This window comes from Lactuca saligna, chromosome 8, assembly GCF_052625555.1.
Source record: "Lactuca saligna cultivar CGN05327 chromosome 8, ASM5262555v1, whole genome shotgun sequence".
NCBI classification, from domain to species: Eukaryota; Viridiplantae; Streptophyta; class Magnoliopsida; order Asterales; family Asteraceae; genus Lactuca; species Lactuca saligna.
This window is the reverse complement of record NC_136424.1, coordinates 26520335-26664513: the sequence shown is the minus strand read 5'-3', so window position 1 is coordinate 26664513 and position 144179 is coordinate 26520335. Positions and strand designations below refer to the sequence as shown.

The window sequence follows — 144179 nt, the reverse complement described above, 5'->3', positions numbered from 1 at the left end:
TACGGGGTATGAACTCACATGATGTGGGTGATTCAAACGGGTATGCGTGTAAGGATGAGAAGTTCCACGAATGAAGTCCCGAGACACAATAAGTCCTAAATGACATATAAGGACACATATTAACATGAATATAGTGTTTATAACAACTATATGAAAGGAAACACCTTCCGGGACTAGGAAACACCTTGACCAAGTGTTGGAATCACATGTGATTCAACAAGGAAGGTAGAATGGCACTCACATGAGTTTACTACCACGGGTTTATGGCCCAAGGGATTTTACGGCCGCAAACTCATGGTTACTCATGTATGAATGCAAGTTTGAAGGCTAGGGAATCATTTAGGGACCTTAGCTCTACTCTAGTATGAGGAAAACCACATTCTTTGGAGTTTTTGAGGTGTTTACGGCCCTAATGACTTTACAACCATAAGCTCATAGCCATTTATGTTTATGAGGGTTGTTTAGGGTCCTAAAGATCATAATGAAGCATCCTAAATTCAAGTCTAAGCCGTAGGAAGTGTTTGTGGCATCAAAACACCCCTAACTTGAGTTTTCGGCCCTTGGACCATTTTGGCTTGAGTTTGCGGCCGTAATCACCTATGGGTAATGCTATTTTGATTTTTTTGAGTCCTAAACACCTCAAGGTAAAGTGCTAGGCTAGTCTCTTGGCTTAAGGAAGGTATTTAGGGCATTTTGGCACCATAAAATGGAGTTCACAGCCCAAGACCATCCTTGGCCGTGAACTCACTTCTATCCCTTGTTTCTTAATGATTTTAAGGCCTAAACATGTCAAGGGTATCTCCATGTTCAGTTCTAAGGTCTATAGGGGCATAAGGCACACTTTTGGCCTCAAATTTAGTGTTCACGGTCCAAGAGGATCTTGGGCTGTGAACACCCTTTCCTTGGGTTTTATGGATGATTTCCATGTTATCTAGTCATGTAGTACCCTTTAATACAATCTAGTGTCGATGTACTTACAATTGGGGGTGAACGGATGAAGATCCTTGAGAGAGAAAACGACTTTTCTCTAGTTGAAAATGTAACAAATGAATAAATATGGCTAAGAACCATATATATATATATATATATATATATATATATATATATATATATATATATATATATATACACCCCTAGGGTTTTTTTGCAAAAAATATTTTATTTAGGCATTGAACTCTAATATCAATAAGTTTTGGAAAAACAGAGTTGCACAATACCCTAGTGCATCCTCTCTCCTGATATCTCTTTAAGTGTAAATCCTGAAATACTCAAATTTATCCCAAAAGTTTGAAAGTTAGCAGAATGGATTTGACTTCGATTGCTATGGATGGTTTTACAGAATGGAAATTTTTGTGTTGTCATATCATCCCCCTGTTAGAATGAATTTCGTCCCGAAATTATCTCTCTTAACATTACTACTGGGGTTGAGCTCTTCTGCTTTCTAGAATACTCACTTGTAGACCTGGCAACTTTTCCCTGGTGTTCTTGGTAGGATTCATACTTGGTCCATCTATCATTACCTTGTGTATACAAGCCATATATGATTAAGATTAGTTAAACTGTCGAATGTGCGACTCTGACCCAAGTCCACGACCCAATGGGGAACAGGAGATAGGGCGGAAACACACATACTAGATCTGCGTAATCATACTCATATACCACCCTTGCGTATACATTCAAAAATAATAGGCGGGTTTTATTCGTCCATAGCCTCTATGCTCGAACTTGGTCTGCTGGACGAGTGGTATTTCATGATGGTCTGCGGACGTCTGACGATAAGGCTTCGGAGGACAAAGTACTCTTCGCACGAGTACTTCGGGGGTTTAGAATGCGAAAGATAAAATTTCTTATTCAGGTCGGACTTTCGATACGAATGATGAAAGTTTAGAGAACTTGCTGATCGAGGCTATAGAAACATATGAACTCAGTATGGTGAGGACTACGCCAACTCATGACGAAAGAAAACAACGGACCCTATACCGAACAAAGTTTTGGTCAAATGAAAGAAACGTCTGATAAACGACGATGTATCCCTGGTATGCTTGGTACTGTACTCCTAGTATGTTCAACAATGTACTCCTTGTAATTGTTCTTGAGTTTCCTGTTTTCTATTTTGAAATTAACACTCCTATGTATCGTACCGCTATGTGCGCATACATACAAATAAAAGTGCTTTACTTACTGAAGGGATACTTTTATACCATGATCCCCCATGGTACCACTACCATCGCCCGTCATATACCAGTTGTGAATACTTAAGATGAGTTAGGCAGTCGACTGAGCATCTCTGCCTCAAATCCTCAACCAATTAAGGAAAGGGGACCTAAGCGGAGTCAATCACTCTAAGTTTGCAACATCTTAGTTGTGCACAACCTTGATGTATATGGTGAGTCATAATAGCTTCTCTAAGGGATCTTTTATTTCTCTTGAATATTACGACCTATTTCAACATGTGAGTTGTTATAGTTACTTTTAAGTGTCATCCCCAAATTTTAATCTTATATGAATATAAATTAATTTTAAATGTAATTACTATTTTGAAAACGTACCACTACTCGTCGACGACTCCGGGGTAGATTCTCCTGCGGTGATCATCAGAATGCGTCCATTCGCTCCTGAGTTCCTTATTATTGGGCAGTTCCTCTGACGGTGTCCAGTCTCACCACAACCATAGCAGGCTTGGTTTTCTTCAGCTCCGAGGACTTGAGAGATCAGTTGAGTCGGTGCCCTGCAGTAACGGATAGTGTTTCCTTTTTTGTGGCAGTTCAGACACTGCATTTCTCGGCATACTCCGGTGTGGTGGAAATTGCACTTTCCACATTTCGGGAGGTTTCCAGCATATCGACTGCCAGGTGCTGAAGCAGTAGGCGTTGTAGCAACATACATAGTACTTGCTGGTTGCTCTTGTGGGGTGTCTTGTGTTGTTCGCTTCTTCTTTATCTTGTTCTCCGACTCTTGATTATAGTCCTCTTCCTTTGATGACTCGGGAATAGGGACTTTTATGATGTGGCGGACTCCATGATCGATGAGTCCCTAAGCCAAGCGTTTAGCACTAGCGAACGTGGCTGGGTTAGAAGACAACACATTTCCTTGGGCCGGAGCAGTCAGACCCCAAATGTATCTTTCTATCTTCTTGCTCTCCGAGGTAATCATCTCGGGGAATAGAGATGCTAGTTCGCTGAACCGGTCGGTGTAGGTCACTATGTCTGAGCCGACCATAGTGAGATCCCACAATTCTTGTTCCAGTTTTTGAATCTCGCCTAACGGGAAATATTATTCCCACATTAACTCTTTTAGGTTTTCCCAACCTATTGAGTTTTCCGCTGATAGGGTCAGTGACTTAACATGGCTGTTCCACCATGTTAGGGCCTTGCCATCGAAGGTGCAGGCAACAAACTTCACCTTGCTTCCTTCTGGGCATAAACAGATTTTAAAAACCGACTCTGTTTTCTCGAACAATTGCATGAGTGTAATGACTCCTTCAGTCCCTTTAAAGGACAATGGTTGGCATCCGGTGAAGTCCTTGTAGGAGAACTCTCCCTGGCGTACACGAACCTCACCTTGAGTAGAATCGGTAGGCGTTTCACCTCCACCTGTACCGATGAGGTGATATTGTGCCATGGCTGTTGCCACAGCTGCGACCACTACAACGCTCAGAGTTGCTGCATCCATTTGTGGAGAAGGTATTGGAGTTATCGGAGTAGCGTGTCTGGGTGATCTGCGAGGAGGCAACTTTGCTAAAAGAAAACAAAGATGAGACGGAATAATTCTATAGCAACGGACACAAGCCGAAAGCTGAAAAGACAAGGTTATCCTAGTTCTAGATGTATCGGGTCCTGACTTCCACAGGGTTCTAGGAACAATTCATAAATGATTCTATACCAAATAAACTCTATGAATTTGAAATAACTATCCTCGAACGAATATCTGTTTCCTGAATAACTGTTACCAGCTGCATGTAAGAAAGTAATTCTAACACATGTAATATGAGAAGTGTTTCCACTCGCTCGAGAATAATGTGAGTAGTGTTTCCATTTACTATTGTTTCATTTTACATTTTTTGAATTCCAGAATAATTATGTTATGGTATATCATATTATTCAAAACTATCCACAGTCATTCATACTTTGGAAGTAGGTGTTGAAATAAGACTGTCATGAATTGGGTTTTTAGATTTTTCTGAATTGTATTAGACATAGAAATGGTTGTTGTAACACTCATGAGTGCTCATAAGGTCTGAGTATTGGATTCAACCCACGCTCACTTGTATCACTTCATGGAATTTATCTTGAGTGATCATGAGATGGTAATATCATATAAGTCTTCAAACCAAGAGATATGAGGTGTTGGCTATGAGTTGATTGAGCATTGATAGTGCAAAATCGCATCACTAACATGATGCTATAGAACGTGTTGTTGTGCTCAACCTGATGAATAGCTAGTACAAGCATATGAGTCGATGTTTATATCTTCCTTTTAGTCCTTGGAGGATTAAAAGAGATATCTTGGGCCCCTCGATGATTTTGTTTTGACTTATGTGACAGGCGCAGTCATAACTAAATTGATGTGTTCGATTAAGTTCTATGTCAAACAAATCGGAAATCGGAAAACAAACTGCTTGACAATAAGTACGATATTGTTCCATGTATTTTCCGGCTAATATCTTGAGAACAAAGGACTATATGATCACTTATCTTAAATGGCGTATTCTAGTTCCATGAGACTTTGAAGAGCTACGATTGTTGGTCGGATCCTGAAGTCATACTTGTAGCCATAGTTATTAGACTTATCCAAGTGGGAGACTGTTGGATAAGGTGTCTAAGTCCATAACTATATTTGGTATGTACTTGACCTGGCTTAGCATGGTCCATTTGGGTTGCATGGCATCAGAACAATTGGATAGAAAAAATGAGAAAATGATACTGGTGATTTGTTAATATATTATAAGTTCTAATATATTAATATGAAATCATATTATTTAATTAGTATTGATCAAGAATTAATTTGGAATTAATTTTGTGATCAAAAGAGACTAATTAATATATGGGGACTGATTATGTAAATCATTCATTCTTATATAGTGGGCTTATGATCCATGATTCATTAGATTGGGCTAAAACCCATAGGGTGATCCATGGATGCTCCATGGAGGTTAAAACTCATGGATCATGGAGGAAATGAAAAGGCATTCACATTGAGGTTTTCATGGTGTAACCTTACATGTGCCACACTATATGAAGAGCCCTATGGCAAGCAAAATCGGTACTAAGACATACAAGTGAGGGCTAGCCGAATTTTGTGCACAAGTGTTCTTCTCTCAAGTTATTCTAAGAGTTGTGGTGTTGTGTGAAGCATTTGAGGCATCACATTTGGGGTGATAGGCTCACATGATCATAAGGAATCCAAGCTACAAGAAAGGTATGTCATTCTACTAGTTTTGTAATACATATACCCCATAATATGCTAGTTAGGATAAAAGCCTTGGAAAATCAAATATTGCATGTATAATAGAGAAAACATAAATCTAAGGTTTCTAGGGTTGCATGTACACCATAGGAGTTAGAATGCTTGAAACCCATCAGATGCACCCTGAAGCTGGTCAAACAAATCATCTATCCTCAAGAGGGGATAACGGTTCTTCATAGCTACCTTATTCAACTCCCGGTAGTAAATACACATGTGATGTGACCCATCCTTCTTCTTCACAAACAGGATCGGGGCTCCCCATGGTGAACTGCTCAGCCTGATAAATCCCTTGTCTAGAAGCTCTTGCAACTGCGTAAACAACTCCTTCATCTCATGATGAGCCAACCGGTATGGTGCCTTGGCTATCGGAGCCGCACCAGGGACTAGGTCAATCCTAAACTCAACCTGTCTCTCCTTAGGTACCCTAGGTAAATTCTCCGGCAATATGTCCGGGTACTCTCACATTATAGGTACATCATCAACTGTCACCTTACCCTTATCCCGGGTATCCATGACATAGGTGGCGTAACCTGTGCAAACCTGCTGAAGATAGCGCCTCGCCCTCACTGCTGAACACAGGTTAGTCCACCCCATGACCTCTCGCCCTGAATGACTAACCCTCCCCCACCAGGAGTGCGAACCCTCATTAGTTACTACTCGTAGTCAATCACTGCCCCATTGGGGCTCAACCAATCCATACCCACGATGACCTTGTTCCCTCGCAGGGGAATAGGAACCAAATCTACTAAAAACTGCTTATCAAATAACTATAGAGTACATCCCCTATGAACCCTCACAACCCTAACGGTCCTGCCATCTACTATCTCTACATCAAGTTGGCAATCCAGCTCTCCCGGAGCTCCTATGAATCGCTTGCTGAGTGCGAGCGATACAAAAGATCGGGTAGCCCCCAAATCAAACAATATCAGGTCAGATATACCGTTCACTAACAACGATCCTAAAACAAAACACATAAACATAAGCAATAATCAATATTAATAAAGAGATAAAGGAAAGATACATACTCATCACCATGTCGGGAGCTGCTCGTGCCTCCTTAGCTGTCAACTGAAAGGCCCTGCTCTTTTCCACAGGCGCCTCACCCCGGCCCTGACGGTCGTATTTAATCCTTAATGTAGTAGGGGCGGGTGCTGCTACCTGCCCTGCTGCTGCTAAAATCGGGCACTGGGACCACTTATATCCCCTCTGATTGCACTGAAAGAAAATCAGGTCTGATTCTCTCTTAGTGGTGGTAGTAGCTGTGCAATCTCTGCTCATATGCCTAGTTCGGCCACACTTAAAGCAACCTGAACTCCCTGCCTTGCACTCCCCGTCGTGCATCCTGCCGCATTTGCCATAACGTCCGCGACCCTGCTGGCTCCTAGGTCTATGATCTAACACCTTGGGCTTCTTGCCCATACTTCCTGTCTGAACCCCCTCGAGTTTCCTCTACCTCTCCATCTTCAAATCCAACTCCCCTTCTCGAGCCCTAACAATCATATCCTCTAGTGTCTTGCAGCTGGAGCGGCTCACAAACTAGCAGATATCACTCCGCAACATCTTATGATATCAGGCCTTTTTCATCTCCTTGTACACTACGTACTACGGAACGAGAAGGGCTCTCTCCCTGAACATCATGGTGATCTCAGTCATCGTCTCAATCGTCCGCTGGAGATCCTAGAACTCCTTAGCAAGATGTTGCACCTCTATCACAGGTGCAAACTCGGCCTTGAACCTGGCCGTAAAGTCACTCCAAGTCATAGTATCAAGAGTTGCATCATCACCAATGGCATGTCCGACCTCCTCCCACCGGTCACGTGCCTTGTCATTCAGAAGACAGGATGCATGTCAAACCTTGTCCCCCTCGGGACATCTGCTAGTGCGGAATGCGTTAGCGACATCCGCCAACCATCACTACAAAGAAAATTACATTTAGTGGCACAGAAAAGTGTCACTAAAAGTCGAAAAAGTGCCACTAAAAGTACATTCAGCAATCAGTGGCACAAAAAAAGAATGCTACTAAAAACAATGTCATTAAAGGCCTTTAATGACACTTTTTGATTGTGTCACTACAACCTTAAGGGTTTTAGTGGCACATATTTTATGCCACTACATATTTTTTTTTTGTTTTTTAAAGCAAGTATATATATATATATATATATATATATATATATATATATATATATATATATATATATATATATATATATATACAAGTGCCATATGAACAATTCTTCATTCTGATTGGTCCAACTTTTTTTAAGTAATTGTCTTTTATTTTAATTTCCATTTAACTTTACTCGCCTCTTGGTTTTAGAGCGTTCTTGTACACGTGGTCGCCTCGGGAGGGGTATCCAGTAGCTACGTGTTTTACAGTTACCTAATCCACCCACTGACACCTCCTCAAAGCTGCCCCTCCACCGCCAATCTTCTACTGCCTCATCTCTCTATTCTTCTTTACCTTTACCTGCTTCCTTCACCGCCTTCATTTTGCTTCCCATTTCCGTCTTTAACACCAGTTGCAGAAGTCAACGTTCATCGCCAAGGCAACGGGTTCAGCCACCGCCACCATGTTGATGTTACTGGTGTAAATTGATGGTGCATGCTCCACTTCTTTCATATTTTCACCGGTTTATACATCACCCGCTTCCCCTGTTTTTCATCGTCCAGCAAGCTTTTCGTCCCAGGTTCCTATGATTCGGTCGAAGTTTACATGAAGAGTATAGATCTCAGATGCCGAAACAATCTTGAACAAAGTCGTAAAGCAACTGTAATTTCCACCCTTTCTCTATTATTTCTGTAATCCCCTGATTTGAATTTCGTTTTCTTTGATAATTTATGTGAAAAGCTATCTCCCTCCCGATTCTTATGATTTGCTTTTGATCAGCAATATTTTATTTAGGTTTATCCCTGTTGACACTGTCATTAAGGATGTGCGAATGGAAACAACGGAGTCAGAGATACCATTGCAGCAAAATATATCTTTTTCCACCGATTTGATGCAGGTCTCTTAGATTCCCTTCCTTCTTTTAGAACTTAATCATAAATTTAAGGTTTTGCTCAATTCTGGTTAAATGCAAGTCGTTTTGTATGTGTATAAGATGTTTATGTGCTCTGCATGTGACGTTTATGTGTTGTGTGTCTTATATCAGGTTATTCCCACTCGAGCTTCTGCCATCGATTGAAAATTCCTCAAAATTTTCTAAATAAACCCTAATTCTTCACCAAATTTATTAATGCATACAAAGTAAGTATGAGTAAGATCAGATAATGAGCTTTTGTATTTTAACTTTTATGCAAACTCTATAATATGAATGTCTTTCAGTGTATGTACAATGACACCATTTTTCTTGCTGGCTGATTTGGAAGAAGCCAAAAACTAATGCATACAAAAGTAAGTATGAGTAAGTTCATTTAAAAAAAATAAATCAAGAGTAGTTATTATTGTTCTTTTCTTAGATTATTTTAGGGAAAATGATTTAAAAACCCAACGAAGTTTCCAAACCGTTTAAAAAACCCCAATCATGTTTTGTCTGTTCAAAAAAACCCAACAAACTTAACATTTTATCTAAAAAGCCCAACTAAGTTACACTTTCTCGAAAGTCAAATAAGAGAAACAGATGACGTGGCTTATTACCGTATCGGAAAAATGACTTGTTAGACCAACGAAGTTTGCAAAACGTTTAAAAAACTCCAATCATGTTTTGACTGTTCAAAAAAACCCAACGAACTTAAAGAAAACAAAATTGAAATTTTCTGAACGGTTTGAAACTTTGTTGGACTTTTTAGACAAAATGTTAAGTTCGTTGGGTTTTTTTAAACAGACAAAACATGATTGGGGTTTTTTGAATGATTTGGAAACTTCGTTGGGCTTTTAAGTATCACTGTTAATGGCTGTAACAGACAATTTGTTTCATTTGATTAACCTCCTTGGCAACCCTGGAAATGATACTGGTATAGACAAGAAAGTAATAGCAGAGGTCTCTGGATTCAATCGTATTGATGTATAAATTATGGAAAACTTAGAATGAAATCATTTTCAACGATAGTAAGTTGTAATTACAGGTAAATGAATATATGTATGTTATTATTATTTTGGGAAAACTTAAAGTACAAACACAATGTTTATATTTTCGACCTTTAAAAAAAATCTTTATTGGCTTAACATTTTTACTCATTTACTGCAGGAACTGGAAAGAGAATTGATGTTTATAATGCTACAGTTGACATTTAGTTTCTTTTATTTGTTTATTGTAGCATTCAACTTTTGATTTCATATGGAATTTAATGATCAGAGAATGACATATTGTTTTTTGATTTTTTTCACCAGGACACAATGGAACATATGTAGTTCGAGTTCTGGTAATTTGTATCTTTACTGTATGTAAGCTATAATTTTTATGCCACTGCAACTTTTGTAGGAAACAACATAATAATAGTGATTTTACTGGAAAAGAACTAATGAACTTGGTCCATGTTTTGGAGATTTCCTAACGACTGTTTCAATTTACGTACAAATATGGTCGTTGTTTTGTAAGTTTATTAGTGTAGATCCATTGTTATTTTGTTGCAAAGATGGTTGTTGTTGGTATTATCATGATTTCTTGGTTAAAGGTTGATGTCGAGTTTGGTGACGCCACTAAAATTCATTGCTAATTTTGCATAGCCCTTAAAGATCATAGGTATTATATTATTGATTCAATTGGGAATTTGTTAGAGTTGTTGTCATTGTCCTTCCCTATTAGTGTAGTTTTTTATATATTTTCTTTTTTTTTGGTTTTGCTTGACATTTTGACATTTTGTATTGTTTTTTAAATCTTCCCCTTTCGTCTATTTTTTTGGCGCCCTACTTCGTTTGTTTCTTTGGCGTAGCCAACCCCGCAAACTTCCCTAGTTCATATTAATTTCTAAGTTGGTTTGTGGTAATTGGAACTAGTTTTACGTATCATGGTCTTAGATTATATAATAACATTGAAAATTGCCATTTAAAAGATAATTGTTGTTTGTTCGCTTATTAGATGCTTACAAATAACCATATTATTGTTGATTTTTTTCATTCGATCAACAAGCGAGGTGGAATTATTTGATCAACAAGCGTGGAATTATTTGCCCAATTTTGGATCTAGAAACGAGAAGAATGGATATTCATGTGGACAATCGGATATGCAGGTATGTCCATCTCTGTTTTTACTCATTTTAGTTTCATTGAGCATAAATTAAATAATTGTTTTTTACAATTTGAGCAATTTTTAAAAAAATTATATCAATACAAGTACATATCTCATCATAAAGTTGTTTCTCAATGATTTACATGGAATTGCTTATTGCGATTTCTATTTGTATCTTCTTTTTTAGTTTTTGAATATAATTAGAGCTCTTAGTATTGAAATGGTCGTGATGTACTGTCAAATAAATGAATTGGTATGATATTAAAAAAATTATCATATTCAAATATCCAAAATAAATGTCAAGTAGTGATTGTATTCCTTTTCTTTGGCACATATTCCATGTTTTATGAAATCGATATAAACTTTTTTTATTGGATGATTTACCACTTCTTTATTATGTATAATGGTTAACTTGAATTCTTTTTGTTCACAACATAACAACTTTTGAGCATTTGAATTCATGTGATTCAAATATAAATCACATATGAATTACATGCGATTCACATGTAAATCACAAGTGAATCACATATGAATTACGTGTGATTCACATGTAAATCACATATGAATTATATGTTTTATGATTGTATTCCTTTTTTCATGCATGTATTCCACGTTTTGAAATCGATATAAATTTTTTTATTGGTTGATGTACCACATCTTCATTATGTATAATGGTTAACTTGAATTCTTTTTGTTCACAATATAACAATTTTTGAGCATTTGAATTACATGTAATTCACATATTAATCACATGTGATTCACATGTGATTCACATGTAAATCACATATGAATCACATATAATTTATGCGTAAATCATAATTGAATCATATATGAATTACATATGATTCACATATAAATCACAAGTAAATCACATATATATGCACTTGTACATTTTGTGTGAGTGTTCTTCGTTAATCATTTTTAAAATTTTTCTTGTGACTTTTACATTTGAATCTTAAAAGATATAATCATATGTGAATATCACATATGATATTTACCCTTTCTGTAGAATAAATTTATTTTGCATGGAGGGTCCCTACTTACGTTGGGCGTACGTATGCGTACGCTTAACATACTAGGAAGGATTGGACGTGGGCATGCACCGCGTACGTGGGGTGTACCAAGCAGTATGTGGGGCATACGTAACTTAAGACCAAAACCCTAATTTCAAGGAAAGGACCTATTTTAAACACTCTTATGTTATTTGGATATTACCCTAAATAGCCTCCTTCGATGCTTCGCTCGTTTCTATGTACTCTAATTCGCACGTTGAATAGGCTACAGTCCCATGCTTGGAACTTTTCCAAGTCACTGCTCCTCCATTCAGGGTAAATACCCAGCCCCACTGAGAGTGGAAGTTTTTTCTTTCGGTCTGAAAACTAGCATCACTATACCCTGTCACTCTCAAGTTTTCACTTACACCAAGTACAAGGACCCAGTCCTTCATCCTTTGTAGATACTTAAGAATGTTCTTTAATGCTATCCAGTAAGCTCTACCAGGGTTCCTTTGATATCGGCTGACCATGCTCAAAGAAAAAGCCACATCAGGGCGAGTACATGTCATAGCTTACATGATCGAGCCAACGGCGGAAGCTTATGGTACTCGACTCATTTCCGCTATCTCAGTATCGGTAATCAGGCTTTGAGTCTTACTCAATTTCGTATTGCTTTGGATTGGTAACTCCCCTTTCTTGGAATTTTCCATGCTAAAACGTTTCAACACTTTATCCAAGTAAGTACTTTAACTAAGTAATATTAGTCTCTTAATGCTATTTCTCAATATCCTTATCCCTAGAATATAAGCAGCCTCTCTGAGGTCCTTCATAGCAAAACACTTCCCAAGCCAGGACTTAACTTCCTACAAGGTCGGGACGTTGTTTCCTATGAGTAGTATGTCATCAACATACAATACCAAGAAGCTAACTATACTCCCACTAGCTTTGACATATATGTAGGACTCATCCTCGCTTCTCAAAAGACTAAACTCTTTGAATTTCTCATCGAAACAAAGATTCTATATGTGAGATGCTTGTTTCAATGCATAAATGGATTTCTCAAGCTTGCACACTTTATTCGAGTACTTTGCACACTCTATTCAAGTACTTTGCGAAAATTCCATTAAGGAAAACGGTTTTGACGTCCATCTGCCATATTTCATAATCATGAAACGCAGCTATGGCTAGCATAACCCTTATAGACTTGATCTTGGCCACTGGTGAGAAGGTCTCGTCATATTCAACCCCATAGGCTTGAGTAAAGCCCTTCGCAACCAGATGTGCCTTGAACGTATGCACTTTCCCATCCATGTCAGTCTTCTTCTTGAAGATCCACTTGCACTTGACCGTCTTACTGTTGGATTAGTGTCTAAGTCCATAACTATTTTGGTATGTACTTGACCTGATGGTGCATGGTCCTTTTGGGTTGCCTTCACCAAAGCAACTTGATTGGAGAAATAAATAAAGAGAGAAAGGTTATTATGATTTATTAATATGTTATAAGAATAATATATTAAAGGAGAAATCATATTTGTTTAATTAATATTGTTCAATAATTAATTAGGAATTAATTTTGTGATCAAGTGTAATTAATTAAACTAGAGGGGCTGATTTGGAATTATGTGATAGTTACAAAATAAGGTAAGGATTATCTTAAATATAGGGTGAACGAATTTAAGGAGATAATGCCTTAGAATTCGACTAGGATAAGGGTTTCTAAGACTTATCTTATGGTTACTTGGTGGGCAAGCAACTAGATAAGGATAAGGACTAAACTCTAATCTTTACACCTATATAAACCCCCTAAGGCTCATGAATTCGTGTAATCCTTCCCAAGAGGTCCTAGAGACGAATTCTTATACCTCTCCTCTCTCTTTATACCTTCTCCATTTGCTCTTGGTGTTTGTAAGCCATTAGAGGAGTGACACTTGTGACTCTAAGCCTTCCAAAGTCAATTCAAGGAGGAATTAGGATTGTTATTGCTACATAACAATCAAGGTAATATCTTAAACCTAATTATATGTTAATATCGATTTCCATATGCTAGAATTAGGGTTTATAGTCTTGGATTCAAAGCATGTACAATAGAGAAACCTAGATCCAAGCATTAGGGTTTGTACATAGGATGTTTTATGACCAATACCCATCACTTACGACCTAGTACATTGTCAACCAAGTTCAAAACCTGATTTTCATACATGGACTGAATCTCGTTGTCCATCGCCTCTTTCCACTTTGCAGATTCTTGGCCTGTCATGGCTTCCTTGTAGTTGTTAGGTTCATCCATATTTATTAGTGTACTATTACTAATAAACGTATCACCCTCAGTAGTTATATGGAAGCCATATAACACATGTGGAACACTAACTCTACTGGAACATCTCAAAGGTGAGGACTCATCAATCGGTTCAACAGGAGTTTCTTCCTCGGGTTGAGCGCTAGTGTTTGAGGTTCCTTCATCGCTTGATTCTTGAAGCTCTTCAAGGTCAATTTTCCTCCCACTGTCCTCTTGGCATATGAGTTCTCTCTCTCTCTCGAAAAACCCCTCTCCTCGCAACAAAGACGACATTGTCACTCGGTCTGTAGAAAATATATCTAAAGGAATTCTGTGGATAGCCAATGAAAATACACTGCTCACTGCGAGGTTCAAGCTTGTCCTAAGTCTCTCGTTTTACGAAAGCCTCGCAACCCCAAACCTTGATATTTGCCAATGAGGAAACCTTCCCTGTCCACATTTTGTGAGGTGTTTTGGCAACCTTCTTATTTGGGACTAGATTAAGGATGTGGGCAGCAGTCTCTAAGGCATACCCCCAAAATGAGATAGGAAATGAAGCTCGACTCATCATGGAACAAACCATGTCCAACAAGGTTCGATTGCGCCTCTCAGCCACACCATTCAATTGCAATGTCCTAGATGGCATCAATTGTGAAACAAGTCCACATTCCTTAAGATAGTCGGGGAACTCGATACTAAGATACTCGCCACCTCGATCGGATCAGAGCATCTTTATCTTGCTGCCCAATTGATTCTCCACTTCTTGCTTAAACACTTTGAACTTTTCAAAGGTTTCTGACTTATGCTTGATTAATTAGATATATCCATATCTGCTATAATCATCGATAAAAGTCACGTAGAAGTGATTTGCATCCCTTATGGTGGATCTAAAGGGCCCACACACATTGGTATGTATGAGATCCAATAATCCCTCACCTTTTTCACAAGTACCACTAAAATGTGACTTAGTCATCTTTCCAAGAAGACAAGATTTGTACATGTCATCCGAATTTAGGTCAAATAACTCCAATACTCCATCCTTTTGGAGTTGGGCTATGCGCTTCTTGTTGACATGTCCAAGACGACAATGCCACAAGCATGCCTTGTCCAAACCATTGGACGAATCAATATGCAACACATTATTTCCTTAGTTTTCTACATCCATTACAATTTCATATATACCATTACAAGGCAATGCTTCAAAAAAGAAAGTACCATTATAGAAAGCATTAATAGAACCAATTTCATTATTAAACAAAAATCTAAAACCTTGTTTATACAAACCATGAAATGAAATAATATTCCTTGTCATCTCTGACGAGTAGCAACAATTATTCAACTCTAAACCTAACCCACTACTAAGCAATAAAGAATAAACTCCAATCTTGGTGACATGTGACGCTTTCTTATTCCCCATGATCAAGTTCATCTTCCCGTGTTCCACATCCCCACTTCTTCTTAGACCCTGCAAATCAGAACAAATGTGAAGGAGCAGCATAACCACATTTGGTCCCACTTGAAGAATAACCATCATGAGACTTTCCCTTGTGTCTCTTAGAAGGAACTTTCCTCTTCTTCCCCTTCCCTTGTCCAATTGCCAAGACAGGGGTAACATTAGTAGGAGTTGATGCAACAACTTTGCCTTTCAAGCCGGTTTCAGCAGTTCTTAACAACCCTTGAAGTTTGCTCAATGTCACCTCATCCTTGTTCATATGATAATTCATCTTGAATTGTTCATATCAAGGAGGTAAAAAGTGGAGGATAATATCAATGGTTAGCTCTTCATCGAAGTTGGCATTTAACTTGAGCAAACGATCGACATATATTTGCATTCTTTGTAAGTGCATCGTGATAGACTTCCCATCATTCATTTTGGTTGTTATCAACGAGGCAACTATCTCATACCTCTCTTGACATTCACTTTGATGGTACTTTTCCATCAAATTTTGGTGAACGTCATAAGGCCAGTAGTCCTCATAGAACTTTTGAAGCTCGAGAGTCGTAGTGGCTACCATGATGCACGACACCTTTATCGCCTCTTTGCATCGAGCCCTATACTCGGTGATTTCTTCGGTAGTAGAAGTAGATTCATTGATCTCGATGAGTTCTTTTTCGAGAACCTCTTCCTTGTCCTCGTACCTTAGGGCCATGCGAATGTTGTGAATCCATTCACTAAAGTTGGATCCATCAAATGTGACCCTCCCACAAATTCCCAAGAGAGAAAGTGGGTTCGAGGAGTTGGCCTTGGAGGAGTTTGAGCCTAACATCTGAAAAAGAAAAGAAACAAAGTTTAGATTAGATAAGAATCCTTAATATAACACCCAAATGAAACATTAAGGTTAGGACCCAACACAATATTCTACAATTTGAAGAGGGATGCCGTAATCCAATAGCAAAATATTTGAAGGTAGGTAAATGACGATTTACCAATTTCCACCATGAAAAACGAAAATAAACATTAGGTTTTAAATGAATTGAAATTCCTAGATTCTTTGAGATTCATTGAACTTTTCAAAGGCATGTTTTAATCTCGATCATGCCCTTCAATTTTGTGACTGGGATACCGAGGATCACAAACAAGGTATGAATAACCATGCAAATGTGTTTGCTACTCTCGATGTCATTTATCACCTAATCAATGTGCCGGTTAACCACACATGCTCCATTGATCTATGATAAATATCGAGCTACCCTTTGCCACTCTTGTTAGTCCAAGTTAGTGTACCGGTTAACCACACACGCTCCACTAATGACTTGGCAAGGTGCAAAGTGCAATTTTGTGGAATAACATCATTTTCACATTTTGCCTAAAGTAACTAAGATGTGGGAATTTATGAAAAACATTTAGTTACTTTATCATAATCATCATACTTATTAATGAGGAATTAGTTGTCATATCCTACTTGTTCGACTAACAATCATCCACCAATCAAGGAAACGGTGGGTGAGAGTGGACACCCATTTAACCGCCATTTTATAGGTAGTTTCCTTATCCCCCCTTAGAGGTTGGCTTCATGAATGAGGCCTACTAACGGTAAGACTGACTAATCTTATACATATATAAGTATTAAGCTTCTAATATTATAATAGTATAAGGCACTACAAGAAAAAAGGGTTTATGTGACTAAATTATCAGAGACTGATTAATCAGTCTTGGATACCATGTATCTGGGACTAATGAATTAGCCTCAGATACTTTCAAGGACTAATTTTAATGTGTAAAACATTAGATACTGATCAAACTTATCCGAAACTAAAATTTACTCCCTACCCAGTTTGCGCCAGTTTAGGTTTGGTAGGAAACAAAATAGGGACTATATTTTAGTCTTGAATAGTATAACATTAGTTGTTACTCTGGGGGGAAATTTATGAGGGACTAAATTTCATTCCTCGATAGACTTGTGCCAAATTTGATCGTGTAAGGTACTTATTATTGACTAAATTTTAGTCATTGATACAATTGCATCAATTTGTCCTACAAACGGGAAACTTTCTAAAGACTGAATTTTAGTCCCTAATAGAAATGTAATATTTGACATTCTAATGGACAATTATAATTAGTTGGATCTTAGTATACAAGACTAACTATCCAGTCATAGATACCATATATCAAAGACGGATGAATCAATCATAAATACTATTTTGAAGGAACATCATTAGGGATTAGATTTTAGTCTTTGATACAGGTTATTTAGTCATATATATATATATATATATATATATATATATATATATATATATATACACACAAACACACACACACACACATCATATATCGGATACCAATGAATTAGTCATGAATATTATTTTGACTAAAACATATTAGGGACTGAGTTTCAGTCTCAAATAGTCTAGCGTCAATTTTGACTTTAGAGGAAAAGTTATGTTGTACTGAATTTCAATCCCTGATATACTTATGCCAATTTTCATTGTGTAAGGAACGTTTTAGGTACATAATTCCACTAATTGATACAGTTGAAACAATTTTCCGTTTAGATAGGAAACTTTCTAATGACTAGATTTTAGTCGTTAATAGACATACACTAGTTGAAAGTAGAATGAACACATAGAACTAGCTCGATGTTAATATCTAAGGATAATTATTTAGTCATAGATACCAACATCATTCACAAATACTATCAAAATTTAGAACATTAAATCAAAGAACGTTGAAATCATTGTTTAAATAATAGTAGGGATGGTGTTAAGTGTGTGAGTGTAGGCGTAGTTGGACGTGAATAGGTAGCTATGGGTAGATGGTGTAGTGGTGGGTGTAAATATATGTAAGGATATGTATGGGAATGGGTGGATGATGCTATGGGTATAGGTGAAGGTATGGTGTGGTGGCGGTGGGTGCGTGTACACGGGTGGGTATGGGTTTGGGAGAATATACGATGTTATAAAACACATTTTCAATCTTGAAATAAAAAATATCGTTACCGAACATGCCATACTTCAACAACCTTTAAAAAGAACGCTATTGTAATCATATTTATTGTATTTTTTATTAAGTAATTTCACATATTTTCAAATGTGTCCAACTACGTTGGCCAAACAATTATATACAGTTAAAAATACAGCTTTCAACTACCGACTTCTAGCCACTGATTACTGGTTTCTAGCTAGTTTTGAAAAACTCGCCTAAATTTAAAAAAAAAAAAAAAAAATCTAAGTTTGAAATTAAAAACTACATGGGCTAAATATGTATTTATTGAAATAAAAAATATAAGAAAAACATGTAACTAAATCAAATTAAAAATTATATGGAAAAATCTATAATTATTTTAAATTAAAATCTATATAAACTAAATACATAATTATTCCATTTTGATATGTTCCAAAAAGGAACCATTATTTAAATAAAAATGGAATACATATAAATGAAGAAACTTTAGGGTTAAACATGTAACTTTTCAAAAAAATAAACAAATTAAAAATAAATGAAACGTTGATACTTTGTGGATAATAAATGATAATTAAGGGGTCATTTTTGTAAATTAAATTTATTTGATATAGGTTAGTAGAATGAGATAGTGTAGTCATTGCCAATTCGGCCGCAATAGTATGTATATACTATGAATTAATAAGCGAATCGATACTTTTTTTATTTTCCCTCTTAGTTTATTTCATTTCCCCATTACAAATTAAAAATATAGTTTTTCCCTCCTAGGTTTTTTTCATTTCCCCCTAAAATTCCACACGAAAGTTTAACTTAGCTTCTTCTTCACAAATTGAGACCCTTCTCCATACACTTTCAAAACCTAAATTTAATAGGTTGCCATCAACATTCAACATCGCCAATTTTCTCCATCCTTCCGAGTTAGATTCCAGCCGCCCCACCCCTAACATCGTCGATTACGCACACTACTACCCCCAACGTTGAGATACTAAAAGGGGGCACACTTCTGGTTTCTCTTTTCTTCCAGATTTGATTCACGTGTTCCATTTCTCTACTTAGCTTTATTTTTTCTTTGTTTAGGTTATGAACAAAGACCGAAGGAGATCTGTGTTCCAACATCACCGATTCCACCCATTAAGGTTCTTTATCAGATGCTCACACCCAAGTTCTCATTTTGAAAATTTTGATTTTTAATAAAGGCTTAAATTTATATATTGCAGCCATCGTTGAAACCCCTAGAAAAACTACAGGTAACGATGTCAGATTATGACTCTATGTTGATGTTACTGTCATTCTTGATTTTTAATAAAGGGTTGTATTTATTTATTTCTTGTTATGTGTATTACAACCATGGTTACAAAACCCTAGAAAAAATACAAATAAAGAGGTCGGATTACAATTCTATGTTGATGTTTTGTCATTCTTGACTCTCCTTATGCATCTACACAATTAAACCTTATGTTATCTAGACATAGTAACCAAGTTACATACTTCACATTCTTTTTCTTTCACATATGGTATGTAATATTAATCTTCAATACTTGATGTAATGCATACTCATTAACAGGTAGTTCATGGCTTCAAACATATGAAGGATTGCTTATATACACCCTACTTCCATACAGGAGTAGACAATTCATGTTGTTATAGTTGGAAAGGAGCATAAACAAGCAGTTACAAAACTGATGTTTTCACAATAACCATCACATCGGTACCAATTTGTGAAAAAAAAATATCAATTGTACTTGTATTTTAATAAGTTATCATTTATTTTTGAGCTACTACTTTTGTGGTTTTTTCATGTGTTTTGGTACTAATAATGCAAAAGATGGAAGAAAGAATATATGTAAAAAATAGGGTAGTGTATGTTTTTCATCGTTTTGGCAATTTCTTTTTCCATTCTATTTCGCGATTAGGATCATAAATTTTATGTAATTTCATCTTGTATGTGCTTTAATCTGATACAGATCAATAGGTAACATGTTCAAGAGACTCAGTTGCCAACACAGGTAGCAATTTGGTATTTCATTTTGGCATTTTAATATTTTGTGACATATAAACTTAACAAGTTCCATAAATTTTGTTCTCTAGATTTAGGTTCACCAAGTTCACCTTTTCTAATCAACATCACAAAAAAGTTCAGTTCAAGTTTCCTTTGATAATTTTATGTCGCAAATCTCATTCGTACATATGTCTCCAAGTTTTTTTTGGATCTTAGTTTAGTTTACACTTTAAACTATTTGGCAATTGCAATATGTGAATTCTAGAACACTCCTAGTTCACATATTAATTAAAAAAATCATGGTGGTTCTGATAACATAAATGACAGGAGAATTGGGAATATATTAAGAAGGAGAAACTAGTTCATTTTTCTTTTCCATGTATATACGATTCGCTAAGGTATTTCTTACAATTTTGCAATTTATATGTATAGTTTGGTTGATATTAAATATGGTAATTGTGAGATGCTAGTTTTATTAATGTGCAACATTGCTTATTGGTCTTAATTATGTACAATACAATGCTTAGTAAGAAGTATATTGAAAGTACAATGCTAGAATAGAAAGCCAAATGATATGTTAATTGTCACATATTATGTTTATTGTTTTGCAAGGATGCTTGATGTTTTCAATTGTTTATATCTTTTTTTTCAAGTTGAAAGTACGTTGCTATTAATTGTTTATAGTTTTTTATTCAAGTTGAAAGTATGTTTTCTATTATATCTTCATAGTTTATATTTAAGTTGAAAGTATGTTGATATTATTTGAATAATATTACTTGATGTTTAATTATTTGTAAACTCAATTATTGTTGCATTGTAGGGTATTGGTTATCAAATCAATGAGGAGATGAAAGAAGAGATTTGTGGGGAACATGAAGGAAGTGAGTCCAAAAAACAAGAAATCGTTAAGATGTATAACGAAATTATAAAGTTTTCCCAAGGAAATAACCCACCCAACAAGTTAGACTTTGATTTTTTTTTATTTTTTTGATTTAGTTTCAATACTTTGAAATCAAATATGATTCTTCATTTTGCTATTCGAATATTAATATTTATATTTGTAGTAGAATGTTTTAATGTTTTGATTTGGAGGTATAAAATTTGAAGTTCATTTTGCTAGTTGAATATTAGAGATTGAATTACATTGTATCCTAAACTGATATTTAGCAATTGAAAAATCATATTAGGGATTGGATGACATTGTATTTGAGACTGATATCCAGTTCTTTAAAAATTGTATCTGAGATTGATATTCAATCACTAAAAAATTAGGTTAGAGACTAAAGGAAAGATATTGGAGATTGTACATGATAATATCAAAGATTAATATTTAGTCCTTGAAATACATACGACATAAAATAGAGATTTCAATGAATCATATTAAAGACTCAATGTTATATTATAAGAGGCTGATATTCAGTCCCTAAAAGCTAGTATTAGGGACTGATGCGACATAAAATTGAGAATTTGAAAAAACTAAATTAGAGACCGAATAAGATATTACCAAAGACTGATTTTCAGTCTTTGATATTTTGATGTATTGAAGACTGATTTTTCAGTCCCAGATACATTAAAATTTGAATTTCTAAGACTAGGTCTCGAGGACTAGCTGGAGACTAGCTAAATCAGTCCATGGTTCTTATCAGACACTGATTATTGACCATTAGAGACTAATTATGTTAGTCTATGATACCCTTTTTTTCTTTTAGTGAGGGTTGTATTTTATGCTTTTAAAACACTAGGGTTTAGAATTTAATATTTAAAAATAAAAACTTTTTAATCAGATTTTAAATTCCCAAACTTGAGGGCAAGTTTTGAAACTTTTCAAAGTTTCTAGATCAAATTTAAAATAATCAAATAAATTTACAATTATCTAAATTTGACCTAATCCAATTTTATTTGGCAAGATAATTACAATTCAAAACTTACAAATAATTAGTTTATCATATAATCTAGTAATTATCTTAGATTTTGACAATTATCTTCCAATTAGATTGGGATATCCATTACCATAATAAAAAAAATCAGATTTTGAAAGTAAAAATAGTTTATGGTAATTATAAGAATCTAATTTAGGCTTAAATTTCGAAAATCCCGCAATAAGACGAGTCAACTCGTCGAGTCCCATTATGGACTCGTCGAGTTCATCTGTCAGATGCAGAAATCGATTTCATTCAGATTTGAACAATTAAACATGTCATCAAATACAACAGAAAAACAACCTAAGCTTTGATACCACTAATGGGTTTTGAGCACTACAACATTCCTATGGTGTACATGTAACCCAAATGTTTCGGATCTATGTTTTTCTTAAGTTATACATGCAAATCAAATGATCCAAAGCATGAACCCTAACTAGCATACAATTTTCGGAATATGTAACTTTATAAAAAGTTAGAAGAATACCTTTTACTTGTAGCCTGTAGATCTTGACCTTCAAGAGCTTAGTGCCTCAAATGTTGCATCGCAAATGGATCACAAACACCAAGTAGCAAGTTGGAAGAATATGAGATAGGTTTAGGAGGCTCAAAATCGGCTAGGGTATTCTCTTAGAAGCAAGTGACCAATTTTGGGAGTCTTAGGGGTCCCTTGTATAGCTGAGCAATTAGGTATTTGATTGAAACCCTAATTCTCTGCTTAATGCTTAAGCAATCCAATAGATCCTTCCAGAAGGCCTCTTATGGACGAAATCTATATGGGCTACACATAGGATTCATCCATCCCTTCTTAGGGATCCACAAGCCCAACTTTGCAACTATTAGATAATTGCAATACCAGTCCCCTTAATTTAATTAATCTCTTTTGATCACCAAATTAGTTATGAATTAATTCCTGATCAATTCTAATTAAATAATATAATTTCTCAATTAATATATTGTTCTTAGAATATATTAATAAATCACAGTTAACCTCTTTCTCCATTATTCATCCAGTCAAGTTGTTATGGTGAAGGCAACCCAAAAGGACCATGCTATTATCGGGTCAAATACATACCAATTATAGTAATGGGCTTAGACACCTAATCCAACAGTATGTTCCATCGTCAACATCGGTCTTGACTTTCATCCATGGCAGATCTTGAACAAAAAGTTTGTGTGTTCGATTTCCTTTTTAGATATGGGTTTGTGTGTGCACATTTAGTCCTTAATGTTAATTTTTTTTCAAAATAAGTGTTTGTTGTTTTTGTATACACTTAGTACTTATGATAATTTTCTTCAGGTTTTTCATATGGCATCCTATGTGGGATTATTATTAATAAGACGTCCTCATACACAACTCGTATGGGAAGTGGAATCATGTGTTTTCTTGTCTCTGTTTTGGTAATAGCATTGTACTTTTGATATTAATAAATATTATAGTACAATACCAACTATATTTAATGCCAATGCACACTTCATTCAATATCAATACCAACTACATAACATCAGGTGAAGAAAATACATTATCTATAATGATTTAAATTGTTGAAAATAATGTCCATGTTAATAACAATTGATAATATTACTATTAATATCATAGTCATTTTGGATTACATAACAATTTTAGTATTTTGCGATTCAAGGTGGTTGAGACACGAAACCTCATCTTTAACAGTTGCAAGCTCATCTTCAAAATTTGAGGTCAATTTGAAATAAACAAAAAAAACATATTTGCTGAAAAATGGTCAAAATCAACATACCAAAGAATTGGAGAAGACACTAAACATTTTTTCATGACTTTATTTGTCTTGAAAGTGCAAATTCGAGATGGAAAAAAGCAATCATAAAGAATCTCATTGTATGCTACAGAGATAGATTTAACTGAAGCCGAAGACATCATACATATCTTGGAGAAAACTAGGACACCAACACTATTTGACCGATATGTGAATTAGGTTACTGATATAAGTGAGGGACAAACCACGTATGATAACACCTTATTAATGATTGTCTCACGTAGGATGTCATATGAGCAAAACCTAAAGAAAACCGATCATAAATATTGAATGTGTATAAAAACAACAAGTACTTGTTTTGCAACAAAAAAAAACATTAATGACTAAATGTGTACAAACTGAGAACTTAACCTGGAGAACTCGGTTATAAGGAATGCATGTGTACAAAACAACAAGCTAATATATAATATTCTCTGCTTTATAATCTCATGTTCGACTTCCAAGTTTGTAAATATTATATTTTTTAATGTTCGGAGAAATTTCGTTTTTACTATAAATGTCTCTTCAGAACTCATACAATTAACCACTCATTGAACCACCCAAAATAACAACTATATATCTTTCCATCTATGCTACTTTTCCTTGTACATTATGCTTTCGGAGAAATTATTTTCATTCTAATTGTGTCTTTAGTAAAACCACTTATACTAAATTTTGCTGAAGACACAATCAGGATGAAAATTTTTGTTGAAGAATCTTGCTGAATTTAATGAAAATGATTAGTTATCAACTTTTAGGACATAACAGATTAGAGTAATGTGTGAGTAAAAATAAGGTGGTGTGTAGACCCAAACACTAATGATCATCTTAACCTTGATGAACTCATATCTATATTTCCAATGTAGATGCATTAATCATTGTAATCAAATATCTTTTTTTTTTAATAAAACTATCGGCTGCCTCTAAATGCCACGTATGGGCTCTATCTTTTTCGTAGGTATAAACTCCGAAGAATTGCAGGAATTGTTTGATAAGTATTGGTAGAGACATCACCAAAGCAAGATGTTATAAAAAGTAGTATTGCACTTTCCAAAACTATTTATTAAGGCAATATACATCCTTAAACAATGATTCAACGTACAATGTTGTACTAAGATGAAAAATGGTCTTTACTCAATGATAAGAAATCAAGCAAACATAGTTTTTACTTGATGAAAAAATGTATTTGGTTACAAAACACAAACCATGCTTTAATTCTTAAAAATCAAGTCAAGTCTACAAACTTCATGTGATACAATAAATATTCTTATATAAACTAACATAATTAAAACTACTCTTAAATAATATTGGCAACTACTTACTTTGATAAAAAAAATATATTACTTTCACATAGATAATTGTTAATATTGTCATATGATTATGATAAAGAGGGATTACAAGAGTCTCCAAAGAAAAGCATAAAGACTACAAAGAATAAAGCGGTTATAAATACTAGCTAGACAGAAACCCTAGTGGGCTAAAGACTAAAGGGCCCATAAACAAGCGGGCTAATAATATATAGACTAACATCCCCCTCAAACTCACAATGCCGCAGCAATTAGCATTGAGAGTTTTTCACATAAGAACCGAAATCGAGAAGTCGATAAAGCCTTCGTAAAAATATCCGCAAGTTGCAATGTTGATGAAACAAATGGAAGCGAAATGGTCCCGAGCTGCAGGTGATGACGGGTAAAGTGACAATCAATCTCAATGTGCTTTGTCCGCTCATGAAAAAACAGAATTCTTTGCTATTTGTATCGCACTTTTGTTATCACAATGCAAGGGAGTAGATGAGGAAATGTAAACTCCCATATCCGCAAGCAGCCACCGTAACCAGATAATCTCACATGTAGTTACAGCCATAGCACGATATTCAGCCTTTGTAGAAGATCTAGAGACAACATCTTGTTTCTTGCTCTTCCATGAAATGAGAGACTCTCCAAGAAATACACAAAATCCAGTGGTGGACTTACGATCATGACGATCACCATCCCAATCAGCATCACTATAGGCAAGTAACTCAAGAGAAGATGTCGAGGGAAACAAGAGAGTCTGAAACTGAGTGCCACGAAGATATCTCAGAATACGAAGAACAGCTCCCCAATGAACAGAGGTAGGAGCAGTAACAAACTGACTGACAACATGAACAACATGAGCAATATCTGGACGAGTAACTGTGAGATAAACCAAACTTCCCACAATAGTGCGATAAAGATTCGGATCGGACAAAAGAATACCATTAGTAGGAGAATATCGTGCATTGGTTTCAAGAGGAGTATCAACAGTCCGATTGTCAGAGAGGCCCGCCCATGTAAACAAGTCAGATATATATTTAGTCTGAGAAAGAAGGTACCCTTTCTTAAACTGAGTAACCTCAATACCCAATAAATAACGCAGCAAGCCCAAATCCTTCATAGCAAATCGATGAGCGAGATCATGTTTCAAAGACTCAATACCACCATGGTCATCACCTGTAATAATCATGTCATCCACATATAAGGACATAAGAATTCATCCCGCACTCGAGCATCTAACAAACAGAGCAGAATCATGATTACTTTGGACAAATCCAAGAGAGATAATCATAGTAGAGAATTTCTCAAACCAAGCACGAGGGGTTTGCTTGAGCCCATACAAAGCTTTGCGAAGCCGAAAAACTTCACCCGACCGTTGTTGAATACCAGGGGGAGGAGTCATATAAACCTCTTCATGGAGGTCACCATTCAAAAAGGCATTCTTGACATCCATTTGAAAGATCTTCCACTGTCGGACGGATGCAACTGCAATCATAGTACGAACTGTCGTCATCTTTGCAACAGGGGAAAATATCTCCTCGTAGTCAAAACCATACCGTTGGGAATACCCTTTTGCTACAAGTCTAGCCTTGTACCGTTCAACAGAACCATCAGCTTTAGTCTTTATCTTGTACACCCAACGACAACCTATCGTATGTTTCCCAGGAGGAAGAGAAACCAAATCCCATGTATGAGTCTGATGGAGAGAAGTGAGTTCTTTAGCCATAGCATTCTGCCAAAAAGGATCTAAAACAGCTTCTTTATATGATTCAGGTTCAGACAGATGATGAATGTTTGCTATAAATGAAGCAAACAGTCCTGAATATGTAGAGTAAGAAAAATCTGGTAGCTTGGTGGATTTGACAGGACGAGAAGATCTCCTGAGGGGTGGTGGTGGAGGTGGATCCTCGATTTCAATAATCGGAGGATCAGGCTCAGGAACAGGTGGAGACGAGGCACCCTCTGAAGAGGTGGGTGTGTCATGAGCTGAGGAATCATGTGATATAGATGAATCTCGAGCCTCTATATCTTCATCAAAAGGATCAATATGCAAAAGATCAGACTGTGTTACATTGTGGGCTGTAGCAGGGATTAAGTAGAAAGGAATATGTTCCAAAAAAGTAACATGCCGGGAAACATATAACTTCTGACTCACAGGATCATAGCAACGGTATCCCTTCTATCCAATACCATACCCCAAAAATACACAAATACCAGATTTCGGCCCCAACTTATTCCTTTCAACATGAGGACGAAGAACAAAACAAGTACATCCAAAAACTCGTAAGGAAGAGTAATATGGTAGATGACCATACAAATTCTCAAAAGGAGACATTCCTGAGTTCAATGAAGTAGGGATACGATTAATCACATACACAGCAGTTAGGATTGCTTCTCCCCAAAAGGCACTAAGGACCTGTGCAGATAGAAGCAATGAGCGGGTGGTCTCAACAATATGACGGTGTTTTCGTTCTGCAACACCATTTTGCTGAGGTGTGTCAATACACGAAGACTGGTGTAAGGTACCATTAGAAGCAAGTAGCTGAGTGAAATCATTAGAGGTGTATTCACCCCCTAAGTCACACCTGAAGCACTTAATCACAGCCGGATGTTGAGTTTTAACAAGAGCTTTAAACTTGTTGTAAATATCAAAGAAATTAGATTTGCGTTTCATAAGATAAACCCATGTATATCGAGTATAATCATCTATAAAAGATACATAATAAGTTGACCCACCCTTTGTGGATACTAGTGCAGAACCCCACACATCAGAATGAATAATGTCAAAAGGAGCAGTAGAATAAGACATACTTTTATTGAAGGGTAAAGCAGAGAATTTTGCCAGTTTACAGCCACTACAATCAGAAATATCACAACAGTTTAAATGACCCAAAACACCACTAGATGCTAAAAAATTCAAATGTGATACAGACACATGTCCCAAACGAGAATGTCAAAGATAAAACTCAGACGACAAAGGACTCAAACGAAAAGAAGATAAATCAATGCTGGAAGCAGCAACAACAGATACTTTGAGGACCTCCAAGACATATAGTTCTCCCACCATACGGCCGATCCCAATCACCTTCTGGGTGTGTTGATCCTGTATAACACAAACAGAATCAGAAAAGAACACCCAGTTACCAGACTTACATAACTGACTGACTGAGGCAAGATTCAAAGTAAGTTTAGGAATGTAATAAACATCAGGAAGAGTGATATGAGAAACAGAGACAGACCCAACACCCTCAACTAGCATAGATGTATCACTAGCTGACTTAACAGAAATAGATGACACTTGCGACAAAGAAGCAAATGATAACAAATGAGGAGTCATATGATGAGTTGCACCAGAATCTAAAATCCACAGAGATGAGGGAATACTTGATGTATCAGATGAAGAAGGCCCAGAAGAAGCCATAGATGCAGACATGGCAGTGGGATTAGAGGCCAAATATTGTCTGAAACTCTCAAACACTTTAGGATCCAATGCAGATGGTGGCATGTTTCCAACAGATTATGTGTCAACTGGTAGCACAGCAACAGCAGCAAACTGCGGAGGACGAGAGGTCCATGGAGGAGTACCAGAGGAACGTGGCTGAAACTTCTGTTGACCAGACCTATTTTGTTGCCCTGACTAAGGTTGACCAGATTTACCCTTGTTGACTAACAATGGACACTGAGCTTTCCAATGATTTTTCTGTTTGCAGAATGCACACTCATCATGAGCAACCCTTGAACTTTGTCGAGACTGGTTGGAGGAAACAGCAAGCACAGCAGGAGCGGGAGTAGGAATAGAGGTTGTTTTAAAACCTTTATCTGCATGAGACTTGATATGGGTCTCTTCTGCAATTAACTCATGGACAACAGAATCCACTGAGGGAAGAGGAGAGCGATGAAGAATGGTTCCACGTAGGCCTTCAAAATCAGAACGCAAGGCCATCAAGAACTGGACCAAGCGTTGTTCTTCCCTCCTAGCAATGTAAGGCTGGAAATCTTTTAACTCTTTAGATTCAGTAAGAGCCAATTAATCCCATGGATCAAATATAGCAGCATAGTAATCTTGAATACTCTGGTCATTCTATTGAAGGGCACGAATATCATGTTCCAACTGATATTGTTTAGCAAAGTTGGACCGAGTATACAGTCTCTCCAAGTGATTCCAAACTTCTTTTGATGTGTCTGATGGATTTTGAGCATTCTAACACTTCCTAGTGTACATGCAACCCTAATAACCTTGGATCTATGTTTGTCTAACTGTCATGCAAAGTTGATTTCCAAGGTTATATTCCTATCTAGCATACATGGGGAACAATTTTAACATAAAGTATAGATAGAATAACTTACCTTGTTGTTGTTTGTGTTCCTTGAAACCTTGTGAGCCTAGCACCCCAAATGTGATGCCTCAAATGCTTCACACAACACCAAATGCTCTTGGAAGAACTTATGAGAGTATACTCACTTCACAAAATCGGCCAAGCCCTCTATTTTCTTAGTGTCACCGATTTGGGAGGAGATCATGTTACTTATAGAGTGTTGACACATCTAGGGTTAAACCCTAATGTGTCATGACTCTTCATTTCCATGACCCATGGGTTTGTAACTCCCATGGAGCATCCATGGAGCATCCTATGGGTGGAACCCAACTTGATGATCCATGGAGCCTTTTAGCCCACTATACAAGATATGGATGATTTACTTAATCAACCCATATATTTAATTAGTTATCTTTTGATCACTTAATTAATTCTAAATTAATTCTTGATCAAACTAATCAAATAATATTATTAATATATTAGAACTTATAATATATTAATAATCTCCAAGCGTTATTTCTCTCATTTAGTCTATCCAATTGCATGGTGCCATGCAACCCAAATGGACCATGCCGGGTCGGGTCAAGTACATACCAGAAATAGTTATGGACTTAGACACCTTATCCAACAGTCTCCCACTTGGATAAGTCTAGTAACTATTACTGCAAGTATGACTTCAGGAACCGATCGGCAATCGTAGCTCTTTACAAGGTTTCTCGAAACTTGAGAAGATGATGGTACGCCATTTAAGATAAGTGATCATATAATCCTCCGTTCTGGATATCAGTCGGACAAATACATGGAACAATGTCTTACTTATTGTCCAACATTTGTTTCCCGATTTCCGATTTGTTTGACAAAGAACTTCATTGAACACATCAATTTAGTTCTGACCGGGCCCGGTGCATAGGTCAAAACAAAATCATCGAGGGGCCCAAATATCAGCTTCTAATCCAAGAAGGAACAGATAAACTTCGACTCATATGTTTGTTCTACTACTCATTGAATTACACACAAGAGCACGATTTTATAACATCGAGTTACCAATGCGTTTTTCGTACAATCAATGCATAACCAACTCGTAAGTAACAAATCATATCTCTAGGTTTAAAGACGTATATGATATTACCGTCTCACGATCACTCGAGATAGAATTCCATGAAGTGATTCCAGTGAGCGTGGGTTGAGTCCAATGCTCAGAACTTATGAGCACTCATGATTGTTGTAGCCTTGTCCCAGACCTCTACAACCAACCATGATAGTCTTGATTCATACCTACTTCCGACATATGACCGACTGTGGAGGTTTGAATAATATGTTATACCAAACAAAATTATTCTGGAAGTCAAAACATGCAAAAGAAATATAGTAAACGATCGACAAGAGATAGCAACACTTTACTCATAAATAAAACACTTTTATTCATCATCAAATGTCAATTACACTTTACAAATTTCAAGATTATCTAACTACTAAATCTAATATCATCCTTCAGCCCTATGCTCCGAGCATGCTGGAGATGCTTAACCCGAGTCAGTCCCTTCGTGAGGGGATCTGCCGGATTCTCATCTGATGATACCCTCTTTGCCACGAGGATTCCTTCTTCGATCCGATGTCTGATGAAATGGTATTTTCTGTCGATGTGTCTGGATCTCCCGTGATCCCTTGGTTCCTTGGCTAAGGCAACAGCACTTTCACTATCACAGAAAATTTCCATCGGCTCTTTAATAGCTGGTACAACTCCAAGGTCTCCAATGAAGTTCCTCAGCCATAACGCCTCCTTTGCCGCTTCGCTAGCTGCAATATACTCTGATTCACAAGTAGAATCTGCCACTGTCTCTTGCTTGGAACTCTTCCAAGAAATTGCTCCTCCATTCAGGGTAAAGACCCAGCCCGACTGAGAGCGGAAGTTATCCTTATCAGTCTGGAAGCTAGCATCACTATACCCTACAACTCTCAAGTCATCACTCCCACCGAGCGTAAGGACCCAGTCCTTAGTCCTTCGTAGGTACTTGAGAATAGTCTTTACTGCAGTCCAGTGTGCCTTGCCAGGGTTCCCCTGAAACCTGCTAACCATGCTCAAGGCAAAGGCTATATCAGGTCGAGTACACGTCATAGCGTACATGATCGAACCTACAGCCGAAGCATAAGGTATTCGACTCATTTCTACTATCTCAGCCTCAGTGCTAGGGCTTTGTGTCTTACTCAACTTGGCGCTACTCTGGATGGGCAACTCTCCTTTCTTGGAGTCTTGCATTCTGAATCTCTTCAGAATCTTCTCCAAGTAGGTACTTTGACTAAGTCCAATTAGTCTTTTACTCCGATCTCTCAAGATTCTTATCCCCAAAATATAGGCAGCTTCACCAAGGTCCTTCATAGCGAAACACTTTCCAAGCCAGGACTTTACTTCCTGCAGGGTTGGAATCTCGTTTCCTATGAGTAGTATGTCATCCACATACAATACCAAAAAGCTAACTATACTCCCACTAGCCTTGACATATACACAAGATTCATCTTCACTCCTAGAAAAGCCAAATTCCTTGACCTTTTCATCAAAGCAAAGATTCCATCTGCGAGGTGCTTGCTTTAATCCATAAATGGATTTCTCAAGCTTACACACTCTATTAGGGTACTCGTTACTGACAAAACCCTCTGGCTGACTCATGTAAACATCTTCAGCCAACTTCCCATTAAGGAAAGCGGTTTTGACATCTATTTGCCAAATTTCATAGTCATGAAATGCGGCTATGGCTAACAGAACCCGAATAGACTTAATCTTGGCTACCGGAGAAAAGGTCTCATCATAATCCACTCCAGGAATTTGAGAGAAGCCCTTTGCAACCAGTCTAGCCTTATAAGTGTGTACTTTACCATCCATGTCGGTCTTCTTCTTGAAGACCCATTTGCACCCTACAGTCTTTCGACCTGGTACATTCTCAACCAAGTTCCAACCTTGATTGTCATACATGGATTGTATCTCGCTATCCATAGCCTCTTTCCATTTGGCAGACTCGGGGCCCGCCATGGCTTCCTCGTAGCTGTTAGGGTCATCTTGACTTACTAGTGTCTCACCTTCTGCAGTAATATGGAATCCATAGTAATGCTCAGGTGCACTCCTAACTCTCGTGGAACGCCTCAGAGGTACAGATTCGTCAATTGGCTCAACAGGAGTTTCCTCCTCAAGTTGAGGGCTAGAGTTTGAAGTTCCTTCACCACTTGACTCTTGAATTTCTTCAAGATCAACTTGCCTCCCACTGTCTCCTTGGCTTATAAACTCTCTTTCTCGAAAGACTCCTCTTCTTGCTACAAAGACCACATTGTCACTAGGTCTGTAGAAGAGGTAACCAAAGGATTGCTGTGGGTAGCCGATGAAAATACACCTCTCGCTTCGGGGTTCGAGCTTATCATGAGTCTCGCGTCTCACGAAAGCCTCGCATCCCCAAATCTTGATGTGGTCTAGTTTAGGTACTTTACCAGTCCACATCTCGTGAGGAGTTTTGGCAACTTTCTTTGTAGGGACTAGATTAAGGATATGGGCGGCAGTCTCTAAGGCATACCCCCAGAATGAGATTGGTAGCGAAGCTCGACTCATCATGGAACGAACCATGTCCAACAAGGTTCGATTACGCCTCTCAGCCACACCATTCAACTGCGGTGTCCTGGGAGGTGTCAATTGTGAGACAATCCCACATTCCTTTAGATAGTCGAGGAACTCTGAACTAAGATACTCACCACCTCGATCGGATCGAAGCATCTTAATGTTCCTGCCCAATTGATTCTCGACTTCCTGTTTAAATTCCTTAAACTTCTCGAAAGTCTCTGACTTATGCTTGATTAAGTAGACATATCCATATCTACTGTAATCATCGGTAAAAGTCAAATAATAACGATTAGCATCCCTTGTGGCATGTTTGAATGGTCCACACACATCCGTGTGTATAAGGTCCAACAAACCTTCACCCCTTTCACACGAGCCTGTGAAGGGTGACTTTGTCATTTTTCCAAGTAAGCATGATTCGCAACTATCATTTGACTTTAGGTCAAACGACTCCAAGACTCCATCCTTTTGGAGTTGGCCTATGCGTTTCTTGCTTATATGTCCAAGATGACAATGCCATAATGATGCTTTATCCAAGTTATTATTAGTAGTAGAATCAATACACAAAACATTATTTCCTAAGTTATCTACAATAGATACAGCTTCATACACACCATCACAAGGTAATGCTTTAAAATAAAGAACATTATTAAAGAAAGCATTAATCGAACCAACTTCATTATCAAACGAAAAGGTGAAACCTTGTTTGTACAATGCATGAAAGGAAATAATATTTCTTGCCATTTCTGGCGAATAACAACATTTATTCAAATCTAAATTTAACCCACTACTTAGCGATAAAGTATAAACTCCAATCTTGGTGACAGGTGTAACTTTCCTATTCCCCATGATTAAGTTTATTCTTCCTTGCTCCACATTCTCACTTCTTCCTAGTCCCTGCAAGTCACAACAAATATGAATACCGCAACCTGTATCAAGGACCCAAGATTTCAAATGGGGTGAGTTATTAGAAATGATAGTGTAAATACCTGCATGGTTGGGTTTGACTTTCCCATCCTTCACATCTTGCTGGTACTTTGGGCAGTTCCGCTTCCAATGAGCTTTTTCATGGCAATAGAAGCATTCAGCTTCTTTTGGGTCAGAAGAAGGAGTAATGAAACCTTTCTTGGTTCCACTTGAAGAAGAGCCATCAAGGGTCCGAGCCTTGGTACCCTTTGAAGATCTCTTTCTCTTCCTCCCTCGACTTTGCCCGATTGCCAAGACCGGAGTTGAGTCTGGAGTAGGAGTGATAGCAACCGACTTCCCCTTAAGACCTGTTTCTGCGGTCTTGAGAAGTCCCTGAAGTTTGCTGAGGGTGACCTCTTCCTTGTTCATGTGATATGTCATGCGGAATTGATCATAGCACGATGGTAAGGAGTGCAAAATGATATCTATTGCAAGCTCCTCAGGGAAGTTCACATTGAGCTTCAGCAAACGATCCACATACCTTTGCATTTTCTGCATGTGGCTCGTGACGGACTCTCCGTCCTTCATCATGGTTGTTATCATGGAGCAGATGACTTCGTACCTCTCTTGTCGTGCACTTTGATGGTATCTTTCCATCAAATCTTGATGCATTTCATAAGGGTAGAAGTCTTCATAAGACTTTTGGAGTTCAGCTGTCAGGGTGGCTAACATGATGCAAGCCACCTTGGTTGCATCTCTTTCATGAGTATGAAAGTCAGCGATCTCCTGGGGAGTTGCAGTGGACTCGTCAATTTCCTTAAGCTCCTTGTCAAGGACATATTCTTTGTCCTCGTAGCGGGTAATCATCCTGATGTTTCTGATCCATTTGTTGAAGTTGGATCCATCAAAGGTGACTTTCCCACATAGACTCATAAGAGTAAAGGAGCCATTAGGATTCGAGCCAGAAGCATTAGTTGAAGACATCTGAAAAAGAAGAACAAGTTTAGTTTAGATTTAAGAGAGTCCTTAATAAAACACCCAAATGTAATATTAAGGCTAGGATCCAATCACAATATAATATAACTTAGAAGAGGTATGTCGTAATCTAAGTTATACCATATTTGAAAGGTAGGTGAATGACGATTCACCAATTTCCACCATGAAAACCGAAATATTAAATATTTAGTTTTTATTGGTTTTAGAAATTCCTAGATTCTTTGAGATCCAATGAACTTTTCAAAGGCATGTTTCAATCTCGGGAGTGCCCTCCAGGTTTTGTGACTGGGATGCCGAGGATCACAAAACGAGGTGTGAAGTAACCATGCAAATCGCTTGGTACCCTTAAAGTTTATCACTCAATCGATGTGCCGGTAAACCACACACGCTCCACCGATACTATAATAAACCTTAAGTCACCCTTTACCTACCTTGTTAAGTCCAAGTTAGTGTGCCGGTTAACCACACACGCTCCACCAACGACTCAGACAAAGTGTAAAGTGTAATTTCATGGATTAGCACCTTATTCACATTTTTCCTAAAGTAACTAAGATTGGGAATTTAATAAAACGTTTGGTTACTTTATTATATTCATCATACTTTGATTGAGAATTTATAAGTCCTTGTCTTACCCGTTCGGCTAACGACCCTCCACCAGTCAAGCAAGCGGTGGGTGAGAATATTCACCCATTAAGTCACCATTTTATAGGCAACAACCTTATACCCACCTTATAGACCGGCTTTGTGAATGAGGCGTACTAGCGGTAAGACGACTTTATTCTTATACATATATATATAATTATTAAATTATCATAATATAAGTATAAGGGTTGAATTTTAACTTTTAAAATTCTAGGGGTTGGAACTAAAGTTTTAACTTAACTTTACTTGTTCCAAAACTTGAGGGCAAGTTTTGTAACTTTCAAAACTTTTCATTTCTTGTAACTTATGAGTTTAATAGAGTCATAAAATGAAGACTCTTCATTTTTTTATAACTCTTGTGTTTTCTTAATGGTTTTAACTCAAGTGTGACTCTTGGTTTTCCATAACTTAAGGATAAGTTATGGACTCCATTAAAACACATTATGATCAAGAATTAAACTACCAAATAGGTTACAAATAATTCCTATGATCATCTAAAACATCATAAGAACAAGAACATGAATATGAACACAATCAAAAATTACATAAAACTTTGTAATTTTGATAACTAGTTGTTGTAAATGAATTAGCAAGACATTACACCACCAAAAACAAGTTTACATTTACTAAAACAGTTTAGGGTAATGTTTCTAATTCATTTTCCAGCAACTGAATCGAAATTCTGCACTCATTCGACCCTACTCGCCGAGTGCATGAACATGACTCGCCGAGTTGGTTGAAGATACACATGGACTCGACGAGTCCATTCGCAGACAGCAAATTTCCGATTCTGTTTTCAACTTTTAAGCACAAATAAGAACAAACAAGCCTAGTCTCTGATACCACTGATGGATTTTGAGCATTCTAACACTTCCTAGTGTACATGCAACCCTAATAACCTTGGATCTATGTTTGTCTAATTGTCATGCAAAGTTGATTTCCAAGGTTATATTCCTATTTAGCATACATGGGGAACAATTTTAACATAAAGTATAGATAGAATAACTTACCTTGTTGTTGTTTGTGTTCCTTGAAACCTTGTGAGCCTAGCACCCCAAATGTGATGCCTCAAATGCTTCACACAACACCAAATGCTCTTGGAAGAACTTATGAGAGTATACTCACTTCACAAAATCGGCCAAGCCCTCTATTTTCTTAGTGTCACCGATTTGGGAGGAGATCATGTTACTTATATAGTGTTGACACATCTAGGGTTAAACCCTAATGTGTCATGACTCTTCATTTCCATGACCCATGGGTTTGTAACTCCCATGGAGCATCCATGGAGCATCCTATGGGTGGAACCCAACTTGATGATCCATGGAGCCTTTTAGCCCACTATACAAGATATGGATGATTTACTTAATCAACCCATATATTTAATTAGTTATCTTTTGATCACTTAATTAATTCTAAATTAATTCTTGATCAAACTAATCAAATAATATTATTAATATATTAGAACTTATAATATATGAATAATCTCCAAGCGTTATTTCTCTCATTTAGTCTATCCAATTGCATGGTGCCATGCAACCCAAATGGACCATGCCGGGTCGGGTCAAGTACATACCAGAAATAGTTATGGACTTAGACACCTTATCCAACAGTGTCATACTTAGCCAACTGCATACCAATAGACTGAGTAACAGAGTTATTGATCCAAGTAATGACCTTGGAGTTATCAGTCTCCCATGCATCAAGCAACAAATCATAATTCTCAGTTTGAGGCACTGAGGGTTTTGCTTTTTTTCCAGTGACATAGCCCCACATATTCTTCCCACGAAGGAAGTTCTTCATAACGTAACTCTAATACGTATAATTCTTTCCATCCAAACAAGTACTGATTGACTGAAGGGAATCATCCTTTCCGGCCATGTTGGCAATGAATAAATAACCACAATGACAGTATACAAATCTGAGAATAAGGAGTAACAAACCAGTGGAAGTAATCAATCGGATAACGAATGAACAGCAATGACGAATCAACAGCACCAACGAATCAACAGTAGCAACAAATCAAAAGCAACAACGAATACCAGTGGCAGAAAACGAGGACAACATGCTACAGTAACCCTAGAAAAGTTCGATTCGCGCCACTGATGACTGCTACAAAGACTTCTAACAACGTATCGAACCTCCGCTCTGATACCATGTTAATATTGTCATATGATTATGATAAAGAGGGATTACACGAGTCTCCAAAGAAAAGCATAAAGACTACAACGAATAAAACGGATATAAATACTAGCTAGACAGAAACCCTAATGGACTAAAGACTAAAGGGCACATAAACAAGTGGGCTAATAATATATACACTAACAATAATATTGGCAACCTATATACTGTAAACTATTCTTAGATAATATTGGCAACCTACATACATTGCAAACAATTTGAACCATTGTCAAGTTATTAATAATTGATTTACATTTTTCTATGTGTGCCAAATCTTTTATAGTTATTTTGACCTGCAATAGACATCAAAACATTTGAGACTACATGAATACAGCAACAAAGGCACAAACCATCATATGCATATAACAAAGCATCAAATGTATAAATAGATATAATAATACAACTAAACCCAACCAGATAACTTTAAAACTTTCAGCTGTTTCATCTTTATAACTTATACAAGAAAGTGGCAGATCTTTTCTACTCCCTTCTCAAAAATTCTCTTTATAGAAACACATGGCAAATCTTCGACCCTATCATTGAATAAAAAAATTATAGGATTTTTGAAACAGAGTATACCAATACTTTCTCTAGAAAAAAAAATTAGATATAAGTATCTTGCAAAGAAACATTGATAATCCAATCAATGTAACGAAAATTTAACCTTACACAAGTACATTCAAACCGTTTTATGTCCCAAACATCCTAGAAAACGTATTGTCAAACAAATACAACAAGTTAATGAAATAAATAAATACAAACACACACAAACCTTGTGAGTTATTTGATGAAAAGAAACTTATAACCATATGTAATTTTCCATAATTCCATAGCTGCACCTTCCTTTTCCTTTCTCATTTCTTATGAAAATGGATCCTCAAGTTACAATTTACACAGATTTAAAGATCCGAATCAGAGTAATTTAAACTCTTTTAGTTTTTATGTTAAATCCGATGTAGCAATGAATTCTCATTGTGGTGATTTATCTGTCCAACCTTTTGATTTGGTATTAAGACACACAAGATGACATTAAAATTAATCAAAAGAAGTCTAAAAGGTTACCACCGCTTATGACAAAGAAGGCAGCTTTCTTTCAATATTTTCGGAAGAATAAAATGATATTCCTACTTCCGACCTCTCTGTTGAGTTCAACTCAAAAATATATAAAAATTTAAATAATTCCGGTTATAATTAGCTTTTGGCTAAATCATAAATGAAAGATTATACGAATGTGAACAGGGTTCAAAGAAATCACTAATAAACTAATACAATCAACATGTTAAGCACCACCTTTTGTTAATAAAACTAAACTTTGCTTACATCAAGTCGCAAATTCACCAACTCACATCTTTGTTTCATTCGTGCCATTTGGGATTTATCTTTCTGATCTTTCTTTCCTGAATACCAACTTTTTGTTGATAGGTCACTCTTACCACGATCATCTTTAATATTATTTATATATGGTGTACTCTGTCAATGGGGTAAATTAAACAACCAATATGGTTAAGAAAATATTAAAATTTTTGATTATTTTGAGAATCATTTACCTGAATACCCTATTGAGTGTGTTTGTAAAACGTCTTAAGATAATGAGAGTTTACCCATTCAATTGATAACTAATCCACACCCTCTGCGTTGTAGCGGATGACTCTTTTGTGAAGTGGATCATAAAAATATAAAAAACTAAAAAAAATGCTCAAAATAATTATGTATGGAGAAAGTGGAACAAACTAAAATTTGAAAGTTTATATTGTTTGCTACAGTATCACAAATGACAATTAATTAAGAAATTATAATAATAAAAATTAATATTAATGCGTATATATATATATATATATATATATATATATATATATATATATATATATATATATATATATATATATATATATATATATATATATATATATATATATATTAAACTTGAAAGTACAATCTTTTGTTGAAATCAACCAAAAATCCAACCAAATGGTCCATCTTCCAATCCATAATCCTCCATGAAAATTCAAAACAAAACATGTAAAAAGTTAGAGTCATCTAAAATTGTAAAAAATAAATAAATAAGTAAATAAAAATAAAATAAAAAATGTTAATTAAACTCTTCAAGCCTTATGGGGCATTTTGTATTCCAGATTTCAAATACTCGGTAAAAAAAAGTCAAACTTTGGTTAATCCACCCCCTCTCTTGGGTGCCTAGTGCACACTATAAGACAAAATTGTCGGGACATGGCATAAAAAAGTCGTGTCTTAGAAAACCCAAAAAGTGCCCCGACCTTGATGCCTTTAGGAGGCGCCCCATGTCTTCCTGATCCAATATTTATTTTTCGACTTAATCTCAAGTCCAAATTTCTAACTCTCAAATTTGGACCTAAATGATGTCTTAATGGATAAAGTTTCCAACTTTATCCACTAAAACACCATAAACCAGCTAGGACTAAAACCCTAGTTTCCAAAAAGTCCATGAACCCATTTTCTTCATGTGTGGAGTAAAGAGAGATCTTGCATGCGCTCTCAACACCACTTAAACATCACATGTGAAGTAGGACATAACTCAAAGATCAAGGAGTTGTCCAAACTCTATAGATCAAGCCATAAAGGGACCAAATCTTCATAACTAATGACCAAAACACCAAATACTCTTAGATCTAAAAAGGAAACTCAATAAAGCATGGATCTTTGTGACTTACAAATGTCCAGAAGTATGGAGAATGCAAAGATCTTCAAGTTTCAAGCTCCTAAACACCACCTTTTTTTATTCCTTCACTAAAACACACAAAATAAGCACTAAATGAGGTTCAAGTAGAGAGAGGATAAGCCCACAACACTCAAAGAAGGTTAGGGTTTCTCTAAAGTGAGTTTCTAGGACTAAGACAGATCGAGATTGGATAAACCCTAGGAGTTAAGGTGCAATAAATAGTCTCAAAAACCCTAAAGGTCGTTCAGCCTTTGGTCTTGGGCTCCCCGACGCACCTAGATAAAAATCCTAAATTTTTCAGTGTTTCAGATTTCAACGAATTAAGTAAATTAAAGCCAGAAATGATACATACCGAAAACTGAATGTTACAATATATATATATATATATATATATATATATATATATATATATATATATATATAAAGTTGTTAATACATAGATACCCATGAAAATTTATAAAGAACTATTAAATTTATAAATGAAATAAAACATATATTGTAATTTCACAGTAAATCTTCAATTTTTTATATAACGTTTGGCACATCTTAACTTCACTTATTTGGTTAACCTTAGATTCAACACATGCTAGTAAGTTATGATTAAATTAGTTGTAAATGTTAGGATGCATGGTATGTAATGAGTGTAACTAAATGAATTTTGGCATGTTAGGCATGTTAGGCATTGCATGATATTTACCATCAATCCATATAACTAATTATATAACTAAGTGAATAACTGTGTTACATATAATATAATAATATAGTTGAAATATTTATAAATATATGTGTTTAAATATAACAATGGTATTGTTGTTAATTTTTATATAATAATTCTTATATTAAGTTGACGTAAAATATTTGTTATTTTGAATGATAAGGTAGACATCTATTAAACTATTTATTATTTTGAATGATAAGGTAGACATTTGTTAAAACAATTTAATCTTAATTGTATCAACGATTTCTATCTGCAGGTTATTCATAAATAAAATTAAATATAATATATAGTTTAATGTTATTTATAGTTGTTATTAAGATTAATTAATTTTTAAAAAATTTATTTTCTTACCAAATTAATTTGTATCATTATAATTATTTAAAACATCAATCATTATTTTGTTTTTAAATGTAACAATATAACTTTTTAATATAATATTATTTTTAACTATTGTTGTTGTAAGAGTTTTTATAAGCTACTTATTTGGAGACTCTCGATGATTATAGAAAAAATTAGGAAACTTTTCAGTTAGTATAGGATTACAATTTAGGTTTTGTATTTAACATTACAATTTATAACTTGTAACTATTTACAAAAAAAAGTCTTTGGATTTTCTTTTAAAGTTTAATTAAAATTTTGATTTATGTTAACCCTTTAACATTATATTTTATTAACAATTTAAGTATTTTATAAAAATTATTCAAAAGTTATGACTTTAAATGACAACAGTTTACATACAAAATATCCAAAACTAATAAGTTTAATATAATATGTTAAAAGTCAAAGACATAATTTCTATAAGTAAAAGCAAGAGATGTTATTTTAATATTAAAGTTTAGTTAATTTAGGTTTTTCACTTATTTAACATTAATTAACCAACTTATAATCATTATCGCAAAGAAATTGAAATGTAATGAATCCACGTTGTGAAATAACAAATGTCTGTTATATATATATATATATATATATATATATATATATATATATATATATATATATATATATATATAATGTACCACTTAAGTTCATATGTATATCTTTACATTTCTTTCATATGGCTTTCCTTGAATCTTTGGCAATCCTCATTTTTCTTTCTTTATTAATAGTTCATTACAAACCTCAATACTTAAAAGCTCTTATCGATAGATATTGGCCGCATCTTGGTGTGTTTCAAGCCCTTACAAACTTGAACCAGATCCATGATTTCTTGGCCATATATATTAATCGTAGTGGCGGTAGTTTCATGTTGAGAGGACCTTGGTTTACCAACATGGACATGCTTTTTACCACAGACCCATTAGACATCCAACATGTTTTGAGCAAGAACTTTACTAATTATCCAAAAGGCCCAAAATTCCGTGAAATATTTGATTTCTTTGGAGATGGCATCTTTAATGTCGATGGACATTTATGGGAGATCCAACGCAAAACCACCATGTCCCTTTTCAGGCAACCCAACTTTCAAAGTGTCTTCGAAGGGATTGTCTGGAATAAGATGGAAAGAGGTCTTTTACCAATATTGGAATCTATTTCCAAACCAGGCAATGAGATGGATTTGCAGGACATATTCCAAAGGTTCACTTTTGATACTATATGCACGTTGCTCTTAGACTTTGACCCAAAAAGCTTGTCTCTTGATTTTCCTTTCCTTCCTTGTGAGAAGTCCTTAACAGATATTGGAGAAAGTATGTTGTGCAGGCTATTTTCACCTCCAATCTTTTGGAAATTTCAACAACTATTTAGAATGGGGAATGAAAAGAAGTTAAGTGAAGCAAACAATACTTTTGATCAATTCCTGTGTAAGTGCTTAGCTAGAATACAACATGTATCCAATACTAACATAGAAAGTGAACATTTTGGATTGGCATCCTTGGTTAGAGAGTTTAAAGACCAAAGCAGTAGTTTTGAAGATCCTAGCAAGTTTTTAAAAGATGTCATAAAGAACCTAATTGGTGCTGGGAGAGACACAACTAGCACGGCTCTCTCATGGTTTTTCTATCTCATTGCAAAAAATCCAATCGTAGAGGGCAAGATCCGAGAGGAGATTCACTCATTATTACAAGAGAAAGTAGATGATCAAAAGAACTGGAATTCCAAAGAGTTAGGCAAATTGGTTTATCTTCATGGGGCACTATGTGAAGCCTTGAGGCTTTACCCTCCTGTTCCTTTTAACCACAAAACTCCATTACAGCCAGATATACTTCCAAGTGGCCACCAAGTTAATCAAAACACTAAGATTTTGCTATATTTTTATGGCATGGGAAGGATGGAAAAGATATGGGGTGAGGATTGCATGGAGTTTAAGCCTGAAAGATGGATTTCAAAGGAAGGAGGGATCAAACATGAATCATCTTACAAGTTCCCGACTTTCAATGGTGGACCAAGGATTTGTATAGGTAAGGACATGAGTTTCACTCAGCTAAAGATAGTGGCTTCTATGATCATTTATCATTATCACATTGAGCTGGTGGAAGGTCATATGGTGTATCCAATTGCTTCAATAACACTTCAAATGAAGCATGGGTTGAAGGTGAGGTTAACCAAACTAAGTTAGGTGAATATGTGAGCCAAATATTATGGAAAAAGGTGATATATCTTGTGTGAGACTACAATATGTGTTTTGTTTTGTTTATGAATTTTTAATAGTTATTAATAAATCCTCACGGATATGTGTCTGCTAAGAACATATATTCATTACCACATCAACTATTGACATGTCACCCGTGTTTCTAAGTATCTATATTACATAGAAGATGGTAAGTACGTAAGATGCGTATCAGATTTCAGTTTGTGGGATAATAATCTTAAACATTACCGTTATTTTTTCGGTTTGGATTTTTGGCAATATAAAAAAACAAATGGTTGTACATATTCATGAAAAGTTACAAATGATTAGGTTATATTTATGTATGCACTATAAAAGAGTTGTTTAACTTTGGGTGAAGTTTGGTTACTTTTCTTATATTTGATCGTTCCTTTTCCTAATCTTTTTAAGAGAAACTCTTTACTACCACCTGCATTGATGCTAAATGCGTGTGAAAAAATAAATCTAACACATGGCCTCAACTATATTCACATGTGCCTAACATATTGTCTTTGAAAAAGATGAAACTACATATATATAATACATATTTTTTGATTTCCTTATTCATTTATAATAAGACCATGTGTTATTTTACACATAATATGGTTTCAAGTTTCAACATATCAGCCGTACTAGATTAGAGGACTATTTGGGTAAGGAAATAGAGTACCAAAGAAAAAAAACATACACTCTATTTGGTGTATTCTACTTGAATGTGATGGTAGAGCTTCATATCTAATCTGATTAATTAATATACTATCAGGATGGAAGGTTAAAAAGAAATTGATTATGGCAAGTGGCCTAGTAAAAACTATGGTATTCTACTTGGTGTAATGTATGACGGTGGAGCACAATATTTATAGCATCTTGTGTATCATTTTATTATTTAGAAAAAAATGTAAAATAAAGAATATGAACAATTATATAATAATTAAAGCTAAACTTTTAAAATTAGATAAATGAATTAAATAAATGAAATACATTAAGTAAATTTAAAATAAGTAATTACTAATTAATAATATCTTAGGAAATAAGAAATAAATAAATAAATAAATATCAACTAATTAAAATAATTAGAAATAATTATGTAGCATAATTATAGTTCAAATATAGTGAGAGACTAAAGGGTATAATAAGAAACTTAATTTGTTAAGATATTTGACTTTAGGGGTTGTTTTGTCAAAATGTAAAAGTAGAGGGGCTAAATTAATGAAAATTTCAAAGGGTAAAGCACATGGATTAATTGGTAACTAGATGGAATTAGATGCGCCTTTTACATTGCGTACATTTTTTTTCCGTTATATGAAAACGGTAGCTGATAAGTAACCATATTATAATTTTTAACATTGTCTTGGTTTCCTAGCCTGATCCTTCTAAAGACTGCCATTTCTCAGTACGTTGGTCCAACCTACTACCTACTATGAGGGATGTTCATATCCGTTACATAGCAACAACTAAATAAAAATTGTTTCTTTGCATACTCTTTCAAAAGTAAAGTAAAGCAAAACACCACCAAAAAAATTACATAGTCAATAAAATATTTATTTAAAAAAGACTTCAGTACTGCCATACTCCCCTTGAATCCAATTACCAGAAGGTTACTTTAATTTAGTATTGTAAAATTCAAGAAAAATAATAAAATATTGAAATGATAGAATACCCTTACTTGCCACTAACTCATCCTTTCACTTCAACAAAATAAAACATATCATCATGGTCATATAGCTGCATGAAAGTAAAAAAATAAAAAATAAATAAGTTTCATTAAATGCAACTCTAAAAATAATTAAAAACTAGAAAAGTGTCCCCCGCTTTGCGGGGGTCGGAAGCCTTCAATGTCGTTTTTTCCCGAAGCTTTAAATGTTGTTTTTATATAGTTGAATGGTATTGTGTTTAATATTCATTAGTTTGATTACCACGTTTCTGTCAACCACACAAAGTAATATCTCAATTTCTTTTCAAAAGAAAGTGGAAACCAAAGTTGTAATCACCATTCCATTAAAATTTCAAATTCTCAAAATGATAAACAGAAATAGGGCATAGGCATAATACTTTATCTGTTTATGAATCACATGTAATGAATCCATTAACAACAGATAAATGAGAAAATCAGAAGAATATTATCATCAAGAGAATATAGTAAATGTAATAAAATGGCTTCTCATTAGTATGACCTTTAAGGGTTAACATGCAACCGTTGGCTGTGGTTGATGAACAACCAAATTTGGCTGGTTTACTCAGGTCCCAAACCTTTAATGTGTTGTCCGTTGATGCACAAATTAGGGCTCCATGTAGAGTGAAGAGCCTATCCTAAAATTCCACTTCTTTTGTCAAGAAATCGATTCCTACTGTTGCCATATATTGATTGCTAAACTTCTCATTCGCATATCTAAACTTGAACATTAAGGCCAAACAATAATAATCATCCTCAACATTAGATTCCGTGATCTTCAATGTTCATATAGATCTATATAAACGTAAAATTACCCAACTATCCCTATTAAAAAAAAAAAAAAAAAAAACTGCTTATATGATTCCCAAATTCCAATATCTGAAGTTGCAATAATCAAATTTAAAACACCTTCTTCAGTTTTTGTAAATATTAAAATAAAATGTAACTGACCTAAATAGAGAAACCTGAGGAAGGCTTTTTCTCCACTCGATCAACCAAAATACCTTCTCAACATTCCAGCCTATCCATACCCTAATATCTAACAATAAAATTTCAAATAATAATAATATCATTAATTTCAAATAAAAGTATTTTTTTTATTATTATAATCTATAAAGACATAATTTCAATTCAAACCTCATAAATTACCTGCGTAGTCAAAACGATAATCAAACGACATCAATTCATCACCCCCAACCCTAACCACCTAATCGGAACAAAGTTAGTATAGTGATTCTTGAAGTATACATACCACTATCTGAAAGAACAAAGATTAGAAGCTTTGATTGAGTTGAAATGTTATTTAAAGATTTAGACTTTGAATTGAGAAAGATACCTAGACCAGGGTGGATGCGATCAATATCAATATTGTCATTCTTAATGCAACAAGTACCTAATTTAATAATCTTAAATACATTCTAAAAAAGGTACATTCTAAAAACAACATTTGACAACGAAAACTCGAAATTACTATCAGTAATTTTAGCTATCAACACTACAATTATAACTTGGGGTTTTACGATTACTGTGGATAAAGAACATAAATGTGATTTTGGAGTCGACTTTGCTTAAGAGTACCTTCCGACACTTCAAGGTTTTTGGTTTTTTAATTCCTGCTTCTGCATAAACATCCAAAATTAATAAAAGCAAATATTAAAAGAACGGTGTGAAGGGAGTGATGAACAACCAAGATTCAGGAAATCAACAAAAAAACATGCAAAAATTAAAGAGTTGTATAAGCCGATATTAGATAAGGTTAAGATGGAAATACAAATCAACCCTCGATGGAAACCAAACCGTATGAAACACCCTACATCGATGGTAGAAGTACATAATGTTATCAGATCAACATGACGATAGCATTGGATGTGGAAGCTGATGGTGGACATCGAAGCAATCGTCTCGAAGCCCTAAACCCAGTTGAAACGCGCTGCAAGACTGTTATGAACAGGTTTGTAATCACAGATTCAATAACAGATAAACAAGCAAATGATTCTAATATTGATTGAAAACACTCAATAATACCAAATGTTTACAAGAATAAAGAAGAATGAAGATAGTTTGGCTGATTCGAGATAGCCAATCTCCCAGAGGAATTAATTCCAAATTTCACACAAAAGATCGATGCCTCACTCCCTGCCCACTACCCTTTACTTATACTATCTAACATAACAAACTAATAATATAAAAAAACCTAACTGCCCCTACTGTCATTTTATTTGTTGAATTTCCCATATTGCCCTTATCTATCATAAAAAGACCTGTCGCTTCAGTGGCGGAGGAAGACGACCAGCAGCTGCAGTCGATCCCGCGACTGATAAAAACACAGATAGAAAAATGAGGCCGGTTAGGAAAAGGTGGAGAAGAAGTACAGAAATCAGAATCCGATTGGATGAGAAAACGGTGAAGAAATACAGAACAACACGTAGCCACTAACCATTTACAAAATGACAAATTATGACCCCCTAAAAACCACCTACAATTGCAGCCACACACATAAATAAAGGACCAAAACTGCAAAAAAGTTAGGAACAGAGAAATGATAACGAATGCAAGTAATGAATCAAAAAGCAAAGTGGCAAATAAATGAAAATATAGGGACCTGGAATGTAACTACAGGGACCAAAATAGAGAAACACGTTCGATGTTTACTGTTGAAATTTTTCAGTCTTAATACATATATATATATATATATATATATATATATATATATATATATAATAAGGATAAATAACATTGCATGTGTAATCAGAAAAATATATTATTGCAATTGTCCATAAAAAGCTAAGTAAATGTAAAATTCTAAAAAATAAATAACATAAGTCACATTATATGACCTTTTCAGTGTCGGATGACATTGTTAGTTTCAACTAATAACTCCACCCCATAAAAAAAAGAAAAAACAAAACCTAATTTATGGTTTGTTGTATAAAATTACTTTTAATGACAAAGTTGGAAACGGCTATGCAGTGAGTTCCTAAAGTATATTGCTGTAAACGAACAAACAGAAGTAGGATGCTATAATAAACAAATCAACAAATCAACAAAGGTATGTTGCTATTTATTGCATTAATCCAAATAAGATAAAAAATAAGTTTGCAGACTTGTGGATATTGCTGGTATAAGTTCTTTTAATTGTCATATAGATCAACCTAAAAATTGAAATAAGTAGCATTTCCTTGCATGACTAACCTTTGTGTATATATAGTTAATCTTCTACTAAGCAGATGAAAATTATTGGTTGGAAACAGTAACTAAAACAAATTATTCAGTTCATGTATGATATGTAAAAACAATAGAAAAAAGGCATACAACAAATGGACTTTATTGCAATAAAATGTGAACCTAAATCAAATAATAGAACTGGAAGCTTATCTTGACCTTGATATTTAGATCCCTCTTTTATTATTGGAAGAAGGCCTCCTTGAGAATTTTCATCCATGGGAACTGAGACGCGTTTACGGAAGCAAATGCTCGACCAAAATACGACTCTTTAACAGTACAAATATATATACAAAGATACATGACGATAAAAAAAACACATGGTCATAAAATATGACGCTGAGATGCAAACGATAAAACTAATTCATACCTCGTCTGCTCTTTAGTTGTTTCAATTTACTCAGATGAAACCCTAAAAAGGCTAATCAATGGAATAAATTTAGAGAAAAACAAACTTGATCGAAAAAGGAAGTGAGCTTGATCGATTACAATCGCCGATATCGTCATAAGAAGGCAAAAGTAAACGATCGCTAGCAAGAGAAGAAAATAATCCTTTTCCAGAAGACAAAATTGTGCAGCTAAATGGGGAAAGAAACAACATTTAGAAGTAGAAATCGAAGACATGAGATTGTAGAAGAATTACAGAACATACCTGAAGAACGAATCGTGTAAGCTAAAATAGCAACACAGCAAGTGAAGAGGAAGGAGGAGCTCCATTCTCAGCTCATGTAAATGGGAAGTAAGTGATTAATGTGTTTGGAATGAAGACCAAACACATTTTTCCTTCTAATATTCATTAAGTAGAGAAGTGAGGTTTATATGTTGATTTTTAGACAAGATCTTAATCCATTAAGAAGTTGTTATTAAACCTCTCAGTATGGATACTTAGAACTTATATCTTATTCGAATTGATGGTTATGATCTAAATAGTTAAGTGCTTAATAAGTGGGACAAAAAGGGGACTTAAACATGGTGGTATTGTTATTTCATGAATCTATCACATATCTTTCAAAAATCATATAAAATCAAGAAGATATCCGAGTTGTATGAAACTGTGTCCCTCAAAAGTTATAGATTTTTGTTTCATTCAAGAAAAGGGTTGACCTGGTTTCAACCAAATATGTGGTTGATGTGTATTTTACTACCACTAGTTTTAAACTAGCAATTTAACAAATTTAATAACCTGATCATATTAACGTGTGAGTCTTGAAGTTCCTCATGTCACACCATTATTATTTTTGTAAAGTAGATATATATTTACCAGGGATAAAGTCAGCTTTTCAACTCTATTATCACTACTGACTCCCTTTTTTCGCGTACAAGATAACTTACACACATTCAGTAAATTGGGATGAACAAAAATCCAAAAAATGAACACTAAGAACTAATAGATGGAAACCATTAAAAAAAGTTTCAATTACCTTTCATCAATTAAAAACATCTCAACTGATCATTACAAAACCGGAAGATTAAAGAGAACATCAAACCAAAAGAGTCTTTAGGGTTCTGAACTAAGGTCGTATAGAACGATTCCATAAAAGTGTCGACAATCCTGCACCTGTAGGTATTTTCTTTCACATATTACATCTTGATAACATAAAAACAAGTTCAAAATTCAATTGTTATTATATAAAACATAAACGTTCAAAAATCAATAAAAATAGCAAATCGTTTTACCTGTTTCTACAAGCTCGAACATTTGAAGGATTTTGAGACACTTCTAATGCATAAAATTGCAAAAAAGACTTTACTTTCGGTACTAAAAACTGAAAATATAAGAAGGCATCACTAAATAAGTATTAAACAACACAAGTTAATAGAACTTCAACCAAACTGATCGTTATTTTAAGTCAATTTTATTACAGTAAAGGAGAAGTCTTATGTTATTTTCAATAAAACTGATTGTTATACGAATAGTAAACGAGACCTATTATGTCATTTTCAATAATTTTTATGAGTCGGTGAATACTTCGTATCATGTTATTGTAGAAAAATAAAATTAGTATGATTTACAAGAAAAAATAAAAAAACAGAGAAGAGATCCTTACAAGGAGTCTAAATGGTGAAAGATGCACCAAGTCTGCTGAAGTGTCCAAGTTTGAAGTCTTCAACTCCTGACTTCAATTTTCCGAATTAGTTATACAGAAATTGGGTATACACATAAGAAATCGGGAAAGAGGGTGGGAGGATGTTCAGAAATCGATTGAAAGAGCAACGATGGTATATAGAAACAGGGCATCCTGTATCCAGAATTCAGAAATCGAGAGTGAGAGATGATGAATCCAAATCGTCGTATGTTGGCCTATGGGAGGGTATACAGAGATCTTGTGTTTTAAGAAAGAAATCCGCAGGAGGAGAGAGTCGACTCCTCGTCTTCTACATATTGATTCTCAGAGTCGTGACGCTTCGTAATTCTAAGCGAGTAGGCGCCGATTAGATCCAAGCATTTCAATTCTCGCGCCTCTGCGGCCTTCGTCGTCGAGAACCAAAAATCAAACAAACTTATTGGGCTGGGCTAAATAATACTATACTCTATAATTTGCTGGGCTGCAGTGATGCCCCTCATTTTCTTTCATCCCTGGGCTGGACCTATGCCGAATTCATCCATGTATTGGGCCGGCGATGATCTATATGATAAGATCACTTCACAAATATAAGAAGACAATAGGAGATTGAGAGATGGTATCATAGCAATTTATTGCACTTTATAGAGGGTTAATACAGTAAAACACATGTTCTTGCTGATTTCGCCCAAAATTGCATTTTGGGTCTGTTTTTACAGTCGTATTTTTCAAAAAAATATTTTGTTTTATTTTTTTACCGTTTTACAGATTATCATTATATTTTCAGGTTTTTACCATCATACTTTTCAGTTTTTCCATTATATTAACTTTGCAAAAAAAAACTCTAAAGTTTATAGTTTTTTACATTTTTACCTTTAAGTTTATAAATTTTTTTTACAATTTTACTCTATTTATTTGTTTTTCATATTATACGACAAAAAAATCTTATTTATATTAAAAAAAATATTTAATTAAATATTGTATTTACGTTCTTTTTAAAATGTTTTATATATATATATATATATATATATATATATATATATATATATATATATATATATATATATATATATATAATCTATAAAAAAGAAAATTTGAATAACTAAGGTGTCAAGTTAGGAATGTCTTTTCTTTAATCATACGTACTATTTTAAAAGTAATTTTAAAAAAAACATCTTTATAATTTTATTAAGTATATACAATAAAGTCTCAATATTTTCATCGATTTGATAAAAAAATCATAAACTTTATATTTTTTACAATAAAGTTCAAATTACCGGCAGTTTTTGACATATTTACCTTTTTTTTCTCAGTTAGCCGGTAATTCGGACTTTTTTGTCAACAAAATAAAATTTAGGATTTTCTTGTCAAATCGTCGATTAGAATTTCACTGTCAAAAAAATAAAGTTTATGACTTTTTTTGTCAAATCGTTGAAAGTATTGGGACTTTAGTGTATATATAATTTTTTTGGTTAGAAATTTAATGGTATGATACTCTTTAAGCATAAGAGTTATTGAAATATTCTCTAATCAGCTAGATCCTATTGAAATCCTTTACGTTTGCTTCTTGTTAAATCGTTTTTTAAATCTCAACAAACCGACATTGAAAAAAAAATGAGATAATCAAGAAAGAAAAAACAAGGGTTGTGTTGGCTTTTTTCAATCTCAAAAATATTGAAATTATAAACCTAAAAAAATGAAATTGCCCTGGCTTTATACAAACACAAACAACACATGCCTAGTCAAAAGTGAGTGAATGTGGAGAAGGGAAAGAAGGGCAATTTATTTTTTTCGGTTTCTTATTTCTCCATCTTTGGGGTTCCAAAAAGCCAACACAACTCTGGTTATTTCTTTCTTTCGTTCTTGATTATCTCAATTTTTTTTCAATATCGGTTTGTTAGAGATTAAAAAAACGATTTAACAAAAAGCAAACGTTAAGGATTTCAATACGATCTAGCAGATTAGTGAAGTTTTCAGTAACTCTTGTGCTTAAAGAGTATCATACCATTAAATGTCTAACCAAACAAAATTATATATACACTAAAGTCCCAATATTTTCAACGATTTGACAAAAAAAGTCTTAAACTTTATTTTTGACAGTAAAGTCTTAATTGACGATTTGACATTAAAGTCCTAAACTTTATTTTTTTGACAAAAAAGTCCTAATTACCGGCTAACTGGGAAAAAATGGTAAAAGTGCCAAAAACTGCCGGTAATTTGGACTTTACTGTCAAAAAAATAAAGTTTAGGATTTTCTTGTCAAATCGATGAAAATATTAGGACTTTACTGTATATATCCCATTTTATTAAGTTGATATGTTTATCCCTTAATATCAATCATTAAATAGACTAAGCCATATCTCAAACCCTAACCGGTCTTTACCCTTCTCCCTCATCTCCCCTCCCATTTCATTTTCCCTCTGCATTGTATCTTCCCTTTGCGACATATGGGTATGATTCTTCAAGAAATTGGTTCAAATCCTCCGACCCCAACTATCATCGATCTATATCAGGAGTTAGGGTTGACAAGGAAAGAGGCTAAATGGAGATAGGGAGCATTGAAGATCGGAGTAACGGCAGTGATGATTTTGTTTCCGATAAACCGAGCATCTAGGGTTTGAAGGCGACAACAACAAGATGAAGATCCGGCGATGGTCGGTGCAACAAAACCCAGAAGTTTTAATCTGGGAATTGAGCCCCCACAAATTTGCAAATGTCGATGTTAAGGCACAACCACTATTTCTTCTTTCTTCTATCAATTGTTGTTGATGCTTCAAACAATGAAACTTTTGTTTTGCTTTCATGACTTCACTCGTCCTCATCCACTTCACTACACACTTTATTTTCAAATTGGAACCCATCCGATCAAAACACTTGCAACACCTGTTCTCCACAAAAATATGTTACCCAGATCGATATCGCTTAAACCTCTCATCGCTTAAATCTCTCTACACTCTCATTATTTCCGATGCCGTTCCAGATGGTCGTGGTTGGAAATTAGGGGTCGACGGTAGCGGGTAGAGGAAAGAGGTGATTTTAGGGTCTGATCTCCGATTGTCGGCGGTCTACGTCAGGCTCTAGCACTCTTGAGATTTCTGAAAATTTCTTGGATTTGTAGAGGATTTGATGAATATATCAATTTCTGGTGTTGATTCATTTGTTTTATTAATCGATTTGCATCACATGTGTCTATATCTTCAACTTTTTACATTTGTTGGTGTATCTTCGATTTTTGCATCATGAATTTTTGGTTTTGATATAAGTTTGATTATAGATGTTTTTCAAATTTACTATTGAAATGTTAGGTGGTTTTGTTTTTCATTTTGGGTGATTTTTGTGGTCATGGATCTGTAGTCGAAGATGGGGACCAGAGGTGGTGCCAGGAACTTGATCTATGACCGGAAATGGTATAGGCTCTAGAAGAAGATTAAGATGGGGTAACTCTTCAAATTAAATAAAAAGTTAATACTAAACATGTAATTTTAAGAAAATCATAGGGACCATCAGTGTGTGTGTATATATATATATATATATATATATATATATATATATATATATATATATATATATCATACGTCATACGTACTTATAAAGCTAACATTTTTTCTTGAATCTCATGCATTTGAAACCCCCATTTTTTTCCTTCCACCACATTCATTTGAAACTCCCATGACTTTTTAATTTTTTTATAATAATAATTACAATTTGGTAATTATGTTAAATAAATATAAAATCTAAAGTGTAATCATATATAAACTAAATTTCAATATTAAAATAATATCTTTACTTCTACTTATAAAATTATGTTTTTTAACTTTTAACATATTATACTTAATTTATTAGTTATGATATAATGTTGGATGTAAACCATTATCATTTTAAAGGTATAATTTTTGAACAATTTGTATAAAATACTTAAATTATTAATTAAAATATAACATTATAGGATCAACTTAAATATAAATTTTATTTAACTTAAACAACCCAAAGATTATTTTATAAATAGTTAAAAGTGATAAATTCTAGTGTCTTTCTAATAATGATTGTAAGTTGATTAATAAGGTTAAATAAATATCAAACCTAAAGTATACTCATAAATAGACTAAATTTCAATTTTAAAATAATATCTTTACTTCTATTTATAAAGTTATGTCTTTAACTTTTAACATATTATACTTAATTTATTAGATTTAAAATGTTGTTGCATTTAAACCATTATCAGTTTAAAGTTACAACTTTTGAACAGTTTGGACAAAATACTTAAATTGTTATTATAAATATAACATTACAATGTTAATGTGACATCCTCAAAATCTCGGCCAGAAAAAACCGATTTTCATTTATGCTTTTTTAAAATAATTTCAGAGTAAATCCTTTTGATTTGAAAGAGTTGCGGAATTTGTTCCTAAAAATAAAACATGATAAAACAATGTTTACCAAAACATTTCATAAAAGAAATGTATTTTCATTATATAATCAAAACTCGGGGTGTCATGTTCCGATACAGACCAATAAGCATAAACGATAACATTACAAGTCATTCAACAAATATATACATATACAGACTTGTAAACAAAACAACTTGATGGTTCATCCATCTTACGCCGTTGCGCCACTTCCTATAATTCAAATAAAACTGAGTGGGTCAGGCTTGGGAGCCTGGTGAGTATATAGGGTTTTCAACCAACAATAAATAATCATATTTAATTTTCACCAACCAAAAATAACCCAATTATCCATTCCCGTTTTTCTCACTTTATGTCCCTAAGACAACTAACATAAAGGACCTAGTCTAAGAATATTTCATCGGGGCGACAACACATGCTTCGGGGGTACCTCAGCAATATAAGTCAAATAAGGCAACCATGAGGGGGATGGAATACACCGAATGAACACCCAAGTTCATTAACACCTACGGGTTATGAGCCTGCTAGCGTTCCACTGGACAGTCTAGAAAAGTCCGTGGTCGTCATCTAAATTCCGCTAGATGACTGGATCCAAAACAACATAGAGGCCTCTCATCTGTTTATTACACACCAGCTATCTACCCATGTTCTACCAAACATATTAGTAGATAAAATATATATTTTTATACATAGTTTCAAAACCTGTATAGCATGCTCAATCAATACATTTTTCACATAACAAATGAGGCACACACACATAACACGTATTTCATGGAGAAATAATCAGATCTGTAAGATAGAAGAAAGTGAATATACATTCACACACATAACAACAAAATATACACATAACACGTATTTCGTATAAAATACTTCATAATTATGTGTTAGAAGAAAGTAACTACACACTCACACATATAAACAACAATATACTTAATACACTCAAAGCATACTTGTATTATTATCGTGTTTATGAAAGGTAGTATACACTCACTTGATCAGAGAGATGATCGAACATCACTACAACTTGCAAAAGTAGTAATCCTCAGCAGAACTGGAAGATCTCTACAAAAAATCGAACTTCTCGCGGGCAGAGCTTCGGCTCGGAAACCGCACTTCTTGGGATCTTCGGGATCTCGGAACTTGCTCCGGGACTCGGGAATATTACCGGGGCTTCGGGGTACTTCTGACACGCAAATCGATGCAAAATGGGAGAGAGATGAGAGAAAAATAGCAAAAGAGTCGGCTGCCCTCGCATCCTATTTATAGGAGGCTGAGGCCTCAGAGTACGCGGGGCGTAATGCAGTACGCGAGGCGTACTGCCTCCAAAACGTCACTGCATGCGTCATCCGAAGTCCTCGAGTGCGAGTGTCGACATACCTTGGGTACGCGGGGCGTACTTCGCATGAGTCCGGTGACTCGTCCTCGGATAATACCGAAATTAATAATTAAATTTAATTATTAATTATTTAATAAACTTCGAAAATTCATATATTCTTCATACGAACTCCATTTTCGACGTTCTTTATATCCACGCGAAGGTGAGACTACACTCTACAACTTTCGTTTAGACTCCGTTGGATAATTTTGACTTTATTTTTATTATTTATTTTTAATAGGCCGGGACAGAAAATTTCGTTATAAATTCATAACTTCTTCGTTTGACGTCCATTATCGCCTAACTTTTTATCGCTTCAATACTAACAACGAGATCTTCGATTCTCGTTTAGATCACTAAAGCTAAATATCGCTCTAAAGTAAATTTCACTTTTTACGTCATTCAGCGTTGCCGGTTCTGTCGTGAAACTTCGACAGGTCATAACTTCTTCGTTATAACTCGGATTTCGGCATTCTTTATATCTTCGGAAACCTTGTTTCAACTACTACAACATTATCTAAATATATCAAGTTTATTTTACACTTAAATTTTGACGCTTATTTTTATTCTTAATTAATCAAACCACTTAATTAAGCAATTAAGCACAAAACACATAATACTCAAATAATACACTCTTATTATTTCAAAACGGGTTACAAAGGTTAACCTAGACTATTTCATTGCAAAAAATGGCAAGCCCGGAAACACAGGCGTTACAATTCTCTCCACCTTAGAATGATTCCGTCCCCGGAATCACACATCAACAAACAAATGCGGATAGCGACCCATCATGTCACTTTTCGTCTCCCAGGTGAGATTCGGCCCATTCGTGTGTTTCCATCGGACAAGCACTAACTCGACCATCTTGCATCGCAACTTCTTAGTTTTTCGGTCAACAATTGTCTCTGGTTCTTCAATCAACCTTTTGTTCTCATCGATTCTCAACTCCGAAAGTGGAATCATGTCGGGAACTTCCCCCGTGAACTTCCTCAAATAACACACATGAAAATTGTTATGAATTTCATTCAGTTCTTCTTTTAGTTCGAGCTTGTAAGCTTGGTTCCCAATCCTTTGAAGAACTTTAAACGGTCCAATAAACCTTGGACTTAATTTTCCCCTTTTCCAAATCTTATAAGTCCCTTCCACGGCGAGACTTTAAGCAAAACCGAATCCCCAACTTCAAAATTCATCGGTCTTCGCTTTTTGTCAGCATAGATCTTTTGACGATCCTGAGCCGCTAACATTCTTTCCCTAATTATTTTCAACTTTTCAGCAGTTTGATGAACCAACTCCGGTCCCATAAACTGCTTTTCCCCAGCCTCAAGCCAACAAGACGGCGTACGACACTTTTATCCATACAAAGTTTGCTAAGGTGCCATCTTAATGCTCGAGTGAAAACTATTATTATAGGAAAATTCTACCAATGGTAAATGTTCATCCCAATTACCTAGGAATTCCAAGGTACATGCTCTCAACATATCTTCAAGTGTTTGTATCGTTCTTTCACTCTGACCATCAGTCTGCAGATGGTAAGATGTACTTAAACATAACTTGCTACCCATTTCCTCTTGTAGACTTTTCCAAAACCTTGAGGTGAAACGGCTATCACGATCCGATACAATCATTAATGGAACACCGTGAAGCCTCACAATTTCTTTCACGTAAGAATTTTCAAGCTTTTCCATAGACCATTTCTCCTTGGCTGCTATGAAATGTGCACTCGTAGTGAATCGATCAACAACCACCCAAATCATGTCATGACCATTCTTTGTTCTGGGCAGTTTAGTGACAAAATCCATAGCAATGTCTTCCCACTTACCCATAGGCACAGACAATGGTTCTAAACTCCCGTACGGTTTCTGATGTTGTGTCTTGACTCTTGCACAAGTCACACACTCAGCCACATATTTTGCAATGTCGAGCTTCATCGTCGGCCACCAGTAGTAGGGTTTCAGGTCGCTATACATTTTAGTGTTACCGGGATGAATCGAGTACATGGTTTTGTGAGCTTCTTCCATCAGAAGATCTTTGATTCCTCCTGTCTTGTGTATCCAAATCCGATCTTGGAACACTTTCAGTCCATGACTGTTTACACCGAACACCAACGTTTTGCCCAAACGTTCCTCCTTTCGGTCATTCTTTTCAGAAGCTTCCTCTTGAGCTTTCTTTATACTTTCCACAATGGTCGAGACAAATTCAATTCTTAACGCTCTTGGCCTTTTTCTCTCAACATTGACTTTCCGACTTAGAGCATCAGCAACAACATTAGCTTTACCGGGATGGTAAAGTATCTCACAGTCGTAATGCTTGAGTAACTCTAGCCAGCGTTGTTGCCTCATATTTAACTCTTTCTTATTGAAGAGATATTGGAGACTCTTATGATCAGTGAAAAGTTTACACTTCGTGCCATAGAGGTAATGCCTCCATATCTTCAGAGCGAAAACTACCGCTGCCAACTCCAAATCATGAGTCGGGTAATTCTTTTCATTCTCCTTCAACTGTCGAGACACATATGCTATCACCTTTTCTCTTTGGGTTAAAACACAACCCAATCCAACACCAGACGCATCACTATAAATGACGAAGTCTTCAACTCCATCGGGTAGAGAAAGTATCGATGCCTCGCATAGCTTCTTCTTTAGCTTTTCGAATGCTTCTTTATGCTTCTCACTCCAAGCATAAGTAGCTCCTTTGTGGGTCAAAGCTGTCAACAGAGTAGCAATCGAAGAAAAACCTTGGATAAACCTTCGGTAATATCCGACTAATCCTAAAAAGCTTCAGATCTCTGTGGGACTTTTCGGTTGTTCCCACTTCGTTACAGCTTCAATCTTTGTTGGATCAACCATTATCCCTTCTTGGTTGACCACGTGACCCAATAATTGGATTTCACGAATCCAAAAATCACATTTGGAGAACTTAGCATACAACTTCTCCTTCTTCAAGACTTCTAACACTTCTCGCAAGTGACTGCCGTGCTCCTCCTGGATTTTCGAGTAAATCAGAATGTCATCTATGAACACTATCACAAATTTATCAAGGAACAGATTACAAACTCTGTTCATTAAATCCGTGAATGCTGTCGGAGCATTGGTTAGTCCAAATGACATAACCAAGAACTCGTAGTGTCCATATCTAGTTCTGAATGCAGTCTTCTCGATATCTTGCTCTCTTACTTTTAGCTGATGATATCCTGACCTTAGATCGATCTTCGAGAAATAGATCGAACCTTGCAATTGATCAAACATGTCATCAATCCTTGGCAACGGATATCTATTCTTTATTGTTGCCTTGTTCAGCTCTCTGTAATCAATGCACATTCTCATACTCCCATCTTTCTTCTTCACGAATAGCACCGGAGCTCCCCAGGGTGATGAACTAGGTCTAATGAAACATTTTTCCAATAACTCCTGAAGTTGCATCATCAACTCCTTCATCTCCGTTGGTGCTAATCGATAAGGTGCTTTTGCAATTGGCGTTGTTCCTGGTAACAAGTCAATACGGAATTCCACTTGTCGATCAGGCGGTAATCCAGGAAGATCTTCGGGAAATACTTTCGGATAATCACACACCACTGGAATACTCTGCATCACCTTCTTTTCCTTCTTAGCATCAATCACGAATGCTAAATATGATGTACATCCCTTGGTCAAACACTTTCTGGCTTTCATTAGGGAAATGATTCCTAAATTCACTCGACATTTGTCCCCATACAACATAAACGAATCTTTCCCAGGTGGGTTCACTTTCACTATCTTATTCTTGCACAATATCTCGGCATCATTGGCACTAAGTCAATCCATTCCCAACACAATGTCGAAACCATTAAGTTCGATAGGTAATAATTCTTCGTGAAACTTGTTCCCATTAAGGTCGATTAAGATGTTTTTCATACGATGGATAACATGTACAAACTTGCCACTAGCAACTTCGAATAATAAAGCATTATCTAGTCTATCAACAGGTAAAGCTAGTTTTCTACCAAATTCATGCGATATAAAGGAGTAGTTGGCTCCAGAATCAAATAAAATTTGGGCAGGCAATGTGTTTACGAGAAGGTACCTGAAGCGACATTAGCTTCATCTTTAGCAGCTTCCAGTGTCATCTGGAATGCTCTCGCCTTCGGCTTTGGTGGAATGTTGGGCTTAGCTACCTCCTTCTTCTCCGGATAGTCTTTCAAAATATGTCCCTCTTCATTACAACCAAAACACATCCTTTTGTTGTTCGGATACTCATTGGCAAAATGCCCAACCTTTCCACACTTGTAGCAGGTTACATCCTCGCTACATTTCCCAAAGTGCTTTTTCTTACACTTATCACACCACTTCGCTTCGACTCCTTTTCCTCCACCAAACTTTTTCGAATCAGATTTCGAAAATTTTCTTTTCTTACCGGAACCAGATGTGTTGGATTAGTGTCTAAGTCCATAACTGTTTTGGTATGTACTTGACCCGATTATGAGCATGGTCCTTTTGGGTTGCCTTCACCATAGCAATATGTAGGATGATTTAAGAAGAGAAAGGTTTAAATATGATTTATTAATATATTATGAGAATAATATATTAAAGGAGAAATCATATTGTTTAATTAATATTGGTCAAGAATTAATTAAGAATTAATTCTGTGGCTAAAAGAGATTAATTAAACTTAGGGGACTGAAGTTGTAATTATAAGATAATTATAATTGGGCTATGGATCACCTAATAATATATAGGTTGAACGAATTCTATGGGAAGCCCATTAGAAATCGTCCAAGGGGTATGTTTAAGGAGTCCATGGGCTGCTTAGGGCCTAAGCAGTCAGATTAGGGTTTCCCAGTTGTAAACCCTAATAGCCTACATGTATAAAAGGGACCCTTAAGCCCCAAAAACGTGGACAACACTTCCATTAGGGTTTCAGCCGTTTTTGGTGTCTCTTTTTCTTCTACTCTTCATCCAAGTTGCATATGGTGTTTGTGACTCCATTAGAGGTACTACATTTGTGGTGCTTGCTTTCAAGAGCTAAGTAAATTCAAGGAACTAGTTGTTATTGCTATATAACAACAAAAGGTATGTATTCTAGCTTTATATATGAATTTTGAAAATTATAGTAGCATGCCAGGTTTCTTTTGGTGTTCATAAAGCTGTATAACTAATAGTGAAAACATAGATCCAATACTAGGGTTGCATGCACACATAGGATTGTTTGTATAAATCCCATCAGTGGTATCAGATCCATTGGTTTTTGTTTTCAATTAGCTTTTATTCAAATTTGTGAACTTGACATATTAGGGTTTATGGCTAATAAACCCTAAAGGCTAGGTAATTTTCGCAATTAGGGTTGCAAAACCCTAGATGGCGATTTTTGCTAGGGTTTCCCAAATCCTTTACTTAGCCTCCAAGATTTTGAAATCTAGGGTTATCCAACCCTTGGATTTCGAAATTACCTCCTTCCCCAAGGTTAGATCCTAAATTTTAGGGATTTGGATAATCCCATATCTTGTAATTATCTTTTAATTGTTAAATATGGTAATTAAAGATCTTGAATTATCCCATCCCTTATTTTCGAGATTTAGAGAGGGATTCAAGGGATTAGGATATCTTAGATGTATAATTGGTAATTATCCTCATGATCTAGATAATCCCTTGTGATTTAATAATTTAAATTAATTGTTTAATTTATGGTAATTATTAAATCAAGAGTTTTAATATTTAAAATTTTAATTTGAATGTCTTAAATTCGAAAATTTTAAGTGAGATTAAAATCTAATTATTTTGAAGAGTTTCAAAACTTGCCCTCAAGTTTTGGAATTTAAATTGTTGATTAAAAGTTAATTTTGAAAGTCTAAATTCCAAAACCCTGATTTTGAAAAGTTCAAATTAAACTCTTATGGTTTTATTAAATTAATTAAGTGTATAATTAAAAGAGATTTAATAAATCCATAATGATTTTGGTTAATTAAAAGTATAATTAAACCACCTAGTATTTTAAAAGTGTAAAATACACCCTTATACTATATATAACATTAAATGTTTAATATTATATATGTATAACTAAAAAAAATTCAGTCTTACCGTTAGTAGGCCTCATTCACGAAGCTAGTCTATAAGGGTGTTTAAGGAAATTGCCTATAAAATGGCGATTTAATGGGTATCCACTCTTACCCACCGCACTCTTGACTAGTGGAGGGTCGTTAGCCGAACGGGTAAGATAGGACAGAAACCTTCCATTATAAGTATAATGAAGTACAAAGTAACTAAATGCTTTTTCAAATTCCCAAATCATAGTTACTTTAGGCAAAATGTGAAATTGTATGCTAACCCATGGAATTACACTTCGTACCATTGTCAAACGTTAGTGGAGCGTGTGTGGTTAACCGGCACACTAATTTGGGGATGACATTGGTGGTGAAGGGTGGTTCGACGCTTATCATAGATCAATGGAGCGTGTGTGGCTAACCGGCACATTGATTAGGTGATAGTAGCATTGGGCGCACCACGTGATTCGTATGGTTATTCACACCTTGTTTGTGATCCTCGGCATCCCAGTCACAAATAGTAGGGCATAATCGAGATTAAACATGCCATTGAAAAGTTCAATGAATCTCAAAAGATCTAGGAGTTTCAATTCATTTAAAACTTAAACTTCCTTTTCGTTTTTCATGGTGGAAATTGGTAAATCGTCATTTACCTACCTTCAGATATTCTGCAACTAGATTACAGCATCCCTCTTCTAGGTTGTAGAGTATTGTGTTGGATCCTAGCTTGATGTTTCATTTGGGTGTTACATCAAGAATTCTAATCAACATAACTTGAATTTTCTCCCGTTTTGTAGATGTCTGAATCTTACAATGGTCTTCCCAAATCCTTTGGAACAAGCTTTCCAAATGAAGATGACATTCCGAGATACGATCAAGGAAATGAGAGTCACACTTCACTTCCTCCACCTCCTCCAATTATTCTCCCTGACCCACAAGTTCAAAGGCTTGAAAAGTTCAAGCTCACTCAATCCCTTTTGGCGAGTAAACACGAAGATGGGAAACCTGTGTGTGCACACGTCTTAGAGATGAAGTCACACATTGATAGGTTAAGCATGTTGGGTGTCGAGATTTCAAGCGAGTTGGCTGTTGACTGGGTTCTTCAGTCACTTCCTGAATCATATAGTGAGTTCGTTAGAGAGTACTATATGATGGATCACGACGTGACCCTAATTGATCTCACCTATTTGCTTACAGCTGCTGAATCAGCAATGATTTGGCGTGCTGGTCAAGCAAATTTGTCTAGTGAATCAAACTCCCAAACTTCAATGGATACTGGCAACATTGGAAGTCCAGAAAGAACTAAGTCTGTGATTGTCCGATGTGGTGTGCCAAAGGAGTCTATTTGCTTTTATTTCCAAGAGAAGGGGCATTGGAGACGAAGCTGCCCTAATTACCTGAGAGATCTAAGAGATGGGAGAGTCAAGACGTATGGCTCTGCTTCAGGTAAAATCCATTAACTAACTCTTTTAAGTTCCTATTCTAGATTCTTAATACATGATGTGATAAGATTACATTTTGATGTTTTGTAGGATCGAGGAAAAGAGAGGAAGCTTGAGAAAAGAAGTGAGCTGAATCTAATCATGAAGAAATGGATTTCGATCGCATTACTTGAAGAATGGATTCTTGAGCTACTACTTGGAGTTAGAATAGATTGTTAAGAAATATGTAATAACATAGTTTTCAATTGAATTACATTGTAAGGACAAATTTTTCCGCAATAAAATAAATTTTGATTTTATCTTATTTATTTATCCTTGCGATGGCATGTATGAAAAATTAATGTTTGAATGTTTCTATTATTAGAAATAATGGATTTGATTCTTAATTGTATTATTTGTGGAAGTGTCAAGAGTTTACCAAGTAAGGAGAGTTTCTCATCGCCCAAGTTTCAATTGGACAGAAACTAGGAATCATGCAATGTGTATTGTATGATGAATGAAAAACCTTCACATTTGGGAAACTTAGACTAATTTTTTGGCACAATGTCAATTGAAGGACAAGGAGATCAAGTACACAAGGTTGTGTGTTGATCAAGTCCACCACAAGAGTAACAAAGATATTCGTCATGATTTACTAAAGCTTAGTAAATATGATTACACTTATAAGATTAAGTATAATTCTGAGTTGATTGAAAAAGTTTCAATGAATAATAGAACGAATAAAGAAGAATCAAGTAGGCAGAAAGATAAAAGTTTCTCTATTCTAAGAAGAAGGGAGAGTACCTTTTATTGTGTTTTATGATAAGTCTTAAAGATTAAGAACCATGCCTCAATAGATCCTCTAAGTGAGTCTTAGTGCAATTGCATGTCTAAGAAGAGGTATCAAGTATTGTAGAAATGGTTAAGTCAATAAGTCAATCATACTTCATTCCAATATCAAGTCTTAGAGTCAAGATTGCGACATTGAGTGAAAAGTCTTAAGTAGGTTTATAACACTCATCAAATGTGGAATTTGGAAAAGTTTTCTTATTCTTGCACATTTGAAATTGGTAAGTTGTGTTGTCTTGGATAAGACAAAGACCAACTAGGACCAATTATGTGAAGTGTTTTGTCTTGATAAGAACTACACTAACTCTTGAATATTTGGTTTGTCAAGAAATGTTTCTTGATAAGAGAATCTTATATGTCAAAGAGTCAGTGGGAGTCTTAATGGTCTTGAAAGGTTTCAAGAACAAATCAAGAATAAACCCTATCATCACTAGCACACGACTTGAGGTTTACAACCTATCGTGTTGACATTATTTTGTTTTCTGTGCCATTACAATTGAATTAATTGTGTATGTGAGTTCTATGAGTTCTCATTTTGCATACTAGAACCTTAGTCGATGAAAAGTACATTGATATGTAAGGACATGTTACTAATCTACTTGGAAGACATGGTGGGCACTCGTGTTGCCATAGGGCAAGAAATCAAGATTAAGAAAGTTCAGTCCATATGAGTTTGGATTTGTCGCAAACCTTGGTTTTGGCAAATTCACATGGATAGGAACTCATACACCATAAAATCTAAGTGTCATAAGATTCCCTCCTTCATGAAAAATGACTGTGAGGAAATGCTTTCACTAAGAGAGATTTTAAGAAGATAGCAATTGTGAAAATTGTATTCTCAAATTCGATTATGGTTACGGCATCCCTTTCCATAGTTCGAATTGTGAGATTTGGCAATTAGTTTCAACATTTGGAACTTAGTAACATAAGTTATGAATTGTTTAAACACACATATGAGCTATCTAAGGCAAAGGTGTATAAGGTTAAGAAGCTTAGATAAAGGCTTATCGAAGCATCTGGTATTAGAAATATGAATTTCAGAAATTCAATAGGCATTGTTTTCTGGAAGTTCATTTGTTTTCTGAATACATGTCAAAGCTAGTGGGAGCATAAATGTTATGCTTATATGATAATCATCATGATAGTGGGAGCATAAGTGTTATGCTTGTATGATTGTTATGGCGAATATTGCAAGTTAGCAATATTAATTATAGAAAAACAAAGATTCCATTTGCAAAGTTGCACGGGTTGAAAAGTTGTTTTGCTATAATTAAGGGAGAGAATATTATACTCCGTTTCAATATCTAAAGCTTAGATTAAGAAATTTTAATATTTTCAGTCAAAGGATACATTGTGTGTTCTTAAAATTCGATTATGATTACGGCATCCCTCTTCATAGTTCGAATTGTGAGAACATGACACATAAAATATTATGGCAAAAGATTGGTAAAGTATCATATCTTTATGTAAGACATTATGCATCGTGTCCCATACGCTTCGGGTATAGGATTGATTGTAAATGCTATAGTATTTTACCATTCTAAAATTTTCCAAATGTCTAGTGCATTAAGAGGGAAAAAGGAATAGAATTGGTTTTGACTGAAAGAATTTAACAACTATCAAAGGACGATCCAAAGTTCGCTGAGGATTGATCGCTTGTAAGTAGTTGGAAGTATGGTATTGGATGGACCATATCGACATTATTATGAATAGATAAGATTCTATTAAGAATGAGTTGTCATATGGCAAATGTGGAAATGTTTCCATATTGGGAGTTGGATATTGAGAGTCTATGCCTAGATTAGAAACTTTTATGCAAGAAGGATGTTCAAAGGAATGTACTTTGAATGTGAGACTTCACATCTATGGAATTGCCTTGTAACAATTTCTAAGAAAGTACTTTGTAATTTCATTAGCTACGTCTTGGTGACTTTTGTGCTATGATTTTGCAAAGGGATCGTTGCATAAAATGTTAGAATCTAGCATATTCTAGTAGTGGCAAGAACCTTGTGTTCTTACACTAATAATTAGGATTAAGGAATTGTGAAATGAGCATCATTGGAAAAGTTTTCAGGTGATCTATTTCACAAAGCATGGACCATAGGAAACAAAATGTGCATGTTTAGAGCATGGGACAATTGTTGGTATAATTCAAGTAATGAGTTGATTATCCGAAACATTAAATGATAAATAATGAGTAATCAATATGGTGGATAAATAGAAGGGTTTTATTTACTCTCACAAGTTTGGGGCCATATAGGATTAAGTATTGTTGTTATGTTTCACTTTGCATGTTTTGACTTCCAGAATAACTAGGTTATTCAAACATCCACAATCGTTTATACGTTGGGAGTAGGTATGAAGAAAGACTGTCATGAATGTGTCTGTAGATTGTCTGAAGTGTTTAGACATGGCACAAGTTTGCTGCAGAGTTCATGAGTGCTTTGATAAGATTAGAGTATTGGATTAAACCCACGCTCACTTGGATCACTTCATGGTTTTATCACGAGTGATTAGTGAGACGATAATATTGTATATTCTTGAAACCGAGACATGTGAGTTGTTATTTGTTGGTCGGTTGCACATTGATAATAAGTAAACGCACCAGTAACTTGGTGTTATAAAACTTATTATTGTGTGTGATTCGATCAGTAAATGCAAGCGAACATTTGAGTCAAAGTTTATCCATTCCTTTTACCCAAAGTGGGATAAAAGCGATATATGTGGGCCTCTCGATGATTTAGTGATGACACCTAAGCGCTTGGCCAAGCCGGGACTAAGTTGATGTGTTCAATTGTAGTCTGTTATCATTCGTCATTAATCGGAAGTCGGGAAATAGTATAGAAAGAATGATTGAAATTCATGTCTTTTGTCTATACGATATCTTGAGAATGGAGGAATATATAATCCCTTATCTAGAGGACACACTATCTAATAAGATCAGAGTTGACAGCGGCTTTTGAAAGCTACGATTGCTGATCAGGTTCTGAAGTCATACGGAAAATAGTTATTAGACTTATCCAAGTGGGAGACTGTTGGATTAGTGTCTAAGTCCATAACTGTTTTGGTATGTACTTGACCCGATTATGAGCATGGTCCTTTTGGGTTGCCTTCACCATAGCAATATGTAGGATGATTTAAGAAGAGAAAGGTTTAAATATGATTTATTAATATATTATGAGAATAATATATTAAAGGAGAAATCATATTGTTTAATTAATATTGGTCAAGAATTAATTTTGTGGCTAAAAGAGATTAATTAAACTTAGGGGACTGAAGTTGTAATTATAAGATAATTATAATTGGGCTATGGATCACCTAATAATATATAGGTTGAACGAATTCTATGGGAAGCCCATTAGAAATCGTCCAAGGGGTATGTTTAAGGAGTCCATGGGCTGCTTAGGGCCTAAGCAGTCAGATTAGGGTTTCCCAGTTGTAAACCCTAATAGCCTACATGTATAAAAGGGACCCTTAAGCCCCAAAAACGTGGACAACACTTCCATTAGGGTTTCCAGCCGTTTTTGGTGTCTCTTTTTCTTCTACTCTTCATCCAAGTTGCATATGGTGTTTGTGACTCCATTAGAGGTACTACATTTGTGGTGCTTGCTTTCAAGAGCTAAGGAAATTCAAGGAACTAGTTGTTATTGCTATATAACAACAAAAGGTATGTATTCTAGCTTTATATATGAATTTTGAAAATTATAGTAGCATGCCAGGTTTCTTTTGGTGTTCATAAAGTTGTATAACTAATAGTGAAAACATAGATCCAATACTAGGGTTGCATGCACACATAGGATTGTTTGTATAAATCCCATCAAGATGTTCCCTCAAACTTTATCTTCTCACCAACTTCAACCTTGTCGGTGGTTCTCCCCTTAATCATGTTCTCAACAGACTTGGCAGCCTAGATAGTTGCCTCTAGAGTATGTGCCTGACGTACTGGCACCTCGTACTCCCATGGGAGTCCCTTCGCATACCGGTCCACATTTGTCAGCTCGTCTGGAACGATACACAAGGCAAACTCCATCTTATCGGTGAAGTTATTGGTGTATTCATCAACTGACATGCTGCTTTTCGTCAATCTCAGAAACTTGTTCTCTAGTTCCAATAGATTTTGAGCCGAGCAGAACTTGCGCTTGAACTGCACCAAGAACTCTGCCCATGCCAATTGCAGTGGCTCATTTGGGCTTAAAGTCTTCCCTAGAGTGTTCCACCAACGAACGGCTCCACCTCAAAACTGACGTATTGCGAACGTGGTCTGCAACTTGCCTCTGCAGCCACAAGTCATAAAGGCTAACTCCATTTCGGAGATCGAATCCATTACTCCGACCGGGTCCTCCTTTCCATTGAAGGTCGATGGTTTGCAAGTTAGAAGTTCTTGTACTTGCATCCCATTCCATCATTCCTTCCATCATGGTTGTTTTTCCTAACTATCGGTGGGTTGGCTTGACCAACAGACCCACTGAAGTTTCCACCTTCCGAGTGCCCTTCATTTAATTCGGGCTCTTCCACACGAATTGACAGTTCTTCACGATTCTGTTGAAGCAACTGTCTAGTTTCATCCATCTGACGATCCAACATTATTTGAATCATCATTTGCACACCAGCCATGGTTATTGGCTCAGGTGCTGCTGCTACGACAGGTCTTTGTTCAATCACTGGTGGTTGATTCATGTTTTCATCATCATTTCCAACTCCACTTCTTGTTCTCACCATTTTTGATCTACACACCGAATAAGGTGAAATTAGATCCTCATTCACGATAGATATTCAAATCATCCTTATCACTACGAAACATTTACATGCTAGTTCTAATATCGTAGACGTACGCTTAGAATACTACACACATCAAGTTTCTAGATCCGGTCGGCAACAGACCATAGATCCGAACAAATAATATCATATATGGCAACATATAACATTTAGCACATAAAACATTTTAGGCAACTTTCCTAAAATAAACTAGTGCTCGTGTCTAAAATATAACAGACACACATCTCAAAATTCCACTTAGCATTCTAAGTTTAAGTCTAGAAATCCTACAAATTCCTAGTTCGCTTAAACTAATGCTCTGATACCAACTGTGACATCCCCAAAATCTCGGCCAGAAAATACCAATTTTCATTTATGCTTTTAAAATAATTTCAGAGTAAATCCTTTTGATTTGAAAGAGTTGCGGAATTTGTTCCCAAAAATAAAACATGAAAAAACAATGTTTACCAAAACATTTCATAAAAGAAATGTATTTTCATTATATAATCAAAACTCGGGGTGTCATGTTCTGATACAGACCAATAAGCATAAACGATAACATTACAAGTCATTCAACAAATATATACATATACATACTTGTAAACAAAACAACTTGATGGTTCATCCATCTTACGCCGTTGCGCCACTTCCTGTAATTCAAATAAAACTGAGTGGGTCAGGCTTGGGAGCCTGGTGAGCATATAGGGTTTTCAACCCACAATAAATAATCATATTTAATTTTCACCAACCAAAAATAACCCAATTACCCATTCCCGTTATTCTCACTTTATGTCCCTAAGACAAGTAACATAAGGGACCTAGTCTAAGAATATTTCATCGGGGCGACAACACATGCTTCGGGGGTACCTCAGCAATATAAGTCAAATAAGGCAACCATGAGGGGGATGGAATACAACGAATGAACACCCAAGTTCATTAACACCTACAGGTTATGAGCCTGCTAACGTTCCACTGGACTGTCTAGAAAAGTCCGTGGTCGTCATCTAAATTCCGCTAGATGACTGGATCCAAAACAACATAGAGGCCTCTCATCTGTTTATTACACACCAGCTATCTACCCATGTTCTACCAAACATATTAGTAGATAAAATATATATTTTTATACATAGTTTCAAAACCTGTATAGCATGCTCAATCAATACATTTTTCACATAACAAATGAGGCACACACACATAACACGTATTTCATGGAGAAATAATCAAATCTGTAAGATAGAAGAAAGTGAATATACATTCACACACATAACAACAAAATATACACATAACACGTATTTCGTATAAAATACTTCATAATTATGTGTTAGAAGAAAGTAACTACACACTCACACATATAAACAACAATATACTTAATACACTCAAAGCATACTTGTATTATTATCGTGTTTATGAAAGGTAGTATACACTCACTTGATCAGAGAGATGATCGGACATCACTACGGCTTGCAAAAGTAGTAATCCTCAGCAGAACTGGAAGATCTCTACAAAAAATCGAACTTCTCGCGGGCAGAGCTTCGGCTCGGAAACCGCACTTCTCGGGATCTTCGGGATCTCGGAACTTGCTTCGGGCTCGGGAATATTACCGGGGCTTCGGGGTACTTCTGACAGGCAAATCGATGCAAAACGGGAGAGAGATGAGAGAAAAATAGCAAAAGAGTCGGCTGCCCTCGCATCCTATTTATAGGAGGCTGAGGCCTCGGAGTACGCAGGGAGTACTGCCTCCGAAACGTCACTGCATGCGTCATCCGAAGTCCTCAAGTGCGAGTGTCAACATACATTGGGTACGCGGGGCGTACTTCGGATGAGTCCGGTGACTCGTCCTCGGATAATACCAGAATTTATAATTAAATTTAATTATTAATTATTTAATAAACTTCAAAAATTCATATCTTCTTCATACGAACTCCGTTTTCGACGTTCTTTATATCCACGCGAAGGTGAGACTATGCTCTACAACTTTCGTTTAGACTCCGTCGGCTAATTTTGAAAGTATTTTTATTATTTATTTTTAATAGGTCGGGACAAAAAATTTCATTATAAATTCATAACTTCTTCGTTTGACGTCCGTTATCGCCTAACTTTTTATCGCTTCAATACTAACAACGAGATCTTCGATTCTCGTTTAGATCACTAAGGCTAAATATCACTCTAACGTAAATTTCACTTTTTACGTCATTCAGCGTTGCCGGTTCTGTCGCGAAACTTCGACATGTCATAACTTCTTCGTTATAACTCGGATTTCAGCATTCTTTATATGTTTAGAAACCTTGTTATAACTACTAAAACATTATCTAAATATATCAAGTTTATTTTACACTTAAATTTTGACACTTATTTTATTTTTAATTAATCAAACCACATAATTAAGCAATTAAGCACAAAACACATAATACTCAAATAATACACTCTTATTATTTCAAAACGGATTACAAATGTTAGCGTAGACTATTTCATTGCTAAAAATGGCAAGCCCGGAAACACAGGCGTTACAATTAACTTAAATATAAATTTCAGCTCTACTAAAAAAACCATATAATATTTTGTAAATAGTGAAAAATGATAAATGCAAAAACTAAATTGTAATATCAGTTTAACTAAAATATTTCCTAAGTATATTTTTATAATCATTAAAAAATTTCAAATAAGCAGCTTAAAATACATTATAATAACAATAGTTAAAAATAACTTTATATAAATGATTATATTGTTACCTTTAAAATTCAAAAAATAATGTTTGATGTTTTAAATAATTATAATGATAGAAATTAAAACATTAAGCAAATAAATTTTAAAAAATTAGTTAACAATAACAACAACTATAAATAATATTAAACCATATATAATATTTAATTTTATTGATGTGTAACTCGCGAGTAGAAGTCATTCAAATGATTGAGATTATGATGTTATAATAGATGTATATATTATCATATAATTCAAAATAATCAATATATTATATCAAATTAATATACAAATTATTATATCAAATTTAACAACAATGTTAGTGTTATATTTAAAAAATATATATATTTGTAAAGACTTCAACTATATAGGTGTTACCAAAGGGGCAATGGCCTAGCGGTAAGGAGTGATCCTCTCATAGGAGAGATAATGGGTTCAAGTCTCGATGGAGTCAAATGTGGTTATTAGGAGTAGGTTAGTTAGTTTGTCGTTTCAAAATATATATATATATATATATATATATATATATATATATATATATATATATATATATATATATATATATATAGGTGTTTTTGCGCATTACAATGTCAACTCAAATATAAATTTCAGTTCCATTTAAAAAACTAAAGAATATTTTGTAAATAGTTAAAAGTGATAAATTGTAGTGATAAAAGCAAAAACTAAATTGTAATATCAATTTAACTAAAACATTTCTTAAATATATTTTTATAATCGTTAAAAGTTTCCAAATAAGTAACTTAAAATAATTCAAAATAACAATAGTTAAAAACAACTCTATATAAATGATTATATTGTTAGCTTAAAAAAAACAATGTTTGATGTTTTAAATAATTATAATGATAGAAATTAAAAAATTAAGCAAATAAATAAAAAAAATAATTAACAATAAAAACAACTATAAATAACATCAAATCATATATTATATTTAATTTTATTCATGTGTAACTCGCGGGTAGAAGTCATTCAAACGATTGAAATTATGAAGTTATAATAAATGTATATATATTATCATATAATTCAAAATAATCAATATATTATATCAATTTAGTATATATAGATTATTATATCAAATTTAACAACATCGTTATTGTTATATTAAAAAAAAACATAAATTTGTAAATACTTCAACTATATAGATGTTTTTGCGCAACGCGCGGGTATTCGCCTACTATATATATATATATATATATATATATATATATATATATATATATATATATATATATATATATATATATATGGAAACAAACACACGAAAGGCAGTGTACCTATCGATTAGCAGCTTAGTTCAGGTAAGTAGGGTATCGAACGCAGGGAACGGTAAACAATTAGAATAAATGTTAATATTATCTAAATAAAACTGTTGGGTCAAAAATATGGTTTATACTTTGCTTTTTTAAGCATTTATTGTTTTAATTGTTTGGGCCGAAAATTGTATTGGATTAATTGTAGCTTGGACCGAAAACCGATGTGTTTTCGGTCTAGCATTGGGTTGTTTAGGCATTGAGTTTGTGGTATATATATATATATATATATATATATATATATATATATATATATATATATATATATATATATATAGTGAGGAGTGCATGTATGGCATATAGCCAATGAGCTTAAGTGTGTATTATAACGTATGAGAGAAACAAGAGAGAAGAGTGTGCGTGAACTATGTGTATGGAACATCAATCATTTCATTAATACATCATAGATTCATCTTCTTATTCCTCTCCTTCTCTTTTATTTTAATCTGACATCATCTAATTGATTGGGATTCCGCACAATCAATTGGATCTGATTGATACACAAGCAGATTTGCGGACTTACAAGTGGTATTAGAGCTTGGATTGTATCAATCAATTTTTTTCAGATCTGGAGCTTATTTGATATTATTTTGAAGGGATTTTTGCGTTTTTGGATGGATCTTGGCAAAATAAGAGGGGTTTGTTCTTCGTGTTTTTCATAAAAACGAGTTATTGATCGAATTTTGGAGCAAAAAGAGGTGAAAACGCTATTTTTCACGTAATATGCGAGGAGTTTTCGGTCTTTGAAGGGCTTTCGGTCGGATTTTCGGTCCGTGGTGTGCGGCCAACGAGTCTTTGCATTGCAGCTTCGGTCTCGATCGCAAGCAACTCCCGTCCTCGCAACAACCCTCACATAAAAAAAAAATTAGAAATCGAAATTGGGGGTGCCGGGGATTGAACCTGGGTCCCTTGGTTCTTCACCAAGCGCCTTACCAGTTGAGCTAGGAACGAGGATGTTTATCATTGTTCATTTTTTAGTCATATACTCTTCTTAGCAGCAGTGTTCACTTTAAAAGAAATATATATAAAGGTGGAAATTGGTAGGGGTGAGCAAAAACCGAACCGATTAAAGAAAAGCCGACAAAACCGAAATAAACCGCAACCGAAAAACCGAAACCGATGAAAAACCAATGGTGCGGATTTAATTTTTGCAAAAACCGAAGGTCAATGGTGCGGTGCAGTTTCTATCCTAAAAACCGGTCCATCAAAACCGAACCGCACCGCAAGCGTGTATATTAATAAATCAATCAATGTATATTATATACATTATATTTAAAATAGTTATAAACGATAATGTATTTATTATATGTTTATTTTGTGTTTGTATAAAACTATATGGGATGCAAAAGAAATGTTCAATTGTTAGCTAAACGTACTAATCGATTACATGTAATAAGCTTGTAACAAATTAAGTCAAAATCAATCAACCTTTAATCATTAATTAGTTTGTGAGAGTGGTCACAAGTTGTATTTTAAGCGGCTTACTATTTTTGATTATGTAATTTTGTTTTGAGCTGAAAATGAATGTATTAAAAAAAACAGCACAATACAAGCTTATATGCACATGGTTTTCAGTTTCTTACAGTTTTAAAAAACCGCACAAAAAAACATTAAAAAAAAACTGCACCAAATTCTTAACACGGTTTAAAAACCGAAACCGCACCGATACAAACCAAAACCGCATTTAAAAACCGAAAAACCGAACCATTGCAAAACCGCACCTAACGGTTTTAAGAATGCAAAAACCGCACCATACGGTTTGCGGTTCGGTTTGGTCTGAAAACCGCACCAAACCGCACCATGCTCACCCCTATAAATTGGGGTTGTCGGGGATCGAAATCGAGTTCCTCGCTTACGCATCAACACGTCTTTCCAACTCAGCTAGGCTGCCTGTTGGTTCAAACCCTTCGATTTTAATTGAAAATCACTCCCACTTAACCTGATTCCAAAACAATCCTGGAGTTATACTCCAATATCGTAACTTGAGTGACATAGTCTTTAGAAAGTTTTTAACACTTGTGAAATGTAGAATAAAATGTTTCCTATTCTTGTACATTTGAGAGTGGTAAGTTGTGATGTGTTGGATAAGACAAAGACCAACTAAGACCAATTGTGAGAAGTGTTTAACTTGATAGAATCTGTACTAACTCTTGAATATTTGTTTTATCAAGGAATGGTTCTTGACAGTAAAATATTATATGCCAAGAGGTCAGTAGGAGTCTTAAAGATCTTAAGATAGTTTCAAGAACTAATTAAGAGGATTGTTAATCACTAGCCCACGATAAGGTTTGTAACCTATCGTGTTGATATATTCTTATTTCTGTGTCTATTCTAGTTAAAAGTTGAATATGCTTACGAGTTCCATGAGTTCTCAATTGTTTGCATAACAACCTGGAAGCAATGGTAGACCCTTGTGCTGCTGGGTGACAAAAAATTAAGATTGAACAAGTTCAATCCATATGTGTTTGGATTTGCCACTAACCTTGTCTTGTGATCATTGACAAATTCACATGGATAGGAACACTTACACCATAAAATCTAAGTGTCATAAGGTTTCTCATCGATTCATGAAAATGATGGTGAGGAAACTCTTTCACTAAGTAGATTTTAAGTAGATAACAATTGTGAGAATGACAAAAGGTCTAAACATTATGATTACGACATCCCTCTTCGTAATTGTTTAGACACACAAGTGAGCTATCCAAGGAAAGGTGTATGATTTTGATAAAGTCTTATCAAAGCAATTGCGTATCATAAATTTGAACTTTGGTAAGAAAGTCAATAAAGTATTGATTTCTAAAAGTCCAGCTGATCTCTGGATACATATCAAAGCTAGTGGGAGCAAAAGTGTTATGCTAGTAACATAATAATCATTATGCTAGTGGAAGCATGATTATTATGTTAAGTGTTGCAAGTTAGCAATATTAATCATAGAAAACAAAGTTTCAATTCGCATTGAAAAAGTTGTTTTGCTATAATTAAGGGAGATGATTTTATACTTCATTCCAATTCTACAATCTTAGATTGAGATTTTAATCAACTTTAGTCAAGAATATATTTGAATGTTATGTTGGAATGGTTCAACATAAGGAAATTCTATATATGTTGCGTTCTCAAAATTTGATTATGATTACGGCATCCCTCTTCATAGTTCGAATTATGAGAACATGGCAAACAAAAAAGTTTGTAGCATGAATCGTGTCTCATATGCTTTGGGTATAGGTTCGATTACATGTGCTATAATCCGTTCTAAATTTTCCAAATGTCTAGGGCATTAAGATGGAAAAAGGAATAGAACTGGAAATGACTAAAATGATTAAGCAAATTGTCGAGGACAATCTGAGGTTTACCAAAGATTGGTTTCTCATAGATAATTAGAAGTATAGAGTAAGGATCATATTGACATATTTTGAAAAGAGGCAACTCTTGTTCAGAAGTGATGGTCAAAATGGTAATATGGAATCGTTTCTATAGGTGGAAGTTATTATTTGAATCTGTGTAAGATTAGAAAACTTAATGCAAGAAGGGCGTTCAAAGGAGTGTACTTTGAAATTAAGACTTCGTTTCCATGGAATTGATCTCTATTTGAATACTTTGTAATGTCTGTTGCCAAGTCTTTGTGACTTTTGGGCATAGTCATTACAAGAGGATCATTGCATATAAGTTTAGAATCTAACAAGATTATAGGATTGAGATTGTGAAATGAGCATCATTGAAATATTGTCAATCGATATGTTTCACAAGGAGAGGAGCATATGTAAACATAGTGTGCGTACTTGGAGTATGACATAACTGTTGTTTGGACAAACATGGTGTGCATGCTTAGAGCATGGCATGACTATTGTTTTAATTCAAGTATTAAGTTGATATATCGAAACATTGGATAACGAGTAATCAATATGGTGTTCATATAAAAGGTGTTTTTTATTTACAATCAAAGTGTTAGGGCCATATAGGATTAGTATTATTCTTGTGTTTCACTTTGCATGTTTTGACTTCCAAAATAAGTAGGTCATTCTTCCTGAATGACTAAGTTATTCAAACCGTCCACGGTCGGTCATATGATGGAAGTAGATATGAATCAAGACTCTCATGAATTTGGCTTGTATGATTTGTCTAATGTGCATTAGACATAGCAATGGTTGTTGCAACATTCATGAGTACTCATAAGGCTTGAGTATTGGATTCAACCCACGTTCATTTGGATTCACTTCATGGATTTTATCACGAGTGAATCATGAGACGATAATATCTTATATTCTTCAAACCTAGAGATATGATTTGTTAACAATGAGTTGGTTATACATTGATTGCACGAAAACGCATTGGTAACTGTGACATCCCCAAAATCACGGCCAGAAAAGACCGATTTTGTTTATGCTTTATAAAAATCAGAGTACTTCATTTTATAAAAAGGTTGCAGAATTTGTTCCCAGAAAAACATGGTAAATACGTTATTAAAACATTTTCGAAGAAACGTATTTATTTCATTTTAAAATGTTTGGGACGTCATCGTTAATACAGGAACATAAGCATAAACAGAACTTACAATTATTCACACTAGTGGTCTACATCTCTTTAAATCTCTCAGTGTAATGTCACTTCATATCAACACCTGTGATATAAATAAACTGAGTGGGTCAGGTTGGGAAACCTGGTGAGCACATAAGGATTTCAATCCCACAATGTTATACCATATATATAGTTTAAAATTCACAAAATATACAATTTCACCATACATATATATAAACAACTCTTATCCCACCCCGTCGATCCTCGCAACGAGGCTATCCATACTCTCGGACCTAAGATTAGTCGTTTTACCTACTCCATACTCTCGGATCAGAAATGAACGAATTTACCAAATCCATACTCTCGGACTAGGGACGAATGACTAATCCATACTCTCGGATTAAAGATGAATGATTATGCCTAATCCATACTCTCGGACTAGGGACAATAGCTAATCCATACTCTCGGATTAACGACGAATGATTATGCCTAATCCATATTCTCGGACTAGGGACAATGACTATGTCTAATCCATACTCCCGGATAAGTGATATATACTAACTTCTATTCTCTGAGTTTTACTCACTTGTACTCGTAAGAATATACTACCCAATATTCCTCATTTTTAATTTAGGTCTACTCTTTATCCTAAATTATCAAATATAATCAGGTATGTTCTTTAACACGAATTTCAAGTAACATCAATTAACTCGCACATAAACATATAATTAATACTTCAATCAATACTTGTATTAAAATCATGTTCATGAAAGGGACTATGCACTCACCTGAGAAGGTGGTGACTCGGTACTCGGACAGCGCTTCGTTACTTTAAAATAATTTCCTTCGACGAAACCTAGTATTATCACCAATAGATTTTAGTCTATTATTCACCGAGACTAATTAATAGTTTAGCTATTATTACTATTATATAAGCGTTAAAAAAAATACTTATATAACCCATAATAATAGCCCAAGTATTTATTATATGTCCTTAATAACGTTAATATAATTAAATAAAAACTATATTAAAAATAGTGTAGGCGTAGCTCACTTACAGCGGGTTTTATAGAAAACCAGGCTTTGCTTGGAGCAGCGTTTCCGAGCCGAAAAGCTCTTCTTATCGGAGCCTTCGAGCACTCCGGGGCTTCCGCCTCGTGCTAGGGAGGTTCCCTAGGCTTTTCGGGGGATTTCGGGGCTAGAGAGAGGTTCTAGAGAGAGAGTAAAGAGAAGAAAGAATGGGAAAGGTGTGAAGAAAATGAGGGTGGGAGAGGTGGTATTTATAGGGTGAAAATGGCTGAACTTGGTGCCACATGTCACCATCTAGTGGCAAGACTTGGGGAGAAAGCAATGGCCAAGATTGTGCCACATCACCCATTTTCGCACAACATACTTCCGACTTCTAAAATCCGTAACTTTCACATACGACCTCCATTTTTGACGTTCTTTATATCCACGCGTAGGTAAAAATAATATCTACAACTTTCATTTTGACTCCGTCGGCTAATTCTCGACCGATCTTAAATTTAACAGTACGAGGCGTTTAGACTGTTAAATGACCGTGAAGAATTCGTAACTCCTTCATACGGACTCCGTTTTCGTCTGTCTTTTTACCGTTGAGTTCCTATTAATGAGATATTCAACTCTCATTTATTTCAAGTAAGCCAAAAACCGATCGAACTAAAATTCGAGTTTCGGGCTGTACACTGCTAAGCCGAATCTTAGAAAAATAATAACTTCCTCATACGAAGTCAGATTTGGGCGTTCTTTTTATCGATGCTCTTAGTTTAACATATTCTACGACTTTTGTTTAGATTGCTAAGGCTAAAAAGTCTTCTATCGTAAATTCACTATTTACGTCTTCCAGTGCCGTGCCGGTTTTGCCGTAAAACTTCGGCGGGCCATAACTTCTTCGTTATAACTCGGATTTCGGCGTTATTTATATGTACGGAAACCTTGTGACATATTCTAAAACTTGGTTAAGACTATTCATTCTAAATAATCTTTTGTCGAAAAGTCATTTTTGACCCCTATTGCCTCTAAATTGACTAGTCCGGATCTGCGGGCGTTACAATTATCTCCCCCTTAGGATGATTACGTCCCGGAATCATCAACGAAAAAAGGATCGTATAATGACTCCATACATCATCTCTTCATCCTAGGTAATAATTATAACTTCTTTATTCCTTCAAGTCTATCTCTTAGACTTATTGACTGTAAGCAGTACTTGATCGTGCACCTGCTCTCTACCTCATATTAGACTCCAAATTATGACCTATCATCATGTGATGTACGTTTAGAATCAGGTCTCTTAAATTCTAAAACAGACTAAGCCTTCCTTCATGTTCTAATGTGATATAATCATACTTTAACATGTAGCATTTCTAGCTACCAACGAGCGCGATACTTCTATTTATCGCTTTGATTTTTTTAATCGTTTGGTTTAAGTCGGACGCTATATCAAACTTGGTTCTCTGAACCACGTAACCTACTCATCGTAGTCAGACTCAAGGTGATATGACCACTAGGGTCGGGATAACAACAATCTTCTTAGTCATTACCGAAACAATGGTAACGGCATACTTGAATAAAACGAAATCAATTACTGGCTTCTTGGTAACCTTGTGACTTTCCCTGATCCAAGTGTGAGTCCTGTGCTTCCGGTAGTATAGGCCTCTACTACCATTCACACCTACTCATACTCGTCCCAAGTATTGTCCCGCAATTTTTCCAAGTCACCATACAAGAAAACCATACAACAACTTAACACATCAGATAACAAAACAAAGGTTTTATATTATTTCTCGAAACTATTACATAGGTGTTCAAGTTCACCCTAGACTATGCCTCTAACGGGCTACATCGTGAGGTACTATCTACACGATTACTCCATAACTCGATCCTCGGATGTCAAGCCTTCACTCTTGAATCCTTGCATTGTCATCTGCTTCGTCAAGGATCATTTGAAATGCTCTCGCCTTTGGCTTTGGTGGCACATTTGGCTTTGTAGCCCCTTCTCTCTTTGGGAAGTCTTGTTTGAAGTGTCCTTCTTCTCCACACTTAAAGCAGACTTCTCTCTTGGTTGTGCATTCGCTGGCGTAATGACTAGTCTTCCCGCATTTAAAGCATGTCGTATATTTAGAGCATTTCCCGATGTGCTTCTTTCTACACTTGTCACACCATTGCGTTCCTTCTTCAAACTTCGAGAATTTTCTCTTCTCGCTGGACCTTGAAGATCCTTCAAACTTTCTCTTCTCGACAACCTCCATCTTGCTGGAGGCTCTTCCCTTGATCATATCTTCGACAGACTTGGCAGCCCAGATAGCTGCCTCTAGAGTAGGTGCTTGACGCACTGGCACCGCGTACTCCCATGGAAGTCCCTTTGCGTACTTGTCGATTTTCGTCAGCTCATCCGGAACAAGACGCAAGGCGAACTCCATCTTCTCTGTGAAGTTGTTGGTGTATTAATCGATTGACATGCTTCCCTTCTTCAGGGTTAGAAACTGGTTCTCTAGCTCAAGCAGGTTTTGAGCTGAGCAGTACTTTCGTTTGAATTGCACCAGAAATTCTGCCCATGTCAGTTGCAGAGGCTCATTAGGGCTCAGAGTCTTCCCCAAGGTATTCCACCAACGTACAGCGCCTCCTCGAAACTGACGCACTGCAAATGTGGTCTGTAGCTTCCCTCTACAACCACATGTCATGAAGGCTAACTCCATCTCCGAGATCCAATCCATGACCCCGATCGGATCCTCCTTTCCAGTGAAAGTCGATGGCTTGCAAGTCAGAAAATCCTTGTACTTGCATCCATTCCTCTCGACCTCGTCATCTTGGTTGTTTTGTCGAACTATTGGTGGGTTGACTTGACCAACAGTCCCACTGTAGTTTCCTTCCTCAGTCTGCCCTTCGTTCAACTCGGGCTGTTTGATCTGAATAGTGGCTTCCTCACGATTTTGTTGGAGCAAACGTCTAGTTTCCTCCATTTGACGATCCAACATCGCTTGGATCATCGCTTGCACTCCGGCCATTGTGACTGGCTCAGCGGCAGCTTCCATCACCGGTATTTGCTCAATCACTGGGGGTTGGTTTCTGTTCCCATTTGCATTCACGTTTCCGCTACGGGTTCTTGCCATCTTGATCTATACACCGAATAAGGTGAATCTAGATCTTTACTTAGGATTGACGGTTAAATCATCCTTATCACTCCGAAACGTTTATATGCTAGTTCTAATATCGTAGTCGTACGTTTAGAATCCTAAACACATAAGGTTTCCAGATCCGGTCGGCAACAGACCATAGATCCGAACAACTAACAGCATATCAGGCACAAGTATTTAGCACATAAAAACATTTTAGGCACAATTCCTAAAATAATCTAGTGCTCACACCTCACAATCATCGCTTAACATTCTAAGTTTAAGTCTAGAAATAAATCCATATTCCTAGTTCGCTTAAACTAATGCTCTGATACCAACTGTGACATCCCCAAAATCACGGCCAGAAAAGACCGATTTTGTTTATGCTTTATAAAAATCAGAGTACTTCATTTTATAAAAAGGTTGCAGAATTTGTTCCCAGAAAAACATGGTAAATACGTTATTAAAACATTTTCGAAGAAATGTATTTATTTCATTTTAAAACGTTTGGGACGTCATCGTTAATACAGGAACATAAGCATAAACAGAACTTACAATTATTCACACTAGTGGTCTACATCTCTTTAAACCTCTCAGTGTAATGTCACTTCATATCAACACCTGTGATATAAATAAACTGAGTGAGTTAGGTTGGGAAACCTGGTGAGCACATAGGGATTTCAATCCCACAATGTTATACCATATATATAGTTTAAAATTCACAAAATATACAATTTCACCATACATATATATAAACAACTCTTATCCCACCCCGTCGATCCTCGCAACGAGGCTATCCATACTCTCGGACCTAAGATTAGTCGTTTTACCTACTCCATACTCTCGGATCAGAAATGAACGAATTTACCAAATCCATACTCTCGGACTAGGGACGAATGACTAATCCATACTCTCGGATTAAAGATGAATGATTATGCCTAATCCATACTCTCGGACTAGGGACAATAGCTAATCCATACTCTCGGATTAACGACGAATGATTATGCCTAATCCATATTCTCGGACTAGGGACAATGACTATGTCTAATCCATACTCCCGGATAAGTGATATATACTAACTTCTATTCTCTGAGTTTTACTCACTTGTACTCGTAAGAATATACTACCCAATATTCCTCATTTTTAATTTAGGTCTACTCTTTATCCTAAATTATCAAATATAATCAGGTATGTTCTTTAACACGAATTTCAAGTAACATCAATTAACTCGCACATAAACATATAATTAATACTTCAATCAATACTTGTATTAAAATCATGTTCATGAAAGGGACTATGCACTCACCTGAGAAGGTGGTGACTCGGTACTCGGACAGCGCTTCGTTACTTTAAAATAATTTCCTTCGACGAAACCTAGTATTATCACCAATAGATTTTAGTCTATTATTCACCGAGACTAATTAATAGTTTAGCTATTATTACTATTATATAAGCGTTAAAAAAAATACTTATATAACCCATAATAATAGCCCAAGTATTTATTATATGTCCTTAATAACGTTAATATAATTAAATAAAAACTATATTAAAAATAGTGTAGGCGTAGCTCACTTACAGCGGGTTTTATAGAAAACCAGGCTTTGCTTGGAGCAGCGTTTCCGAGCCGAAAAGCTCTTCTTATCGGAGCCGTCGAGCACTCCGGGGCTTCCGCCTCGTGCTAGGGAGGTTCCCTAGGCTTTTCGGGGGATTTCGGGGCTAGAGAGAGGTTCTAGAGAGAGAGTAAAGAGAAGAAAGAATGGGAAAGGTGTGAAGAAAATGAGGGTGGGAGAGGTGGTATTTATAGAGTGAAAATGGCTGAACTTGGTGCCACATGTCACCATCTAGTGGCAAGACTTGGGGAGAAAGCAATGGCCAAGATTGTGCCACATCACCCATTTTCGCACAACATACTTCCGACTTCTAAAATCCGTAACTTTCACATACGACCTCCATTTTTGACGTTCTTTATATCCACGCGTAGGTAAAAATAATATCTACAACTTTCATTTTGACTCCGTCGGCTAATTCTCGACCGATCTTAAATTTAATAGTACGAGGCGTTTAGATTGTTAAATGACCGTGAAGAATTCGTAACTCCTTCATACGGACTCCGTTTTCGTCTGTCTTTTTACCGTTGAGTTCCTATTAATGAGATCTTCAACTCTCATTTATTTCACGTAAGCCAAAAACCGCTCGAACTAAAATTCGAGTTTCGGGCTGTACACTGCTAAGCCGAATCTTAGAAAAATCATAACTTCCTCATACGAAGTCAGATTTGGGCGTTATTTTTATCGACGCTCTTAGTTTAACATATTCTACGACTTTTGTTTAGATTGCTAAGGCTAAAAAGTCTTCTATCGTAAATTCACTATTTACGTCTTCCGGTGCCGTGCCGGTTTTGCCGTAAAACTTCGGCGGGCCATAACTTCTTCGTTATAACTCGGATTTCGGCGTTCTTTATATGTACGGAAACCTTGTGACATATTCTAAAACTTGGTTAAGACTATTCATTCTAAATAATCTTTTGTCGAAAAGTCATTTTTGACCCCTATTGCCTCTAAATTGACTAGCCCGGATCTGCGGACGTTACAGTAACTCGGTGTTATAAAACGTGCCTTTGTGTATAATTCAACAAGTAGTTAGTACAAGCATATGCGTCGAAGTTTATCCATTCCTTTTACCCTCAAAGGGATAAAAGCGATATTTGTAGGCCCCTCGATGATTTAGTGATGACAAAATGTAAGTGCTCGGTCGGGCCTGGACTGATTTGATTTGTTCAATTAGCCAATCGTCATAAATCAGAAACCGGGAAACAACAAATGGACATAGAGAATGATTATAATCCATGTCTCAGTCCATATGATATCTCGAATGGAGTAATATATGATCACTTATCTAATGGACGCGTCATTTATTTATTCAAAGTTCGGCATCATCTTTTAAGAGCTATGATTGCTGGTCAGGTTGTGAAGGTGTACTTGCAATAATAGTTATTAGACTTATCCAAGTGGGAGACTGTTGGATTAGTGTTTAAGTCCATAACTATAATTGATATATACTTGACCCGACCCGACATGGTCCATTTGGGTTGCATGGCATCATGCATTTGGATAGACTAAAATGAGAGAACTAACACTTAAGGTTTATTAATATATTATAAGTTCTAATATATTAATAAGATTATTTAATTATTATTGATCAAGAATTAATCTAAAATTAATTAAGTGATCAAAAGAAGACTAATTAAATATATAGGTTGATTGTGTAAATCATCCATACTTATATAGTGGGCTAATGTTCCATGGATTATAAAGTTAGGCTAAAACCCATAGGATGCTCCATGGTGTATTTGAACCCATGGATCAAAGGAAATGGAAATCCATGACAATTAGGGTTTACCCTAATTGTGACTAACTATATAATGATCTTATTATTGAAGAAATCGGCCACTAGTGAAACAAGTGAGGGCAAACCGATTTTAGAAGTGTTCTACTTTCTCTCAAGTTATTCCAAGTGTTCATGATGTTGTGTGAACCATTTAAGGTGTCACACTTGGGGCACTAGGCTCTCAAGCTACATGGAATCAAGCACCAACAAAGAGGTACTCCATTCTACTAGATTTTATAAATACCTTGAAAATTGATATTTGCATGTATAATAAAGAAAACATAGATCCAATGTATATAGGGTTGCATGTACACTTAGGAGTATTAGAATGCTCAAAACCCAACAGTCAATTGCTATGATGAAATGCAACGACTCAGATTATGTCTTCAAGTTTTCTTCCATGACACGGCCAATCCATCTTCTCTTCATGCTCCAATGCTCCAAGCTCTGTGCTCCATAATGTCTACAAAATAAATAAAAAATAGTGAAGTACCAAATTAATGTTTGCCTATAATAGCTTTGATTATGTTTTTGTAAATGTAAAGTAGTTAGACATACATGATTAACCTTTGTTCTATTCTATTTAAAAATCTTTGGTGTCTAATTTGATATTACGAGCTATAAAAGTGTTTGAGTATAAATATTAAGCTCGACTACTGTAATCATATTCTTTTTAATTTGAGGTTCTTTTTGAAACAACAAACTAATAAATAATATACTTCTAATACCATTTTTGTTTATAATGAGACTTGAATTTATCAATTCTCCACTAAAAGGTTGCTACTTACTGTTGGGCCTAAGGGACTTTAGTTTTAGAAATTTCCTAAATATATTTTTCGGAAGAGAAATTAAATATCCTTTTATATTTTCTTCTGACTCCTACTTTTATTAATGTTAAATGCTAACACGTGTCATATTTAATGAAATTAATAATATTTTAATTCATTTGTTCAGTAGAAAAAAAATAAAGAATATTTTTTTTTTTTTCAAATAGTTTCATGGTTTAGGGCGTGTTTTGCAAAGATAATTTGATAATTTTTAGTTTTTAGTTTTTGATAAAACATTAGATTTAAACAAAAATGTTTTGTTTAGGTAGTACGAGTTTTTAGCTTGTAGTTTAAATAAAATATCAAATATAAAGTTATTTGATGTAGTGTTTTAAAAAAAACTATTAAACTTGTAGAATCAATTTTCATAATTGCTTATATATTTATCTTTTTTATACGATTGGCGGCTGTAATTTTTATATATTTCAAAAACTTCTAAGTAGATTTATCCAACATTTATATAATAAATAACAATTATAATTTTGGAACTATTAGTTACCCCTACCAATTTCCAATTTTCCGTTGCCAAGTATCAATGTGTTTACATGCTTCCACCTTTCATCAACCGTTACCAACTACTGCATATCAACCATCGACTGCTGAAAAAACACGTCCTTCATATTTTTGTCTTAAGCAAGAAGGAAAAAACAAGATCAATGGATGCATGCCACGTGTAGTACAAAAGCAAGTGAAAGCGACAGCTGCATCCAATGTCAAATATCATTCGCTTTACAACCCCACGTCACCGCATCCAATTCACATGTATAAATTCCCCCTCGAAACCACCGATCATACGCCGCCTTCTCCCAACCGCCACCACTACCATTACCATTTCCATGGATCTCCGCCGTGGACTTCCTCCAAAACCTCCCTCCACCACTCCCATAATCCGCCACCGGAAGACTACTTCTAACAATAAGAATAATAACAACCGATCACCTTCCTCCACCGGCACCGTCATCGATCATCGCTCACCTTCTCCTATCCCGAAAGCATCCGATGCATTGCCCCTTCCTCTATACCTAACAAACGGTATTTTCTTCACTCTCTTCTTCTGCGTCGCCTACTTCCTCCTCCACCGTTGGCGGGAAAAAATCCGGTCCTCTACCCCTCTTCACGTCGTTACCCTCTCCGAACTCGCCGCTATCGTCTCCCTCATTGCCTCCTTCATCTACCTTCTAGGGTTCTTTGGCATCGATTTCGTCCAATCCTTCATCGGCACCTCACGTGTGGACGAGGACAACTTCACTCTCGAAGACGACGTCGAACATCATTCTAAACCTAAACCTAGAATTATGGATCCTTTACCGACGGCTGCTACTCTCACGTCTAAAAAGGACGAAGATATTGTGAAATCTGTGGTTTCTGGATCTATTCCGTCGTATTCTCTCGAATCAAAGCTTGGGGACTGCCGGAAAGCGGCTTCGATTCGACGGGAGGCGTTAGAGAGAAAAACGGGGAGGCCGTTATTAGGGTTACCGCTTGAAGGATTCGATTACAATTCGATATTGGGGCAGTGCTGTGAGATGCCTATTGGTTATGTTCAGGTACCTGTCGGAATCGCAGGACCTTTGTTGTTGAATGGTGGCGAGTACATGGTGCCCATGGCTACGACGGAGGGATGTTTGGTTGCGAGCACAAATAGAGGCTGTAAAGCCATATTTGCATCAGGCGGAGCCACGGCGATTCTGTTAAAGGACGGGATGACAAGGGCGCCTGTTGTTAGGTTTGGATCGGCGGCAAGGGCTTCTCACCTTAAGTTCTTCTTGGAAGACACCCTCAATTTTGATGCATTAAGCATCGTTTTTAACAAGTAAGATCCTGTTTCCACCTTCAATTCTTCATCCTTGATAACCTTCCTTTTTTTCAAAATAGAAAACTACTTTTTCAATCACCATCAACAAGAACTGTTTTAGAAGTTTCTATCTTCAAATTGAACCACATCAAAAACAAATCACCATCATATCCAGCAAAATTTGAAAAAACCCTTCAATCACATCAGGTTTAGGTTGGAAAAAAGGTTACATTTCACTTGTTACCATACCATATATGTCTCCTAGTTTTGAGAATCTTGATTAATTTCTACATTCAATTACATCAGATCAAGCAGATTTGCTCGGCTTCAAAGCATTAAATGCTCAATCGCCGGAAAAAATCTCTACATCAGATTCACATGCAGCACAGGTGATGCAATGGGGATGAACATGGTGTCAAAAGGCGTCCAAAACGTTCTAGATTTTCTCCAAATCGATTTCCCAGACATGGAAGTAATTGGTATATCTGGTAAGCCCTTCAATTCCTAAACTTGCAGCATCAACACCATATCTTTCATTAATATTCTTGGTTTTTTTACAGGAAACTTTTGCTCAGATAAAAAACCATCCGCTGTAAATTGGATCGAAGGGAGAGGAAAATCTGTAGTTTGTGAATCAGTCATCACTGCAGATGTGGTGAAGAAGGTGCTGAAAACCACAGTGCCTGCTCTTGTAGAGCTTAACATGCTCAAGAACCTTACTGGTTCAGCCATTGCAGGCTCTCTTGGTGGCTTCAATGCTCATGCAGCCAATATTGTTTCAGCTGTCTTTATAGCCACAGGTCAAGACCCTGCTCAAAACATCGAAAGCTCTCACTGCATTACAATGATGGAGCCTGTAAATTCCGGAAAAGACCTCCACATTTCTGTCACCATGCCCTCTATCGAGGTATTTCTTTTCACTTTTCACCCTTCTACACTATCTTTTAAAAGCTACTCTTTTTTTTTTTTTTTTTTTATACTGAGGGGTATTTTGGGAATTTGGTATAGGTTGGGACAGTGGGAGGTGGGACCCAATTGGCATCCCAATCAGCTTGTTTGAATTTACTTGGAGTGAAGGGTGCAAGCAAAGAGTCACCAGGGGCAAATGCGAGACTTTTGGCAACAATTGTAGCGGGGTCGGTGTTGGCTGGGGAGTTGTCTTTGATGTCAGCTATTTCATCGGGGCAGCTTGTGAAGAGTCATATGAAGTATAACAGATCCAACAGGGATATGACAGTAATTTCGTCTTAGTTTAGTAAATAAAAGAGAAAGAAATATAGGTCTAAATTAAAGAAAAAGGATTGGAGAGTTAAAAAGAGTTGAAAGTATCTGTAAAGACCAGAATGTGAGGTGTTACTGACCATTTTCCCCCCGAAGAAAGAGTTGTATTTGTTGGAGTTTTACTTTGTGTTAGATTGTTGTGTTTGCTTTGGGGGGTGTAATTTCAGGTAGAATAATGAGGGTGTAATTCTTGCTCCTCTTTTGTTAATTTGTGTAGCAGTAGCACGACATGGGGCAAGTTTGGATTATGAGTTATCTTTGAGACCATTTGCAGACGAATTTTATATGACAATCAATGGTGTTTATGTTATATCTTATGTTTTAACTTAAATTGTTTGATAAAGAAAGGAAGTTGTTGGTAAACATTTGTTTTTATTTTACTATCATATCTAGGATTGAATATCTAGATTGTTTGATATGTTAAAAGGTTTATATTTGGCCCTCTTTGTTTGTGCTATTTGTCAACAATGTTGCACTTGGGATGTTAGGTCTTTGCGGTATATAATCTAACAAGAAAAATCAGTAAAACACGTTCGTTTGAGAAGATACACAACCATAATAGTCTTAAATGCTAATAGTCAAAATATAACTTTGGAAACCATGAAAAAACATATCTCGAAATAGTTTATTATTTAGAGTATACTAGATTTTAAAGATACATTATCCGACTAAAAAAAATTATGAAACATAATTTAGTTTTATTATTTAGAATATACTAGATTTTCAAGATACATAATCCGACTAAAAAAAATTATGAAACATAGTTTAGTTTACGAAAAAATAAGACAACACTGATCGAAAACATTTTCGGAACTAAAGTATAACTTAAAAATAAGTTAAATAACCACATATCATAAACAGTCGGTAACTTTAATAGGTATGTTAGGGTTTTCAAAATATGTAATACGGCTAAAAGAAGCAACATGTCACAATGTTGATTGAGACGGTATAGAACATCATTGACCTAACATGTTATACAATCAAAGAAAAAAATTAATTAAAAAATAAGTAGGAATAAAATATAAAAAAAATACAAAAACATTGAAAATACAAATCACGAATCATAAACTGAAAATCATGGCTACCCTTAGAAACAAAGAAATAAAGGAGATGATGTACACCAGTTACTTGATATGATGCAATATAGTTTATACCATTTGCCATAAAAGTTATATTCAAATGTGTCATCGTGGAATAATGATCGATTTTATTAGCGATAGACAATTAAAATAATAATAAAACATATATTCTTTTAGTATTTTTGACATCGTGGACTAAGGACCATTCCACAATATCGATAGATGCGATCGTATAAGTACTAAAAATATATTTGTTGCTTGTATAAAAGGATATTTTACATTTTTATAATAATTTAAATTTGTGATACCTCGTAATATCGCGAGACATTAGAAAAAACACGCACGCGAAATTCCTGCACGGAAACGATTGGTTTATCACCCGACGGAACCCTAATTTACATCTGAAATCCCTTATCGATGGCTACCGGATTGAAGAAACATTTAGGCAATGTCAGATCGGTCGTCGGAAACGCAATGGGTGGTCTCCGTGGAGGAAGCAACCTAGCATCTTGGGTGGTGGCCGGAACCTTAGCGTACTTTCTGTGGGTCAAGCCTTCACAAGAGCTCAAGAGAGAACAACAAGTACTGCTCTTCTTAGCTATGTCTGAATGATATCAAAATTGAATAATGATTGAATGACTGGTGATCAAATTGTTTGTTTCATTCTTTGTTAGGAGCGAGCTGCGCTTGCGGCAGCGTCGGATCGTTATCGATATGTCGAGAAAGTAAAACCGATTCCAGATCTTCAGGTTCGATTATGTTCTTACATCAATCTCATGACTTTTTTACCTAAGAACCCTCACAATTAACTTCATTTACCACCAGTTTGATCTAGAATTGAGAGTTTGAAATGATTTTTATCCAATTCTTCCATTCCTGAACTTTTTTATAATTTGTAGGAAACTGGGCTCATTTATGGGAACAAAAGTAGAAGTAATACTCCAGAAAACTGATGAGATGATTCTGGGAGAGAGGTAAAGGTAATTTTGTTACTTCACAGTTGAAGGGTTTGATGTAGTATACAGTGATTGTGAAACTTTTGGTGTTATGTTAAGAAATATATGAGAGAGAGTTATAGTTATTTTATATTTCTGCGTTGTAATAATGTCTCTATGTAAACTCTTACGGGGAGGGACACAAATGACAAATTATACATCTCAATTCTCAAATGATCTTTGTTCAGTTTACTTTCCTACACGCCTATCACTTTATCTACACTTCATAAGGTAGCTTGATTGAGAAACAGTTGCACGACGTGTAAGAAAATAATGTGATATGGGGAAATGATACCTACAATAATTTGCTTTTGTGGGACATGGAAAGAGAATGAATTCACAAACACTATGATAAGTTTCAAGATCTTGTATATTACAAATTCAAGTACGTTACAATATACATAATACATACACCCATACATGTGTATGTACATATATTCAAGTACGCTACAGGATTTGTTTCTGATCATATATGTTGAATTTTATTTAACTTAGATGTTTTATATTAATAGTGTCATCTTCACAAACTAAATAATGATTTCTAGCAAGATACAAGAGATTTTGTTTGGTTATTTAAAGAATACAGACGCTTGAAGATTGCTTAAGTGCAACTAAGTATATGTGAAAAATCGTTGCTTTTGTTTTAGGCCAAGGAAGTGGTGTAACAGATGGATTTTAAGATTATTAGACTTTCAACGTTTATGTAACATTTTGACTTCTACTAACAAAGTGCAGTTGAAAATTCTTTAAGAAAACCAAGCAAGATTTTAAAGAAAATTAAGCAGAAAAAGCTAAACTTGTTGGCTCAAATCATTTTTACCACCAATCATATCATATATAATTAACACTAAATATTTGCCTCCTACTACTTAAATTCAGTGTCCCCTAGGCTAAAACTTGTTTTTCAGTTTAAAACATGAGATCAGATGTTTGACTGCTCAAAAGGCACACGAACCAACAGGCGTCCATGTAAGCTCACAATCGCTGATGTACGAAGCGGATCAATTCTTGATGGTAGGCTAATCACCTGTTTATTATCATTACAAATCAAAAAGTCAAAAAGTCAAACACAATAAACTTTCACAGAGAGTCATTTATACCTCTTAATCAAATCAACATACCTTTTTGAAAGCAGCAATCCCCCACGGGTTGTCAAGTTGCTCGGGTTGACCCGTGATGACTAGACGTCCAGCTGGATCAGATTGGACACGTACCTAAAATTCAACAAGGGCAAATCAGTCATTTTAGCTGAAAATAAAGCTAGAGCATTTATAATCAACATATATATATATATATATATATATATATATATATATATTTACACACCTCTTCCCGTAGAAGCCCTGGAACTAGGGCATACACTTCAAAGCAATCTTTCTGTACATTACACATAAAGTAAACTACATAAGTCAAACGTGTGTTAATAATAATTGTTATAAATGTCAAATGGTGTGATGTGACAATACACTTACGGTTTCTCGCACATTTATTTTCACCCAATTAGCAGGGGGTCCCACATCGGCAACCGTGGTGACAACTCTATCACATTTCAAAACAAGCAGATGTATTTATAAACAATTAAATATTAAAAGAAAGTAACAAACAAATATTAGCAATTAAAAACTAGATTCTTAACTGCCTAGATGTTTCGGTTCGAACAGCTTTCACTGGATGCTGCACTTCACTTGGTCTTTTATGTTTAAGTGACCCTATAAAGTCAAACATCATGCAATTAATATTAACAAACACATTTTGGTATGTTTTTAATGTGAAAACTAAAACATTCATTAAAATTCTCACCAATGCTTTTCAGACTTTTTTCGCGCTTCTGTGAATTGTTTGAATTCTTTTCCTAATAAAAACAAAGCCGATATAAATGGTAAAAAAATAAAATAAAATAATATAATGTTGACTTTTTCATTGACCAAGTAAGTAACTAACCTCACCAAAACCTAGGAGACGTTGGGCATGCCAACCCTGCATGGCTCGGGCTGCAGCATCTCTACGGGCCCTACCTGACCCTGGTGTCTGATGACCAACTGTCTGAAAAAGCCATTTAAAAATCAAATTATGAAGTGGAATAAAAATTAAAAGTATTTGAAAATTAAGATTTAAGTTTGACCTCAATTTCAACAATAGGAGCCTCTGGGTATACGGTTGCTAGAGGGAGTTCAACCTCACCAGTTTGGATCTTATGCTTTTCATATTCAAGAAGCGCCTACAAATAATAACTTTCAATAGTTGATTATTGCAAAAAAATTAAAAAGAGAAAAAAAAAAATAAAATAATTACCTTTTCATAGAACTGGCGGAATGTCCACGACACGGTTGTGCATGTCCTTCATGATACATAATGTTAATAGAATGGTAATTATATAAAAATATTAAATATCAATGTTTATAAGTGAAATAAAAAACTGTAGATGTTATTATGTTCTTACTTGGGTGGACGAAAAGATTCTCCTACTTGTCGCCACCATTTGGATGCAGTTACCTAAAGAAAATCGCCATAAAAGGTAATAATAGGAGACAATAATAATAATTATTATTATTATTAAATCTTGCGTAAATAGACCTAAAAATAAAGAGTGTATACCCGTTCATATCCACCCAATTTGATAACAGCCCTCCATAACCTATCAGAAAATCACAACATTACAACTAAGGCTTCACTCAAAGATCATGAAATGAAATTTTGGAAAAAGAGAAAAGAAAACTTACTTTAAACAATTCAACGGTTGTCCATAAAACTTAGGAGGCTTAAATTCCAAGTTTTTCTCCTTATAAATGGCTTCCACCTCTTTCATGAATGTTTCTTGATCCTCTGGAGTTCCGGATTCATAGCCCTCATCCATCTAATAGTTTAATACAAAAGGGAAGCTTAAATAAAGGTATCAATTGAACTTCTTAATTTCAATGTGGAATTACCTTTGTGTCCTCTAGCTCATTCTTTAGTGTCACTACACTGTGATCCTCAGCTTTGCTAGGTGATTGTATCACAATGGTGGTTGGAGTCACAAGCTTTTGATGTTTTTCATCTCCTTCATTGTTATTCGTTAAACCATCATGGTCATGGTCAGCTTCATCTAGTACACCATTGTTATCATCTTTGTTACCATCATGAACTTTATCATCATCCATTGTTGTAGCATCTTTGTTACCTTCATGAACCTTATCATCATCATCCATGGATATAGTATCTTTCTCTTTCACCTGAGTCTCATCCACAGGTGATTCCTCCTCACTTTTGTCTTCCTTACTTGGTTTTTCTTGCTCTGTCCTAATTTCATTTGGGCTTTGAACATCAAAAGACTCTTGTTGTTTGTCTCCTGCTTCCTTTTCATCGAGCTGGTTTTTTTCAACATATTCTTCACCACCCACCACTTCATTTTCTAGAAGCTTTCCAGCGTCCTCCATCTCCACATCTCTCTCATCCATTTAAATTCTACAAAAAAAAAAAACAAAAAGAGTAGAAGTGTAACTTCATATATAGATTACATATTTCTAAGCATAAGGCGGAAATAGTTATGAAGTTTGTACTTATTTGGGACTGAAGGTGCCTATATTCAACCTAAATAACACAGGATTCATGGCACTAGTAATAACCTCTCTAAAATCCTCACGAAAGCAGTGATAAAAAACTAGTCCCACACAAACCCTAGCTTTTTACCATCAAGAAGGTACCAATAAACACAAAATCAGCATTGCAGATTGAGCCGTATGACAAAAAACAATATGAACACATCATTTCCTGGTTCGTTTCTTCCCAGCTATTCTGAATGACTTTGAGAAACAAAATTTACAGCAAATGAAAAGGTTCACACATGTTTTTGCATCTTCAGAAAACACAAAAATCTGCACAGTGTTTGTTAAGTCTTAAACATCAAATGAGAACACTGATATCTGAAATTTGACAAAGAAAACAAAAGGAATCGGAACTGGTAGAGCGCATTTCGCGGATTTTCAACTTTCACTTAACGCAGCTAAAATTCAAAGTAAATCGCCAAAAATTTCAATAAATTACGACATGTGTTGAGATGTAAACATACATTGTTATCAGAAACACGAATTAAATTCACCTTCGTCTGCTATGAAACCGAAATTAAGCGAATAAAAACTAGGGTTTGTTCTTGGCTGGGTGTTTCACAGAGAGTAGTGATGGCGACGCGTGTGTTTATGTACGTAACGCCTCTTTATAGGTGGTGAGGTTCTGTGAAATGCGATGAGGGGCGAAAGGGGACAGGTGGGGGCGCACGATTGGTCGAGAGGCAGAAATGGTAACGCCGGGCAGAGCGTCAGATTAGAGGCACGGCGGTGGTATTAGCATTTGTGCTGCTTCCGTCTGCGGTTTCTTCGTCAAATAAGAGAACGAGTCTCCCTCACAAAGCCACCTGGATATATAATTGGTTGCCTTAAAATGTCAAAATTACTAAAATATTTTGATTATCAAATTTTATTTCAAAAGAAATGTTTAGTAAAATTTCTTTTTCAGAATATTTGACTTAAAGATTAAACATATTTTAATTATCATAGGAAACTTAAATTATATAACATGTTTATATATTTAAAAAAAATAATAATAAACAATTAAACAAATTTTAAACACCGACGAAAATAGATTTCCAAAAGCATAGAACTTACGTAAGACTGTTCTCATCTCATCAGTGTAGATTCAGAAATAAAACAAAGTTATTAATAAAAATAAAAGTAACATTCAGAGTAAATTACAGTTTGGTCCTCAGGAATGCATATTTATGCCGTTTTGGTCCTATAAAAAAAACCCTAATGTGAATGGTCCTCATGTTCTCATTAGGCTATGAGGTGTACTCGTAATATCGATTATTACAAGTGGATGGAGCCTATGTAGCATCGTGTTATAGTGTGCAAACACTACCACCTCCTTATTGGCATGGTGAATCATGGTCATTGTCATGACTTGTCACATGAGTTTTACATTCTTTCTCTTTTAAATTGTCTCGTTTTTGAACTAATAAAAACCACTTCATGCTTGAACACCACCCCATATGAGAACAGTGGTAGAGAGAAGAAGAATCTTGAAGTTGATGTGGTTGTGTGAGCCTTTGTCGTTATGCTGCACAACCTTATACATCACATTTTATCATTTTCCCAATTACTAATTAACTCCCTTCATTAAACAGTATGAAATGAAAAAGTTACCTATGTTTTGTCATTTCTAATTTGGTTCATTTATAAATACCATAAACATCTATGTAAATAAATGAAAAGTTGAAGTAAACCCATCTTTCATCCACCCAACATTAACAACGATTAAGCCTCAACGCATCCTCCTTTTCATTCACTGTCAATCGATCATCATCTTTGGCATTCTTCTCATCGTTGACATTCGTTGTAAATTTTGACAGTGACATCGGCCTCTCCCATATATGTCTCTCTTACTCGATAACTCAAATATGAACAATACCAAAGAGCAAAACCACCTAGCGACTCTGACTATCATCATTCTGTCTTAATTTCTCTCCCATTTACCTCTAATCACCCTCTTTATTTCTCACCCGCAAATGTCGGCAAAACCTAACACCTATATCTCTTTTATTTTTATTTCAAATTTTGTCCTTCCAAAATTTGATTTTGATTAGAGTTGTCTTTTCCATTTCAAATTTTGATTTGTAAGCTAGAATTTTAATTTGGTTTTAATTTTAGTTTAGTGAAATTAATTTTGTAATGGTAATGGTATTAGTGATGGATGGTGATGGTGATGGTGAGGAAGGTGACGATAATAGTAATAGGGTTGGTTGTGCCGGTAGTGGTTCAATCGTGAAATCAATTGTGATTGGTGGAGTAAGTGGTGGTTTTAAGATTGGATGTGGAAGTACGGTTGTGGTTTCACTAAAATAAAAGTTAAATAATAAAAAAACAAAAATGATAAATTTACGAGTAATATTGTCATTTCATATATGCATTTAACAAACTATGGTAACTGCAATAAAGGACCAAAGCTTTAAATATATCTATATATTAAAATCAACTTTATATACTTCAAATGAAACATTTTTTCTATTATATTATACGCTTGAAACCTCAATGATATTTTAATTACCAATTTAATATAATTTATTTATTAATTTAAAATATATTATTAAATGTAAATTGTTATCCTATTAGTGGTAGACATTTAAAATGATTATTATAGCACTTATTTGTTAATATAGATATTATACTAAATCTAAAAAATAAATCAAAATATTAAATAAACTTTAACATATATTTAAATACTATTTTGAAAAATAGTTAAAAAAAAATTTAAGTATTATAAATATAGAAAGACAAGTCAAATTAAATAAAAGAAATATCAAAAAACTATTTTTTTATTATAATTTAGTTTTTCTAAATAAATGGTTTTTAATTCATTAAGAGAAAAAAATACATTGCGCACATTACAAACAATGGTTCATATATCAATTAATCATCATGATCGAAACTAAAAAAGAAAAATCAATAGATAAGTCATTTCCAAAATTAATCAATAATAACGTTAAATTGTAATACTAAATTGAAAACCATGTTTAGTTTGATTTAAACGCAAATTGTCGATAGATGCGATTGAATGATATGATTATGATATATATGTATATTTTACAATATGTTTCAAAATAATTACAAATTTATATAAAAACTTAGGCTATGTTTGGTGTATTTGTTGCAAATCTAGTTGTTAAATAAAAAGTTAGTTGATTGCTGAAAAACTAACCGATAAAAAATAATGTTTGGTAAAATTAGCTTGAATATATAAAATTACATAAAAGGACATTTAAGAGTATTTGTTTCTATAGTTGATTAAGGGGTATAGTTAATTTTTTTTTTAAAAAAAACCCCTAAAAAGCCAGTCTTAGTAGTTTTTCAAAAAGTTAGTGTATAAACTACTTTTTGGCTTACCAAATACGACAACATAAAAAAAACTCGAAAAATAAGCTAGATTATCAGCTAGTTGTGTCGCGTCAAACACAACTTTAGTGTAAGAGTTATTATTTTATAGTTAATGTGTTATTATTTTCAACATGTATACTAAAAAAAAGTTAACTATATAATTTTATTTTGTACAACACAAGAATATTCACCTATTTGTGTGGTATAAAAGAAGGTTTGGTCAATCACTACTAGGAAGCTTGAATTTAAATCTATGGAAACATAGTTGTGGCATCGACGGTCTAGCACGTGTATCTCCATATTCCCAGCTACCTTTTATAATTTTTCTACAACCACCCAGTTCTATCTTATCACATTTGTCTTCTTCAATAAACCTATTTCTCTTTTCTTTATTCCTTCCTCACCTTTTAACCATCTTCCCAGTTACATTCTTCACAAACTTTATGCACCCATCCATCCGATTACACACGCTCATAAAGAGAGAAAAACAAAATTTTGAGGGTTGATACTCAACTATGAGACTTGGGTTTGGGAATAATCGTTGATACTCATTCACAATTTAATGTTCGTCGACTTTTGATGCTCTAGAACAAAAAGAGAAAAAACCCTAACATTTGGTTAGTGTAGTCGGAGAAGAAAAGGATATGACGAAGCCATCGCCGTAGAAAACGAAACGGGTCAATAATGTCGATGATTTGATATTTTAGGAATGGAGTGCACGTATGTCACTCACTGATGGTTATATTTTAGGGATGGAAAAGTAACGCCTAGTTCCCACGTTTTAGCAAAGAAAAGAAAAGAAGGGGAGAGAAAGTATAAAGAGAAAACAAAAGAAAGAAAAGTGCAAGAAAATTGTATTGTGTGTTACTGAGTTGGAGGAGAAGTGAAAGAACAATTAAACATTGTGTTCATTTCTCTTGAAATCCTTCTAAAGAGAATGAAAGTTTGGAGGGAAATTTTTCCTTCCATTTTTTTCTTTTCCATTAGTAAAATTAAGGAACACTTTTTTTTTTTTTTTTACTTTCTTCTCACTTCTATCAAATTTTCTTATTTTCTTTCGTTAAACTGAACTCGAGAATAGGATGTAAAGAAAAGGGAAGGGAACGATACAGGAAAGAAAATATATGAGGATCGTAGGGTTGGGTATTAGTGTTAACTTTTTCTTTATGCTAATAATAATAATAATAATAATAATAATAATAATAATAATAATAATAATAATAATGTAAAATTAAATGGAAAAATTATCATTCTATGAAGATTTAACGGACCAAATCCACAATGAAACCATCAAATAATGACGGTAATGTGAAACATTTTTAAACGTTGTCAAAGAAAAATGCAATCCACAAGGAACTTTTTTGTAGTTTTCTCTAAAGCAAATGATTTTTTTTTCAAAGTTAGTTAGATTAGAAATGTCTAAATTAAAATTTCAATTTAATCGTTGAGGAAAGTTAAAGTTGAAAGCTTTACAACTAGGAATTAAGGAATGATACATGAGTAAACTGATTTAATTAGGATATAAACTTATTTGAAAGTGTTTTTATCATTTAAAGTTGAATTAGAAAATATAATATAAGACTAGAAATGTCAATTAAAAAGTCATTTTGGGTTTATTTGAAATTTGAATGTTGAGGGGTCAAATTGCCAATTATAGATATTGAGCATGGATTTAACTTAACTTAGTAAACCAAGTGTAGGACCAAAATTTCTAAGATATTAACATCCTATGAGTTAAGTTCAAGTTTTAAAGATAAAAATGTTGTTGGGATGTCATTTTGGGATTAAAAGTAAAAAATATGAAGTTAGGGGACTAGTCGTGTATATGTGTGGAAGATTTGAAATCTTGAGCTCTACTGCTCTTGCTCTAGACTAGTTGTTCTCTTCAGTCTTTCAAGCTTCTTCAGACAATTTATCATGCAGAAAAATAAATAAAAAAAGAAGATTCCAATTATATCTCGAATACCCATTTTGGGCCTAATATCATAAGATTTACGTGATCAACAAATCTGTCAACAATTTATTTCACGTGTCGCAAAAGGAAACTATTAATTTTTATTTATACTCCCCCTTTATATATAAAATATTACTCACTGAAACATTAATTTATTTCAAAGCTTTACAAACGTTTTTTATTAAATAGATTACTTGGACCATGATGACCATACTTTTGTGTGTACAATGTGTCATGCACAATTATGGACATATGAAGCCCTTAAATGCAATACTTATTGAAAGAAAACTTTTTATTCCATGTGTTATGGTAATGGAAATGTTGATACTTATTGAAAGAAAACTTTTTATTCCATGTGTTATGGTAATGGAAATGTTGAGCTTCCTGGAGTAAAACAAGCTCCAACAGATTATCCAAATGTCTTTCGTTATGTTGATCCAAAAGGAAAAAATTTCATGAAGAATATTCGCCGATCCAATTCGATGTTTTCTTTTACTTCAATGAGTGGAAAAGTTGATTCTTCCATTAATAGAGACAATGCTCTATATGTTTTCAGATTTAGCGGTCAAAATTACCATTGTATGGGAAGTCTTCTGCCTATAGATGGATCCAAACCAAAGTTTTAGCAACTATACATATATGATATTGAAAATGAATTTTCAAATAAACAACACGCTTTCATGTATATCTTTATTAATTTATTTTTATAAACCATTACTTTTATAATTTTGATATAATGATTAAGTTGCTAAATTTTACATATAACCGTTGTTGTTAACTGTACACACAAAAGAAGGGTGCATATCAACTTCTCATTCTGTTGATATCAAAATCATTAGCTTTTTGAAGGTCATGTTGGATTCAACCAAGGAGTTGGTTAGGTGTTATAGAATGGGTAGAGATTGTTTTGATGAAAATCCTCATATATATATATATATATATATATATATATATATATATATATATATATATATATATCTAAAGTTACGTCTTATATAAAGAAAGCAACAATATGGAAGGACATATAACTTACCTACTGCTTCTCAGGATGTTGCTTTAATTGTTAGTGACATTAGTGATGCAATTGATAATAGAGATATCATCGTAACAACTAAATCAGGAAGTCTACAACATATAAATGAATTATATCCTGCTTACCTTGCTCTTCAGTACCCACTACTCTTTCTATATGGAGATGATTGATATAGAGTTTGACATAACTCACAGGGATGTTGATCATTCAACTAATACCAAACGATACCAAATGTCATTACTGGATGATGAGAGAAATCTTTGCTTATAGAAGTCAAGACAAAGTTCATGTTTTTTTTTCATTAATTCTTAATTCAATAAGGTTTTTTCAACAATTTTTGGTTGATGCTTATATGATGATTGAAAGTGAGAGACTATATTACATATGCAATCAAAAAAACGTTCTTAGATACGAATCTTATGAAACTTTAAGAAGTGTACAAAGTCATGGTAATATTGATATTTCCAACATCAGAAAACGTGTTATCTTGCCTTCTTCTTTTACCGGTGGTGCACACTACATGATGCAAAACTATTTAGATGTCATGTCGCTTTGTAAGGGGTTCGGATACCCATAATTTTTCCTAACTGTAACATGCAATACAAAGTGGCGTGAAATTAAAATGTTTCTTGCTGACACCACGCTTAATCCCAAAGATAGACCTGATATCCTTTCTAGATTATTCAAAATTAAGTTAGATTGTTTATTTAAAGAGTTAAAGAACAAGAGGCTATTGGGTTAGGTCCAAGCATATACCTTATATTACTATAATAGTTTTATCATTATGTTTTTTTAATGTTTTTTTATCTTATAATATTATATTTATTTAAATCATTTTACAGTTGTTTATACGGTGGAATTTCAAAAGCATGTTTTGCCTCACGCACATATATGTTTATTCATGCACTCTGATTACAAACTCCGTACTGTTGAACATACTGATTGAGTTATTTCGGTTGAAATTCCAAAAAAAGACAATGATCTAGAATTGTATGCACTTGTCAGTGAGTTCGTGATGCATGGTCCATGTGGTTTTGATAACCCTAAATGCCCATACATGAGTGAAAACAAGTGTTCAAAAAACTTCCCGAAGCCGTTCTTAGAGAATACTTCCGTTGATTCAAATGGTTATCCTATATATAGGAGACGTAATGATGGATCTCGTATACAAAAGTCGGAAGTTAGACAACAGAAGTGTGGTTCCATATCATAAAGCCCTTTTGAAAAGATATCAATCTCACATTACTGTTGAGTGTTGCAATCAAGCAGCTTCCATCAAATATTTGTTTAAATATATTAACAAGGGTCTTGATCGGGATACTATTAAAGTTGTTCAAAACAACAACGGAGATGATAATGATGATGCTCCAGTTGATGAAATAAAGAACTACTATGATTGTAAGTATTTGTCTGCATGTGAAGCTTCGTGGCGTATATTTGGATTTGATGTTCATTACATATATCCTTGTGTTGTAAGGCTTTCGTTCCATATTTCTGGAAAACAAAATATTGTATATGGAGCATATGATGATATTGTAGATGGCCTCAACAAATAATTTGTTTCTTCTTCGAAGTTCCTATCTTGGATGAGCTATAATGAACATCATGAGGATGCACAAAAACTTTCTTATGTTGATTTTCCTACTAAATTTGTATGGAAACAAGAAGATCGTTGTTGGGAGCCAAGAAAAATGGGTTTTCTATTAGGAGGATTCACATAGTTTCACCCAATCTCGGTGAAGCATATTTTTTTAGAATTCTTTTAAATAAAGTCAAAGGTCCGAAATCATTTGCAGGTATTCGTAGGTTAATGGACAAGTATTTTCTACATTTAGAGATGCATGTTATGCTCTTGGTCTTTTAGAAGATAATAGAGAATATATTGATGCCATCGAGGAAGCAAATCATTCAGGCTGGTTAATAGAGAATATATTTACGATTTCTATTTGCAACTATGCTAAAATCTAATAGTTTGTCTAAGCTGTGTTATGTTTGGGAAAATATTTATCAATACTTATTTGATGGAATTCTCTACAATCAACGAATGAGATTAAAGTCTCCAAGTATTATTATTTTTGTCATTCCTTACATTTTATACATTACTTTTTTTTTTTAAAGAGAGCATTTTATACATTACTTATATATTTTCAAATGCTAATTATATTATTATTTGAAAATTTGATGATTTATATAAATATTTTAAAGTTTTTTTTATATACATTATTTTTATTACGTGATAATTATGTATATTTATCTTTTAATAATTAACTTTGCATTTTATACAGGTTTACCCCTTAATGATGACCAACTTAAAAACTTGACGCTATATGAGATTGAAAAAATTCTACTCCAAAACAGTTCAAGCCTCAAAGATTTTGTTGGGATGCCTTATCCTGATCATGATTCAATATCTTCTTGATCATGATTTAATATCTTCTTCAAACAATCGTTTGATTACTGATGAGTTAGATTTTGATATGAATAGTCTACAAAAAGGATCTCATCAACTACTTGATTCATTAACAATTGAACAATGATCACTTTTTGATGAAATCGCGACAATTATTAAACAGAAAAAAGGAGGGGTGTTTTTTTTATTTTTGGCTATGGAGGTATTGGTAAAAAAAATAATTTAGAAGCCTTTATCTGCATCTATAAGATCTAAAGGTGGTATTGTTTTAAATGTTGCTTCAAGTGATCTTGCTTCATTGTTACTAACTGAAGGTAGAACAACACACTTTATACTTCCTCTAAAATTTACTAAGGATTCCTTTTGTTCTTTTGCACCAAATAGTGAAGTAGTCGAATTGTTAAAAAACATCATTGATTATATGTGACGAGGCACATATGATTCATAAGCATGTATTTGAAGCCTTGGATCGTTCTTTGAAAGATATATGAGTTGTGATCTTCATAACAACTCAAAATTGTCGTTTGGAGGAAAAACAATTGTCTTTGGAGGCGATTCTAGACAAATTCTACCATTGTTCCTAATGGAAGCAAGCAAGACATTGTGAATGCTTCATTAAGTTCATCTTAACATTAACAAAAAACATGAGGTTAAGTGTTCTCATATCTGATATTCAAGAAACGAATTTTGCAAAATGGATTTTGGATATAAGAGAAGGAAAAGTTTGTGGTTTGAATGATGGCGAGAGAATTGTTGATATTCCCACTGATCTTCTCATTGTTGATTCAACTGATCCTATTGGTTCATTAACTGAATTTGTCTATCCTTCAATTGTTGAAAATGCCACGAATCTGATTTATTTTTAAGAAAGAACAATCATTGCATCGAAGGATAAAGTCATTCAAGAGATTAACGAGAGTTTGTTAGAATTATTTCCAGAAGATCCACAGGAGTATTTAAGTTCAAATAGTCTTTCTCATGCAAATTTTGTTCATGATGAAGTTGATGAAACTTTATACTCTCCTGATGTTAAAATTTGGTGTTCTGGTTATGTTATTAAGGAATATTGATTAGAAATGCGGATTGTGCAATGACACGAGGCTACGGGTTATTGCATTGGGTAATGTGTTATAGACGCTGAGAAAATAAGTGGAAGTAATATTGAAAACCATACATTTATTCCAAGAATGTCTTTGACGCCTTCGAATAAAAGGATGTCTTTCATATTTCAAAGACGTCAATTTTCACTGATGGTTGTTTTATAAAATAACAATAAATAAAAGTCAATGATAATTACTATCGAATGTGGGGTTGTTTTTTAGACAACCAGTATTCACTTACTTAAGTCATTCATCATTTTGTTTTTATATATGTAGGGGGTTCTTAATTAATTCATGTTTAATGTTTACATCATTATTATTGTCATCATCATTTTAATAAATATGTACCTTTTTATTTTATTTGTTTATATATTTATATAAAATTATTTATATTGAAATAGTTAATTTTATATTTATATAAAATTATTACTAAAAAAACATGTAATTCTTAACGATTTATATTAAATTTTTTAATAAAACCCGTATAATCCACGTGACCTAGTATACTAATAAGAAAGAATATGTTATCATATTAAAATATATTTTCTAGTTCTATTTTAATGCTTAGTTTAGTTTATGCGATTCCAAGGCCAAATTAAGTGCAGATCACTCACATATTATTTTGCATTAGAATCTGAAGAAAATTGTATAACAAATATAATTGAAACAACACGTTGGCATTTTGTTATCTATCAAAGACTTTCAAAAAAAAAAAAAAAAAAGAATTATGCTCGAGATAAGCCACGACAAGAAGATCATAAATGGGTCTTATCCAGATCATCAAAATACGGATGCTCCATTGCCTTCTTTGCAGAAATCCGTTTAGATGGCTCATACTCCAACATTTGCTGCCCAAATAACAACAACAATATATATAAATAGTTTATAAAAATTAATAAAAAAAACAAGTTAAATTTATATTTAATTACCGAAAGAAGATTAAGCCCATCTTCATCAAGATTAGGTACACAGGTTGAAACAGGCTTTGGCTTCCATTGAGGATATTCATGCCAGTCTTTAAGCTTGCTAACCCCTGGCCACATTTCTTCATTTGGAGTACCCAACAATCTGAATATTCATAAACATCACAATAATAACAATCAACAATTTAATTATTTAAACAATGAGAAATTATAATCTTGTTATGAAATATGAATTATGCACCTGAAAATATGCAGGAGCTGTTGAAGCTCTGAATCACCAGCGAAAAGAGCAGTTTTTGTGACTAGTTCAGCTTCAAATTTGAAGAACAAATTAGTTTTTTTCTTTTTTTCTTTTTGACTTAATACATAAAGAAGGACTTAATTAATTCACATAGGAGTACCAAATATACAGCCAACAGACCACATGTCAACAGCTGTTGAATAATGAGTAGCACCCAAAAGGACTTCTGGAGCTCTATACCAAAGGGTTAATATCTGAAATCATACAAGTTATTTAGCAAACTTGTAGTAATTAACTTTTTAACAGATTTAACCATTTTGTTATACCTCATGAGTATACTTCTTGATTGGTAGAGTAAAAGCTCTAGCAAGTCCAAGGTCTGCTATTTTAAGTATCAATGTGTTTTTGTCCATCAAAAGATTGTGGGGCTTAAGATCCCTGAAGCAAATGAGAAAAGAAATCAGAAAGATTCTTTTTGAATTTTCAAGAAAGAGAAATGATCTTATGTACCTGTGTAATACACCATGGGCATGGCAGAAAGCAACGCCCTTACATAGCTGGTACATCAAGCACTGCATTAAACAGCACAAAACGTTACATGATTATGATTATTGATGAAATCAAAGAAGAAAATAAAGAATGGGAAGTGGGATGTTAAAGATGATTTGTTACCTTGACGACGTTGGGTTGAATGTTTTCACCGGTTTGCCGAAATGATCTGATGAATTTCTTTAAATCGGTTTCCATGTACTCGAAGACCAAGTAGAGGACTGTCTTCCCGTCTTTGTTTACACCTTGCTTCACATCCAACAGCCTGTTTGATTTCGTTAATGGCAGTCAAATCCAGAACACGAATCAATACCATTTCGATTTGATTACTAAAAAATCGTAGATAGAAACATAAATCGGATACGCATAATATACCCTAAAACCCAAATAAGAGTGATGCAAATCAACAGATTACAAATCAAAATTCCCGTTAGAATAATCAAAATGGAAAACCAGTTGCGTAATCAGTAAATCTGAAAACCCTAGTGGTAGTAAGAAAATCAAATCGAAAACATACTTGACGACATGAGGATCACGGGAGAGCATTCGCAAGATCGAGATCTCTCGAAGCGTTGTTGGGGGGACGCCTTCATCGTCTTCATGAAGTTTGGTTTTCTTAAGGGCGATGATTCTTCCGGTGGCTCTCTCTCTGGCTCTGTATACTTTGCCATAGGTTCCTTCTCCGACCTTCTCTAGCTTCTCGAAGGCCTCCATTGCAGTTTTGGTGGACTCCATCTCTCTCGAAGAAAGAAGAATCGTCAGAATAAAAAAGGCTTTCAGACGAAGAAGAAAAGCCAGAGGATTTTATACAGCCGTTGAGGAGACCGACTCTCTTGTTGTCTAACGGCAACTATTTTTGAAATTTGAATATGTGTTTTAACATTCGTTTTTTATTATATAGGTGTATAAAAAGATAAAGTTATCAAAAAGAAATATATATTTCTATTTATCAAAAAGAATATATATATATATATATATATATATATATATATATATATATATATATATATATATATATATATATATATATATATATATATATATATATATATATATGCATGATATATTTACTTCTAAAGTTTTTGGTTTAATATCCTATAAGAAATATATAAGTTTTAATAAGCATGATTCAGAGACAAGACCAGTGATTGGCTGGATTAGTGTAAAGCGCGCAGATAAGGACGTAAGTCGCGGTGCCGGACCACAATCATCGTCGGGACGAATCCCCTCTGTTCACCATTATTAAAACAGGTAAGTTTTCTTATAGAATTTTAAAACAAAAAATATGAGTAAATTTTCAGGCATACTATCCAAAAAATATATTCTTGGTAAAAATATCAATAATGAACAAGATAATGATGATAATCAAATAAATTCTATTGAAGAAACCGTTAATAACATAGAACAAAGTTTGAATAATTGGACAATACCTAAAACTAATATTAATACAATATATAAAATAGGAACTTTTGATTACTTTTAAGGTTATTCTATTAAAATGACAGAACAAACTTTGTCTATTGGTCAAAACCAACAAAATTTACATTTGTTATCATCACGATCTATTCTAGAGCATAGAACGAAATATAAATTTTTACATGTCGGTTTAGTCCAAATTGCTATCAAACCTCTATTTAGAATTGGAATAGATGCCCCTGTTCTCCTTATTTTAAGAGACAGAAGACATAAAGATTTTCAAAATTCTATTTTAGCTATGGCTGAAACAAATATTGCTAACGGACCTATTTATTTCAATTGTTATCCGAATTTCTCTGTAGGATTATTTGATAAAAATATTTTAGATACTTTAGTTTTAACTATAGAAACAAAAAATTTAGAATTTAAGGATGATACAAAGCCTTTAGCAATAATTTATCGTGTTTGTTACAAAACTATGACAACTACACTTGAACCAAAAACACGTTTATCAAATCCTAAAAATGAAACAATTATTTTTGAAGCAAATACTAACCATACCAAAGTTCATACACCAAAAAGATTAAAATGGTCTGATATAACCCAATCATGTAATTGGAACTTACAAAATGTTATTGATTCAAAACCATTAGACTCTTCAAAACAAATCTCAAATATTATTGAATATAATGATGGTTCTGTAGATATAAATTTTTCTTCCTTAAATATTTCATCATCCAGATTATCAACTTCTTTTCCAGAAACAGGCTCTTCAAAATCTTCGTTATTAAAGTCGAGATCTTTAAAACTAAAAACTGTTGACTATACTAATTCTATTCCCAAACCATTATATCAAGATGATCAAAATAGTGAAAATAGTCTTCCTAGTCCTACTAAATCAGATTTTATTGATGAACTTCAGAATTTTAAACAACAATTATGAGTTCTAAAATACAAATTAATTGTTCACAAAATAATAAGCTTTGGGCTAATATGTTAAAAAGACATTGGAAGATAAATTCTAATATATGCAAAACAATTCAACATTTAGAAGAAACTAAAACTTATGAAAATAATAATTTATACAAAATATCTCCATATACTAATAAATATAATAAACAAATAGAAAAAATTTCTAGGCTAAAGATAGGAATAAAAAAATACGAAAAATCAAGAAGTCATAATTTAGAATCGATAAAGCATATTTCTTCAATCCTAACAAAAACAACCTGTTAAAATGAATTTCTCGAATTTAGAATATCAAGTTGATTTTGATTACTTAAAAAATATTGAGTATTATAAAGATTATAACCGTAAAAAAAGAGCTTGGCACGAAGAAAATTATTCATACTACTTAAGATTTCTCCATTTAGGCCTTTGGGAAGATTATGTCTTATCAAATAAAATCCATTCTCCTTTTTTTCAATGGTTTGAATTAATTTATGCCCCTAAACATAAAATAAATTACCCATTTAAAAATGATTCTATCACTCCCATTTTAGAGAAAAAATATAAAGATATTATTTCTAATAAAGAAATTATTGCTAATTTTCCACCAAAAGGAGAAATTATTATTAACGATATGTTTATTGCAACTCCTTTAGTTCAAGCCCCAAATCAATTAACTACCGAAAAGGGTCTTCAAAAAATTATTTACCAAAATAATTATGCAAATGAAACCTTATCTAGTATTACCGAGCATCTAGTAAAAATTGAAGAAAAATTTTTTAAAGATAAAAACATTAACAAGCAAGATATGGCAAGCACTAGTAATTTAAGTTTTGTTCCTTGCCAAATCGATGGTAATTTTAATCTAGGAAATACAGATTTAATTAACGAATTAGAAAAAAGACTTTCAAAACTTCATATCTCAAACACTAATAATATTAATACTCTTACGAATGAAGAATCTGAAAATAGTGATATTAATAGTGAAACAAATTTTGAAACTCTTGCTCAACAATTTGATACAAATGATGATATTAATCAACTCACTAATGACTTTTCAAATCTTAATAAAATTCATCAATCAAAGCAAAACACTTTCGGAAAAAATCCAAAACCAACCATAAGAAATTATTGGAATAGACCCTCTCTTCCAGATGTTCAACTTGAAGAACGAAGTTTTCAATTTGACCGTTCTCAATATGATGGTAATTCTGTTTATGAATGGAATATTGATGGCCATTCTGAACATCAAATTATGAATATTGTACAAGAAATGACTATGGCTGCTAATGCTTATAAAGCTCATAATAATACTCAACTCCAAATTGTTAATATTATTACTTCTGGTTTTACTGGCAGTCTTAAAGGCTGGTAGGATTTCTATATTTCACAAGAAGAAAAAGATTATATTTTATCTGCTAAGAAAACTATTATAAAACAAGAAAATAATCAACAAATACAAACGTTTGAAGATGATATGGTTAACACTTTAATTTTTGCTATTATCAAAAACTTTGTAGGGGATCCTACTACTTTTCAAGAAAAAACTTCAGAAATTTTAATGAATTTACATTGCAGAAAACTTACTGATTTTAGATGGTATAAAGATAATTATCTTGTTAAAGTTTTTTCAAGACCCGATTGTAAAGAGTCTTATTGGAAAGAACGTTTTATTGCTGGCCTTCCAAAACTCTTTGCGGAAAGAGTTCGACAAAAATTAAGAGAAAATTTTAATAATACCATTCCTTATCAAAATCTAACTTATGGAGATTTAATAAACTATATTAATAAAGAGGGATTAGCAGTTTGTGCTGATCTTAGGTTTAAAGAAAAACTCAAAAAAGATAGAATTAACAGTAAAAATGAATTGGGAAATTTTTGCCAACAATATGGTTATCAGCCCTTGAATGGTCTGTCTACTTCAAAATCTAAAGTTTTTAAGAAAAGATCTTCAAAATATTTCAGGAAAAAGAAATATAATCTTCCAGAAAATTATAAAAAGGGTAAAGATTACGCTTCGAAAGCCAAAAAACCCTATAGACAAAATTATAAAAAATCAAAAGATATTATTATTTGTCATAAATGTGGGCGTAATGGTCATACATCAAATAATTGTTATGCTAAGACAAAAATAAATGAGTTAAATGTCTCTGAAGACTTGAAAGAACAAATAAGAAAAATTATTTTAAATACTGATTCAGATTCCGATGAAAGTATTTCTGACTTTCAAACAAATGATTTAAATATTCTCGAAAATACTACTTCAAGTTCTGAAGATTCTGATATTTGCGAATGTATTGGTAAATGTCATTGTAACAATTTAATCAATGTAATCACTAGTGGCTCCATTAATGTTCTTTCGCAAGATGATAAAGATCTTTTAAACTCTCTTGATTCTATAAAAGATAAAAATATCCAAGAATTGCTAATAAAACAGATGCTTAATAAAACTAATAACATAACTCCTGCTAATAATGAAAATTTTAATTTAAAAAGTATATACGAAAGATTTACTGAAGCAAAGCCAATTTCTATGCAAGAACTTCAAGAAGAATTAAAAATAGTAAAACGAGAAATAAAAGAAATAAAAAATAAAATTTTAATTTTAGAAAAAGAAAAACCTTCTACTTTTAAAAACAAAAATATAGAAATTAATAATGAAGAAGAAAATAAAATTGAAAATGTAACTATTGGTAAACTTATAAATAATCAAGTTTCTCAAAAATGGAACACTAAAATTACTTTAGTTAAGGATAATTTTAAAATTAATCTAACTGCTTTAATTGATAGTGGTGCTGATATGAATTGTATTCAAGAAGGAATTTTTCCTACACAATTTTATGAAAAAACTACATCTAGACTTACTGGTGCCGGAGGTACAAAATTAATTGTAAATTATAAAGTTTCTGATGTTCATATTTGTAATGACCAAGATTACTGTTATAAAACTCACCTAATTTTAGTAAAAGATCTCTCTTCTCCTTTAATTCTAGGAACACCTTTCATTACAAAACTATATCCTTTTATGGTTCATGATGATGGTATAAGAACCAACGTTTTTGGAAAAGAAATTATATTTAAATTTTGTGAACCTCCTCTATATTCAACAATTAATGTCCTTAATTATAAAACGCAACAAGCCAAATATCTTATTAACGAAATAAATAATGTTCGAATAACTAATCAATTAAGTGATAATAATATTCAAAATAAAATAACCGGATTAAAATTAAAATTTGAAAAAAATGTTTGTTCTAATATTCCTAATGCCTTTTGGAATAGAAAGCAACATGTTGTAAAACTACCATATATAAAATTTTTTAATGAAAAGGATATTCCTTCAAAATCTAGAGCCATTCACATGAATAATGAATTAGAAAGTCATTGTAAAAATGAAATTCAAGATTTAATAAATAAAAAACTCATAAGACCTTCTAAGTCACCATGGTCTTGTTCAGCATTTTATGTTATGAATGCTGCAGAATTAGAAAGAGGATCACCAAGATTAGTTATCAATTATAAACCTTTAAACAAAGTTTTAGAATGGATTCGTTATCCTATTCCTAATAAACGAAATTTGCTAAAAAAGCTTTATGATTCAAAAATATTTTCAAAGTTTGATATGAAATCAGGATTTTGGCAAATACAACTTCATGAGGAAGATAAATACAAAACTGGTTTTAATGTTCCCTTTGGGCATTTTGAATGGAATGTAATGCCTTTTGGATTAAAAAATGCTCCTTATGAATTCCAAAATATTATGAATGATATCATAACTCCTATAAGTAGTTTTGCTATTGCTTATATCGACGATGTCCTAATTTTTTCAAAATCAATTGATCAACATTTTAAACATTTAAATCAATTTCATGATTTAATTTATCAAAATGGTTTAGCTGTCTCTGCAACAAAAATGCATTTATTTAAAAATGAAATTCGTTTTTTAGGACATGATATTGTCAAAAACACTATTAGACCTATAACAAGAAGCTTGCAATTTTCTACTAAATTTCCTGATGAAATTAAAGATAAAAAACAACTTCAAAGATTTTTAGGATGCTTAAATTACATCCATGATTTTTTCAAAGATTTAGGGATCATATGTAAACCGCTTTATAATCGATTAAAAGACAATCCTGAACCATGGACTCAAAAACATACAGATATAATTAAATATATAAAACAAAAGGTCCCTACTTTGCCATGTTTAAATTTACCTCATCCCGATGCCGAAATCATAGTTGAAACCGATGCTAGTGATATTGGATTCGGAGGAATTTTAAAACAAAAATTTGTTAACTCAACTGAAGAGCAATTGGTTCGATATTACTCTGGTGCATGGAATGATACACAGAAAAATTATTCAACTGTCAAAAAGGAAATTTTAAGCATTGTTTTATGTATTAAGAAATTTGAAGATGATTTATTTATGAAAACTTTTTTATTAAGAATAGATTGTCAATCTGCAAAAAGTATTTTGGAAAAAGATGTAAAAAATATTATTTCCAAGCAAATTTTTGCTCGTTGGCAAGCCCTCTTAGGTAACTTTGATTTCGAAATAGAATTTATAAAAGGAGAAAATAACTCACTTCCTGACTTTCTTTCTCGAGAATTTTTGCAGGGAAAATGAGTTCATCGTCCTCTTCCAAACATGATGACAAGAAGCCAGTCTATCAAAATCTTGTTCCAGCCTCTCAAAAGCTAGTTCCATTTCAAAATCAAAATCGTTTTTCTCCTTTAACACCTACTTCTAAGAATTCACAACTTTATTCTAATATCCTTCAGTCAAAACTTGTTACTCCAAAAGTTGCTTCAACTGACACAATAAGCCCTTTTGCAAAACCTATCACTCCTCAAACTCAAAAATCTGTTACTCCTAGCCCTTCTACAAAAACTCCTTATGTTCTTAATCCAAATTTCTTAAGAGTTCAAATTCTTGAAGATTTTCAAATCCATAAGTTACACCAAGGTTTTCATATTCTCACCAATCATCTCTTTGGACAAGGAAAAACCTTTTATGTTGATTCATATAAAACCCGAGAATATTATCAAGCTATTCTGCAAGAATCTGGTTCAGTCAATTTTGTTCATCGTTCTAATTCTAAAGAGGGAAACATTGATTTTAGCAAAGCTCATATTATCAAAATCATTTCTCCAGAAAGTTGGGTTCCAAACCTTCACTCTGAAAAACCTCTTATAAGTTATCCTGCTTATCCCAAATTTTCTTACTATGATTATCAAGACGCCTGGACTAAGGCATTCTTTATTCGGAATTATTCACATTCATGGTTTATCTTCTTTGATTTGAACTTCAATTGTGAATATCCAAGATGGTTTATCAATTGGTACAAATATATGGGTATTCTTCCAAATTGTTTACCAAAAGAAATTTACGATGGATATCTCAAATTTAAAGAATTGTTTATTCAACAAATTCCAGAATTTGAATACATGTTACAATTCACTATGATATTTAAAGTTCCATGGATAATGTCTTGGACTTTTCATTATCAAGAAGCAAAGGACTCCTCTCCTCCCTGGCTTAATCGCCAATTTCGCTCAAAATGGTGGGATAAAATGAAGATTTCTCAAGCTAGTGAACAAGCAGTAATTAAACATTATCAAGAAATATATATTCAAAAACCAGAAGTCGAAGCCACTTTTATCAACAGTCTTCCCAAAATTGATGTGGATCTAATTGCAAGAATTAAAGATGCTGCTACCTCTTCTCCTCAAGAACTTCAAAAATTACTTCAAGAAATTCGCCAAACTCCATCAGTTTCTGACGATTCTCCAAAATCTATAAAGAATGATTTATTTGAAGACGCTCAAGACCCTTTTGATGATCCTTATGAAGAATAAGAAATCATTATCTTGATGTAATACTTTAAATGTAAGATATTTCGTTTTTTCTATTATCAAAATTTCGTTTTTCAAGTACGAATACATGTATACTATGTAGGTATTCATGTATTTATGTATAAACAATTTTTATCAAAATTATTATCAAATCTATAATCAACGATGATATGAAGACAAAAAACTTTAGAAGATGCTCTATAATGGCTTGCTTTATCAAAAGAGGATGGTTATTGATTACAAACGACAATTGTTTCAAAAGATGAATGACAACCACTTTCAAGGACAACCACTTGCAAATAATTATTGATTGGCCATGTATTCTTACGGCAAAATTTATCACAAGATGATTTCAAGACTTTGAAGACTCCAAGATGATTATAAATAGAGGCTATCCTTTAGTTGAAGACACAAGAAAAAATTCATTCTCTAAAAAATGTTCATCCAATGTCTAAAAAATCTCCAAGAGTCTCTCTTTCTACTAGTAGATGTTCAAAGTCTTTAGATTTTCAAATAATTCTTTCTCCAGAAGTATGTACTGATTGTAATTTTAGAATCGATAGGAATAAAAAAATACGAAAAATCAAGAAGTCATAATTTAGAATCGATAAAGCATATTTCTTCAATCCTAACAAAAACAACCTGTTAAAATGAATTTCTCGAATTTAGAATATCAAGTTGATTTTGATTACTTAAAAAATATTGAGTATTATAAAGATTATAACCGTAAAAAAAGAGCTTGGCACGAAGAAAATTATTCATACTACTTAAGATTTCTCCATTTAGGCCTTTGGGAAGATTATGTCTTATCAAATAAAATCCATTCTCCTTTTTTTCAATGGTTTGAATTAATTTATGCCCCTAAACATAAAATAAATTACCCATTTAAAAATGATTCTATCACTCCCATTTTAGAGAAAAAATATAAAGATATTATTTCTAATAAAGAAATTATTGCTAATTTTCCACCAAAAGGAGAAATTATTATTAACGATATGTTTATTGCAACTCCTTTAGTTCAAGCCCCAAATCAATTAACTACCGAAAAGGGTCTTCAAAAAATTATTTACCAAAATAATTATGCAAATGAAACCTTATCTAGTATTACCGAGCATCTAGTAAAAATTGAAGAAAATTTTTTTAAAGATAAAAACATTAACAAGCAAGATATGGCAAGCACTAGTAATTTAAGTTTTGTTCCTTGCCAAATCGATGGTAATTTTAATCTAGGAAATACAGATTTAATTAACGAATTAGAAAAAAGACTTTCAAAACTTCATATCTCAAACACTAATAATATTAATACTCTTACGAATGAAGAATCTGAAAATAGTGATATTAATAGTGAAACAAATTTTGAAACTCTTGCTCAACAATTTGATACAAATGATGATATTAATCAACTCACTAATGACTTTTCAAATCTTAATAAAATTCATCAATCAAAGCAAAGCACTTTCGGAAAAAATCCAAAATCAACCATAAGAAATTATTGGAATAGACCCTCTCTTCCAGATGTTCAACTTGAAGAACGAAGTTTTCAATTTGACCGTTCTCAATATGATGGTAATTCTGTTTATGAATGGAATATTGATGGCCATTCTGAACATCAAATTATGAATATTGTACAAGAAATGACTATGGCTGCTAATGCTTATAAAGCTCATAATAATACTCAACTCCAAATTGTTAATATTATTACTTCTGGTTTTACTGGCAGTCTTAAAGGCTGGTGGGATTTCTATATTTCACAAGAAGAAAAAGATTATATTTTATCTGCTAAGAAAACTATTATAAAACAAGAAAATAATCAACAAATACAAACAGATACGTTATCTAAAAACAAAACTAGTCATTTTCTAGTTATATAGTCATTTTCTAGTTAATGAGAACAAAATGTCTCCAATAAAACTTGAACCCTCAATCTCTAGAAGGGAGGACAACACTCGGTACTACTGGGCTAGAAGTCCTTTGGTATCTCATTTTTATTGTTATATATTTATATGGGAAAATAACATAAATATCTTATGAACTTTAACTTTCAGAGGGAAGAAAGTGCCTGACAACTTGTTAATTTAGTCTCTTAGATTTGTTATATCCGGTTAGTGTGTCACATCCACATTAGTTAACACATCAGACATGACATGGCAACCACGCAATTGTTATTGGTTACCCAAATGACATCGTTTTGTGTACGAATCGTAGGGTCAAAGTTAGAACTATTCATTGCCGCCTCCGTATAAAACTACAAGCATGTGCCCTAAAAAAATAAGTCCAAACTTTCGTACCCTTTCTGCATCTCTCCCTAATAGTCGGTCGTTTAGTAACCGATGTCACTTAGAGGAGAGCGGGTCTAACGGATTCAAAGAAGAAGACATGGCCATCAGCCTCCTCCAAACACAGTTGGAGGTGTCATTGATCAAGGAGGAGCTTGTTAATGACATGCACGAGCTAAACAAAAAGGGTTAGAAGAGATATGGACGCCCTTAACAATGAAATTGATGATGCTAGGGTAGGGCAAATGGATGTCTCAAATATGCTTTATGATCTCAAAAATCATTTCTTTTCACTTCAAGCAACATATGTCAAGTTGATCGTCCACAACAAGAAGTTCAAGAAAGTCAAATGTGTTTTGGGATTTGTCGTTGTCGTTGGGGTGGGGGTTTTAACCTACAAGTTCTTCTACCCAGTGAAGAACTTTAGGTTACATTTCTTTCTTGGGCTTGTCATTTTGGTGTTGTGAAGGTTGCTTATTTTTGTTCTTATTTTGTGGTTCTGTTTGTGGTGGTAATCACTTCTATTAAGATATAGGAACAATTAATTTTATATATCCTATAATATATGTAAGTTGCTATTAGGATGTAGAAACAAACCCTATGAAATGAAATTGTTATGTTTAAGTAATACCATTCATGCTATAACTTTGTATGTGCATGATATCTCAATACAAACACCCCCAAATATTTGGGACTTCTTCCTGGGACCATAGGCCAAAGTCAAATTGTTTTTAACTTAAAAAAGACTCATTATGTACATATTGGCATTATTGTTTTTAACTTAAAAATATTGTTTTTAACTTAAAAAAGTTAAAAACAATAATGCCAATATGTACATAATGCCTAAAATACCCCTACATGGTAAAAATGACTCAAGTGCCTAATAACCCATACATCTAAAAAGTTATAAGTGACTAAAATGCCCTTAACTCCTATTAGAATCAGTGCCTAAAATGGTCCAAGGTCTTATAAGTTCATAATAACTAAAACACCCTTAAAAACTTAACTGCCCAAAATAACTAAAACACCCCTAAAGATTTAACTACCCAAAATGACTAAAACTCCCCTACAAACTAAACTAAATAAAAGACCCCTAAAAGGTAAACCAACTAAAATTACTAATATACCCTAAAGGTTAAATTGACTAAAATGACTACAATACCCCTAAAGTCTAAAATGACTAAAATACCATAAACTGACTAAATATTTATTGAAAAACAATCAATAAATAAACAAATACAATAAAAATCTAACTAAAAAACTATTAGAATCGAAATCAAATAAAAGTATGTCAATATTTGTTGGGCGTATAGTAGGGTTATTGTGAAGAACTAGATTATCAATGGATTGTACGAGTTCACTTTCCGAACAGATATTTCTAATCTATGTCCAGGTTACATGAAATCCACTCTAGGATAATTCAAATGGACACTCACGAATCTGGGCACAAAAACTTAAGCCAAATTGTTGGAGAATTCTGAGATTTTTTTATAGAAGAATGAAAGCTTCGTAGGGTATATCGAAAACTCAATTGAGGCGTCGTATTTATACTTGATAGATTATGGTTTTCGTCTTTTAAATAAGTTAAGACAATCATAGATTTAATGACATAATTAATGGTTTCTAAAACTGACGAGATTTGTCAGTCTTACCATAACCACCCATTATAATTTAGATTTTCCATAATGAAATTGTGTAAGTGGGGCCACCGCTAGGAGCATTGCCCCTAAGACCCTGACATTCTGTCGTACCGATTTATAATTCGATCTGATATATGCATGTACTCTGCATTCACCAAACATATGTATATAGTACTTATTACCGCTAGGGGCGCTGCCCCTAAGATCCTGTCATTCTATCGTACCGACTTATAATTCGATCTTATATGTGCATGCACTCCGCATTCACCAAACATATAATACATAGTACAAATAATAATTCTCTTAGCTCAAATGTTAATTCCAATTAAATAAAATGTCTTGTGACACTAAAATCATCAACAATCTTCCCCCATTTAGTGTAACCTATGAACTAACATAAAATTATCTAAACAAGCCGAACCAGTACATAAATGAAAATGTCAAAACGATTGAATTCCCATCTTAGTATCAAACTATTAAAATACTCAAGAATGAGAGTATTTTAAGAATTGAACCCTTCAACCCAATTGAATACTTGAAAGTAAAATACATACCAGTTTATTGAAATTTATAGCAACATACAAGTTGATAATGTTATAAAGTCGTATGTCCTAATCCTCTAATGACTGTATCAAGGCCAAGTCTCAAACCTAATGAGTACCATTGTTATTTTTTTCTTTACATGGTCTAAATATTCCTTATCTAAATGACAATACCATGTGTTATTGGTTATACTCTATGAATCTGTGTTAATTATTAATTAATTTTTTTACTTAATCAATAAAGATTTCATTTATAGATATTTAATTGTTAAACCGATATTACGACGTGCTATATCCCTTATTATTATATATAATATTAATAACCATAAGGCTTATAAACAATAACATTTATAAGCCGGCTAAACTTCTTCGGCGTTGGCTCAAAATTGGAGTTAGTCATATTTGCTCCCCCTATCATCGTTATTACTTCCGATCATATGCATACAGAGAGACGTTCTCCAACCATCTGTCTTCTTCTAGGTTTTTTACGATTAATTTTTCGCTCTTTTGTTTTCTCTTTTTTTTCTTCATTCAAAATCACAGAGACCCTAATCTCTCATCGGTGTTGATTCGTTTGCTGATGATCTCCCCCATTTGTGATATTTGTGTAGAGGTTTGGTGAAAATTTTGCTTCACATTAGGACTTACTGAAATTCTTTATTTATTGCAGGGGTGTCTATAACACCCATTTCCATGTATTTTCATTTTCAACCTTTAAATGTCATATTTTTTGCAAAATAAGCAATTACATTTGATGAGCCTTTGTCAAAAGGTCACCTTTGATGGAACGAACTTTAGCGAATGGATAAGATACATTCGCACGATTGCTCGCTATGAGGATAAGGAGTATGTCCTCGATGAGAAGCTCGAGAAAATCAACCCCGAAATCGCTACTCCCGCCGAAATCACCGCTTTCGAAACTCACGAGCGTGATGCAACGAAAGTGCATTGCATCATGATCGTGACTATGAACTCCGAATTCCAAAAGTCCTACGAGGACATGTATCCGTACGAAATGCATCAAGACTTATTGGAGCGATACCATCAAAACGCGAGACAAGAGCGTTATGAGATTTTCACGAACATGATTTCCGCTAAGATGGGTCATGGAGAATCTCTTACCGTGCACTTGCAAAAGATGCAAAGGTATGTCGACCGCCTTCGCAAGTTAAATGTTGACTTTGGGGAAGACTTGGCGATCGACATGGTGCTTCACTCTTTGCCTCCGAGCTACAATCAATTTAGGATGACCTATCACATGAACAAAGAAGAGGTCACCCTAAGCAAACTCCAAGGTCTCTTGAGGGTCGCTGAGAGCAACTTCAAGGACAAGTCTGTTGCACCAACTCCCAATCCGCCCGCTGCTCCTGTCTTGGCAATTGGACAAGGCAAAGGAAAGAAGAGGAAGGCTTCTTCAAAGAACCATCGCAAGGTGAAAGCCCGAGATGGTGCCTCTTCTAGTGGGACCAAAGTTGATCCCGCTAAGCCCTGCTCTAATCCGAAGGAGGCAGAGTGCCACCACTGCCACAAGATAGGACATTGGAAGAGAAGCTGCCTGGAGTACCTGCAAGCCATCAAGGAAGGAAAGATCAAGCCATCTTTCGCAGGTATATATACAATTAAATCTAATGATTCCCACAATACTTCTTGGGTTCTTGATACCGGTTGTGGTTATCACATTTGTTCTAATGTGCAGGGACTAAGAAGAAGTAGAGACGTGGAGCATGGAAGAATAAATCTAATCATGGGGAACAGAAGATCGTCGCATGTGACCAAGATTGGAGTGTATTCTTTAGTGCTTAGGAATAGTTTATCTTTAGATTTGAACAATTGTTGCTATTCGCCAGAAATGGCTAGAAACATCATTTCTTTTCATGGTTTGTTTAGATAAGGTTTTAGATTTTCTTTTAATAATGAGAATGGTTTTATTTTAGCTTATCTAAATGGTGTCTTTTACTTTGAAGCTATACCATGTAATGGAATTTATGAAACTGTTATGATTGCTGATAACTTAGGAAATGATGTTTTGTACTTGGATTCTTCCAATAGTATGGATAAGGCATCCTTATGGCATTATCGTCTTGGACATGTTAACAAGAAACGCATATCCCAACTCCAAAAGGATGGAGTGTTGGAGTCATTCGACCTTAGGGAAGATGACACATGCGAGTCTTGTTTACTTGGAAAGATGACTAAGTCACCCTTCGCTGGTACGTGCGAAAGGGGTGAGGGTCTATTGCACCTCATACATACCGATGTGTGTGGACCGTTTAGATCTACCATGAAGGATGGTAACCGCTTCTACGTGAATTTTACCGATGACTATAGTAGATATGGGTATATCTACTTAATCAAGCAAAAGTCAGAAACTTTTGAAAAGTTTAAAGAGTTCAAGAATGAAGTGGAGAATCAATTGGGCAGGAAGATCAAGTTGCTTCGATCCGATCGAGGAGGAGAGTACCTAAGTCTTGAATTCCACGATTATCTCAAGGAGTGTGGAATAGTTTCACAATTGACGCCACCTAGGACACCACAATTGAATGGTGTGGCAGAAAGGCGTAATCGAACCTTGTTGGACATGGTTCGCTCTATGATGAGTCGTGCTTCGCTATCTATCTCTTTTTGGGGGTATACCTTAGAGACTACCGCCCATATCCTTAACCGAGTCCCTACTAAGAAGGTTGCCAAAACACCTCACGAGATGTGGACGGGGAAAGCTCCTTCGTTAGCACATATCAAGGTTTGGGGTTGCGAGGCTTTCGTAAGACGAGATACTCACGACAAGCTCGAACCTCGTAGTGAGCGATGTATTTTCATCGGCTACCCGCAGAAATCCTTTGGATATCTCTTCTATAAACCGAAGGACAATGTTGTCTTTATTGCGAGGAGAGGAGTTTTCCGAGAGCGAGAACTCATAGGCCAAGGAGACAGTGAGAGGAAAATCGATCTTGAAGAGATTCAAGAGTCGATAGATGAAGGAACCTCAACCGCTGGCACTCAACCCGAGGAGGAAACTCCGATTGAACCGATTGACATATCATTACCTCTTAGACGTTCCGAGAGAGTTAGGTTTCAACCCTAGTTGTATGGTTTTCATATTACTACCGAAGGGGACACGTATATTAGTGATAGTACACTTATAAACCTTGATGAACCTAATAGCTATAAGGAAGCCATGGTAGGCCCGGAGTCTATGAAATGGAAAGAGGCAATGGATAGCGAGATCCAATCCATGTATGATAACCAAGTTTGGAATTTGGTTGATAATGTGACTAGACGTAAGACCGTTGGGTGCAAATGGATCTTCAAGAAGAAGACCGAAGTGGATGGAAAAGTACACACGTTTAAAGCGTGACTAGTTGCGAAGGGCTTTACTCAAACTCCCGGAGTTGACTATGAAGAGACCTTCTCACCAGTTGCAAAGATAAAATCTATTAGAGTGATGCTAGCTATTGCCGCATTTTATGATTATGATATTTGGAAAATGGATGTCAAGACCGCTTTCCTTAACGGAAAGTTGGCTGAGGATGTTTACATGGCTCAGCCAGAGGGGTTTGTGGATCCGAAGCATCCGAATAGAGTGTGTAAGCTTGAGAAGTCCATTTATGGACTAAAGCAAGCGTCTCGCAGATGGAATCTTTGCTTCGATGAGAAAGTCAAAGAGTTTGGATTTGTACGAAGCGAAGATGAATCGTGTGTATATGTCAAAGCTAGTAGGAGTATAATAAGCTTCCTCGTTCTATATGTCGATGACATATTACTCATAGGAAACGACATCCCGACTCTGCAGGAAGTTAAGTCCTGGCTCGGGAAGTGTTTCTCTATGAAGGACCTCGGAGAGGCTTCCTATATTTTGGGAATAAGGATAGTAAGAGAAAGAAGTAAGAGACTAATAGGACTTAGTCAGAACACTTACTTAGAGAAGGTACTAAAACGTTTTAGTATGGAAAACTCGAAGAAGGGAGAATTACCGATACAAAGCAATGCCAAGTTGAGTAAAACTCAAAGTCCGAGTACCGAAGCCGAGATAGCTGAAATGATCCGAGTTCCATACGCTTCTGCAGTTGGCTCAATCATGTATGCTATGACTTGTACTCGCCCTGATGTAGCCTTTGCTTTGAGCATAGTTAGTAGATATCAAGGGAATCCAGGCAGAGCCCATTGGGTTGCGGTGAAGAATATCCTTAAGTACCTTCGGAGGACGAAGGAATGGTTCTTAGTCCTTGGAGGGAGTGATGACTTGAAGGTGCGAGGGTATAGTGATGCCAGTTTTCAGACCGATAGGGAAAACTACCGTTCGTAGTCGGGCTGGGTCTTTACCCTGAATGGAGGAGCAGTAACTTGGAAGAGTTCCAAGCAGGAAACCGTAGCTGATTCAACGTGCGAATCAGAGTACATCGCAGCGAGCGAAGCGTCGAAGGAGGCAATATGACTAAAGAACTTCATTGGAGATCTTGGAGTTGTACCTGCCATAAAGGAGCCCATGGAGATTTTCTGTGATAATGAGGGAGCGGTTGCCTTGACCAAGGAACCGAGAGATCATGGTAGATCACATCATATCGACAGAAAATATCACTTTATTAGACATCGTGTAGAAGAAGGACAACTCGTAGTGAAGAGAATATCATCGGAAGATAACCCAGCAGATCTGCTTATGAAGGGACTGAGTAGGGTTAAGCATTTGCAGCATGCTAGGAGTATTGGGTTGAAAGATGATATTAGCATAGATTAGATAGTATTAGAAACATGTAATAGATAAATGTAATTAACATTTGATTATTAAATAAAGGAGTTTTATTTATAAGTAATGTTACTATCTTATGTTAATTGTTTAACTATTGTTTCACTTTGCATGTTTTGACTTCCAGAATAATTGAGTTTATTAAGAATAATCGAATTGTTCAAATAGTCCACAATCATTCATATGTTGGAAGTAGATTGCTGCAATGTTCATGAGTGCTTATGAACTAGGTTTGAGCATTGGAACAAACCCGCGCTTGCTGGAATCACTTTATGGAATGTGATAATAAATGGGTGATCGTAAGACGATAATATCATATAGTCTTAAAACCTAGATATATGGTTTGTTATTGGTTAATTGATTGTAGATTGATAATGCGAAAACGCATTGGTAACTCGATGTTATAAAACGCATTGTTGTGTGTAGTTGGTTAATGAATAAGTAAATGCATATAAGTCGAAGTTTATCTGTAACTTTTATCCTAAGAAGGAAAAAAGTGATATCTCGGCCGCTCGATGATTTGATTTGACTTATGTGCCGGGCCTGGTCAGAACTGAATTGATGTGTTCGATTAAGTTCTATGTCAAATAAATCGGAGATCGAGAAACCAAATGCTAGACTAACTATTCCATAGTATTGTCAGCATGATATCTAACAGAGGACTGTACGATCCCTTATCTAAGGGACAAGATTGATTAGATCAGAGTTTGACAGCGTCTTTGAGAGCTACGATTGCAAATCGGAATGTACCTGCGCATATAGTTACTAGACTTATCCAAATGGGAGACTGTTGGAATAGTGTCTAAGGCTGCAACTATATTAGGCAAGTATTTGATCCGATTGTGCATGGTCCTTTTGGGTTGCCTTCACCATAGCAACTTGATAGGATGATTTATTAAGAGAGAGTAAATATTATTAGTATATTATGAGAATAATATAAAGAATAATATATAGTTATTTGATTAATATAAGTCATAGATTAATTAGTATTAATTTGGTGACTTAAGGAGATTAATTAAATAAGAGGGTATAAACTGTCAATTGCTTGATAGTTAAACTTCAGACTGTAAATCCTTGATTGGATAAAGGATTGGACGAATTCTAGGCTAGGATAAGTCCGAAATTCGTCCAAGGCATTATCTTGGAAGGATTTGGATTGCTTTGAGTAATAGTTATCCAACTAGGGTTTAAGCTGTAATTCTTAAGGAGTCTACAATTATAAATAGACCCAATGGGATAGAGAATTCGACACATCATCCAAAGTAAAGATACTCTGGCCGAATTCCTCCCCTCTCCTCTCTCCCAAATCATCCTCCTTGCTATTTGGTGTTTTTAAGCCATTAGAGGAGTGACAATTGTGACTCTAGAAGCTCCAAGACAACAAGATCAACAAGGAATTCAAAGGTATGATTCTAGATCTGGTTCAATATTGTTATTACACCTAATCAGTCATTAGAAGTCTTGGATTCAAAGCATGTTTGATTAGAAAGCCTAGATCCAAGCATTAGGGTTTTGCATGCGCACATAGGAAAGTTCTTATGGCTAAAACCCATCAAAAAAGTCTTTTATGATAAATTCACTTATTACGCTTCCTGGTGCTGTGCCGGTTCCGTCGCGAAATTTCGACGGGTTATAAATTCTTCGTTATAAATCGGATTTCGGCATTCTTTATATCCCCAAAATCCTTGTTTCGACCACTACAACTTTATGTAAAGATATCGGACTTATCTCACACTTTAATTTTGATGCTTGTTTTTATTCTTTATTAATTATATCTTTATAATTAAGTAATAAGCACACAAATACGCATAATTCACATAGAATTCAAATATTTCATCTTTATTACTTCGAAAAGAGTTAAAATAGTTGACCTAGACTATTACATCGCCCAAAAATGCTTAGCCCTAAAATACGGGCGTTACACTGTGTTGACCTTTGAATTTTTACCAAGTGTCCCTTTAGGTAAATTATGAGGGTTGTGGGTCTTGGTAAGGGAAAAATGGTCTTTTACCTAAAATATGAATTAGGCTTGGCTTGAGACTAGTTGATTATGGAAAATTACCTTAATTGTTAATTAGGGTTATTTGGTGTAATTGATAGGTGGAGTCTAGTTCCGACAGTCCGTGTGTGAGTTCTATCAGTCATATGTACGAGGTGAGTATCCTCACTATACTTACCTGTGTAGTGGGATATATATATATATATATATATATATATATATATATATATATATATATATATATATGTTGACCAACTGGGTATCTTTGTTGTTATTGTGATATGTGTTACTGTGTGTGTTGAGACTTCGGGTAGTCTCCAAGATTGCTAATAATCCACAGGGTGTGCTGTTTGCCCACTAAGACTTTGGGTAGTCTCAAGGGTTGTTGATAACCCATAACTATTTATTTGTGTTGTGTTGTATGTGATACTTTGGGGAACTCACTAAGCTTTGTGTTTATATTTGTTGATTAAATGTGTTTTAGGTACTTCTGATGATTGCGGGAAGGCGAAGGCTTGATTGTACACATTCCCCTGTAGTTCCTGATTTTGAATATTTTGGGACACTCTGATATTATGATGATGATTTGTATTGGATACTTGTGATTTTTTTGAGATGGTTTCTATGAATAATGTTTTTAGTTAAATAAAAATGAAAATTATGGTTTGAAAATTTAGATGTTACAAATTGGTATCAGGGACCTAGTTTGAGGGATTTGGATGAACATATTAGATTAGGTGTCTAATCCTATAACTATAATTGGAATAAACTTGAATTTATGGTAGCACAATCCTTTTGGGTTGCCCTCGAACATAGCAGTTGGATATAATGTTTTTGAAGAGAGAGTTAATTTATTATTTGATTAATAAATTGAAATAAATAATTTGTTAATATATCGTGAGAATAATATATTAATTAGAAATAGTAATATTTAATTGATAATTAATAAGAAATTAATTGGAACTAATTTTGGGATTAATGGAATTAATTAAAAGTGTAGGGACTAAATTGTGATTGTTCAATAGTTGAGCAAGAGGTGTTCTAGGAGCTTCTTAATACCTTGTATGGTTTTGAGGTGGATTCTAAGAGTCTAGAATTATCTTTGGAGGATAATTAGGAAGTTGGATAGTTACCAAAACAAGATAATGTTATTTTATTGGTTTGGGGTTATCTAGTGTTTCCTACTTGCATTGTATAAATGCCATTAGACCTAGGATTTTTTCCCCTCATATTATCCCAAGGGTTGGTCGAAATTCCTTCTCCTCTCTCCTCAATATCCTAATTGCTAGCTTGGGTGTGAAACATGAATTAGCACGAAAATATGAGGGATGTGACTTAGACGAAGATTTAAGGGAGCTAAAAAGATGGATGGATAACATCGATCCTTCTTGAGGAACCAAAACAAGCTGAACTAGAGATAGAAGAGGAGGAATTTCATCCAAAAAGAAATTTGGAGGAGCTGGAAAGTTTGCTATCGGAATGCTTGGATGAAGAACAAAAACAACCAGACTTTCAAGAACAACGTCATGATATGATCATTACCACGATACCATCTCCTGATAGTTCGGTTTCTTTTTCAATGCATGGGGTGACAATTCCATCTTTGAAGAAGGTTCTGAAGAACAATCCTTTTCTGACAAGCGACCAACCTATCCTCACAATTTTTATTTTTTTGGGACTAAATAGATGCTCGCTAGTTTGGCAAAAAGAAAAACGAGAAGTCAAATTTAACAAGTTGGTTTGAAAGGAGTGTTCGATAAAATGAATGAATTAATAACGAGCGGATTGACATTTTATTAAGTAGGGAGTCCAGCTCAAGACTCGCACAAAAAGAAGTGCTTATCGGGAGGCAACCCGATGTTTGAAGAATTTCTATCCTTTTATTTTTATTTTTATTCTTAGTTTATTTTTGGTGTGTTTAATTTGTGTGTTTTTATTTTTATTTGGATTGTTTAAAGACATGTAACCGAATGGTAGATGTTTGTTTTCTTGTTACAACCAATGGTTTGATTTGTTCACAGAATTGTTAACATATCGAGTGATAAAACTAAACTGGGGAGTCTAGTGTGTTAGAGTTTTAAAACCGAAGATCACACTTTTTGATAAGTGTGGGGTGAAAATCATGTGAAATTTTAGAGAAAGAAGGAAAGAGTGCAGAAAATATATTCTTAAATAAGTTTTAATGACTTAAGTGGGCATTAGAGTTTACACCACTTGAAGATTCAAAAGAAGAAAAACATTATGCTCACATCCAGTTCTTATGTCGTGAGCATATTTCCATGATTTTGAAGCCTTTTATTTTTTATTCATGTCATGGCTCACTATTATCATGACTTGAGTTATCATAAATATGGTTAATAATCTTTCTTTCGACCTTACGATGTGGCGTATGCTTTCCCACATTGAGATGTTTTACTTTGAAGATTCTATGCGCACCACACTTTTTGAAGATGAAAGTTTATGATTCATACATCATTCGGCACATTCGCAAGTACCAGTAAAGTCCAAGTTCCAGTTACATATTCAATATGTTCAAGTTTTCCACACTTTCAGACTTATATCTCGCCACTACTACCCCAGGGGATGCTGCTCATTTTTCTCCTTTATATTTCTCTTAAGTGTTTAAATTGTTTTATGCATACAATGAGAACATTGTATGTAATAAGTGTGGGGTAGGGGTAGAAAAAAGTAATTTGCTCGAAAATTTAAGAATTAAAAAAAATAGATTTGAAATAACAATTTAAAAACTGAATCTAGTAATAATTAAAAAACTTAAGTTGCTAGTGTTGTGTATGATGATCTAATGCGAGCTCAAATGTTTAATTGGGCCAACATATGTTATAGTATATTTGTGGCTTCCCAAGTCCTAGTGAAAAGCCATGAGATATGAAAGATAATCTGGTAGTTTATATGACATAATAAGTTTTGCAGTGTGTACGTGAAATCTATCCAATAGAACTTATGTAGTGAATGCACTTAGACTAATACCTCTAACCAATAAAGGTTGAAGTTAAGCTTCCTTGCTTAAGCATGTAGGAATTAAGCGAAAAAAGTGAGTTATATATAGAAAAAAAAGATAAAGTTGCAAAAATTATAAGAATTATGGAGCGATCAAAGTATGAAGATCAAAAGATCAAAAGATCAAAAGATCAAAAATTCTGAAGAATCAAAAAGTTGAAGATACCAATATTAAACAAAAAGGTGGTGAATTCAAAGAGATCAAGAGCAAATATCAAAGATGAAATGAATTCAAGGAGCTCCATTGCGGTATCAAAGTTGTAATTCTTTCTAGATATTATGTATGCTTGGGTAGCTTAACCAAAAATAACTTGAGGTTAAGAAAGATTTCTGAGGATGGATTCGGATGGTTGCAAAAATAAGTGTCATATAAACTAAGGGGTGAAGGTTCATAAGGATTGTGAGTAGTTAGGATTGGGAAGTTTTTAAGAACCTTAGACACAAATATGCACATTGGGGTCTTGGTATAATGACTGAGTTCAAAATGGATTGTCTTACATGATATTGGTAATGAAAGTTTAACTTATAATTAGTTTTGCTTGAGAGCAAGCAAAAGATAAGTGTGGGGTATTTTGATATTGCCATATTTATACATATGTTTTAGCAATATTTTAATACATTTTAAGCTATAATTTTGAAACATCCCAAAAATTCCGCCCAAAAATTTCGTTTGAAAAATATTATAATGCTACAATCATCCATAATCAATAAGAAAACCAAGTGTCATGTGTCTCAAAATATCATATAAAATACTGCATCAACAACAAATGATAAAATATCAGAGTCTCAACAATCCCAGGCTGAATTGTGGTGTGTGCCATGTGATCACCTTGAGCTCTTCCCTTGCTACCGGAAGTACTTGAAACCAAAACTGAAACTATAAGAACGAAGCTTAGTGAGCTCCCCCAAACTACCAGATACCATACAATAACACATATAACATATATTGGGCCTTACCCACTACATCGGGCCCCGCCCGGCATCGGGCCGAAGTCTGACATAAATTGGGCCCCGTCCACTGCATCGGGCCCCGCCCAACATCGGATCGAAGTCCAATATAAATTGAACATAGCATAAACATAAACATATAACATAATCACATATACTGCATCGGGCTTACTTGACATCGGACCGAAGTACGAAACATATAACACATAACATAAACATGCATGAATCACAAAGACATCAAGCATACATAACTACTTCTCGGGACCGCCCCGGCATCGGACCGAAGTCCAGAAACATACAAACTGCATCAAGCTAACCCCGACATCAGGCTTACCCCAACATACTGTAACTACATGAATGGGCCGGCATTGGTGCCTTAGACCCATCCGTAATGGAGGAAAACTCACGTCGTATGACTGACTGCTGAAACTCTGGGTGAGGAAATCTCTGTCTGCTACTCCGGTGACTCTCCGACAATAAATTTCATAAGGACACTAAGTCAAAAACTAATAACTATTCTTAGGGTAAGATGACCATTTTACCCCTAGTCAAAGTCAACATTTTGGTCAAAGTCAACCTTCTAGGTTAACCAAATTCGCCGAGTCCTAGAACTCAGAACCCTGGAAATCACGACTCGACTTGCTAAGTCTTCTCTTGACTCGAAGAGTTCCTAAGCTACTGGCCATCGCGGTTTGTCGAACTGACTCATCGAGTCTCTTCAGACTCGCCGAGTCTTGGCATAATCAGACGACAGACAAAAACCCTTATACTCGTCGAGTTCCTTAATCAACTCACCGAGTCCTATGAACATGATCGGTGTTTCTTCATCGGGCTCGCCGAGTTCCCATAAGAACTCGTCGACTCCCTTGCAGATCTAACCTAGTTAACTGGTTTCACACTCCTACAACTGCAAATTACAGATCTATGTTGTTTCCAAGGTCCAATTCTATAAAGTTAGAGACTTGATGGCTTTGCACACCTCAAATGACCCAAACTTAATTTATAGCAATCTACTTTTATGAACATGGTTATGGCTTGGATGAAAACGGGCTCAAGATCCTTTTTATGGCTCTACAGGCTCTAAACTACAGAAAAGGGGAATTGTTTTGCAAACAACCTAAGAGAACAACTTTTCCTCATCAAAGGGGGGTCAAAAAGACCCTAGAATCCATATACAAGGAGATCTAAGCTATAGATCATCAAGCTAAGAGCTTTTTACCTTCGAAAGTTTCCAAAGATGAGTGTGTTCTTGGATCTTGTTCTCTTTCCTCAAGCTTGATAGCTACAACCTCTTGCAACTACCTTCAGTGGCACATAACACACTCAAAAACTCAAGGGGAAGGCTCTCAAACGAACTAGGATTTCTAGAGGAAAGGGAGACTGATAAGGGAGGCCTAAAGGGGGTTTAAGATGTTTAAATAGGATATAAAACCCCGGAAATAGGGTTTCCCTCTGGCAAACCTACTCGTCGAGTCCATGCTTGGACTCGCCGAGTAGACTCTTTAAACTCCGCGTCCTTTAAGGAATCTACTCGACGAGTTAGGGCTACCAACCCGTCGAGTAGCTCAAAATAAATACTTGAATAAATAAGGAACTGCGTACCAGGGAAGGGGCGTTACAATTCTCCCCACTTGTCTTAGACTTCATCCTCGAAGTCTGTTGTGTCTGAAAACAACTCTGGGTAGTGCTCCCTTATTTCCTCATCGGGATCCCACGTCCATTCCAAACCCTTGCAATGCTGCCACTGCACCTTCACTAGCTCGACCCGCTTTTTCCTCAGTTCCTTTGTCTTGCGATCTAAGATCGCCAATGGTCTCTCTATATAATTCAAACTGTCATCAACCTGAATATCCTCTATGGGTACTACTGTCGAATCATCCACCAAGTACTTCTGCAGTTGAGGAACGTGGAACGTGCTATGGACCTGGCTGAGCTCGGCTGGAAGGTCTAACCGGTAAGCAACCCGACCCACCTGGGCCAAAACCCTAAATGGACCAATGTACTTGGGACCCAGCTTTCCCCGCTTCCAAAACCTAATAACACCCTTCCAGGGTGACACTTTCAGGAGGACCATGTCACCCACCTGAAACTCCAAATCCGAACGCCGCTTGTTGGCGTACCCTCTGACCGAACTCGCCCCAGTAGATTGGGGTCCTACACTTCCTCCCGTAAAGCATTTCAAAGGGAGGTCGGTCTATACTGGAGTGGTAGTTGTTGTTATACGGAAACTCCGCTAACGGAAGATACGTATCCTAACTGCCACCGAAATTAAGCACACACTCCCGAAGCATGTCCTATAGAGTCTGAATCGTCCTATAGAGTCTGAATCGTCCTCTCGCTCTGACCATCCGTCTGGGGCTGGAAAGCGGTGCTAAAGTGGAGACGAGTACCCATCTCGTCGTGAAACCGCTTCCAAAACCTGGAAGTGAAACGAACATCTCGGTCTGACACCACCGAGACAGGCACTCCATGACGTACCACTACCTCTCACACATAAATCTCAACCAGCTTCTCGGCCGAGCTACTCTCCTGGATCGGTATGAAGTGTGCCCTCTTGGTCAACCGATCCACGATGAACCATATCGAATCGACCCCCCATGCGGTCTTGGGAATCTTAGTGATAAAGTCCACAGTAATATCCTCGCACTTCCACACATGGATGTTGAATAGCTGCATCTTGCCATGTGGCCTCTGATGCTCCACCTTGACCTTCCTGCAGGTTAGGCGTCTCTCGATGTACCAGGCTACGTCCCTCTTCGTGCAGGGCCACCAGTAGTCTGGACAAAGATCTTTGTACATCTTCGTCGCCCTCGGATGGACGGTGAACCTGGACTTGTGGGCCTCATCCATCAACACCTGCTGCACTCCGCCCCAATACGGCACCCAAACTCTCCTGTGTAGGGTCCATAGCCCTCTGTCGTCGTATTTGAAAGAGGCCACCCGGCCTGTAATCCTCTCGCACTTCCGGCGCTCCTCCTTCAGGCCCTCAACCTGCGCATGTCGGATCTGATCCAGTAGTGGGGTAATCATCGTCATCCTCAGACAGATATCTTGGATCGGGGTTGCTGCCACCTTGCGGCTTAGGGCATCAGCCACTACGTTGGTGAAAGACCTACACTTTCATATTTGAAACATTATTACTCCAAAACATGCTACATGCATATTCATAAGAAAATATCTTACATTGATAATTTGATTACAAGAGACTAGATACAAACCGACTATTACCAATTGTTGTATATTACATAACTACCCAGGATACTATAGTTTTATATATACATGAGTAAAAAATACAATAATTTAAAACTATTCAAAATCTTCTATCATTATATAACTATGATGGTTGCTTATCGCTTGCAATTGTTAAACACTGAGAGGGGTAAGTGGTGACGCTTAGTGAGTTCAATAATAGATACAATATAACATTATGCCATATATATATATACTTCAAAATGGCAGAAGCAAAGGGGAACAAGGAACAACAAAGGCATATGTGAATCATGCGACAAGCTTTCCATATCAATCTATAATTTGATTCAATGATACACAATCAATGAGACATAACAATTTCAATATTTGATATACATTAATAATGCTTCAACCCAAATGGCACAGAAGACATACAATTTCTGATTAAATATTTTGGTAGATTTCAGCCATATCTAACTTTCTGCATATGCCAGAGAATAGAAGTCATTCTCTTACGAGACATGCTCTACATGGCCAGATGGTACATACCAGTACCACCGTAAATCTAAGTCCTTTCACTGATCACATGGTCAAATGTATAACTTTGCTACCATAATAGCACGGAATAACAACATGAGATAATAAAACGGAAAAGCACATATCACATATAACACATAACATACATTTGTTCCTATATATTAAACTCACTGTGAATTAATCGGGGTTTAAAATAGTAATTTGTGCAACACTTTGTTATAATAGATAGCTTTCTTCGCTGAAAACTGGGAGCTTTATTGAAAACTGGGTCTTGCAAAGGTTGAGTTTCAAATCGAAAAGATAAAATTTTCGGGGTCTTCGGGCACTTACTCTACAACTTTCGTTTAGACTCCGTCGGCTAATTTTGACTTTATTTTTAATATTATTATTTTTAACAGACCGGGACAGGAAAATCTCTTAAAAATTCATAACTTCTTCACCCGATGTCCGTTGTGTCTGTCGTTTTACCATTGTACTACTTTTGACGAGACCTTCGATTCTCGTTTAGGTTGCGTCGGCTAAAAACCACTCGATCTTTATTTCGAGTTTTTAGTTGTCTACTTCTATTCTAAAACTTAGAAAATATCATAACTTCCTCATACGAAGTTAGATTTGGATGTTCTTTTTATGAAAATTCTCGGTTTAACGAATTCTACGACTTTTTTTAGATCATAAGGGCTAAAAAGTAGCTTATCAAAAACTCACTTTTTACGTCATTCGGCGTCGTGTGAGTTTTGTCGCGGATCTTTGATTGATCATAACTTCTTCGTTATAACTTGGATTTCGATGAGGTTTTCGTCTAAATGTTTCTAACGAGATTCTCTACAACTTTCAATAATAAAAGTTTACTTATTTCAAATTTTATATTTTCGTTAGATTTCAATATTTAACTTTTGATTGGAATCTCATAAGCCAGAAGGAGCATGTGGTTAGAAGTATTAAAGAAGGATAAGATGTATGCAAAGTTCTCCAAATGTGATTTTTGGATTCAAGAAGTCCAATTTTTGGGTCATGTGGTTAACCAAGAAGGGATTATGGTTGACCCAACTAAGATTGAAGCCATAACGAAGTGGGAACAACCAAAGAGTCCTACGGAGATCCGAAGCTTTCAAGGATTAGCTGGATATTAGCAAAGGTTTATCAAAGACTTTTCTTTGATAACTGCTCCATTGAGAACTTTGACCCAAACAGGAGCTACTTATACTTGGAGTGAAAAGCATAAGGAAGCCTTTGAGAAATTAAAGAAGAAATTATGTGAAGCACAAATTCTTTCTTTGCTTGAAGGAGTTGAAGACTTTGTAGTTTATAGCGATGCATCTGGATTTGGGTTAGGATGTGTTCTAACCCAAAGGGATAAGGTGATAACAAATGCATCGAGATAATTGAAAGAGCATGAAAAGAACTACCCCACTCATCATCTAGAGTTGGCAGCGGTAGTATTTTCCCTAAAGATATGCAGGCATTATCTTTATGGCACAAAGTGCAAACTTTTCACTGATCATAAGAGTCTTTAGTATCTCTTTAATCAAAAGGAATTAAATATGAGGCAACGACGCTGGCTAGACTATCCTAAGGATTACGACTGTGAGATACTTTACCACCCTGGTAAAGTAAATGTTGTTGTTGATGCTCTGAGTCGGAAGGTAAACCTTGAAAAGAAAAGGCCAAGAGCGTTGAGAATTGAAGTTGTCTCGACTATTGTGAATAGTATAAAGAAATCTTAGGAGGAAGCTTCAGAGAAAAATGACCGAAAGGAAGAACGTTTGGGCAAAACGTTAGTGTTTGGTACAAACAACCAAAGGGTTGAAGGTATTCCAAGACATGATTTGGGTACCTAAGATGGGAGGAATAAGATAACTTCTGATGGAGGAAGCTCACAGGACCATGTACTCAATCCATCCCGGCATCACAAAAATTTACAAGGATCTGAAACCTTATTACTGGTGGACGACAATGAAGCTCAATGTTGCAAAGTATGTGGCTGAGTGTGTGACATGTGTGAGGATTAAGGCACAACATTAGAAACTATATGGGAGTTTAGAACCTTTACATGTACCCATGGGTAAATGGGAAGACATTACAATGGATTTTGTGACTAAACTGCCTAGAACGAAAAGCGGTCACGACATGATTTGGGTGGTCGTTGATTCGTTTAATAAAAGTGCACATTTCATAGCAGTCAATGAGAAATGGTCTATGGAAAGGCTTGCAAATGCTTACATGGAAGAGATAGTGAGACTTCATGGTGTTCCCCTGACGATAGTCGTTTCACGTCAAGGTTTTGGAGAAGTCTACAAGAGGAATTGGGTACAAAATTGTATCTAAGTACATCTTACCATCCGCAAACCAATGGTCAGAGAGAACGAACAATTCAAACATTGTAGGATATGCTGAGAGCATGTACCATGGAATTCCAAGGTAACTAGGATGAACATTTACATTTGGTAGAATTTTCCTACAATAATAATTTCCACTCAAGCATCAAGATGGTACCTTATCAAGCCTTGTATGGAGAAAAGTGTCGAACACCATCGTGTTGGCTTGAAGCTGGGAAAAGCAGTTTATGGGACCTGAGATAGTCCATCAGACTGCTGAAAAGTTGAAAGTGATTAGGGAAAGAATGTTAGCAACTCAAGATCGTCAAAAGAGCTATGCAGGCAAGAAAAGAAAATCGATAACATTAGAAGTTGGTGATTCGGTTTTACTTAAAGTCTCACCATGGAAGAGACTTATAAGATTTGGTAAAAGAGGAAAGTTGAGTACAAGATTTTTTGGACCATTTAAAGTTCTTCAGAGGATTGAGAATCAAGCTTAAAAGATAGAACTACCAGAAGAACTAGATTGTATTCATAACACTTTCCATGTGTGTTATTTGAGGAAGTTCACGGGAGAAGTTCACGACATAATTCCAATTTCTGAATTAAGGTTGGATGAAAGCAAAAGGTTAATCGAAGAACCAAAGGCAATCGTTGACCGTAAGACTAAGAAGTTATGACGCAAGATGGTCGAATTAGTGCTTGTGCGATGGAAACATGCGAGTGGGCCAAATCTCACCTGGGAAACGGAGAGTGACATGATGAGTCGCTATCTGTGTTTGTTTGTTGATGTGTGATTCCGAGGATGGAATCATCCTAAAGGGGGAGAGAATTGTAACCTCGTGTTTCTGGGCTATGCACTAAAAATGATGTAATAGTCTAGGTTAACCTTTGTAACTCATTTTGAAATAATAAAGAGGAATTATGTAAATATTATGTGAATTTTGTGCTTGTTTACTTAATTATTATGATTTAATAAGTTAAGAATAAAATAAGCGTAAAAAATAAACGTTAGATAAACCTGATATCTATGAAGAAAATTTTAGTGGTTGAAATAAGGATTCCGTAGATATAAAGAATACCGAAATCCGAGTTATACCGAAATCCGAGTTATACAAAGAAGTTATGACCTGTCGAAGTTTCGCGACAGAACCGACACAATGCTATATGACGTAAAAAATGAATTTACGATAGAACGATTTTTAGCCTTAGCGATCTAAACAAAAATCATAGTATTCGTTAAACCAAGAGCATGCATAAAAAAACGCCCAAATCTGACTTCGTATGAGGAAGTTATGATTTTTCTAAGTTTCAACTTAGGAGTATGCAGCCCAAAACTCGAATTTTAGATCGAGTGATTTTTAGCCAAAACAATCTAAACGAGAATCGAATATATTGTTGATTGTAGTTCAACGGTAAAAAGACAGATGAAAACGGACATCGGATGAAGAAGTTATAATTTTTTAACGAACTTTTTCCTGTCGCAGCCTATTAAAAATATAACTTCAAATATAAAGTCAAAATTAGCCGACGGAGTCGAAACGAAAGTGGTAGAACATAGTCTCATCTACGCGTGTATATAAAGAACGTTAGAAACGGAGCTCGTATGCAAAAGTTATGGATATTTGAAGTTTGGAAATTGGGAGTATGCCCAACGTAAGTAAGTACGCCCAACGTACTCATATACGCGATCTGAAATGAGCCACATCAACCCTTCTCCACACACAACACGTATCAAGTGAAGTTGACACATATGATGCCACACATCAGGGTACGCCCAACGTACTAGGCTGTACGCCCCGCGTAGTGACCAATTGAGCAGTACGCCCAACGTACTTGGCTTTTACGCCCAACATAACCTGATGTTCAGCCCCTATAAATAGTAACCGAGGGCTTATGGGATTTTGTTTACAAACCCAATTCTCTCTCACTCCCAACTTATCTTTTAGCCTACTTTTAACCCCCAAAGCCCCATTATCCTTGCCGACACCTGAAGCAAACCCCGACGCTCCGAAGTTCCCGAGAAAATCATATTTACTAGTCGAAAATCTGCCTGTGCATAGCCCGGTTTTTGAGAAAAAACAACCCGATTTCATCAAAGAATATTATTTTAAGAGACGAGGTGCTGTCCAATTATCGTCTTAACAAGTGAGTGTGTAGTCACTTTCATCTTACACATAGATATGAAATAATTTCTATAAAATACATGTTATGTGTATATTTATTGTTTGCCTATTTGAGATGGGTGTTGAATGAATGTTTTATACAGGTGATATGTGCATTTTAGTCATATATTTTGTATGGAATATTAATACTTTTTAGATAATTTATTGTAATTATGGAACAAAAGATGCTTAATTACATTTAAATTATATTTTCAGTTCAAAAGAAGTGCTCGGAAGCAAAAGGAAGCAGGAGAAGCCATCGTGAGCTCGGGGATCAAAGAAAGAAGAAAAGAGCCAAAAAACCAAAAGGACTCAGCGAGTTGACCCCAGACTCGACGAGTTCCCACAAACATTCTCGAAGCAGAAGAGTCCTTTCCTTGTCGTACATGGGGATTGAATGAGGGACTCAACGAGTCAGTCCCTAGACTCGACGAGTCGCCTCTAATCTATAAAAAGGGTCTTTCAGATCGATATGGGACTTTTTAGGAGAAACCCTTGGAGAAAAGTTGCGATTAGCAGACCTGCTAAGGTGCTGGAAATCAGAGAATCAACCCTAAATCCAATTTTGAGAAGAATCAAGGCGAATTCAAGTCCATTCTTACTTATTCTTTAAGTTGAACTATGTTTGAGCTACTTGATTTCGTTTTTGATCTCAGTTTTACTGTAATCATGAGCTAAAACTATTATCTTTTGTTTAGGATAGATGACTTTATGATTATGGTATGATTTTATGGTTGGATTCTTTTAATTTGGTGATTATGTTTTGTTAAGCTTGTTAAAGAACCTTATGTGTTAATTATAATTATTCTTCTGTTAATTAACCAGTATATTAAGTTGTATGCCCATCTCTTATTTGCTAATCTCATATGATTTATGTGAAAACATTGTTATATGCCTAGGAATAGCGAATGTGAAACTAGGGTTAATAGAGAATAGGTAAGTTAATGTGTGAGCTTGTGTGACAAACCATCAGCAAGAGGTTAATTGAACGACCAATTTAATTAACCACTACAAGTCTTACTTAACCCGAATCAATAAACTAGAAAATCTGTTAATTTAACCAACTGGCCACTGTTTGAATTGATTTATTTTCTAAGGATTAGTAATAGCGAACGTGAACCTAATCACACTAATCGGTAGCCAATGAAAAATTAATCAATTGCACTTACCATAAAATCAACTATAAGAATAAAGGATTCAAACTTAAACAGAAGTCTTCATTATTATTGAATTTAGTTGATCTTTTCTTGCTTAGTTGGTAGTTTAAGTTTTAGTTAATTGTTTAAGTTTCTAGTCTTGCAAAACTAGACAAAAACCTTCCTTTTATTATTTGCTTTTTAGATAATTCTAGTAGTTAGTTTAATTTGTTGTTCCCTGTGTTCGATACCCTGGTTCCTTAATTATACCACCAATTGACAGGTACACTGCCTTTTGTGTGTTAAATTTATATTTAAAAAGTAGGATTAAAACTAGTTGGTTTTACACACATCAACAGGTTTTACAATGATTTAAACTGTATATGTATTTTTATCTACAAATATGTTAGGTAAAACATGGGTAGATGAAATAGTTGATGTGTGTTAAAATGATGAGAGGCCTCGATATTGTTGTTGTTTCAGTCATATAACGGAGTATAGACGACGACCACAGACTTTTCTAGACAGTCTAGTGGAACGCTAGTAGGCTTGCAACCTGTAGGTGTTATTGAACTTAGTGTTCAATGGTATACTTCATCCCCCACATGGTTTCCTTATTTGACATAAATTGTTGAGGAATCCCCTAAATCAGTGTTGTCACCCCGATGAAAATCCTTAGACTAGGTCCTTTGTGATAGGTGTTTAGGGACGTAAAGTGAGGATAACGAGAATGGGTAATCAAGGTTATTGTTGGTTGATAAATATAATAAATTTATATTGGATTGATAAATTTATTGTTGGGCGATGAAATTAATAAATTTATTTTTTTGTTGATGAAATTAATAAATTTATTTATTTGTGGGTTGAAAACCCTATATGCTCACCAGGCTCCCAAGCCTAACCCACTTAGTTTTATGTATTACAGGTAGTGGACCCCAAGCGTAATTTGGAGGTTGAAGAGGGATTTTTGAATTATAAGCTAGTAGTTGTAAATATCTGTTGTAAGACTAATAATTTACTGTTTATGCTTTTGGTCTATTTCAGAACATGACATCCCGAGGTTTTTGATATATAATGAAAATATTCATTTCGTTAAGAATTGTTTTGTTAAAATTGTATTATATTTTGTTTTGAGAACAAATTCCGCAACATCTTTTGGAAAATTACTCTGATTTCATTTTAAAAGCATAAATTAAATCGGTCTTTTCTGGCCGAGAAAATTGGGGATGTCAGATTGACCGTACCAAGGATCATAGGAGTCTGCTCAATTATGTTGCGCGTAATCTCCAAGGAAATGAACTCCCTAGTCTGCTCATCTAACTGCCTGACTCCCGAGCATGAGCTCGATCTCTCCCTAGCACTTGAACTGCCGTTTGTTGGTCTAGGACGTAACACCACCATTCTGAAAAGAACACATCATACAAATGTCAGAATACTAACATAACTCGAGGGATCACATACACTACAAGTTCCTTGGTCTTATATCGACCTTCCTTGATTCAAGTACGGATCCTATGCTTTCAGTAGTACAGGCCGATACTACCTTCCATATCTATTCGTACTTTCCTCAAGACCTACCTTAAATCCAACAAGTCCCTTCTATTGCTATTACTCTCCGTTACTCTCATCCTAGGATTGCCCTAGGGTAATCACTAACTCACTTTCTACCACCAGCTGCATAAGAAGTCCCTGCTCCCTTCCCGTAACTAGCTCGCGAATACTATTACATATTACTCAGACTAGATAATTTTTCGAATGAGAAATCCTACCCTACAACGGTTAGACTCAAACAAGAATTGTGAAATAGAGCTAGACCTGACCTTCTAAAATTATTTGGTCCTTGCAATATGTAACTTAACATATTCTTTTACTAGTTAGTGAACGACAACTAGAACTCCTAATAGCACAAAGCAAGCAGCATTCGGGCATTGAGTACACATAATCAAGCACATACTACTCTGGCTACCATACTGTTTGATTTGTACTAGTATGTAATTTGTAAATCTGATATACATATAACAGGCACGTAAGGCATCATTCCTAGATCCTTAGCCCTAATCTAGCATGTTGTTTGAATAAAGCTGGAAAAATGTATCATAACATAAACTTGTGTGGGTAATTTGGGAGTACTTACTTGAGCTCAACTGATTGCATGCACCACACCCTTTTTATTTTCAATACTCTTTCTTTTTCAAAATTCTTTTGCTTTTTCAAAAACTCTTTTTGAAAATCTTTATACCATTTCCTTAGTTTGAGTTCAGGCACACCCTAAGGTATGTCTGAATCCCTCAAACCAAGGCTCTGATACCAACTTAGAACATCCCAAAAATACCGCCCAAAAATTTCGTTTGAAATTTTTTATAAAACTACAATCATCCATAATCAATAAGAAAACCAAGTGTCATGTGTGTCAAAATATCATATAAATATTGCATCAACAACAAATGATAAAATATCATAGCCTCAACAATCCTAGGCTGAATGCTGTGGTGTGTGCCATGCGATCACCCCGAGCTCTTCCCCTTGCTACCGGTACTTGAAACCAAAACTGAAACTATAAGCAGGATGCTTAGTGAGCTCCCATAAATTACCACATACCATACAATAACACATATAACATATACTGGGCCTTTCCCACTGCATCGGGCCCCGCCCGACACCAGACCGAAGTCCAGCATAAATTGGGCCCCACCCACTGCATCGGACCCTGCCCGACATCTCGAAGTCTAGAATAACTTGGGCCCCTCCCACTGCATCGGGCCCCGCTCGGCATCAGACCAAAGTCCGGTATAAATTGAACATAACATAAACATAAACATATAACATAATCACATATACTGGATCGGGCTTGCATGGCATCAGACCGAAGTCCGAAACATATAACACATAACATAAACATGCATGAATCACAAAGACATCAAGCATGCATAACTACTTCTCGGGACCGCCCTGGCATCGGACCAAAGTCCGGAAACATACAAACTGCATCGGGCTTACCCCATCCCTACTAGAGGAAAAATCACCTTGTATGACTGACTTCTGAAACTCTATGTGAGGAAATCTCTGTCTGTTAAGTCGGTGATTCTCCGGCTATAAATTTCATAAGGACACTAAGTCAAAAACTGATAACTATTCTTAGGGTAAGATGACCATTTTACCCCTGGTCAAAGTCAACCTTCTCGGTTTACCAAACTCGTCAAGTCGGCCTTGTGACTCACTGAGTCCTAAAACTCAGAACCCTGGAAATCGCGACTCAACTCGACGAGTTCCTAAGCTACTGGCCATCGCGGTTTGTCGAACTGACTCGTTGAGTCTTCTTCAGACTCGCCGAGTCTTGGCATAATCAGATGAGGGACAAAAATCCTTCTACTCACCGAGTTCCTTAATCAACTTGTCGAGTCCTATGAATATCATCGGGGTTTCTGTTGGGTTTTATACAAACAATCCTATGTGTGCATGCAACCCTAGTATTGGATCTATGTTTTCACTATTAGTTATACAACTTTATGAACACAAAAAGAAACCTGGCATGCTACTAAATTTTCGAAATTCATATATAAATCTATAATACATACCTTTTATTGTTATATAGCAATAACAACTAGTTCCTTGAATTTCCTTAGCTCTTGAAAGCAAGTACCACAAGTGTAGTACCTCTAATGGAGTCACAAACACCATATGCAACTTGGATGAAGAGGAGAAGAAAAGGAGGCACCAAAAACGGTTGGAAACCCTAGAGAATCAGTTGTCCACGTTTTTGGGGCTTAAGTGTCCCTTTTATACATGTAGGCTATTAGGGTTTACAACTAGGAAACCCTAATCTGACTGCTTAGGCCCTAAGCATCCCATGGACTCCTTAAACATATCCCTTGGACGATTTCTAATGGGCTTCCCATAGAATTCGTTCAACCTATATATTTTAGGTGATCCATAGCCCAATTATAATTATCTTATAATTACAACTTCAGTCCCCTAAGTTTAATTAATCTCTTTTAGCCACAAAATTAATTCTTAATTAATTCTTGACCAATATTAATTAAACAATATGATTTCTCCTTTATCATATTTAAACCTTTCTCTCCTTAAATCATCCTACATATTGCTATAGTGAAGGCAACCCAAAAGGACCATGCTCATAATCGGGTCAAGTACATACCAAAACAGTTATGGACTTAGACACTAATCCAACAGTCTCCCACTTGGATAAGTCTAATAACTATTTTCCGTATGACTTCAGAACCTGATCAGCAATCGTAGCTTTCAAAAGCCGCTGTCAACTCTGATCTTATCAGATAACGTGTCCTCTAGATAAGGGATTATATATTCCTCCATTCTCAAGATATCGTATAGACAAAAGACATGAATTTCAATCATTCTCTCTATACTATTTCCCGACTTCCGATTCATGACGACTGATAACAGACTACAATTGAACACATCAACTTAGTCCCGGCTTGGCCAAGCGCTTAGGTGTCATCACTAAATCATCGAGAGGCCCACATATATCGCTTTTATCCCACTTTGGGTAAAAGGAATGGATAAACTTCGACTCAAATGCTCGCTTGCATTTACTGATCGAATCACACACAACAATA

General features: G+C 34.8%; 5 protein-coding genes, 1 long non-coding RNA gene and 1 pseudogene across 15 annotated transcripts; 4 read left to right on the top strand and 3 right to left on the bottom strand.

The window, feature by feature from the left end:
- The first annotated feature begins 42367 nt into the window (after positions 1-42367).
- On the top strand, positions 42368-44045 carry LOC145008435 (alkane hydroxylase MAH1 pseudogene; annotated as a pseudogene).
- A 1337-nt stretch (positions 44046-45382) lies between these two features.
- LOC145010870 (uncharacterized) lies at positions 45383-51290 on the bottom strand. 9 transcript variants are annotated; one of them, XR_013663942.1, is made up of 9 exons: positions 50870-51290; positions 50499-50587; positions 50243-50379; positions 48037-48113; positions 47625-47913; positions 46749-47537; positions 46551-46638; positions 46102-46424; positions 45383-45652 (listed from the first exon to the last, which is right to left on the bottom strand). It is a non-coding gene; the product is annotated as an uncharacterized LOC145010870 (long non-coding RNA). The 9 variants fall into 9 exon arrangements; XR_013663945.1 differs by having other exon boundaries at positions 47636-47913; XR_013663941.1 differs by having other exon boundaries at positions 46749-47913; positions 50243-50408.
- A 35995-nt stretch (positions 51291-87285) lies between these two features.
- On the top strand, positions 87286-89976 carry LOC145011618 (3-hydroxy-3-methylglutaryl coenzyme A reductase 1-like). The gene is made up of 4 exons (XM_078970357.1): positions 87286-88403; positions 88692-88873; positions 88946-89292; positions 89394-89976. The coding sequence occupies exons 1-4, from the start codon at positions 87301-87303 to the stop codon at positions 89634-89636; spliced, it is 1875 nt and encodes a 624-aa protein (XP_078826483.1). The 5' UTR covers positions 87286-87300; the 3' UTR covers positions 89637-89976.
- A 1055-nt stretch (positions 89977-91031) lies between these two features.
- LOC145008297 (uncharacterized) lies at positions 91032-91914 on the top strand. The gene is made up of 3 exons (XM_078966915.1): positions 91032-91327; positions 91420-91494; positions 91645-91914. The coding sequence occupies exons 1-3, from the start codon at positions 91163-91165 to the stop codon at positions 91696-91698; spliced, it is 294 nt and encodes a 97-aa protein (XP_078823041.1). The 5' UTR covers positions 91032-91162; the 3' UTR covers positions 91699-91914.
- A 603-nt stretch (positions 91915-92517) lies between these two features.
- On the bottom strand, positions 92518-96114 carry LOC145011828 (AT-rich interactive domain-containing protein 6-like). 2 transcript variants are annotated; one of them, XM_078970563.1, is made up of 14 exons: positions 95789-96114; positions 94668-95184; positions 94461-94594; positions 94336-94375; positions 94181-94233; positions 94033-94078; positions 93863-93958; positions 93682-93783; positions 93541-93592; positions 93377-93449; positions 93213-93279; positions 93067-93117; positions 92862-92954; positions 92518-92767 (listed from the first exon to the last, which is right to left on the bottom strand). In XM_078970563.1, the coding sequence occupies exons 2-14, from the start codon at positions 95175-95177 to the stop codon at positions 92663-92665; spliced, it is 1422 nt and encodes a 473-aa protein (XP_078826689.1). In that variant the 5' UTR covers positions 95178-95184; positions 95789-96114; the 3' UTR covers positions 92518-92662. The 2 variants fall into 2 exon arrangements, with proteins under 2 accessions (XP_078826689.1, XP_078826688.1); XM_078970562.1 differs by having other exon boundaries at positions 95819-96114.
- Positions 96115-104686: 8572 nt separating this feature from the next.
- Positions 104687-105112, top strand: LOC145009496 (uncharacterized). Its single transcript, XM_078968184.1, has 2 exons — positions 104687-104843; positions 104910-105112. The coding sequence occupies exons 1-2, from the start codon at positions 104687-104689 to the stop codon at positions 105110-105112; spliced, it is 360 nt and encodes a 119-aa protein (XP_078824310.1).
- Positions 105113-105737: 625 nt separating this feature from the next.
- Positions 105738-107692, bottom strand: LOC145011788 (cyclin-dependent kinase B2-2). Its single transcript, XM_078970524.1, has 8 exons — positions 107373-107692; positions 106979-107120; positions 106817-106878; positions 106633-106744; positions 106467-106560; positions 106307-106376; positions 106072-106210; positions 105738-105990 (listed from the first exon to the last, which is right to left on the bottom strand). Exons 1-8 carry the CDS (start codon positions 107588-107590, stop codon positions 105898-105900), a joined length of 930 nt encoding a protein of 309 aa, XP_078826650.1. The 5' UTR covers positions 107591-107692; the 3' UTR covers positions 105738-105897.
- Between the last annotated feature and the right edge of the window lie 36487 nt (positions 107693-144179).

Excerpts from the sequence above, each read along its gene's own strand:
- LOC145008297 (XM_078966915.1), top strand. The coding sequence starts at position 91,163 with ATGGCTACCGGATTGAAGAAACATTTAGGCAATGTCAGATCGGTCGTC. Across the intron at positions 91,328-91,419 it reads AGCTCAAGAGAGAACAACAA|GAGCGAGCTGCGCTTGCGGC; the intron begins GTACTGCTCTTC and ends ATTCTTTGTTAG. Across the intron at positions 91,495-91,644 it reads AACCGATTCCAGATCTTCAG|GAAACTGGGCTCATTTATGG; the intron begins GTTCGATTATGT and ends TATAATTTGTAG.
- LOC145011828 (XM_078970563.1), bottom strand. The coding sequence starts at position 95,177 with ATGGATGAGAGAGATGTGGAGATGGAGGACGCTGGAAAGCTTCTAGAA. Across the intron at positions 94,376-94,460 it reads CAACCGTTGAATTGTTTAAA|GTTATGGAGGGCTGTTATCA; the intron begins GTAAGTTTTCTT and ends ATTTTCTGATAG. Across the intron at positions 93,959-94,032 it reads TCCGCCAGTTCTATGAAAAG|GCGCTTCTTGAATATGAAAA; the intron begins GTAATTATTTTA and ends TATTATTTGTAG.
- LOC145009496 (XM_078968184.1), top strand. The coding sequence starts at position 104,687 with ATGAGGTTAAGTGTTCTCATATCTGATATTCAAGAAACGAATTTTGCA. Across the intron at positions 104,844-104,909 it reads TGATTCAACTGATCCTATTG|AAAGAACAATCATTGCATCG; the intron begins GTTCATTAACTG and ends TTTATTTTTAAG.
- LOC145011788 (XM_078970524.1), bottom strand. The coding sequence starts at position 107,590 with ATGGAGTCCACCAAAACTGCAATGGAGGCCTTCGAGAAGCTAGAGAAG. Across the intron at positions 106,561-106,632 it reads TCAAGAAGTATACTCATGAG|ATATTAACCCTTTGGTATAG; the intron begins GTATAACAAAAT and ends GTATGATTTCAG. Across the intron at positions 106,377-106,466 it reads GTCTGTTGGCTGTATATTTG|CTGAACTAGTCACAAAAACT; the intron begins GTACTCCTATGT and ends TCAAATTTGAAG.
- LOC145011618 (XM_078970357.1), top strand. The coding sequence starts at position 87,301 with ATGTCAAATATCATTCGCTTTACAACCCCACGTCACCGCATCCAATTC. Across the intron at positions 88,404-88,691 it reads TTAAGCATCGTTTTTAACAA|ATCAAGCAGATTTGCTCGGC; the intron begins GTAAGATCCTGT and ends CAATTACATCAG. Across the intron at positions 88,874-88,945 it reads GGAAGTAATTGGTATATCTG|GAAACTTTTGCTCAGATAAA; the intron begins GTAAGCCCTTCA and ends GTTTTTTTACAG.